The 144,179-nt window shown below is 45.2% G+C and overlaps 3 protein-coding genes across 4 annotated transcripts in view; all 3 read left to right on the top strand.

The window, feature by feature from the left end:
* Positions 1-42,137: 42,137 nt before the first annotated feature.
* Positions 42,138-80,103, top strand: CHFR (checkpoint with forkhead and ring finger domains; the record flags this gene model as incomplete). 2 transcript variants are annotated; one of them, XM_080717305.1, is made up of 17 exons in its annotated part: positions 42,138-42,270; positions 50,546-50,645; positions 53,140-53,249; positions 54,811-54,870; positions 54,999-55,208; positions 57,642-57,803; positions 58,235-58,394; positions 59,088-59,242; positions 59,380-59,542; positions 61,228-61,373; positions 63,689-63,805; positions 65,500-65,583; positions 66,204-66,274; positions 67,584-67,671; positions 73,419-73,526; positions 73,953-74,025; positions 80,061-80,103. In XM_080717305.1, the coding sequence occupies 17 exons, from the start codon at positions 42,138-42,140 to the stop codon at positions 80,101-80,103; spliced, it is 1,983 nt and encodes a 660-aa protein (XP_080573431.1). The 2 variants fall into 2 exon arrangements, with proteins under 2 accessions (XP_080573431.1, XP_080573430.1); XM_080717304.1 differs by having other exon boundaries at positions 63,686-63,805.
* A 9,547-nt stretch (positions 80,104-89,650) lies between these two features.
* Positions 89,651-134,857, top strand: GOLGA3 (golgin A3; the record flags this gene model as incomplete). Its single annotated transcript, XM_080717609.1, is given in 24 exon segments — positions 89,651-89,689; positions 89,691-89,856; positions 97,281-97,556; positions 99,055-99,167; positions 100,686-101,338; positions 102,264-102,375; positions 105,587-105,893; positions 108,766-108,968; positions 111,625-111,762; positions 113,451-113,612; positions 113,963-114,331; positions 116,675-116,752; positions 117,569-117,841; positions 118,972-119,057; positions 120,490-120,706; positions 124,277-124,420; positions 125,290-125,487; positions 126,328-126,444; positions 128,359-128,498; positions 129,856-129,988; positions 130,706-130,828; positions 131,791-131,952; positions 133,982-134,145; positions 134,686-134,857. Coding segments are annotated over 24 exon segments (4,545 nt in total).
* Positions 134,858-141,209: 6,352 nt separating this feature from the next.
* ANKLE2 (ankyrin repeat and LEM domain containing 2) overlaps positions 141,210-144,179 on the top strand; it is a gene marked incomplete at both ends in the record, with an annotated part of 24,304 nt that continues 21,334 nt past the window's right edge. Inside the window, one exon of the mRNA XM_080717754.1 lies at positions 141,210-141,369. Within this exon, the coding sequence (XP_080573880.1) occupies positions 141,210-141,369 (160 nt within the window). The remainder of the gene's footprint in view (positions 141,370-144,179) is intronic.

The following is a 144,179-nucleotide window of genomic DNA, read 5'->3' as shown; positions in this document are numbered from 1 at the left end:
TACTGGGGATGGAACCTTCTACCTCTGGGCTACACTCCCAGACCTATTTTAACTTTTTTATTTGGAAACAAGGTCTCTTAAGCCAGCGAGGCTGGCTTCGAACCTGCGCAATCCTCCTATCTCCACCTCTCAAGAGCGGGGATTACAAGTGTGCACCACCACCCCCGGCTAAGATATATATTAGTTACAAGAACTCTCATGAATGCTCATCTTTCCCACAATCTGAGAAATAGAAAATTATAAATAACTTGCCACCTCTATTTACTACTCCTCTATTTACTTTTTCCATAAAGGTAGAAACTATATTTTCATTTTCACTTTCTACCTTTCTTTATCAAATCAACATGTATGTCTAAACAATACATTACTCCATTTAGTTTCCTTTTGGTCATTACCAATGGTATTGTGCAGATACTTTCATCTTTATACATGCCTAGATGTTGAACATGTTGTTTATTCAACTGCAGGCTTTTTTGCACTTTCGTAGTAGTCCATTGACTTGGTCTCTTGGCACAGTGGTAAGTGTGTCAGGCTTGTTCCATTGACTGAATATATTTTAGTCATTCACTTTCTACCCCCCGCCCCCGTACTGAAGATTGAACTCAGGGGCATTCTACCTCTGAGCTCCAGCCCTATTTTTTTTTTTTTGTATTTTTTATTTTAAATCAGGGTCTCCCTAAGTTGCAGAGGAGCTCACTAAGTAGCTGAGGCTGGCTGTAAACCTGAAATCCTCCTGTCTCAGCCTCCCAAGGACTGGGATTACAGGTATGCACCACCATGCCCAGCTCTCTTTCTACAACTTTAATACACATTTGTTTTGGTTGAAATTTTTGAGATAATTACATATTACCTGCAGTTCTCACTACTCAGAAGTATAAAGCAGGAGATCCCATGAGCCCAAGAGTTTGAGACAAACCTGGGTACAATCCTGGGTAGCTCAAAACTTTAATGCCCCTGGGTTTAATTCCCAGTACTACAAAAAAAAATTTAAATAAATAGGGTATAGCTGGGGACCTGCGGTCCTCCAGTCTCTGACTCTAAGTACTGGGATTCAAGCATGAGCAAAATGCTTGGGGAAAGCACACAAGCCAGGTGGGCATGGTGGCGCGTGCTTGGGAGGCGGAGACAGGAGGATCGCACAGGTTCGAAGCCATCCCCACTGGCTTAAGAGACCCTGTTTCCAAATAAAAATAGGTCTGAGAGTGTAGCCCAGAGGTAGAAGAGTTTCCAGGAACCCCAGTGCTACCAAAAAAAAAAAAAAAAAAAATAGGTCTGAGAGTGTAGCCCGGAAGTAGAAGGGTTTCCAGGAACCCCAGTGCCAAAAAAAAAAAAAAAAAAGAGCACAGGCCAGGTGTGGTGGCACACACTTGTAATCCCAGTACTTGGGAGGTGGAGACGGGAGGATTATGCAGGTTCAAAGACAGCCTCAGCTACTTACTGAGGCTCTCAGCAACTTGGCGAGACCGTTTCCAAATAAAATATAAAATAGGTCTGGGAGTATAGCCTGGAGGTAGAATGCCCATGGGTTTCATCCCCAATACCACTAACTAACCAAACACAAGCCACTGGCATTGTTGCGCACACTTGTAATCCCAGCCTTCGGAAGGCTGAGAGTAGGATCGTGGTTTGCAACCAGCTTCAGGTACTTAGTAAGGCCCTCTGCAACTCAGTGAGACCCTGTTTCAAAATAAAGAATAAAAAGGCCGGGCATGGTGGCGCATGCTTGTAATCCCCACGCTTGGGAGGCGGAGACAGGAGGATCACACAGGTTCAAATAAAATATAAAAAATAGGTCTGGGAATGTAGTCTGGAAGTAGAAGGGTTCCATCCCCAGTACCATCAAAAAAAAAAAAAAAAAAGACAGAAACTGGGCATAGTGGTGGCATGCTTGTAATCCCAGCATTCAGGAGACTGAGACCAGAGGATCGTAGTTCGCGGACAGCCTCAGTTACTTAGTGAGGCCCTGTTTCAAAATAAAGAATAAAAGCTGAGCCTGGTGGCGCAGGCTTGTGATCCCTGCATTTGGGAGGTGGAGACAACAGGATAGTGAAGGTTCAAAGCCAGCCTCTCTGGCTTAAGATACCATTTCCCAATAAAAGTATAAAAATAGGTCTGGGAGTATAGCCCGGAGGTAGAAGCCTGGAGGTAGATGGGTTTCAAGGAACCCCAGTACTACCACCACTAATAATAATAATAATAATAATAATAATAATAATAATAAATGAAATGAATAAAAATAAAGAATACAAAACAGGGCAAGAGGTGTGGCTCAGAGGTCAAATGCCTCTGGGTTCCATCCCCAGGCCCACACAAAAAATAAATAAACAGGGCTTGGGGTGTAGCTCAGAGGTAGAATATCCGAGTACCATCCCCAGTACTGAAAAAAGAGAGAGAGAGAGAGAGAGAGAGAAAGAGAAAAGAAAAAAAGAAATACTGAGACATCTTACACACTTTGCCAGGTTTCTCCTAATATCAACATTTTCCCAAACATCACAGCCTTTGAAACAATAGGCAATACTTAATGATTAACTATTCCATTTCTACCTACACATTAATTTTATGGTCTATATTTTGTTATCTACATTGCTTTATGTATCAACCAACAGTCAATACATCTAAGTTCCAATACCTCAGAATATTAATTTTTGTATATTTTGTATGTTGATGCCTTTATTATTATTTGCAGTACTGGAGATTGAGCCCAGGGGCATTCTACATCGAGCTACATTCCCAGCCCTATTTTTTATTCTTTATTTTCAAACAGGGTCTCACAAATTGTGGAGAACTTCACTAAGTTTCTGAGGCAAGCCACAAACCTGTCTCAGTCTCCCAAGTACTGGGATTACAAGCATGCACCACCATGCCCAGTTTGTTTTTTGTATATGGTGCTGGGGATTGAATGCAGAGATGTTCTACCTCTGAGTTATACTTCCAACTGGTTTTTTTTTTTTTTTTTTTGGTGTGGTACTGGGGATGGAACTTAGGGGCATTCTACCTCCAAGCTACACCCCCGGCCCTATTTTTATTCTCTACTTTGAAACAGGGTCTCATGAGTAGCAAAGGGCATCACTAAGTAGCAGCTGAGACTGTCTTTGAACTGCGATCCTCCTGTCTGAGCCTCACAAATTCTGGGATTACAAGTGTGCACCACCATACCCAGCTCCCAGCTGTACATTTTAATTCAGCAAGCTAAACATACTATTTGATTTCCACCTTTCAGCCCTATTAGACAGAAGTAAGCAATTATTTCAGTAAAGTCAGAGAAAGCTGCTAAGAGTCAAGGGCTTTGAAGCTGGCATTCTCGTGGTCTAAGACTTTGTATGATTGATGGTACCATCTCATCTCCTGTCCCAGATTGTCTCATTAAGATTCTTCCATGGCAACAGCTGCTCGTTGTCCCAGAATCTCACTAGCAGGGCCACAAAGTTCTAGGCATACAAAGGCAATAACAGTACTTCACATGATAAGCTAAAATGTTCCTGTATTGGAATACAAGCAGGAATGTGACTGTCTCCTTTTATCAGGAACACACCACATAACCCATTTTTCTCTAACAGTGTGTTACTTATATGGTGTTATAGAGCAACAATTTATCAATTAAAGCCCTAAGTTCATAAGAAAAATTATTTCCTTAAGAATGAACACCCTAAATTAGGAAGCAGAATGCTCCTGAGTTCAATCCACAGTACTACAAAATAAATAAATACATAAGCACTTCATATTGTTATTGAAAGGATATGAGGAAGCATAAAAAAAGAACCTGGTTCAAGCCGGGCGTGGTGGCACATACCTGTAATCCCAGCATTTGGGAGGCTGAGACCGGAGGATCTCGGTTCGTGGACAGCCTCAGCTACTTAGTGAGGCCCTCAGCAACTCAGTGAGACCCGGTTTCAAATTAAAGAATAAAAAATAGGGCTGGGGGTGTAGCTCGGAGGTCAAATGCCCCTGAGTTCCATCCCCAGGCCCAGAAAAAAAAAAAAAAAAGAACCTGGTTCAAGACAGAATAGTCTCCAAAATTACTCTGGAAATCAATGTAGCAGAATTAACTAATGGTCTCAATCAAATGGCAGGACAAGAACAAATGAGTTCCCACACTTTTTCCTGATCGTGTAAGAGTAAATTACACACTTGGAATCCTGGAAAACAGGTAAGCGCCGTCCAGCTTGGGTATAACGCTTCCCTGTGGCCAGTGGAAAGGACACCCAGCATGACACCACCTTATGGTAGCACCATAAGGTAACATGCGGCAGAGAAGGTATTTCTCCAGAGAAAACAAGGCAGGAGCAGCGGGGAACAGTGTGCTGCCACTAACAGAGCAAGTGCTCCTTAAGATGCAGTAAACACACACCCATGAGGGCTATTTCCTTCCAACTGCAGGCCAGTTTTCAGTAATGTTGCTAAGAAATAGAGAGACAATGCTGATACTTAACATTTAATATGAAGAACACTGTGTATGCCTGTAATCTCGGGACTTAGGACGCTAAGACTGGAGGATCCAGGTTCGTGGCCAGGCTCAGCTACTTAGCGAGGCCTCTGCAACTTAGGAGACCCTGTTTCAAAATAAATAATAAGAAAGCATGATTGGGCTGGGTGGTTCAATCCCCAGTACCACCAAAAAAAAAAAAAAAAAAAAAAAAAAAGAACACCACATGTCATAAACTAGCAGATATACGTGTGTGTGTGTGTGTGTGTATAGATATAGATATACACACACACATATATATTAAATTACAAAATTACATTAAAAAATAAAATATCAAGCCAGGTGTGGTGGTGCACGCTTGTAATCCCCGCGCTTGGGAGGCGGAGACAAGAGGTTCGCGCAGGTTCGTAGCCAGCCACGCTGGTTTAAGAGACTCTGTTTCAAAAATATAAAATAGGTCTGGGAGTGTAGCCCGGAGGTAGAAGGGCTTCCAGGAACCCCAGTACCACCAAAAAAAAAAAAAAAAAAAAAACCAAAAAACCAAAAAACATGTATATATATCTTCAAAAGTAAGATGTGGGCCAGATGTGGTAGCATGTGCTTGTAATCCTAGTATTTGGGAGGCTGAGACAGGAGGATCACAGGTTCGCAGTCAGCCTCAGGTACTTAGTGAAGCCTTCCGCAACTTATTGAGACCCTGTTTGAAAATAAAGAATAAAAAATAGGGCTAGGAGTGTAGCTCACAGGTAGAATGATCCTAGGTGCAATCTCTAGTAACACCAAAAAAAAAAAAAAAAAGAAAAAAAAGAAAAAAGCTAAAATGTGACTTTCTATCTAACACACTTTTCTTTTTTTGGGGGGAAGGGGGGGTCTAAGGATGGAACCCAGGGTCATTCAACCTCTGAGTTACACCCCCTGCCCTATTTTTTATTCTTTATCTTGAAAAAGGGTCTAAGTTGTGGGGGGCCTCACTAAGTAGCTGAGGCTGTCTGCGAATCATGATCCTCCAGTCTCAGCCTCCCGAGTGCTTGGATTATAAGCATGGACCACCATGCCTGAAATGCTTCCCTGATTCATTATACTTATGAGGTGTTCACTGTTTGAATCCTCCAAATCATCACGATGACACTACTATACCTGGCAAGTGTACTATTCCTCATTCCTTCAACTGTTCTCTCACAAATATTACTGTAACACTTGTTTTTTTGGTGCTGGAGATGGAACCCAGGGACACTCTACCTCTGATCTACATTCCCAGCCATATATTATTACTATTTTCTTTTTGGAACTTGGGATTAAACCCAAAGACATTCCACCTCCAAGCTACACTCCCTGCCCATTTTTTTTTTTTTTTTTTTTTTTTGTGGTACTGGGGGTGGAACCCAGGGGCTATACTGCAGACCTCCAGGCTATACTGCAGACCTATTCATTTATTTATTTATTTATTTATTTATTTATTTATTTATTTATTTATTTATTTATTATGGTGGTACTGGGGCTCCTGAAAGGCCTTCTACCTCCAGGCTACACTCCCAGACCTATTTTTACATTTTTATTTGGAAACAGGGTCTCCAAAGCCAGCGTGCATGGCTGGCTTCGAACCTGCGCAATCCTCCTGTCTCTGCCTCCCAAGCGCGGGGATTACAAGCGTGCGCCACCACGCTCGGCCTCCTATTTTATATTTTATTTGGAAACAGGGTCTCACTAAGTTGCTGAGAGCCTCACTAAGTAGCTGAGGCTGGCTTCGAATATGTGCGATCCTCCTGTCTCAGCCTCCCAAGCGTGGAGATTACAAGTATGTGTCTCCACGCCCAGCTCTCCCAGCCCAATTTTTCTTTCTTATTTGGAAAAAGGATCTCACTAAGTTGCAGATGGCCTCACTAAATACCCGAGGCCAGCTGCAAACCTCCTGTCTCAGCCTCCCGTGTACCAAGATCACAAATATGTGCCACCATGCCTGGCTTACTTTTTATTTTGAAAAAGGGTCTCATTAAGTTCCTAAAGCTAGCCTTGAACCTGTGATCCTCTTGTTTCAGCTTCCAAAATACTGGGATTACATGTGTGTACCGCCACACCCAATTCATGTATTACTGATTTCTGACAGCATTTACATACTCATTCCAAGTATATCTAATCTAGCTCTGGTGACTTCTGTGATGTGGGTGTATTTTTAGGACCTCCTGCTTATGCTGCTGTCTGTACTGTCCACAAAGACATCAGAGCATCTGCTCCTGTGAAAAAGATGCTAACACTCCGTCATCGCTTGGATTTCTCCCTTGTGCGTCTTCCGATGTGTGCGAAGCCCTGAATTCCAGCAAAAGGATTTCCCACACTCAGAGCATTTCCATGGTTTCTCTCCTGTATGAACTCTCTGATGTTCACCGAGAGAGGACTTCTGAGTGAAGGCTTTGCCACACTCACTACACTTAAAAGGTTTCTCTCCTGAATGGGTTTTTTGGTGGATCTGAAGGGATGCCTTCCGGGGATATGCTTTTTCACATTCGCTGCACTCATAAGGCTTCTCTGTTGAGTGAGTTCTCTGGTGTATAATGAGCTGTGACTTCCCACAGAAGGCCCTCTCACACAAGCTGCACTCGTAGGGCCTCTCTCCTGTGTGTGTCCTCCTGTGGATGACAAGATATGACTTGCTGCTGAAAGCTTTTCCGCACTCGCTGCATCCATAGGGCTTCTCTCCTGCGTGGGCACGCAGATGAGCAGTGAGCTGCTCCTTCCTGCCAAAGGCCTTCCCACACTCACCGCACTGGTAAGGGTTGTTTCCAGTGTGAATTCCCTGATGGACGATGAGCTGTGTCTTCATATTGAAGGCTTTCCCACAGTCACTACACTGATAGGGCTTCTCACCTGTGTGCATTCTGACATGAATGAGGAGGTAAGACTTACTCCTGAAGGCTTTCCCACATTCACTGCACTTGTGGGGTTTCACTCCTGTGTGAGTTCGCTGATGTACAATGAATGGGGACTTCAAACTAAAGGCCTTCCCACATTCACTGCACTCATAGGGTTTCACTCCTGTGTGACTTCTTTGGTGTAGAATAAGCTGAGATTTCCAACTGTAGGCTTTCCCACATTCACTGCAACCATAGGGTTTCCCTCCTGTGTGAACTTCCTGATGGACGATGAGCTGTGACCGGAAGGAGAAGACCTTCCCACACTCACCACAAGAGTAGGGCTTTTCCCCCGTGTGCACTCTCTGATGGGCATTAAGGTTTGACTTGGCACTGAAGGCTCGTTCACATTTGGTGCACTCATAAGGTCTCTCCCCCGTGTGGATCCTGAGGTGCACGATGAGCTGCGACTTACAGCGAAAGGCTTTCCCACACTCATTGCACACACAGTTTTTTCCTATGCTATGAATTCTTTGATGTGTAAGAAAATATGATTCCTCATAACCATGAAATGTATCAGGATTCTTCCTTATGTAACTTCTGCTTGAACCTGAATTTTGTGTCAAACTTTTCCCATATACGTTATACTTATGGAGTCTTTGTCTTGAAGAAACATGGGTTTTGCTTACATGAAGTTTCCTGAACATATTACAAGGATAACTTCTCTCAACACTTTCAAGTTCATCTTGTTTTTTCTGGAACCATTCTTCCCAGCCTTCTAGGAACAAAAAAAAATAGGTCTTGAATTCTTTTTTTTTTTTTTCCCCACAAAGTGTTTTTATTTTACTAATATTTTTTATTATTATTATTTAATAATACATCACTTTGGAATACAAGACTTGAAAGCATATACAAGCACATATCATCCAATAAGCCCTCATCCAATCCCCATCTCATTCCCTCCCTCCCCTCCCTCGATCCCATGCTTAATTGGTGATTATCTTTGATATAATTGTTTATGCACCTCATGAGTTTTAAAGATATTCCATTCTCCCTCATCCCCTCCCCTCTGATTGGTCACCTTAATTGCTTTTCTTTTTTTCTTTAAATTTATTTTTTATTGGTGCAATGTATTCATACATCATAGTGGTATAAAGAAAATACTTTTGTAGACATACATGCACATCTCGCCCAGTTGGCCCCTACCGCGATCCCCACCCCATTCCCTCCCCATCCCTCCTTCCCACGCTTGGCTTACTGGTTGACATCTAGTGGTCTTGAATTCTAATATGAAAATAAAGAGTTTTTAAAATGCACATGAGGGGAAGCTATGACAGGAGGATTGCAGGTTTGTGGCCAGCCTTAGCTACTTAGTGAGGCCCTCCTCAACTTAGTGAGACCCTGTTTCAAAATAAAGAATAAGCTAGGCGTGGTGGCGCATGCTTGTAATCCCCACACTTGGGAGGCAGAGACAGGATCGACAGGATCGCACAGGTTTGAAGCCAGCTGTGCTGGCTTAAGAGAGCCTGTTTCCAAATAAAAGTATAAAATAGGTCTGGGAGTGTAGCTCGGAGGTAGAAGGGTTTCCAGGAACTCCAGTACCACCAAAAAAAAAAAAAAAAAAAAAAAAAAAAAAAAAAAGAATAAAAAGTAGGAAGCTAGGCATGGTGGTGCATGCTTGTAATCCCAGCTTTTGGGAGGCCGAGACAGGAGGACTGTGGTTCGTAGACAGTCTCAGTTACTTAGTGAGGCCCTTTGCAACTCAGTGGGACCTTGTTTAAAAAAAATAGGGCTGGCTATAGTGAAGCAATTAAGGTGACCAATCAGAGGGTATGGAACAGGGGAGGATGGAGCCTCTTTAAAAAGCAGGAGGTACATAAACATATGTACCAAAGTTAATCACCAAACAAGCATGGGATCGAGGGAGGGGGAGGGAATGGGATGGGGACTGGATGAGGGCTAATTGGATGATGTGTGCTTGTATATCCTCTCAAGTCTTATATTCCAATGTGATGTATGATTACAATGCACCAATAAAAGTAAATTTAAAAAAAAATTTAAAAAATACTCTAAAGTAAAAAAAAAATAGGGCTGGGGGGGGTAGCTCAGAGGTAGAATGTCCCTGGGTTCTATCCCTGGTATCGCAAAAAAAAAAAAAAAAAAAAAAAAAAGTAGGGTGGGGATGGGAGGTGTAGCTCAGAGGTAAATGCCCCTGAATTCAATTCAGTCCCCAGTACCACTCCCCCCCAAAAAATGCACATGGGGATAGGGGTGTAACCACAGAGCTCTAACTTTGCATGTGAGAGGCCTTGGGTTGAGTCCCTAGCATAATCTCCACCCCTCCCCCAAATAAACATGTATAAACCTTCTTCTTATAATAGGTCTATGACACTCTTCAAAATAAATACTGGTTGAGGATATAGTTCAGTGTGAGAGCACTTGCCTAAGAGAGTTAAGCAGAAATTGGGACCCAGGCATGGTGGTGTAAGCTTGTAATCCCAGTAGTTGGGAAGCTAACACAGGAAGAACACAGATTTGAAGTCATCCTTGGCAACTTAGTGAGACCCTATTTCCAAATTAGAAATAAAATCAGGTTGGAGGTATAACTAGGGGGGTAGAATGCCTCTGGATTCCATCCTCAGTACCAAAGGAAAATAAAAAAGCTAGGCAAGCTGAACATGGTGGTGCACACTTGTAATGCCAGTACTTGAGAAGCTGAGAGAGGATCAAAGGTTCATGGCTAGCCTCAGTAACTTAGGCCTTCCACAACTTAGAAGCCAGTAGTACATACCTATAATCCCAGTACTTGGGAGGCTGAGACAGGTTCAAGGACAGCCTCAGTAAGTAATGAGACTCTCATCAACCTAGTGAGACCCTGTTTCTTTTTATTTTTTATTTTTTTGGTGGTACTGGGGGTGGAACCCAGAGGCTTTCTACCTCTGGGCTATACTCCCAGACCTATTTTATATTTTGTTTGGAAACAGAGTCTCACTAAGTTGCTGAAAGCCTCACTAAGTAGCTGAGGCTGGCTTCAAACCTGCATGATCCTCCTGTCTCAGCCTCCCAAGCGCGGGGATTACAAGCTTGCGCCACCACGCCCGGCAGACCCTGTTTCTAAATAAATAAAAATAAAAATAAAAATAGGGCTGGAAATACAGCCTGGAGGTAGAATGCCCCTGGGTTCAATTCTCAAAACACAAAAACAAAAGGAAAGAAAGAAAGAAAAGAAAAAGAGAAACAAAGGATGTTTTGTCCAAGCATGGGGTGAAGGAACTGAATCAAAAAACAAATAATCCCCAAACCTGAAAAAACAAAACAAACAAACAAAAAAAACAACCAGATTAGCTCCTCATGAAATTGGAAGTGAGTTAACAGAGATAAAAAATGTTTTTTAAGCCGGGTGTGGTGGTGCACCCTTGTAATTCCTGCGTTTGGGAGGCGGAGACAGGATGATCCCACAGGTTCAAAGCCAGCTGCGCCGGCTTAAGAGACCCTGTTTCCAAATTTAAAAATGTATAAAAATAGGTACTGGGAGTGAGTGTAGCCCAGAGGTAGAAGGGTTTCCAGGAACCCCAGTACCACCAAAAAAAAAAAAAAAAAAGTTTTTTAAGCCAGGTGAGATTGCATAAGCATGAAATCTCAGTACTTGGGAGGCTGAAACAGGAGGATCACAGGTTCAAGTCTAGCCTCAGCAACTTACTGAGACTCTATTTCAAAACAAAATAGGGCTAGGGTGAAGCTCAAAGGTAGAATGTCTCAGGGTTCCATCCCCAGTACCCTTCCACACACACACAAAAGAACCTGAGATATTCAACTATGAGACAGTACTGATGTATTCTGGATGACCATTGAGGAGTCAAGTGTTCTAAGATGGTTTGAAAGGACAAAATACTAACAGAGCCGGGCGTGGTGGCGCACGCTTGTAATCCCCGCGCTTGGGAGGCAGAGACAGGAGGATCGCGCAGTTTCGAAGCCAGCCGTGCTGGCGTAAGAGACCCTGTTTCAAAAATATAAAATAGGTCTGGGAGTGTAGCCCGGAGGAAGAAGGGCTTCCAGGAACCCCAGTACCACCAAAAAAAAAAAAAAAAAAAAAAAAAAAAAAAAACTAACAGAAACAGAAGCAGTAGAAACATTAGCAAAGGAGGAAAGAGACAGTTCCAGAATGAGCCCACCAATTCAGGGTGCAGGACTAGATATACCATTAGCAAGGTGTTAGCACTTGGATCTGGAATTAGCACACTGGCTCAGGTGTTGTGGGCTATGTGACTGGCTGCGAGTGCTCAGACTTCAGCAGTGAGTTAGTACATTGGCAAATTCATAATTTGCCAACATTAGAGGGAGATGGTGAGAACTGCAGGAAGCAGTGCCTCGCTGGAGAAAGGCAGTCACTGGGTGATGAGCCTGGAATGGTTTTTCTTCTCCCTGGCCCTTCCTCTTTCACTAGGCTTCTTGACTACCAGGAGGCGAGGGCTCTGCTACTTATCCCCGCTACGATGTTCTGCCTCACCACAGGCACACAGCAGTGGGTCCAGAGGACCAGGGACTAAAACCCTGAAATCATGAGCCAAAATAAATCTTCCTTCTTTAAGTTGTCTTCCTTAGGTATTTTGTCAAAATAACAAAAAGCTGACCACCACAAATGGGAAACCTAGGATAGCAGTAGTAACTTTAGAAATAAGTTCCTTTCCATTTCCACTTCTAATACAGAATGAAGTCTGAAAAGTAGAAGGGAGATCTTCTGGGGGCACATGAAACTCAGGACCAAGTGCAGAAGAAAAAGAAGAGTATGGAAATTTTGGTCTGGGGATAGAACCCAGGGGCATTCGACCTCCGAGCTATACCTCCTGCCCCTATTTTATTTTTTATTCTTTATTTTGAACCAGGTTTCCCAGGGTTGCAGAGGGCCTCACTAAGTAGCTGAGGCTGTCCGCGAACCGCAATCCTCTGGTCTCAGCCTCCTGAATGCTCGGATTACAAGCATGTGCCACCACGCCTGGCTTCCAGCCATATTTTTTGTTGTTTATTTTGAAACAGGGTCTCACTGGGTTGCAAAGGGCCTCACTAAGTAGCTGAGGCTGTCTGCGAACCGCATTCCTCCTATCTCAGCCTTCTAAATGCTAGAGTTACAAATGTGCACCACCATGCCCAGCCTGAAACAGCTTTTTAACAATTACAGCATAGGACAGGACTATTGAGTTTGGGAAGCAAACTCCCCTGGATGACTCAAAAGGGAGTCAAAGGTGTATAAATCATTCAGTGACACAGGTGAGACCAGGCATGAGACCATGGGTAAAGTTTAAGTGACTTAACGATGGAAGGAAAAAAAAACAATGAAAATTAGAGAAGAGGAGCAGTGTGGGCCACACCAAGTGAGAGGAAGAAGGAATTCTTTGAAGATATTGCTGACCATGGGAAGGAAGAAAACTAGCCCAGAAAGCAAACTCTGAGCAGAGCTCAGAGAAGAAGAGCAATATCTACCTCTCAAAACCAGGAGAGGGAAGAGAGTCCAGTATGTGAGGTGACAGTGGCCTTAAGATCTGAGAATCTCAAGGCACAACACTACACCAGTCCGAACCCTCAAGGAACAGGTAGTATGCCTCCATACCCCCATCCTCCTTGTTCCCACTCACCCACCTGGAAACCTCTGAGAGGACACTGTGGCATTTATTATCCATGGCTCTTCTCCTTGCTCCAACTTGAAAATTAAATCAGGCTTGGTCTCATGATATCCTGTTAATGGAAAACCACAAAATATATAGGGCAAACCACAAGAGATGAAATTAACAGCTCAGAAACTACAAAAATATTTGTTTTCACTTTGGTAAAGATTACAATTAGAAGGTGAAGGCCAAATAGGGATCAAGAACATATGACCTCTAAAGTTCAAGTTCAAAGCCATTAAACACTTCAGAGGTCCCGGGGTGTAGATCTACAAAGAAAAAATGATGGTGATTTATGACTCACAATCTGAGTTAAAGAAGTGTAGCTGTAGCCAGGCCTGATGATATACGCCTGTAATGACAGTACTTGGGAGGCTGAGATAGGAAGATTGAAGGTTTGAGGCCAGCCTCAGCAAGTGGTGAGACTCTTAACCTAGCAAGATCCTATTTCAAAATAAAAATAAAAAGGGCTGGAGGTGCAGCTCGAAGGTAGAATTCCCCCTGGGTTCAACCCCAGGAGAGAGAGAGAGAGACACACACACACACACACACACACACACACACACACACACACACTCAGGAAGGGAGCTGAACTTACCCACTGATAACAGGTTGTTATAGTTTTCCAGGATCACCTCCCTGTAGAGGTACCTCTGTGAGGAATCCAATAGCTGCCATTCTTCCCAAGAGAACTCCAGGGATATATCCTTGAATGATAATAATTCCTGTAATAACAATGCCCCACTCAATTGGATACAATTACTGTAGGTAAAACGACAGAGCAACTGAAAAGAGAAATACTTCTCCATGGATGGAATCCTGTGATAGGTTCAACAACTTTTTTTTTTTTTTCTGCAAGTCAGGGGCATTCTACCTCCAAGGTATACCCCTAATTTTTATTCTTTATTTTGAAACTTGGTCTCACTAACTTGTGGAGGGCCTCACTAAGTAGCTGAGGCTGTCCGCAAACTGTGATCCTCCAGTCTCAGCCTCCTAAATGCTGGGATTATAAGCGTGCGCCAATACGCCTGGCTCAACAACAACTTTTTAAGAGAAATAAAGGCCTCACCAATTTAGCGAGGCCCTCAACTTAGTCAGACCTTGTTTCCTAATTAAAAAAATAAGGCTGGTGATGTAGGTGAGAGATAGAACACCCTCAGTTCAATCCCCAGTACCACAAAACAAACAAACAAAACGGAGAAAAGTCCATCATGGGAAACAGGTAAGAGCCAGGCTATAAAGTAGAACATTTTTTCTACAGAGAATAGCCAACGTGGGCTTACATGAATAAAGCGAATAAAAGAGTAACAACGTTTGAAGAAAAGCAGGCTGAACTGTTTCCAGAAATGAAGTATGGGAGGAGGTTCATACTAGAAAACTCTACCAATTAAAAAGCAAGATTAGAAGCCCGGCATGGTGGCACAAGCTTGTAATCCTAGTACTGGGGACTCTACAACAGGAGGAGCAAAGGTTCATGGCCAGCCTCAGCTACTCAGTGAGGCTCTCTGCAACTTAGTAAGACCCTGTTTCAAAATAAGGGATATAAAGCGCCAAGCATGGTGGCGCACGCTTGTAACCCCAGCATTTGGGAGGCTGAGACTGTAGGATCGCAGTTCACAAACAGCCTCAGCTACTTAGTGAGGCCCTACGCAACTTAGTGAGACCATGTTTCAAAAATAAAGAATAAGACAGGCGTGGTAGCACATGCTTGTAATCCCCGCGCTTGGGAGATGGAGACAGGAGGATCGCGCAGGTTCGAAGCCAGCCATGCTGGCTTAAGGGACCCTGTTTCAAAAATATAAAACAGGTCTGGGAGTGTAGCCCAGAGGTAGAAGGGCTTCCAGGAACCCCAGTACCACCAAAAAAAAAAAAAAAAAAAGAGAGACCCTGTTTCCAAATTTAAAAAAGTATAGCCGGGCGTGGTGGTGCACGCTTGTAATCCCTGCACTTGGGAGTCAGAGACAGGAGGATTGCGCTGGTTCAAAGCCAGCCCGGCTGGCTTAAGAGACCCTGTTTCCAAATAAAAATATAAAATGGGTCTGGGAGTGTAGCCCGGAGGTAGAAGGGGTTCCAGGAACCCCAGTACCACCAAACAAAACAAAACAAAAGTATAAAAATAGGTATAGCCCAGAAGTATAAGGGTTTCCAGGAACCCTAGTACCACCAAAAGAAAGAAAGAGAGAAAGAAAGAAAGAAAGGAAGAAAGAAAGAAAGAAAGAAAGAAAGAAAGAAAAAAAAATTGGGCAGAGGGTGTAGCTCAGACGTCAAATGCCCCTGGGTTCCATCCCCAGACCCACAAAAAATAAATAATAAATAAATAAATAAAATAAATCAGGGCTGGGGGTGTAGCTCAGAGGCAGAATTCTGGGTTCAATTCCCAGTAAAATACAAAAGAAAAAAAGAAAAAAAAAAGAAAAAGAAAAACTGGAAGCTGGGCATGGTGATGCACTCTTATAATCCCAGTACTTGGGAGGCTGAGACAGGAGGAACACAGGTTTGAGGACAGCCTCAAAAACTAGTGAGACTCTCATCAATCTAGTGAGAGCCTATTTCAAAATAAAAATAAAATTGGGCTGGAGGTATAGCTTGAAGCGTAGAATGCCTCTGGATTCCATCCCCAGAACTGAAAAAAGAAAGAAAAAGAAAAAAAAAAAAAGAAAACCCAGGCATGATGGTGCATGCTTGTCATCCCAGCATTCAGGAGGCTGAGATAGGAGGATCACAGCTCATGGCCACCCTCAGCTACTTAGTGAGACCATCTGCAACTCAGTGAGACTCTGTTTCCAAATAAAAAATAAAAAATAAAAAATAGGGCTGAGGGTGTAGCTTTGAGGTAGAATGCTCCTGAGTTCAAGCCCCAGCACCACAAAAAGAAAACAAAATTAAAAAAGCAAGAGCAGAGCTGGGCATGGTGGCGCATGCTTGTAATCACAGAATTTGGGAGGCTGAAACAGGAGGATCGAAGGTTCAAGGACAGCCTTAGCAATTTAGTGAGGCTCTCATCAACTTAGGGAGACCCTGTTTCCAAATAAAATAGAAATTAAGGCTGGGATTGTAGCATGGAAGTATAAGGCTCCTGGGTTCTATCTCCAATATCATTTTAAAAAATAATAAAAGAGAAAATACAAGCTGGGTGTGGTGGCATACGCTTTTAACCCCAGCATTGGAGAGGCTGAGACTGGAAGATTGCAGTTCATGGACACTCATCTATTTAGCAAGGCCCTTTTTTAACTCAGTGAGACTCTGTTTCAAAAATAAAAACACTAAAAAAAAAATACAGGAATAAAAAATATGTATCAGGTAAACGCTAAGCAAATGTAAACTGATAATCAGAGAATTCACACAATTCACTTAAAATAATTGCATTTTTTAACAGTTTAACAGAGGGCAAAGTAAAAGCATTTCAATCAGGCATGGTGGCATATGCTTGTAATCCCAGTAGTTGGTAGGCTAAGACAGAAGGATCACAGGTTCTTCGCCAGCCTCAGCTACTTAGTGAAACCCTCTGCAACTTAATGAGACCCTGTTTCAAAATAAAGAATAAAAAATAGGGCTGGGGTGTAAACCATCTGCAACTCAATGAGACTGTTTCAAAATAAAAAATAAAAAATAGGGCTGAGGGTGTAGCTTTGAGGTAGAATGTCCCTGGGTTCAATCCCCAGTATCACACACACAAAGGTAAAAACATGTTAAAAGCATCCCAATTTGTACTGGGATCCCATCACAGCCAAAAGACTCCTGTACTCAGGCACCTCCACTCAGCTCCAAGCCCCCAGTTCATCAGCATCTGCCAGTTATGCAAAGCATCAGCTGAATCTTTGGGATAGCTGGCTTCCCACAATGTGCAACTTCACAAATAGAACACCTATAAAATTATAATATTTCTTCCACTGAATAGCTAAAGGCCTCCCCTGTGTTGGGAGGGGATGAGCTGCAAAGGCAAAAGTGGACTTTGCAAGGTGGATATATTAGGAGCTAGAATGATGAAAGGTGTGGAGGGAGAGAGGAAAGTAAATGTGCATGCATACATACATATATACCGGTATACACAGATTCAGTTAATGGATGCAAAATTGTAACAAGTGGATAATTTGGATGAAGGACTCCCCGAAGCTTGTGTGTGTTGGTGGTACTATGGTTTGAACCCAGGGCAGCTCTACCAGTGAGGTATACCCAGCCCTATTTATTTCTGACACAAGTTCTCCCTAAATTGCCTAGACTATCCTAGAACTTGTGGTCCTCTTGTCTCAGTCTCTGGGTAGCTGGGATTACAGTTGAGTGCCATCACACACTCTGCTTCAGGATACTTCTTGTGTTTCATGTCTCAGTAGCCTTCAGCACCATCATACGAATTGCAAAAGGTCCATCAACCAAATCGTTGTGAAATCTCTTCACTCCATCAATCATATAGCCCAAATGATCCATTAGCCACCCCCCTAAAACAACTGTTCCTTTCTCTTATGCATCTTTCAGCCAATCTCTGTCCTCTTTCCCTACCAATAATCGTGCCCACGGTTACACTGGTCACCCTACCCAGCAGACCAGATCTTCTAAAACAAAGAACACACTATTTTTGCTCTGCCAGTACCAGTCTCGGGGGGCGAGCACACAAAAAGTCACTTAATGAATTAGCATTTGCACAAATGAAAAAGTGTAATCTCCCCCAATGAGGGCCTATAAGACCATCTGTCTGCATAAGACAAATGCAGAATTATTAATTATAAATATTATTAATTACTTAATTTGTGGAAATGGGGATTGAACCTTGGGGCAGTCTACCTCTAAGCTACACCTCCAGCCTTATTTTACTTTTTATTTTGAAACAGAGTCTAAGTTGCGGAGGGCCTCGCCAAGTGGCTGAGACTCGCCACGAGCTTGCGACCTTACTGTTTAGCTTCCCAAGTATGGGTTTACACCGGCTAAGAACCATTTCTTTTAACACTGAATATTTGAAATAAGGGACGACATCTGGCAACAAGTGTAACTGCCGAAGATCACACCTGACGGAAATCGACACAAGGAAAAACTCTGAAAACCCAGTGACTAGCGGGTGTCAGGTCCGAGGTGTGGGTGTGCAAGGATGAACCTGGCTATCTTGGTGCCAAGTCAGCCCTCAAGAAGCAAGAAAACATGCCCGCTTACCCCGCAGGAAGCTGTCTGGAACCGCGCGGCCATCCTGCGGACGGCGGAGGACCACCGCCGGTCTTGCAGAGCAGAGTCGCTCGCAGGCACCCAACCGCTCCGGCCCCAAAAGCTCCAAAGCTAGGGGCTCCAGGGCCAAAGACTTTTTGCCAGGATGCCTAACCGGAAATAGCGTCACTCGCGCGCTCCAAACTCTGGAGAGAAGTGACGCACGAGCAGGTGCGCCAGGCACTTGCGCAGTGACAACGAGAGCACTTCCCAGGATCCTCTGCGAGGGGGGGTTCATACCGGCTTCCGGGGGAGGCGGGGCTTCCGGTCCCGGACTTCTCCAGCTGTGTTCTTTCCTCTGACCGGCGCCCAGCCCCACGGGCGGAGAACCCACTCAGACCCCGACTCCAACCTTGTCAGAGGACACAGGCGCCATGAGGTTTTCATCTGAAACAAAATAGGGTTCAGATCCACGGGACATGGCGTCCGCACACCTGTACTCCCGCCGAGACGGGAGGATCGCAGATTCGAGGTCATCCTGAATAATTTAATAAGGCCCTCCGCAAGTCAGTGAGATTCTGTTTTAAAATAAAAAGAATAGAGCCGGGCGTGGTGGCGCACGCTTGTCATCCCCGCGCTTGGGAGGCTGAGACAGGAGGATCGCGCAGGTTCGAAGCCAGCCTCAGCTCATTAGTGAGGCTCTCGGTAACTTAGTGAGACCCTATTAACAAATAAAAATATAAAATAGGCCTGGGAGTATAGCCCAGAATTAGAAAGCCCCTGGGTTCCACCCCCAGTACCACCAAAAATAAAAAATAAAAATAATAGACCCGGGCGTGGTGGCCCGTGCTTGTAATTCCAGTACATATGAGGCTGAGACTGGAGGATCACAGGTTCAAGGCCAACCTCAGCAAGATTGAGGCCCTCCGCGATTTAATGAGACCCTGTTTCAAAATAAAAAATGGAGCTGGGTTCAACTTCGAGTACGACCAAAAAAACCCCACAAAACAAACAAAAAACCTTGTGTTCGGTTCCTAGTACAAGACACACATACAATTATGGACTAAATCTTTCTTTTTTTGTTTTAGCGGTACTGAGTATTGAGCCTTGGAGCTTTCTACCTCGGAGCTACACCTCCAGCTCTACTTTTTCTTTGAGAAAGGGTCTAAGTAGTTGAGACTGACCGTGAACCTGTGCACCTCACAAGTACGGTGGTTACAAGCGTTCGCCACCATACGCGGCAATAAACCTTTATAAGTAGACTCCAGTATGTCATTTTAGTGGTGAAAGGTGATTAACACAATGTTGAATTTTATGATTAAATGACTTTTTTAATCTTTGAGATGGTTCGTGTTTTCCCTGTAATCTATTGACGTGAACTATATACATTTCTTAAGTGCCGCAATGCCTTTTTTTCCCCCTTTTTTTTTAAAAAACAGGGCCTACGTTGCGGAGGGCCTCGCTAAATTGCTGAACTCTGAACGTGCGATTCTCCAATCCCAGCCTTTCGAGTTCTTGGTGTTACAGGCATGTGCCACCATGTTAATTAACCTGACTCAAATGTTAATTTCTGCTTCTCTGCTCGGTAATTTTACTCTTTCTACGGCCACATTTTATTGCCTCTGAATTATCATTCCAATTATTTCCTTTCTTGTTGCTCATTACTTCTCGTCGGTACTGAAACTCGGTGCTACACTTGCAACTATGCTTCAGCGAGGAGTAAGCATGTAGTCTCCCTCCAGCTACAGTGAGGTTTCTGCACAGAGCCCCAAAGCTCGGCAGCCTAAAGATAATGGGCGGCCGCCGGCAGCACGGAGCCCTCTGGGAAGCGTAGTCCGGCGCGAGCGGGACTCCGGGAACTTTGGCCGCCGTCAGGCCGCGTCCGTCTCGGTGCGGCGGGGCCGCTGGGAGGACGGGTGGAGGCAGGAGAGGGCGGCCAGGTCGGGACGGCTTTAGCGCCGGTCTTGGGACCGTGGCTGGGCAGGAACCGCCCGGACCCGGAGCAGAAGCCGCTCGCAGGCCTCGGCGCATGCGCCGCCCGGGCCGGAAACCGCGGGGCGTGGCGCCCGGGCGCGGCGACGCGACTGCAGGACCCCGGCGTGCGTGGCAGCGGACCCCGAACGTCGAGGGGTGAGAGCTGGCGCCGGGGCGTGGCCCGGCGGGGCGGGCGGGGCGTCCTGGGTGGTGTCGGGGCGCCCCAGGCTCGGTGCACAGCTGGGGAGCGGCCGAACTTTAGCGTCGAGAGGGTGGCCGGACCCCGGCCCGGCTGCCTGAGGGTCCAGTGGCTGTGAGGACACCTAAGAATGTAGCGTGTGTGCAAGTCAGTCGGATCTGGGGGCGTGTAGCGAGGACCGCAGAAGACTGATTGGCTGCTAACTGGAGGCCCCTAGTGGCTTGGTTTTTTTGGTACTGGAATCGAATTCTGCTTCTGAGCTACATCTTCTCCACCTTTTATTTTTGTTTTGAAACCGTATGTTGCTAAGTTGCTGTTTTTTCTTTTTGCGGTACTGGGGATGGAACCCAGGGGCATTCGACCTCTGAGCTACAACCCCCAGTTCCTATTTTTTATTCTTTATTTTGAGACAGGGTCTCACTAAATTACCGAGGGCCTTAGCTGAGGCTGTCCACGAACCGTGATCCTCTAGTCTCAGCCACTGGAATGCTGGGATTACAAGTGTGTGCCACCACGCCAGGCTTGAGAGATTTTGTGTGTGTGTGTGTGGTACTGGTGGTGGAACCCAGGGGCTTTTCTACCTCCGGGGTATAGTCCCAGACCTGTTTTACAATTTTTTTTTTTTTTTGGTGGTACAAGGGGTGGAACCCAGAGGCTTTCTACTTCCAGGATATACTCCCAGACCTATTTTATATTTTATTTGGAAACAGGGTCTCACTAAGTAGCCGAGGCTGGCTTCGAACCTGTGCGATCCTCCTGTCTCGGCCTCCCAAGCGCAGGGATTACAAGCGTGCGCCACCACGCCTGGCCCTATTTTACACTTTATTTGGAAACAGGGTCTCACTAAGTTGCTGAGAGCCTCACCCAGTAGCTGACACTGGCTTTGAACCTGTGTGATCCTCCTGTCTCAGCTTCCCAAGCACTGGGATTGCAAGCGTGCGCCATCACGCCAGCTTGGGAGATGTTTTTGAGTCAAGGTTTTGTTGAATGCTCAGGCTGGCCTCGAGTTCGTCCTGCCTCAACATTCCAAGTTCTAAGAGTACAAGCATGTCAGGGCCGCCTTCTGTATGGCTAGAGGCCATTGGATTATTTGTAAGATAACAGGATTCTGATGGCCCATGATTTGGTGCTGTGGGTTCCTGTCTGGAGACCAGGGAAGATGAATGGTAAAGCTCTTGTCAAGTGTATTCTTATGAAGATAACACTCCTGTACCCTCTGTGTCCTTGAGGCTTCGACTCTGATACCATTTCTGATAGAGTGTAAGTGATCTGGTCCATGATCAGTCCAGAAATTTAAACTGTAATATTGGTCTAGCAGGGCGTGGTCACCCACGCTTGTAATCCCAGCATTTGGGAGGCTGAGATCGGAGGATCAAAGTTTGTGGACAGCCTCAGCTACTTAGTGAGGCCTTCCACAACTTAGACCCTGTTTCAAAATAAAGAATAAAAATAAGGCAGGGGGTGTAGCTTGTAGGTCGAATGCCCGATCCTCCTGTTTCAGCCTCCCAAGTACTGGGATTACAAGTAAGTGCCACCATGCCTGGCTTCCTATTTTTTATTCTTTATTTGAAATAGGGTCTCACTAAGTTGCAGAGGACTTCACTAAGTAGCTAAAGCTGGCCGGAAACCTGCAATCTTTCTGTTTCAGCCTCTCAAGTATTGAAATTTTAAGTGTGCACCACCACGCCCAGCTATGTTTTTGTTTTTGGAACAGGGTCTTGCTAAATTGCGGAGTACCTAAGTTGCTGAGGCTGGCTTGGAACTTGCAATCCTCCTTTCTTGGCATTTCAAGTACTGAGATTACAGAAATGCACCACCACGCCTGGCTGTAGCTTCCTAATAGTATTTCCTAATTGTCTTCACCCAAATGAAACTTCCATACCTTTGTGACTAGAGGTAATATTACTACTTGGTGCAAGGTACCTCTGAAGTCAGGCTCCCCTATCCCACATAGACTAAGGTGTCCAATGCTATCATCCTTGAAATAAAAAATATCGTTCTTAGTTGTTACATTAGCTACAAGCTTTTATTTACCTTTAGAAAAGATTTACCTACATTTTGTCGGGCATGGTGACACGTGCCTAAAATCCCAGCATTTAGGAGGCTAAGACCGCAGGATCACGTTTTGCAAATAGCCTCAGCTACTTAGTGAGGCCCTTTGCAACTGAGACCATGTTTCAAAATAAAGAATAAAAAATAGGACTGGGGGTATGGCTAGGAGGCTCCATCCCCAGTACCACAATAAAAAAATTAAAAATAAATAAATAAATAATAAAAATAAAAACACTAAAACATAGGACTGGGGCTGTAGCTCAGAGGTAGAATACCTATGGGTTCCACCCCCAGTACTATAATAATAATATTAATAATATTAATAATAATAATATAGAAAAGATTTACCTACATTTAAAAGGGGCAGATAACTTACAAGTTTCTAAAATAATTGAATAACATTTCTTGTGCGCAGGCCATTGCTTATATGTCATGTGAGATGAGGACCCAACAATGAGAATGCCTTTTTAGTTTCCAGGCATTTGATCAGCAGCCTCTCTCCAGAGTCAGGACAGACAGAACTCCCAGAACAATAAGTTTCCTGTGAGCAGCAAAAAATGATTGAGACACAGGTGAGTTATTTATTTGTTATTTCCTTGGTGTGATAAAGATTATAGGAATCTCTACAACAAACAGGAAATCCTAAATAAAAAATATAAACTTGGACAAGATGGTTTCTAAAGAGCACAAAGTAGATTATAGAGTCATACAACAGTCTTCAAGTTGAAGCATGGGGAAATAAGATATAGGATGCTTTATTGTTTCAGGGTCCACAGGCTTTTCTCGGATATTCCCATAGTCATAAGAGAAAGGGAACTAGGACATAGTTTCCTTTGTCAGTAGGAAAAAGCAGATCCAGGCAAAGTGGCACACACTTGTGAGCCTAGTACTTAGGAGGCTGAGACAGGCTAGGGGTGGTGGTGCACATTTGTAATCCCAGTACTTGGGAGACTAAGACAGGAAGATTATAAATTCTAGACCAGCCTCAGCTACTTAGTGAGGCCCTCCAAAACTAAGTGAGACTGTTTCAAAAAAGATAATAACATAATAACATAGGGCTGGAGGTGTAGCTCAGAGGTAGAATGCCCCTGGGTTCCATCTTCCGTACCAAAAAAAAAAAAAAAAAAAAGGAGGCCGAGACAGGAAGATTGCAGGTTCAAGGACAGCCTCAGCTAGTAGCAAGACTCTTCGCAACCTAGCAAGACTCTGTTTCAAAATGTGCTTGTAATCTCAGCATTTGGGAGGCTGAGACTGGAGGATCACAGTTTGAGGACAGCCTCAGCTACTAATTAGTAAAGCCCTTTGCAACTCAGTGAGACCCTGTTTCAAAATAAAAGAATAAAATATAGGGCTGGGGGGTAGCTCAGAAGTAGGATGCCCCTGGGTTCTATCCCCAGTACCGCAAAAATAAACGAATAAATAAATAAAATGTGGTTCAATCCCCAATATCACAAAAGTAAATATAATAAAATGTCTTGGGATGTAGCTCAGAGATAGATTGTCCCTGGGTACAATCCACAGAACCACACACACAAAAGGAGGGACTAGGATGCTTGCCACCATCACTCTCCGACCCCACCTGTTATGTTCCTGAACTATCAATAGCCAAGGAGACACATATTTTGTATGCCTTTGCTCTGCAGTTGTCCCCTATCCCTTCTCTCTGCAAGCCCCTTCATGAGCTGACCTCTGCTGATTGCCTCAACCATTCACTGTTGTCATATCCAGTGCTTGTACTCAAAATTGCCCCATCCTCTGCTATATGCTTTTTTTCAAAGCCCTGTGCCTTACTGCCTCTGGCTTGAAGGACTAAAAAGTATTTAAAAACACAAGTTTGTTTTTTCCTACTCATCTTCATATTTGTAGTACACTTTTTCTTGTATGAGGTGCTGGGGGTTGAACCCAGGGGCATTTTACCTCTGAGGGTCCCATTAAGTTGCTGACAGTGTCATTAAGTTGCTAAGACTGGTCTCAAATCTTTTTTTCTTTTTTGGTGGTACTGGGGTTCCTGGAAACCCTTCTACCTCCGGGCTACACTCCCAGACCTATTTTATATGTTATTTGGAAACAGGGTCTCCTAAGCCAGTGAGGCTGGCTCCAAACCTGCGCGATCCTCCTGTCTCCACCTTCCAAGCGCTGGGATTAGAAGCGTGCGCCACTACACCCAGCATTGGTCTCAAATCTTTGATCTTCCTGTCTTGGCATTCCAAGTAATGGGATTACAGGCATGCTCCAATCATGCCTGGTTAGCTCTCTTAGATATCTTCTAAACTATATATATTGAAAAATGAAGGTTCAATTCTTAGCCTGGCACAGTGGCACATGCATGTAATCCCAGTACCTGGGAAGCTAAGACAAGAAGATTTCAGGTTTGAAACCAGTCTCAGCAATTTAATGAGGCTGTCTGGAACTTAGATCCTGTTTTAAAATAAAAAGTAAAATAGGGCGGGGGGAGTAGTTTAGAGGTAGAATGTGTCTAGGTTCAATCCCTAGTACCATGCACACAAAAATAAAACAACGAACTAGTTTTTTTTGACTTGAGAACAGAACTGCCCCTATAAAGAGGAGAGTGTTTTAAATATGTGCTAGTGTTTTTTTATTTTTTATTTTTGGTGGTACTGGGGTTCCTGGAAGCCCTTCTACCTCCGGGCTACACTGCCAGACCTATTTTTACATTTTTATTTGGAAACAGGGTCTCCTAAGCCAGCACGCGCGGGCTTGCTCCGAACCTCCGCGATCCTCCTGTCTCTGCCTCCCAAGCGCGGGGATTACAAGCGTGCGCCACCACGCCCGGCATGCTAGTGGTTTTATGATTGGTTGGTTGGTACTGGGGATCAAAGCCAGGGACATTCTATCACTGAGCTACACCCTCAGCTGTTTTTATTATTTTGGGACAGGATCTCCTTAAGATGCTTAGGTTGGTCTGAAACCTGTATCCTCCAGTCTCGTCCTCTCAGTCTCACCTGGCATATGGCTTTGGTTTTGACAATGACCTGAGAATTGTGACTGTCACTTGGCAGGCAGAGGCTAAGCATGAAGTTTTCTTCCTCAGCTAGCAATTGTTCTAATACCGACACTTTCTTCAAAATCTATCTATTTATTTATTCATTCATTTTGGTGGTACTGGGGTTCCTGGAAACCCTTCTACCTCCAGGCTACCCTCCCAGACCTATTTTATACTTTTATTTGGAAACAGGGTCTCTTAAGCCAGCTCGGCAGGCTTAGAACCTGTGCCATCATCCTGTTTCCGCCTCCCAAGTGCGGGGATTACAAGCATGCGCCACCACACCCGGCCAAGAACTTATCTGTTTGTTTGTTTGTTTGTTTGTTTGTTTGTTTGTTTGTTTGTTTATTTATATACTGAGGATTGAACTCGGGTATACTACCTCTGTGCTATACTCCTAGCCATTTATTTATTTATTTTTCTTTTCTTTATTTTTTTTTTTTTTGCGGTACTGAGGATTGATCCTGCAGACCCTTCTACCTCTGAGCTACACCCCGATCCTATTTTTTATTTTATTTTTTTATTTTTTATTTTTTGCGGTACTAGGGATGAAACCCAGGAGCATTCTACCCGCGAGCTACACCCTCAGGCTCATTTTTTAAATTCTTTACTTTGAAACAGGGTCTCATTAGCGGAGGGCCTAATTAGCTGAGACTGGCTCAAACCTATGCGATCCTCCTGTCTCAGCCTCCCAAGCGCTGGGATTACAAGCATGCACCGCCATGCCCAGCTTAGTCTTTTTATTTTTTGAAACGGTCTAAGTTGCGAAGGGCCTCGCAAAGTAGCTGAGGCTGTCCGCGAACCACAATCCTCTGGTCTTCGTTTCCCGAATGCTGGGATTACAAGCATCTGCCACCCCTCCCGGCCTCGCTCATTTCTTACGTTTTGAAACAGGATCTTGCCAAGTTGTTGAGGACCTTGCTAAGTTACCACGTACTACTGTCTTCAAACCTTTGATCCTCTTGTCTTACCCTCCCAAGTACTGCGATTATAGACATTGCCACTGTGCCAGATAGGAACTCAAAATTTCTTATACCCTGTCTGGGAAGTGACATCCTATTACTTTGTCTTGTTCTGTTCAGTGGAGGTGACCCACACTGCATACTGGAGAGGGTACACAAAGCATGAATGCCACAAATGAGCCATTATTCTACAAGGCCTTGTGAGAATCACTTCAGATCTAGCAAGGATTGTACTTTTCAGATATCATTTGAGGATGTGGCTGTGGACTTCACATGGGAGGAGTGGCAGCTGCTTAACCCAACTCAGAAGAGCTTGTACCGAGATGTGATGTTAGAGAACTACAGCAGCCTCATCTTCTTGGGTGAGACAGTCTTGTTTCCTTTTGGTACTGGGGATTGAACCTAGGAGTATTCTACCTTCGAGCTACATTCCCTGGCCCTATTTTATTTATTTTTAATTTGGAACAGAGTCTTGCTAGGTTGCTGAGCTGGCTTTAAACCTGTTATCCTATCTCAGACTCCCAAGTCCTGAAGCCTGTGCTACCATGGCCAGTGAGACATTTTCTGTACTTTAGTAAATGCCCAGTAACTGGGGCTTCTGAACTGTTTACTCATTTGGATTTAAGTTTCACATTATCAAAGATTCCTTGATTTTACTACCAATTTTTTTTTTTTTTTTTTTTTTTTTTTTTTGTGGTACTGGGGATGGGATCCAGGGGCCTTCTACCTCTTGGCTACACTCCCAGACCTATTTTATATTTTATTTGAAAATAGGATCTCACTAAGTTGCTGAGAGCCTAAGTAGCTAAAGCTGGCTTTGAACTTGTGTGATCCTTCTTCCAAGTACTGCCATTACAAGTGTGTGCCACCACGCCCAGCTTTGCTTCCAAATTTTACGGAGAATTTAGTCATTTACTCATTTCACAGACTTTATAGCAAAATACTCTTCATAATTCTCAGCTTACACAGTTAAATTCCAACTCCTCTGTTTCCAATTAACAGGTTATCAAATCATCAAACCAGATAGAGTTTTCAAGCTGGACCAAGAAGAGCCATGGGTAATAAATGAAGCAACCTTAGATCAAAACTATTCAGGTGAGAGAGAACTAGGTGTAATTGGAATCAGAGTAGAGGTTTGGATGTAGATCAGAGGTTTAATGCCCCTGGCTTCAATCATCAGTATCACACACTCAAAAGAATGTCAAAAGCCAGGCATGGTGAGGCACACTCATAATTCCAGCATTTGGGAGGTCAAAACAAGTTTGAAGCCAGCCTCAACTACTTGGTGAGGCCCTTTGCAACTCAGTGAGGCCCTGTTTCAAAATAAAGAATGAAAAATAGGGTTGGGGATGTAGCTCAGAGGTAGAATGCCCCTGAGTTCCATCCCCAGTACCACAAAAAAAAAAAAAAAAAAAAGAATGTCATGAAAGAAGTTAAAGTGTTTATGTGTTGAGCTCTGGAGAGCTTTGGCATAAATCTAGAGTGTGGCTTTAGTGATGATGAGATCTGATATTAGTGTGTAGTAATAGTATAGAATATTGGTGTTTGTTATTTTTCAGTTATAAACATGCTATCCCACATTTACTCTGTCTGCATCATATATATATCTATTTCTTTTTTTTACACCATCAGCAGTGTGTACTTATCTTGTACTATTCTAGTTTTTCACTATTTTGTAAGTCTCTCAAATGGTTGAGAATTTCCTCTTTTTTCATAATCATCTATATCTAACAAAATTCTGGACATACAATGTAAAATCGCAGATTTATCACATAATTTTTATTTATTAACTTTTTTTGTGGTGCTGGGGATGGAACCCAGAGGCTTTCTACCTTTGCGGGCTACACTCCCAGACCAATTTTGTATTTTATTTGGAAACTAGGGTCTCACTAAGTTGCTGAGAGCCTCACTAAGTACCTGAGGCTGGCTTCGAACCTGCATGATCCTCTTGTCTCGGCCTCCCAAATACTGGGATTACAAGTGTGCGCCACCACACCTGGCTTATCACGTAATTTTGACATTTATAATTCTTAAATCTACTTTTATTTTTGTTAAAGTTTTCGGTGCCCAATAATAGTAGACATTATTTGAGGAGTTCCCCATCCTGGGATCCTAGAGTCCATTTCAGAAGCTAATTTATAAGCAGAATCATTAAGGAAATTACACAGTATTGTTCATTTGTTTCCTTTTTTAGAAGTATGGCTAGACAATGATTCGAAAATACGGCATCAAAGTAATCAAGGCAAGCTTAAAAGCATGGAAAGAGGCCATGGATATGATGTTTTTGGGAAAATATTTAATTCAAGCATAAACTTCGTCCATTTAGGAATGAGACTCCATAAATGTGATACAGGTGAAAAAAATCTGAAACATCCTTTTGGTTTTCTTATTCCTAAAAATAATTGTGGCAAAAAGAAATCTGATGAGCTCAATAAGAAATTACTATTCTATATAAAACCTGACAGAACCTATGGAGAAATAAAATACTATGATTGCAATAAGTGTAGAAAAATCAGCAGCAAAGAGTCATGGTTTGTTACAAATCATACAACACACACAGGAGTCTATTTGTGCATGGAATGTGGCAAAGTTTTTAACAAGAAGTCACAGCTTACTATCCACCAGAGAACTCATACGGGAGAGAAGCCCTATCCATGCAGTGAATGTGGGAGAGCTTTCTCGCAGAAGTCCCTCCTCACCATTCACCAGCGGACACACTCAGGAGAGAAGCCCTATGGGTGTGGTGAGTGTCCAAAGGCTTTCAGTAGGAAATCACTCCTTGTTCTACACCGGAGAATTCATACTGGAGAGAAACCGTATGGATGCAGCGAATGTGGAAAAGCCTTCAGCAGGAAATCACAGCTTAAGAGACATGAGATGATCCATGCGATAGAGAAACCCTACGGTTGCAGTGATTGTGGGAAGGCTTTCTCCCAGAAACTGAAGCTCATCACACATCAAAGAATGCATACAGGAGAGAAACCCTATAAATGTAATGATTGTGGAAAGGCTTTCTTTTGGAAGTCACAGCTTATAACTCATCAGCGGTCTCATACGGGGAAGAAACCTTTCGCCTGTGGTGAGTGTAAAAGAGCCTTCAGCAGGAACTCCCTCCTTATTAGGCATCAGAGAATTCACACAGGAGAGAAACCCTATGAGTGCAGTGAATGTGGCGAAGCCTTCATCAGAAAGCCACAGCTTATTAAACATCAGATGACCCACACCGGAGAGAAGAACTATCGCTGCAGTGACTGTGAAGAGGCCTTCTTCAGAAAATCAGAGCTGACCAGACACCAGAAAACTCACTCAGGAGAGAAACCCTATGGATGTGTTGAATGTGGAAAGACCTTCTTTGGAAAGTCACAGCTCCTAACACACCAGAGAACTCACACTGGAGAGAAGCCATACGGATGCAGTGAGTGTGGGAAAGCCTTCACCCAGAAGTCAAGCCTGACGTCACATCAGAGAACACACACTGGAGAAAAACCCTATGAATGCAGTGACTGCAGGAAAACCTTCAGTGAGAAGTCAAGTCTTATCCATCACCAGAGAACTCACACTGGAGAAAAGCCCTTTGAATGCAGTGAGTGTAGGAAAGCTTTTGCCTGGAAACCACAGCTCCTGAGGCATCAGAGAATCCACACTGGGGAGAAACCCTATGAATGCAGTGAATGTGGGAAAGCCTTTGTTCAAAAGGTGCAGCTTGTTAAGCACCAGAGAAATCACTCAGGAGAGAAACCCTACAGTTGCAGTGACTGTGCAAAAGCGTTCTTTGAGAAGGCACAGCTTATCATTCACCAGAGAGTACACACAGGAGAGAGGCCTTACACATGTGTTCAATGTGTGAAGTCTTTCACTCGAAAGTCACACCTCATGAGGCACCAGCGAATCCACATAGGAGCAAGATACCATGGATGTAGCGACTGTGGGGGCACCTCCAACAGGCAATCACAGCTCATGCTGCATCAGAGAAATCACACAACGTAGAACGACAGAAGTGCAACACGTGCAGACAGACACTGTCAGATGCCACCCCTTGTACTGCTCAGGATGCTTGAGCGTCACTCAGGAGAATTCCAAAAGGAAAGGGTGCTTACAACGTGGATGATGTTGAAAAGTATCCCCCCAGAAACTACAGTTCGGTACACTGTGCATGACTCAACAAGGTGAGAGCAAAAGCTTTCAGTCACGAGTCAAAGGTAAGCCAGGCATGGTGGCGCACACTTGTAATCCCAGCATTTGGGAGGCTGAGACAGGAGGATCACAGTTCACAAACGGCCTCGGCTACTTAGTGAGGCCCTTTGCAACTCAATGAGACCCTGTTTCAAAATAAAGAGTTAAAAATAGGGCTGGGGGTGTAGGTCACTCATGCTTTTTTTTTTTTTTTTTTTTGGTGGTACTGGGGTTCCTGGAAGCCCTTCTACCTCCGGGCTACACTCCCAGACCTATTTTTTATACTTTTTAAATTTGGAAACAGGGTCTCCTAAGCCAGCGCACGCGGCTGGCTTCGAACCTGCGCGATCCTCCTGTCTCTGCCTCCCAAGCGCGGGGATTACAAGCGTGCGCCACCACGCCCGGCTCACTCATGCTTTTAATCCCAGTGCTTGGGAGGCTGAGACAGGATCAGAGGTTCACAGCTAGCCTCAGCAGCTTAATACCCTCTGCAACTTAGACTCTGTTTCAAAATAAGGAATAAAAAATAGGGCTGGAGGGTGTATAGCTAGGAGGTAGAATTCCCAGTACCACAAAAAAAAAAAAAAAGAAAGAAGAAATAAAAGAGAAAACCAAAACATGAGAAAAATGTATAGCAAGTGAGTTCAGGATTTCACCAAGAAAGGACAACATGCTCAACACCAGAGAATGCTGATAGGAAAAGGATTGAACATTGTATCTTAAGAGATTTTGTATAGCCTAGCACAGTAGCACAGGCTTGTAATCCCAGCATTCAGGAGGCTGTGACCAGAGTATCACGGTTCAAAGATAACCTCAGCTATTTAGTGAGGCCCTCCGCAACTTAGTAAGGCCCTGTTTCAAAATAAAAAATAAAAAACAGGGCAGGGGGTGTGTAGCTCAGAAGTCAATACCCATGGGTTCCATTCCCAGACCTGCAAAAAAAAAAAAAAAAAAAAGATTTTGTATGCCAGGTGTGGTGGCGCACGCTTGTAATCCCAGCATTCGGAAGGCGGAGACTGGAGGATCACAGTTTGCAGCCAGCCTCAGCTACTTAGTGAGGCCCTTCGCAACTCAGTGAGACCCTGTTTCAAAAATAAAAGGACTAAAAAATAGGGCTGGGGGTGTAGCTCAAAGGTAGAATGCCCCTGGATTTTATTTTTTCCAGAACTGCAAGAGTTTGGTAAGCACACCCGATTGATAAAGTTCTGTGAATAAGTTGTGTTTCTTTTAGTAGTCAATTTCAAACAGCAGATGTTAACTTAAGTGTGAAGACTTGTTTCAACCACTGTGGTGGGATAACAAGGATCCACACAAGATTAACTCTGCCTTATAGCTAGAAACTGTACAATACATGTGACTATTTATGGCTTTTTTTTTTTTGCGGGTCTGAGGGTGGAACCCAGGGGCATTCGACCTCCGAGCTATACCTCCTGCCCTATTTTTTATTCTTTATTTTGAAACCGGGTCTCACTGAGTTGCAGAGGGCCTCACTAAGTAGCTGAGGCTGTCCGCGAACCGCGATCCTCCGGTCTCAGCCTCCCAAATGTTGGGATTACAAGCGTGCGCCACCACGCTCAGCTACTATTTATGTTTTTAATTGACACATAGTCTGTATTTGTGGAGTACAGTGTGGCATTTCTCAGTACATGGATATATGTGTACTGATCAGATCAGGGTAACTGGCATTATCTGTCACCTCAGAAATCTATCATTTTTTATGTGGTAAATTCAGAATCCTCTCTAATTATTAGCTATTTTTAAGTAATCAAATTATTAACTGTTAGCTGGGCGTGGTGCACGCTTATAATCGCAGCATTTGGGAGGCTGAGACAGGAGGATCACGATTCATGGCCAGCCTCAGCTACTTAGTGAGGTCCTCTGCAACTCACTGAGACTGTTTCAAAATAAATAATAAAAAATAGGGCTCGGGGTGTACCTCGGAGGTACAATGCCCTTGGGTTTCAAACCTATTATTGTTAAAAAAAAAAACTGTTGTACAGCCAGGCATGATGGCGCATGCTTGTAATTTCAGTATTTAGGAGGATGAGACAGGAGGATCACGGTTCACAGACAGCCTCAGCTACTTAGTGAGGGCCTTTGCAACTCAGTGAGACCCTGTTTCCAGATAAAGAATAGAAAATAGGGCTGGGGGTGTAGCTCGGAAGTAGAATGCCCCTGGGTTCCATCCCCAGTACCAAAAAAAAAAAAATTAATTGTTGTCAACCATAGTCATCCTACTGTTCTCTTGAACATTAGAAGTTATTCCTCCTGTCCATCTGCACCTTTGGACTCAGTTTCTCTTCACACCCACTCTTTCCACACCTTTCCCAGGCTTTGGTAAAGACTCTTCTGTTCTCTACTCCTTTAAGGTCAAATTTAGTTTCCACCTCAGCAACTGAGACCCTGTTTCAAAATAAGTAAGATGAACTCAGGGTGTAGCTCAGAGGTAGAACACCCCTGAGTTCAATCCCTAGTACCACACCCCTCAATCCACCCTCCCACCCCCACCTCCACCAAGACAGGAGTAGAACTTTGGATCTTTATAAAGGAATGAAGAGTTCCGGAAGTGTTGGACACGTGGGCATATATACAAGATCCGTATTTGTAAAATAATAAATCATGAGTATGGCTGCTGGTACATGTGCCCCACTTCTGCATAAAGCATGTGATCATAATGTACTTTGAGCTTATAAAATGATTTGAAGTGTAGGAACAGTTGTACTGCTGGCTCTTTAGGAGCAGGTGAGTCAGACACATTTCCTTAGCTCAAGGCCAGTTGTGTTTGAAGAAGCCACATAATGGGAGTTGTGTACTACAGGCTGTTCACTTGCCACTTGCTCTCTGCCTCTCTAGATCCATTTCCTCCTCTTCTGCCCCCAGTATGTCCTGTATGCTGTGATTTCTTCTTAGGTTTGAACAATCTGAAGGAGGTGCTAGTGAGAGATCAGAGACCAGACTGTATCCTGCTCCCTCCCTGCTAGACCACTGTTTCAGCAGTGCATGCTCCTTGTAGCTGCAGATCCTCTTCTGTGGCTTAAGACCTCTCTAGCTTTGAAATAACAGCTTCTCCTCTCCTTGCCCTTCCTACAGAAGTGTGATGAGGACTTAGAATGACTCCCCTCGTGGTTGGGATCAATTCTGAACACATCTGTAGATAGCCCCTTTTGATAAATGTTCTGGAGTCTGTATTTTGAATGTGCTACTTTTTCTGTATTATCTATTAAATGATGAGCACTTAATAAAAATTGTAGGCATCAGCTACTGGTATGTGTGTCACAGGACAAAAGACACATCTATGAAGATTTCAAATGTAAAACATCAGTATTTCCTCTTTGTACTTTCATAAAAATTATAACAAGTATGAAAGGTTTTAATGGCTTGTTTTTTTTTTCTTTTTGTTTTTTTTTTGGCTGCATATGGAAGTGGCCCTGAAGGTTGTTACCATCTGTTACAAATGTAAAGGGGTTTGCAGTTAATACTAAACCCCTCTTCTGGGGCAACAAACTACCTACAAAGAGCACTGCCATGTGGTTGCATAAACAGACTAGGAGCAAGATCAGTAGTCACTGGTGAAGGAAGAATGGAGGAGGTACCACATGCCCAGTACTCTGAAGAATTGTGCTGTGTGGATAGCATAGCCTGTTACATACGTTATTTATTATGTAAAGCTCATGTGATCCCTAAATTAGGCAAAATACCAGTTGCCAGAAGTACTGCAGAGGTTCCATTCCACCCTTCCCATCAGATCTGCTGTGCCAGAGACCAGCTTGCCTAAGCTTAAACCAGAGTCACCTTTAAATGAAAGGAAATTTGTAGCTTAGGTTTTTATTTAAAGCAGTTCTATTATAGCTGGTTAGTGGTGGCACATGCCTCAAATCTCAGTACTTGGAGCCCAGGGACATTCTACCTCCAAGTACACCCTCAGTCATTTTTTTGTTTCAGGTATACTGAGGACTGAAATCAGGAGCATTGTACTAGTGAATTACACATTCAAACTTTCTTATTTTTTATTTTGAAACAGTCTTAGTAATTTGCATAGGGTCTTGCTAAGGTCCCCAAAATGGCCCTGACTTGTGATCCCCATCTCAGCCTCCCAGATGGGATTATTAAAAAAAAAAAAAAAAAAAAACTTTTGCTGGGCATTGTGGCACACACTTGTAATCCCCGCACTTGGGAGGCGGAGACAGGAGGATCTCACAGGTTTGAAGCCACCCTCACTGGCTTAAAAGACCCTGTTTCCAAATAAAAATATAAAAAAAAAAAGGTGTCTGGGAGTGTAGCCCAGAGGTAGAAGGGTTTCTAGGAACCCCAGTACCACACAAAAAAGAACACTTTGTGTGTGTGTGTGTGTGTGTGTGTGTGTGTGTGTGTGTGTGTCTGTGTGGCACTGGGGGGTGGAACCTAGGGGCTATCTTTGGGCTATACTCCTAGCCCTATTTTTTAAATTTATTTGGAAACAGGGTCTCACTAAGTTCCTGAGAGCCTCACTAAGTAGCTAGGGCTGGCTTTGAATCTGTGCAATCCTCCTGTCTCAGCCTCTCAAACGCTGGGATTACAAGCGTGTGCCACCATACCCAGCCTGGAAAAATAATTCTTAATAAAAAAGCCACGTGTGCTACACTCCCAGTCTATTTTTTATTCTTTACTTTGAAACAGGGTCTCACGAAGTTGTGGAGGACCTCACTAAGTAGGTAAGGCTGGCTGCAAACCTTAGATTCTTTTGTCTTCGCCTCTTAGGTACTAGAATTACAAGAATGTGCCACCATGCCCGGCTTGAGATCCTGTTTCAAAATAAAAAATAAAATAGAACTCGGAGGCAGAAAATCTCTGTTCAACCACCAGCATCTCCCTTCTCCCCACCCACACACACTTAGAGCCAGGCAATGCCTATAATCCCAGTACTTGGGAGGCTGAGACAGGAGGATCACAGATTGACGGCCAGCCATAATGTGGTAATTTAGCAAGACGAAGGCAGGGGGATCACAAGTTTGAGGCCAGCTTTGGCAATTTAGCAAGATCTTATCTCAAAAAGAGTCTGAAATGTAGCTCATTAGTAGAGTTCACCTGTTTTCAAGCTCTTGTACTATAGAAAACCAAAAATATCAAGGTCAGACTCAGAATAAAGGGTGGCAGGGGAAGCAAATAACCTCTTCAGTGGCCATTAGTCCTCCCATGAAAGGAGCATTTCAACAGTGGGGTCCCTGGGCACAGTGGCATGAGTCCATAGTCTCAGCTCTGGGGAGGCCAAGGCAAGAGGGCTGTTAGACCCAAGTGTTAAGGAGCAGCCTGTGCAGTATCATGAGACCCATCATGTCTTCATAAATAGTGGGCTGCTGCCAATGCAACAATCTAAATGGTAGTGCAGTTTGGTGTTGTGAGGCATGGACAAGTGATAGTCACTGTATCTACTGTATATAATGTGTTTGTATGAAACGATGTCAGAAGATGAAGTCTGAGATCTGGGACCAACTGTGCTTCCCCTGTGGATGGGGTAGGTAACTGGTGGACTGAGCAGCTGCCTTTTGTTCCATGAGAAGTACCTGTGTCTGCAGAACAGCGGACACTTTCCACTGCTCTTCCTTCTGTGTTGTGTTTGAAAAAGAGTCTCTGTCCCCCTATGTTTACTGAGTAAACTACTTAATGAATCAATATGTGTGAGTGCAATCATTGGAAGCAATTTGCAAATATACTGCTTCTCATTCCAACTAGGTATCCCAAATAAAATCTCAATTCTCATCCATTTCCAACATGTTAACCTAGGTATATCTACAACATAAAGAGAAAAATTGCTTGGGTCTTAATTGTGGCTACAGATCATTGTTTGGCCCCCCTAGTGTCTACATGGAGGGAAAGTGGCCTGCTTTTCTTACAAACTATACTGCAATTCCTCTAGTCCTTTGAGACTTAAATAACAATATGCTGATAGCTTAGTGGTGCCAAAAGCATAACTTCCAAGAAAGCAGGAGGCATACACATGGGATGTCGCGCTTGCACCTACTCTGTGCTTTTTGTGGAGAAGGGTCTGAGAAGGATCTTAGACATGAAAGCTGGGAATTTGGCCCACCCCACCACACAGATGGCCTGTGTGTTGCAAAGGCAGTGGCAATGCTGGGATTGGGCTCTGTATCCCCACACGCAGGTGAGCAGTCAGGTCTCCATCACGATTTGTACTTCAGTTTAGATGTTAAACTGCTGCTGCTGGTTCTCCCAAGATTTTGTAATAGGAGGAATGAGAAGTTGCCCTCTCTTAAAGCAGTGGCACCTTTGTGTGTGTAGGGGGGTGCTTATACCAGGCAGGCTCTGCACTGATTGCTGTGCACTGAGCCCACTTGATGTTCACCTCTTCCACACATCCCAGGACCACAGTGATCAGGCAGCAGAAGTTGGGTTTGAATCCAAGTTTATTTATCTCCTAGGAATTCAGCATGCCTTACCTTAACTATTAGTCACCCTATACTCCTCTGATATAAAATAGACAGTGTTCAGCCAGGCATGACGGCACATACTTGTATTCCCAGTACTTGGAAGGCAGAGACAGGAGGATCGTGGTTCAGAGCCAGCCTCAGCTACTTAGTGAGGCCCTCTGTAACTTAGACCCTGTTTCAAAGTAAAGAATATAAAATCAGGCTGCAGGTATAACTCGGAGGTAGAATGCCTCTGGGTTCAATCCCCAGTTCCGCCAAAAAAAAAAAAAAAAAAAAAAAAGTGTTCTTAAGTAGCTCAAAATCTTTACATTTTCTAGAAAGATTGAAGGTGTGCAGAAATCAGAAGCACTACAAGCATACGTCCTTTAATTGGGCACAGTAGTATGTACCTGTAATCCCAGGTACTTGAGAAGCTGAGACAAGAGGATCCCAGTGTTTGAGGGCAGTGCATAGTAACTTAGGGAGATTTTGTTTCCAAATGAAAAATGATAGCCAGGCATGGTGGCCCACACCAATAATCCCAATAATCCCAGCGCAGCTCAGTGAGACCCTGTTTCAAAATAAAGAATAAAAAATAGGGCAGGGGTAGTAGCTTGGAGGTCAAATGCCTCTGGGTTCCATCCCCAGACCCGCAACAACAACAAAAAAAGAGTCTGGGAGTGTAGCCCAGAGGTAGAAGGATTCCCAGGAACCCCAGTACCACACAAAATAATAATAATAATAATAATAATAATAATAATAATACCCACAGTATTTAGTACAGTAACATGCTGTACAGGATTGTAGCTTAGGACAGTGTACAGCATGCAGGCTAGGTATGTAGAAGGTTCCGCTTCCCAAATTTATATAAGCATACCCAGTGATAGTCATATATCCACACAAGGGAACTGCCTAGTAAGGCATTTCTCAGAGCACATCCCTGAGAAAGGTCAAATATACTGAAATATAAGTCTCATCACTCCTTGATGGGCAAGTCCAAGTCCCAGAGGCAGCCACTGGTATTTCCTCGTAAATTTTTCAGTCTGGTACCATCCCTCAACGCCACTCTCTTTATGGTGATCTACCCCAGGGATATTACCATAGCAGGCAAACTATCTATCACTGAGCTAACCTCCCGAGCCCCCCCTACCCTTGGTACTGCAGATGGAACCCAGGGACTTTCTACCTCTGAGCTACACCCCCAGCCCTACTTTTCTTTCTTTCTTTCTCCCTTCCTTCCTTCCTCTTTTTTTTTTTTTTTTTTTTTTTTTTTGTGGTACTGGGGGTGGAACCAGGGGTTTTTCTACCTCTGTGCTCCTACCCCAGAAGTATTTTATACTTTATTTGGAAATAGGGTCTCATTAAGTTGCCGAGAACCTCACTAAGTAGCTGAGGCTGGCTTCGAACCCGTGTGATCCTCCTGTCTCAGCCTCCCAAGCACTGTGATTACAAACGTGCACCACCATGCCCAGCTTAGTCTTTATTTTGAAAGAGTCTCACTGAGTTGCAAAGGGCCTAAGTAGCTGAGGCTGTCCAAGAACTGCTATCATATGTCAGCCTCCCAAAATGCATGTGCCACCACGCCTGGCTCCCCAAACCCTATTAAAACTTATTTTTGTAGTTCTGGGTATTTTACTCAGTGGTAGTTCTACTACCACTGAGCGATATCCACAGCTTGCTTTTTGCTTTTGTTTTTCTCTTGTGGTACTGGGGTAGATTTCAAGGCCACTCTACCAGACCTACACTCCCAACCCTTTTTTCGTGTGTGTGGTACTGGGGGGAGGTGGAACCCAGGGGCTTTTCTACCTCCGCGCTATACTCCCAGACCTATTTTATACTTTTATTTGGAAACAGGGTCTCACTAAGTTGCTGAGGCTGGCTTCAAACCTGTGCGATCCTCCTGTCTCAGCCTCCCAAGATCTGGGACTACAAGTGTGTACCACCACGCCTGGCTTCCCCAGCCCTTTTTTATGTTTGTTTGTTTGTTTGTTTGTTTGTGGTACTAGGGAGTGGAGCCCGGGGGTTTCTACCTCTGGGCTACACCCCCAGCCCTAGTTTTTATAATTTATTTGGAAACAGGGTCTAAGTTGATGAGAGCCTAAGTAGCTGAGGCTGGCTTTGAACCTGTGCAATCCTCCTGTCTCAGTCTCCCAAGCACTGGGATTAAAAGTGTGCACCACCATGCCTGGCTTTATTTTTGATTTGCAAACAGGTTCTCACCAGGTTGCCAAGGCTGGTCTGAACCCTGTGATCCTGTCTCAGTCTCTCAAGTACTGAGATTACAGGTGTGTTCCATCACTTGTAGCCACCAAACCTTTTAAAAATTTTAATTTAGTTTGTAACTCAGTGAGAACCTGTTTTAAAATAAAGAATAAAAAATAGGGCTGGGGTTCCATCCATGCCTCTAGGTTCCATCCCCGGTACCAAAAGAAAAAATTAATTTGGGATAGGGCCTAAGTTGTTCAGGATAGCCTTGAACTTTGGATCTTCTTACCTCAGCTGGTATCCCCAGCTATGCCACCACACCTGGTTCAGAGACATATTTATTTGTGGTACTAGGGATTGAACCCCAGGGTCAATTTGACCTCTAAGGTACACTCCTAGCCCTGTTTATATTTTTATTTTCAAATGGTCTCAGTTACAGAAGGCTTCACTAAGTTGCTGAGACTAGCCACAAACCTACGATCCTCCTGTCTCAGACTCCCAAATACTGGAATTACAAGTGTGTGCCACCAAGTCTGTCCAGAGATATTATTGTAATTTTTTTTTTTTTTCGGTAATGGAGGTGGAATCCAGGGGCATTCTACCTCCGAGCAATACCCTCATCCCTATTTTTTTTTTTTTTTTTTTTTTTTGGTGGTACCAGGGGTAGAACCCAGAGGCTCTACCTCCGGGCTATACTCCCAGACCCATCTTATATTTTATTTGGAAACAGGGTCTCACTAAGTTGATGAGAGCCTCACGAAGTAGCTGAGGCTGGCTTCGAACCTGCGTGATCCTCCTGTCTCAGCCTCTCAAGCGCGGGGATTACAAGCATGCGCCACCACGCCCAGCTCTCATCCCTATTTTTTATTCTTTATTTTGAAACTGGGTCTCACTGAATTGCAGAGGGCCTCATGAAGTACCTGAGATTGTTCACAAACCACAATTCTCCTGTCTCAGCCTCCCAAATGCTGGGATTACAAATGTGCGCCACCATGCTATTTTTTATTATTTATTTACTTATTTTGCATTACTGGGGATGGAACTCGGGCATTTACTTCTGAGCTACACCCCCACTTTTTTTTTATTCTTTTTTTTTTTTTTTGATGGTACTGGGGGTGGAACCCAGAGACTTCTTACCTCCGGGCTATACTCCCAGACCTATTTTATATTTTATTTGGAAACAGGGTCTCACTAAGTTGCTGAGAGCCTCACTAAGAAGCTGAGGTTGGCTTTGAACCTGCGTGATCCTCCTGTCTCAGCCTCCCAAGCACGGGGATTACAAGCGTGTGCCACCACGCCCGGCTTTATTCTTTATTTTGAAACAGGGTCTCACAGAGTTGCAAAGGGCCCAAGTAGCTGAGGCTGTCCATGAAATGTGATCCTCCTGTCTCAGCCTCCCCCCAAATGCTAGGATTACAAGCGTGGGGCCAGAGATTTTTTTTTTTTGTACTAAGAATGGGACCCAGGGCTGGGCATGGTGGCGCCCGTCCAGTGCCTGGGAGGCAGAGACAGGATTGTGCAGGTTCGAAGCCAGCTGCGCTGGCTTAAGAGACCCTTTTTCCAAATAAAAAAGTATAAAATAGGCCTGGGAGTGTAGCCTGGAGGTAGAAGGGCTTCCAGGAACCCCAGTACCACCAAAAAAAAAAAAAAAAAAAAAAAAAAAAAGGGGACCCAGGGGCCTTCTACCTCCAGGCCACACTCCAGGCCTATTTTTTATTTTATTTCGAAACAGGGTCTAAGTTTCTGAGCTAAGGCTGGCTTTGATCTCCTGTCTCAGCCTTCCATGTACTGGGATTACAAGTATTTGCCACCAGGCCTGGCTGTCAGAGATATTCTTATAAACATATTTTCAACTATAGGCAAAGATACATTTGCCGATCTATTTACAAACATGTTTATATATGTAAATATAATCCATTTTACTAAAATGAATGCATATCTTTTTTTTTTATTGAACCCAAGGTCATTCTGCCTCAGAGCTACACCCCCAGCCCTATTTTATTTTTATTTAAAGACAGGGTCTCGCTAGATTGATGAGTCTCTCTACTTGCTGACACTGTCCTCGAACCTACAATCTTCCTGTCTCAGCCTCCCAAGTACTGGGATTGCGCCACCACGCCCTGCTTACCTCACACCTTTAATACTTCGCGTTGGAGCTCCTCTTCAGTGCAGACATCTGCTTCTTTCCTCTGAGCTGCCTACAGTCCTGTTGTATAGCCGCGCCTTCGTGTCTATTCAGTTTCTCGTTTCTAGATAGTAAGTTTTTGCCAATCTTTCACATTCATCAGGGGCAGTGAACATCCTGACTATCCTTCTGTAGATCACACACGGGAATGCCGGTAGGTTCCAAAAGGCGGAACTGCTGAGTCAAAGGAAACGCTGAAATGAAAAGTACTGAAAATGAAAAGTACCACAAATCTGCCCTCCAAAACGTGATCCCAGTTTACACCCCGGCCAACTCCGTAGTTCCTCTCTTGCCAGGCGCTCGCCCAGGATTATCAAACTTTCCCATCTTTGTCACCCGAGGTGTGACAGTGGTACACGAAAGTTGTTTCCGTTTGCATTTATCTTACCACAGGTAAAACGGACCTTCGCTTCTGTCGCTAAAAGGCATCTGCATTTCAAGCGAGCTTAACCGGTTTGGATATCCAACTCAGGAGTTACTCAGTCCCTTTTGCCCCAACATAACATGGCGCCGGCCTCCACTACTTCCTGATCTCCAGGAGCTGAAGCGTCCCGGCCAGTATAAAAGATGGCGCTGTGGACTTCAGATTACCGTCTGCGCATGCTCATCTCGGCCCCGCCCGCCCACTCTCCTAGGCCTCTCCCGGTGCCGCTCTAGCCGCCGCCTCGGTGGTCGCTGCCGCCAGCCAATCGCAGGGCGCGCCTGCTGGCCCCGCCCGCAGATCAGCTGAGGGACCGCGATGTCTGTTGACAGCGGCGGCGGCGGCGCGGCCGGTTCCGGGATTGGCGAGGGGCGCGGGGTAAGCGGGCGGGGGGCGGCGGCAGGGTCGTGGGGTAGAGGGCGGCGCGGAGCCTGTGCGCACCCGCGGGCGGCCGAGTCCTTCTTCACTCGCGTTTCCGTGTCTCAGTAGGCTGAGTCCGATGGAGCAGCCCGGGGGAGGCGAGCAGCCACCGCAGCAGCAGCCTTGGGGGAGGCTGCGCCGCCTGGGCGCCGAGGAGGGTGAGCCGCACGTCCTGCTGTGGAAGCGCGAGTGGACCATCGGGCGGCGGAGAGGTGCGTGGACTGCGGGCTGGTGGGCGCCGGGGGGAGAGAGGGCCAAAGAGGTTCGGGGGACGGGGTCTGAGGACTGGACCGAGGCGGGGACTGAGGACGACCCTGGTCGGATGGGAGGACTGATGGGGCGGGATCGAGGGTGGGACCTAGGTTAAGGGGTGGGGACGGGAACCACAGGACCGAAGGCAGGGGACCTGGAAGGAAGTCCAAGAATTGGGACTGGGATGAGCTGGGAACCTGGAGGAGAGACAAGGGTGGGGACCTGTGCTTCCCCCGTCCCCAAGAAATAGGCTTTCATGTAAGACCTGCAGTTGATCGACTTAGTCTAAGCAGTCATTCTTTTGGATGCTTCATGAAGATCATTTTATTCATATTACAACTTTATAAAGTAGTTTCATTTATATATCCTCCGGAGTGTAATCTTTTTATGTACAGTATTGTACAAAGTCTCTGACAACAATGGAATGAAAATTAACAATTTTGAAGAAGTTAAACACAACTTTCTTTTTGCGGTACTGGGGATGGAGCCCAGGGGCATTTTACCTCCAAGCTACTCCAGCCCTATATTTTATTCTTTATTTTGAAGCAGGGTCTCACTGAGTTGCAAAGGGCCTCACTAAGTAGCTGAGGCTGTCTGCAAATCATGATCCTCCTGTCTCAGCCTCCCAAGTAATGCTGAGATTACACGCGTGCACCACCACACCCAGCTTAAACACAACTTTTAAACAAGTAATAAGGTGAAAGAAGAAAACAAAGGTGACATAGAACATTAAGCAATAACGTGAGGCAGAATAAAATATATGCTCAAATTATGGAGTACAGTTAAGTTCTCAGAGGGAAATTGATAGCTATGGTAACTGCATTGAAGTTGCTAAGGCTGACTTGGAACCTTTGATCCTCCTGTCTCAGCCTCCAAGTACAGGGATTACGGGTATGTGCCACCACTCCCACCTCAATTTTAGCTTTTAAATTTCAGGGCTGGGGTGTGACCAAGTGATAGAGTGATTCCTTAGCATGCACAAAGCCCTGGTTTCCATTCCTGAATACAGAAAAAGGGAAGAAGGAAGAAAGGAAAGAATATGGTTACTTTCACCTCTTATATAATACGTGTGTGTGTGTGTGTGTGTGTGTGTGTGTGTGTGTGTGTGTGTGTTGTTGGTACTGGGGTTTCTGGAAACCCTTCTCCCTCTGGGCTACACTCCCAGACATACATATATATATATATATATATATATATATTGGAAACATGGTTCTCTTAAGCCAGCGAGTCTGGCTTCGAACCCGCCCGATCCTCCTGTCTCCACCTCTCAAGCCCGGGGATTACAAGCATGTGCCACCATGCCCGGCTTATATAATACCTTTTTGTTTTGTGGTTTTTGTCTGTCCTGAGTCAGCATATCACATTTTTTTCTACAACTTTTAAAGTATATTATCATTAAAATTTTGTTGTGGTGGTGGTGGTAATGGGGATTGAACCCAAGAGCATTCTACCTCTGAACTACACTTTCAGCCCAGTGTGTGTGTGTGTGTGTGTGTGTGTGTGTGTGTGTGTTACTAGGGATGGAACCCAGGGGCATTCTACCTCTGAGCTACATCCCCAGCTCTATTTTTTTATTCTTTATTTTGAAACAGGGTCTCAATAGGTTGTGAAGGGGCTCACTAAGTAGCTGAGGCTGGCAGCAGCAAACCTTCAATCCTCCTGTTTCAGCCTCCCAAGTACTGGAATTACAAGTGTGTGCCACCATGGCAGGCTCCATTAGAAACATGAAAAATGCGTTGTAAATTGATGTGTTAAGGTTTGGTGAAGATCAGATGTTCTAGAGACAGGCTGCCTGAGTGTCCAACCTGTCACAAACACAAAACTTGCTTTAGGTTAACAACATACCTTCCATGCGTTTAAATATACTTCGCTGGGTTGCAATGAGGATTAAATGAGATCATACATTAACTACTTAGAAGGAGCTATGCTTATAGTTACACTTAATGTATTTATACATTATGTTATTATATCATGCATGTTATTACATGTTAAGACAAAGAGGAAAAACATGTGGTTGGGTTAATGTGCTTCTTAATACAAATGCTTTCAGTAATTGCATGAATAATGTTGCCAGCAAAACCTTAAAGTTTGTGTTAGTTCATACTGCCACAACAAAATTTCATGTTCTGGGTGGCTTAAGCAATAGGAATATTTTGTGTATGTGTGTGGTACCAGGGATTGAATCCAGGGGCATTTTACCTACAGTCTCAGCCCTATTTTTTATTCTTTATTTGAAACAGGGTATCACTGAGTTGCAGAAGGCCTCACTAAGTAGCTGAGGCTGGCATCAAACCAGATCTTCCTGTCTCAGCCTCCAAAATACTGGGATTACATGTGTGTGGCACCACACTTGGCTAAAGTTTCTTTTTTGTAATAGAGATTGAACCCAGGGACATTCTATTTCTGAGCTACACCCCAGTCCTGTTTTTTTATTCATTATTTTGATACAGTGTCTCACTGAGTTGCAAAGGGTCTCACTAAGTAGCTGAGGCTGTCCACAAACTGTGATCCTCCTGTCTCAGCCTCTCAAGTGCTGGGATTACAAGTATGTGCAGCTTTATTTTCTGTTTTGAAACACAGTCTTACTTAGTTGCTGAAAGTCTCACTAAGTTGCTGAGGCTGGGCTCAAACCTGTGATCCTCCTGGCTCAGCCTCCCATGTACTGGAAAATACTGGTATATGTCAGCATACGCAGCTATGTGGTAGAAATTTATTTCTTATGGTATTAGAATCTAGGAAGTCCAAGATCAAATCCAAGCTGGTACCTGGTGAGGACAGTCTTCCTGGATTGCAGATGACTGCTTTCAGTTCTGTCCTTATGTGGTACAGGGAGCAAGCTTTGGATTGGACTCAGGGATGTTCTTTGAGCTACAGATATAATTACAGATAAAAATCAAAAGCTGTAACTTTGGATTTTATTTTTATTTATTATTTGTTTATTTATTTGCAGTACTAGGGATGGAACCCAGGGGCATTCTACCTCCGAGCTGTACCCCTAGACCTATTTTTATTTTTTGGGTCTGGGGATGGAACTCAGAGGCATTCAATTCAACCTCCAAGCTACACCCCCTGCCCTATTTTTTATTATTATTATTATTTTTTGTGTGTGTGGTACTGGGGGTGGAACCCAGAGGCTTTCTACCTCTGGGCTATACTCCCAGACCCATCTTATATTTTATTTGGAAACAGGGTCTCACTAAGTTGCTGAGAGCCTCACTCAGTAGCTGAGGCTGACTTCGAACCTGCGCGATCCTCCTGTCTCAGCCTCCCAAGCGCAGGGATTATAAGCGTGCGCCACCACGCCCGGCTCTTATTCCTTATTTTAAAACAGGGTCTCACTAAGTTGCGGAGAGCCTCACTAAGTAGCTGAGGCTGTCCTTGAACCGTAATCCTCAAGTCATAGGCCCTCCACAACTTAATGAGATGCTATTTCAAAATGAAGAATAAAAATAGGTCTGGAGCCGGGCGTAATGGCGCACATTTATAATCCTCACGCTTGGGAGGTGAAGACAGGAGGATTGCACAGATTTGAAGCCCCCTGTTGGCTTAAGAGACCCTGTTTCCAAATTTAAAAAAAATATAAAATAGGTCTGGGAGTGTAGCCTGGAGGTAGAAGTGTTCCATCCCCAGTAACCACCAAAAAAAAAAAAAAAGGTATGGAGATGTACCTCAGAGGTTGAATGCCCCTGTGTTCAATTCCTAGTACTAAATAAATAAATAAATAAATAAATAAATATAAAAAAAAAAACAGAGAGAGAGAGAGGAAGAAAAGAAACATCGTCTGTCTGGGAACCACAATCCTCTTGTCTCAGCCTCCCAAGTACTGGGATTACAAGCATGTCCCAAATGCTTGGGGAAAACATGTTTTCCCCCTGTTTTAAAAGAGCACAAGCCACCGGGTGTGATGACGCATACTTGTAATCCCAGCATTTGGGAGGCTGAGACAGGAGGATCACAGTGTGCAGACAGCCTCAACTACTACTTAGTGAGGCCCTTTGCAACTCAGTGAGACCCTGTTTCAGGATACAGAATAGGGATAGGGGTGTAGCTCAGAGGTAGAATGCCCCTGGTTTTCATTACCAGTACTGCAAAAAAAAAAAAAAAAAATAGGCCTGGGAATGTAGCCCCCTGGGTTTCATCCTTAGTACCACAAAATAAATAAATAAACAGATAAATAAATAAATAAATAATAAAAAGTAAAAGAGCACAAGCCAAGCTTGGTGGCACACATTTGTAATCCCAGTACGTGCAAGGCTGAGTCAGGAAGATCACAGGTTCTAGACAAGTCTTGACAACAGAACAAGACCCTGATTCAAAATAAAAATAGCTAACCATTGTGGTACACACTTGTAATCTTAGTATTTGGGAGGCTGAAATAGGAGGATTGCAGTTTTGAGGACAGCTTATCAAGTATTGAGACTCTCATCAACCAGGTGAGACCTTGCTTTCAAATAAGAAATAAAATCAGTTTACCAGGTGTAGGTTGGAGGTAAAATTCCTGTGGGTTCAATTCCCAGTACCACACACACACACACACACACACACACACACACACACACACACAATTAAACTAAAAAATAAAGGGATTGGGCTATAGAGAAAAGAGAGAATGCCCATGGGTTCAATCCCTAGTACCAAAAATAATGAAAGTTAGCCACACGTAGTGGTGCATGCTTGTAATCCCAGTACTTGGGAGGCTGAGACAGGAGGGTGGTGATGGTGGGTACTCGGCCAGCCTCAGATATTTAGTGATACCTTCTGCAAGCAGTGAGACCCTGTTTCAAAAATAAAGAGTAAAAAATAGGGTTAGGGGTATAACATGGAGGTAGAATGCCCCTGGGTTCAATCCCCAGTGCTTACTTTTTTTTTTTTTTTTTTTTTTTTTTAGACCTGGGGATTCTATCTCTGAGCTATACCCCCAGCCCTATTTTTTATTATTTATTTGGAAACAGGGTCTCATTGAGTTGCAAAGTAGTAGCTGAGGATGTCTATGAACTGCGATCCTCCTGCCTCAGTCTCCCGAATGCTGGGATTACAAGCATGTGCCACCATGCCCAGCTTCCCCAGTACTTTCAAAAAATAAAAATAAAAAATAATCAGGGAGTACCGGCTAGATTAGAATTCCACCCTCCTGAGCTTCATTTAGCCTTTGTTATGTCTTCATAGGCCCCTTCTCCAAATACACTCACTGTGGAGGTTACGACGCCCAGATGTGAACTATGGCTTTCAGCCATCTAGAAAGTCCCTGTTTAAATAAAATAGGACTGAGGTGTAGCTTGGATGTAGAACACCCCTGTGTTCAATTCCCAGTGCAAAACAACAAAATACTGGTGAAACAGTTGATAATGGGCTGGGGCTGCAAGATCATCCTGCTGGTTACCTTAAGTCAGATAGAACTATCTTGGCCACAGGTAATATTTGCCTTGCATGAATAACAGTACTTTCTATAATGTATAAAGTTTATACAAGTAAGATTTTTAATCCATTTTTAAGAAGTATTTGCTTATGGTTCAATTCACCTCTTGGTATTCAGCTCCATGAGTTCAGTTACACTAATTAAGATGTAGACTTTCTGTCACCTCAGGAAGCCACGTGGTGACCTGACTCTGTGCCCTTCCCTCAGCCCCAGCTCTTGCCATCCACAGATCTGGTTTCTCTTACTTTAGTAGAATCCGCAGTACTACACTGGAGTTTTGTATTTCACAGCTGGCTTCTTTTCTTTGGAGTAATGCTTTGGGATTCATTCTTTTCCTTTGCATATGATGGTAGCTTATTCATTTTCCTGTTGGGTAGTAAGTAGGACACTGTTGGATGTACTATGGTTTATTATTTATTAATTTATTTATTTTTGTGGTACTGGGGATAGAATCCAGGGGCATTCTACCTTCGAGCTACACCCCCAGCCCTATTTTATACTTTATTTGGAAACAGGGTCTCACTAAGTTGCTGAGAGCCTCACTCAGTAGCTGAGGCTGGCTTCCAACCTATGCGATCCTCCTGTCTCAGCCTCCCAAGCACTGGGATTACAAGCATGCATTGCCATGCACAGCTAGTCTTTTTTATTTTATTTATTTATTTATTTATTTGGAAACAGGGTGTCTTAAGCCAGCAAGGCTGGCTTCGAAGCTGCATGATCCTCCTGTCTCCCTCTCCCAAACACAGGGATTACAATCATTCACCACCACGCCCGGCTTTTTTAAATATATTTATTTATTTATTTATTTATTTATTTATTTATTGAGGGTCTGGGGATAGAACCCAGGGGCATTTGACCTCCGAGCTACATCCCCTGCCCTATTTTTTATTCTTTATTTTGAAACCAGGTCTCACTGAGTTGCAAAGGGCCTCACTAAGTAGTAGCTGAGGCTGTTCACGAACCATGATCCTCCGGTCTCAGCTTCCCAAATGCTGGGATTACAAGTGTGCGCCACCACACTTGGTTCTTTTTAATTAATTTTTATTTATCTATTTTCTGGCACATGAAACCAGAGGTATACTACCTTTGAGCTACATCCCCAGCCCTATTTTTTATTTCTTATTTTGAAACAGGGTCTCACTTAATTGTGGAGGACTTTACAAAGTAGCTGAGACTAGCTACAACTCTGCAGTCCTACTGTCTCAGTTTCCCAAGTACTGAGATTACAAGCATGTACCACTATGCCCAGCTCTGTCTTTTTTCTTTTTTTTTTTTTTTTTGTGGTACTGGGGTTCCTGGAAACCCTTCTACCTCCGGCCTACGCTCCCAAACCAATTTTTTATATTTTTATTTGGAAAGTGTCTCTTAAGCCAGCGCGGCTGCCTTCGAACCTGCATGATCCTCCTGTCTCCGCCTCCCAAATGCGGGGATTAAAAGCATGCACCACCACGCCCGGCTCTATTTTTATTTTGAAACAGGATTTTGCAAGGTTGGTGACAGTCTCATTACTTGCGGAGGCTGTCTTTGAACCTGTGATCCTCCATTTTCAGCCTCCCAAGTGCTGGAAATACAGGTGTGCAGACTGCACCTTTTTTAGATATTATTTTTATAAACTTCAGTTTATCAGTTTTTTTCATTCTGGATTTGCTCCTTGTGTCCTAAAAAATCCTGGCCGAGCTGGCTGTGTTGGCACATGTTTATAATCCCAGGATTTGGGAGGCTGTGGTGAGAGGGTCGCAGGTTCAAAGCCAGCCTCAACAATTTAGAATGGCCCTCTATTGAGACCCTGTTTATAAATAAAAATAAAATAGGAGCTGGGTGTGGTGGTGTACACTTGTAATCCCAGCATTTAGGAGGCTGAGACCTGAGGATCACGGTTTGCGGACAGCATCAGCTACTTAGTGAGGCCCTTCACAACTTAGCGAGACCCTGTTTCAAAATTTAGAATAAAAAATAGGGTAGGGGGTGTAGCTCAGAGGCAGAATGGCCCTCGGTTCCATCCCAAGACCTGCAAATAATACATACATACATACATACATACATACATACATACATACATACATACAATAGGGCTAGGGACTGTTCCTGGATTCAATTCCCAGAGTCAAAAAGCAACTGCAGCAATAGCAGGGGTCTGGGTATGTTGCTTAGTACTACAGTGCCCTTGTGTTCAATCCCCAGTACTGGAAAAAAAAAAATCATCTTGAAGAAGCTGTTGAGCTGGTTGATGAGGTGTTGGACTATCTTCTGCCCCTTTGGGTTAACACTTAAAAGCTTAAATGTTGCTGGACGTGGTGGCGCACACTTGTAATCTCAGTTCTTGGGGGGCTGAGACAGGAGGATTGCATAGGCTCAAAGCCAGCCTCGGCTACTTAGTGAGGCTCTCAGCAATTTAGTGAGACCCTGTTTCCAAATAAAGTATAAAATAGGTCTGAGAGTATAGCCCAGAGGTAGAAAAGCCCCTGGGTCCCCCTCCCCAGTATCCCCCCACAAACACAACTTAAATGTTGTTTCCATAAGTGTTTACACTGGCCAAGCATGGTGGTACTTGCTTGTAATCCCTGTACTTGGGACACTGAGACAGGAGAATCGCAGGTTTGTGGCCAGCCTCAGCAACTTAATGAGACACTGTTTTCAAATAAAAAGTAAAGAAAGGAGTAGAGTTGTAGTTCAGAGGTAGAATGCCCTTGGGTTCAATTCCCAGTGCCACAAAAAAATAAGTGTTTACAGTGTGTGCATGCGTTGGCAAAGCGAAGGCAGGAGTATTGTGTACTGAATGCAGAGTCGAGTCATGTGTCTTCTCACCCTATCTGTTTTAGGTTGTGACCTCTCATTTCCCAGCAATAAACTGGTCTCTGGAGATCACTGTAAAATTGTAGTGGATGAAAAATCTGGTCAGGTTATACTGGAAGACACCAGGTGAGTATTCCTGAAATTCTTTTTCCCTCTTCTAGCTTAGGAAGCTTACAGCATCGTTTCAGTAAGTCTGTGGCAGCTTGCTTTCTCTAACATGGTGCTTAGGTGCTCTAAGTTCCAAAATGTATGTTCGGGTTTCCAGCATGAGATCCTGGTGATACTTAGGTACTTCCGGCCCTTATATCGGAGTTAAATGAAATATGGCTTAGAAATAAGACTTCAAATACACAGATACACGGAGAGAGTACTGGGGATTGAACCCAGGAATATTCTACCTCTGAGTTACACCCCCAGCCCTATATTATTTTTTATTTTGAAACAGGAGGATCTCATGAGGTTACGAGGCTGGCCTTGAACTTGCAATCCTTCTGTCTCAGCCTCCCAAGTACTGAGATTATAGGTATGTACCACCATGCCAGGCTACACGAATACATTTTTGGTTTGATTTATAGATGTGTGTTACTAAGAGCCAGGCATGGTAGCACACGCTTGTAATCCTAGCATTTGGGAGGCTGATACAGGAGGATTGCAGTTCGCAGGCAGCCTCAGCTACTTAGTGAGGCCCTTAGCAACTCAGTGAGACCCTGTTTCAAAATAAAGAATAAAAAAATAGGGCTGGGGTTATAGCTCAGAGGTAGAATGCCCATGGGTTCCATCCCCAGTACTGCAAAAAAAAAAAAAAATAGTGTGTTACTATACCTGGCATATTTATTATCTTTTTCTTGTGTGTGTGGTACTAGGGATTGAACCCAGGGAGAGTACATCTCAGAGCTACCCCCTCACAGACACAGAGCCCTTTGTTTATATGTAGTGTGTGTGTGTGTGTGTGTGTGTGTGTGTGTGTGTGTGTGTGTTCCTGGGAATGGAACCCAGGGGCTTTCTACCTCTGGTCTATACTCCCAGGCCTATTTTTTATATTTTATTTGGAAACAGGGTCTCACTAAGTTGCTGAGAGCCTCACTAAGTAGCTGAGGCTGGCTTCGAACCTGCGTGATCCTTCTGTCTCAGCCTCCCAAGGACTGGGATTACAAGCGTGTGCCACCACGCCTGGCTTTACAGTCCCTTTTTAAAATTTTTGTTCTGAAACAGGGTCTTGCTAGGCTTCTGTGGCTGTCTTTGAATCTGTGATTCTCCTCTTTTAGCCTCCCAAGTACTGGGATTAAAGGATTGTACCACCACACCTGGCTGTTATTGTTTTGAAGTACTGGGGATTGAACCCAGGGGTATTCTACCACTGAGATATATTCCTAGTTCCTTTTATTTTTCATTTTGAAACAGGGTCTTGCTAAGTTGCACTTGCTAGCCTCAAACGTAGGTTCCTCCTTTCTCAACATCCTAAATAGCTTGGATCACAAGTGTGTGCCTCCATGTCTAGCTTGTATTATATATATTATTATTATTTTATGGTTTTTGGTGGTACTGGGGGTAGAACCTAGAGGCTTTCTACCTCTGGGCTATACTCCCAGACCTATTTTGTATTTTATTTGGAAACAGGGTCTAAGTAGCTGAGGCTGGCTTCAAACCTGTGCGATCCTCCTAAGCACTGGGATTACAAGTGTGCACCACCATGCCCGGCTTGTATTATATATTTTATGGGACATGGCCGTGACTGTTTACATCCTGTCCTTGGCTGCTTTCATACCACAACGGCAGAACTAAGTAATTAAGAGATTTTGTCACCACAGAACCCAAAATCTTGACTGTCTGTTTCTTTACAGGAAACATTTACTGTTGTCTGCTCTCAAGTGAACTATGGTAGAAGTCTGCCTGCCCAGATATAAATTCTCTCTTCTATGGCCCTTAGAGTAAGACACACGCTGAGGCATGTGGTAGTTCACTTGCCAAATTTCATGTGTTCAATATATCGTGGTTTTCCCAGATTGTAGCTGTCTCCTGACTTTCCATCAGATCCCCATCCAGAAGGCCTCTCTAGGGAAGCACTTCCTGTCCCATCCGGCGCAGTCTTCCCCTTACACCCTGGACCCAGAACATGTGCCTTGGCCTCTCCTAAGTATAGTCACTGCTGAGCCAGACTACATTTTCCAAGCACAGAGGCCAAATCATCTTCCATTTGATAGCCCAGCATTTATTTTGTTCTGCCCAGAAATCCTTTAGGAGGGATCCATACTTGCTTTAGGAATGAACTAACTGGGGTTATGCCTGTTCAGGGGAGGGGCAGACCTGTGGACAGTGCTGAGTAGAACTCTGGAGAGGCTGGAGGTGGAAACACAGTGCTGCTGGAAATGCCTCAGGAGCCCTCAGGAAGCACATGGAAGGGAGTGTCGCACTGGGGCAGCAGAAATGTTAGAAGGCTTGATAAGACTGTTTGCTAGTTGGGCTGTTAGTATGGAAAAATAGGGAAGGTGGTACTTGTTCATGTGCATTGTTTAACAGATATGCCATTCCTAATATGGAGCCAATTTTCTAATGGTGGTAGAAAAGGATGATCTCCCAAGTTACACTGAGTAGGATAAATTGCACTTTGCTTTCTTTACAGCACCAATGGTACAGTGATCAACAAGCTGAAGGTTGTTAAGAAGCAGACTTGCCCTTTACAGACTGGGGATGTGATCTACCTGGTGTACAGGAAGAATGAACCAGAACACAGTAAGAGAGGAACACTTACTAACACGCTTCTAGGTGCTGTACTAAGGAGATGTCCAAACTGGGCATAGTGATACACTCCTGTAATCCCAGTATTTGGGAGGCTGAGACGAGGAAGATAGCACGTTTGAGGCCAGTCTCAGCCAATTAGTGAGACCATATTTCAAAATAATAAAAAGGGCGGGGTGTAGCTCAGAAGTAGAATGCCTCTGAGTTTAATTGCGCGCGCGCGCGCGTGCGTGCGCACACACACACACACACACACACACACACACACACACACACACACAGGGATAGGGAGCTAAGGCTGGGAAGCATCCTTAAAACAAAATATGTAGAAACAGACATTTCCGATAGGAATTTTACAATTTTACATTTGGCTACATTCCCTTTGCTGTTGATGTAGACTCTTGGTATAAATAGTTGGAGAATGAGAATGTTGACTGCAGTCAGAGCCTTTCTTCAGGATCACCACCAGGATGTGAGCAGTGCCTTTCAAAACTGTAGCCAAGGAAGAATGAAACGGGATGGGTGAGGTGGTAAAATTGAAGAATTGGAATTGTGAGTAATAAAACCTAGGAATAGGAACCTGGGCTTGTTAATGGTTCTGCTTTTGGAAACTACAAGAGGCAACAAGGTTAGTTCCAAGAGTCCATATTCATTTTTATAGAAGAATGGTATAGGACAAGGAGTGTTAGGGTAGCCTTTTTTGGGGGGGCGGGTACTAGGGATGGAACCCAGGGGCATTCTACCTCCAAGCTACACCCCTAGCCCTATTTTTTATTCTTTATTTTGAAACAGGGTCTCACTAAGTTGCAGAGGGCCTCACTAAGTAGCTGAGGCTGTCCACAAACCGTGACCCTCCTATCTCAGCCTCTGAAGTACTAGGATTAGAAACATGTTAGCCGGGCGTGGTGGCACACACTTGTAATCCCCGTGCTTGGGAGGCTGATACAGGAGGATCACACAGGTTTGAAGGCACCCTCAGGTAGTTAGTGAGGCTCTCAGAAACTTAGTGAGACCCTGTTTCCAAATAAAATATAGAATAGGTCTGGGAGTGTAGCCCGAAGGTAGGAAGCCTCTGGGTTTAACCCCCAGTACCACCCCCCCAAAAAGAAAAAAGAAACATGTGCCACCATGCTCAGTTTAGGAGAGCCTTTTGATTGTCATCCTGAAAGTCTTGAAGACCACTGAAAGATCCTCCTAGGTTAGGGAGAGGAAGGTGGGGAAAATATTTCTTAGGTCATCTTCAGCATAAAATCAGCCTCTTGCCACATGGAAAGATCATGTATATATTTCTTTTGTGGCTGCAGTTATGAGCAGCATAGATTATTCACTTTAGTTGCTTCCTGAGGCCATTGCCCGAGGTGTGTTTACTTTGAGGCTGGAAAATATTTAGTAGGTCACTTGTGTGGGACCCTCTTGAAACGGTATATATGGTACCAGCTAATAAGTGGGGATAATCAACAGACAGATGTGCTGTGACGCGATTGGAGGATACACAGAAGAGATGAGGTCTCACTTCCCACTTGCCACCACCCTAATTTGGTTGATTTCCTTTTAGATGTGGCATACCTCTATGAGTCCTTAAATGAGAAACAAGGGATGACTCCAGAATCCTTTGGTAAGTGATCCTGTGGGGAAGGTGCAGATGTGTGTGGTGAGCTTTAAAGTCTAGAACAACCTTTCAGAACCCTGCGATGTCTTCCTGAGCCCGAGTGTGTGCTCCCTCAACTCCTTTTCTGCTTGTAGAAGCCAATAAAGAAAATGTGTTCCATGTGACCAAAGATACCTCAGGTCCAGTGCGGGGTGATGACCCCCAGGTGCCACCGTCACCACCCACCTCTCAGGCATGCTCGGAGGAACCACAGCCATCAACGTCGACATCAGACCTCTTCCCCACAGCCTCTGCCTCTTCTACAGAGCCAACTCCTCCAGGGCAAGAGCATTCCTCCAGTTCTGGTGAGATGGAGAAGACTATGGTAGCTGCACCATTTTTGTTCACTAGTGCATGCTTATGTTGTCAGAGAGACAGAAAAGCCACTGGAGAAGGTTCTCATTTGTCAGCTTCTGCAGTAGAAAATACTGACTTCTTCCATCCCCAAGGGAAATGCTGACAATCAAAGACTGTGATACCATGGTATTTTTTAGTTTTATTGAAATAAAATTCATATACCATAAATATCACCTAGTAGAATATGCATGTCAGTGGTTTTTAGTACATCCACAAGGTTGTAGAGTAGCTGCCACTGATTTCAGAACACTCAAAATTCAGCCATCCAAAAGGAAACTCGTGTCTTTATAGATTTGCCTGTTCTGGACATTTTATATATGGAATTGTACAATATATGGTCTCCTGTGGGTGGCTTCTTTCACTTGGTCTAGTATTTCAAGGTTAACCCAGAGTCGTGTGTATTGTATTGTACTGTTTTATTTATTTATTTATTATTTATTTATTTATTTATTTAATTTTTGTGGTGCTTGAGATGGAACCCAGGGCCTCACACATGCTAGGCAAGTACTTGTCCCCTCACCTAACCCTTTTTAAAATTCTTTTACTTTGACACAGAGTCTTGCCAAATTGCTCTGTCTGGCCTTGAGTTTGTGATCCCTCTGCCTCAGCCTCCTGAGTAGCTGGGATGCGCCACCACACTTGGGTTTAGTGAAGTTTTACAGCTTTCTTTGCCTGGTTTTGGGTTAATTCTTACTCCTAGGATGGTCAGCTCTGTTCTTACATTGTACATCTATCTGTAGGTTCCTGTGAACCAAGATCATCATAGATGTCAGGATGTATTTTAGTGTGACAGAAACGTGGGTTGCCATTACAAAAAGCTAGAAACACAGCTCAGGGCAGGTTCAACAGATCATGATGTCACCATCCTTCCATCCTAAGTTATCTTATTTTCTCTTTCCTTTTTTTTTTTTTTCAAGTGCTAGGAATCAAACCAGAGCTTTGCACATGCTCAGAGGCAAGCACTTTACCACTGAGCTACAACCCTAGCCCCTAAGCTGCTTTTTTGTCTCAAGCAAGTCAAAATGTCTCAGGGAGCCAGAAATAGGAATGCGCCCACGCGCGCGCGCGCACACACACACACACACACACACACACACACACACAGTGTGGGGGTGTCTGGGGATGGAACCCAGGGGCCTTCTACCTCCGAGCTACACCCCCTGCCTCCCTATTTTTTTAAACAAGGTCTCACTAAGTTGCATTGGGCCTCACTAAGTAGCTGAGGCTGTCCACGAACCACAATCCTCCTCTCTTTGCCTCCCGAATGCTGGGATGACAAGTGTGCGCCACCATGCCTGGCTTAGTGATGGACACTTTTTTTTATTTTTTATTTTTTGCCAGTCTGGAGGTGGAACCCAGGGGCATTTGACCTCCGGGCTACATCCTCTGCCCTATTATTTTTATTCTTCATTTTGAAACCGGGTCTCACTGAGTTGCAGAGGGCCTCACTAAGTAGCTGAGGCTGTCTGTGAACCACAATCCTCCGGTCTCAGCCTCCCGAATGCTGGGATTACAAGTGTGTGCCACCATGCCCAGCTGATGCACGCTTATAATCTCAGTACTTAGGAGGCTGAGACAGGAGAATCGCAGGTGGTTTGCAACTAGCCTTGGGAACTGAGTGAGACCCTCCTCAAATTAATGAGATGCTGTTTCATACTAAAAAATAAAACAGGTCTGGGGGTATAGCTTAGAAGTAGAAGGGGTTCAATCCAAAATAAAAACATAAACAACCCAAAACCCCTGAGAATGTCTCATAGTTTTAGGATGACTGCCAGAGCTCTAGAATTACATTACCCTTTGCAGCAGGAACCAAGGAAGCTTTCATATAAATCTTAGTTCCATATATTTATATTGCTGCAGTCTTTGAGCACGCAGATTATAAACTGAGTAATTCTCACAGGAGAATCCAAGAAAGCCTTGGAAAGGGAGTGGTGTTGGAACTTGGCCCTTTATTCTGGTTTCTTTCCAACTGTCACAAACATTAATCATTCTTACTGGAACCCTAAATTGAAGACTGAGAACAAATCTGGGCTAAATTTTGTTTTTTGTTTTTTGTTATTTTGCGGTACTACGGATGGAACCCAGGGGCATTCTACCACTGAACAACACCCCCAGCCCTATTTAGGCTGGGGTCTCACTAAGTTGTGGAGGGCCTCACTAAGTAGCTGAGGCTGTCCGCGAACCGTGACCCTCCGGTCTCAGCCTCCCGAATGCTGGGATTACAAGCGTGTGCCACCACGCCCGGCTGGAATGCATTATTCTTAAACTCTGACATCTTGGATACAAACTGTACTGGGCTCAAATCAATTACACTTTCAGGACATGTTCTCTCCTTCTGATGTGGGGGAATCATAACTTGTCTTATATTTCCCCTCTCTCAGGGCCAGGGGATGCAGACATCTCAAAAAGATGTGGTCCATTCATGATGGATGGTGAGTTTTCTAGCCTTGCTTCATCTCTGCCAGACAGAGAAGGAGCACCCTCTTCTTCATTGGAACACCAGGACCAGGATTTGGAGCCCATGAAGAAGAAAATGAAAGGAGGTCAGTCTCATAGCTCCTTGCATGCTTTGCCCTCCTATAAGCTTCTTAGGAGCACAACTTAGACTGCTGACTAAGGGTGCTCTGTGCTGTAGTGGCCTCACCTCTAAAGCTTGTTGTGTTGAAGATATGCTTTTCATGGAGACATGAGCTTTTAGGGAGTATTCCAGACCCAAACCATAACAGTTAACATAAACAGTGATGCCAGTAAGATATCACTAATCCACAGTGGGAATGGATAATATTAGGAAAGAGGGTTCTAAAAAACAGTTTTATGAATGCAAACACATGGCATGTCTGTTTTCTACTTTTGGCAGATAGTAAAGGCTTGAGGATTTTCTTTTTCCACAGGTTAAGGTGTTCATAAAAAATAAGGCTGTACATTGATTTCCTTGTTGATTATGATCCTTAGAACTTGTTCCTTTTTCTCACAGATGAGGAACTTGACCTGAACCTGGAGCTTTTGGTTACAGACCAGGGTAGAAATGCCCAAGCCATTCGTGAGGACATCGGAACTGCTCCCATGAAGCCAGACAAGATGGAGGAGACACTTACGTGCATCATCTGCCAGGACCTACTGCATGACTGTGTGAGGTATGTTTCCCAGCACCCCAGGTTGACTCATGGGAATTCTGGGTCCATGCACCCCTTGACCAAGAGGAGGAGCCTGTGAATAAAACAGGTCTTTGGGTCCTCTTTGGCATAAAATCTCCTGTGTTTGCCATTTTCATTTTACTTGCATGGCCAACATGAAGAATTCCTGAAGCCTGGAGATTGAGGCTTCAGAACCCACAAGATTTTGGCAGCACTGGTTTTGAGCAATGTGAGTCATGAGCAACCCAAAGAATTTAGGATGTACCTTGCAGGTAGATCAAATAGCTCATGCCATATTTTAAACATTCCCTGTTTAAAGAAATGTAATATTTGTCATAGAAGCTCCAGGAGTAGCTTATAAGAGTCTTCTTGCTTTTGTGTGAGAAATTTGGAGGTGGAGTCTACCCAATTTTCCACCCTAAAACACTAGGTTTCTTTACTGCTAATATTCCTGAAATCACAATCTCATCTCCTCCCTTCCTCTTGAGGACACAGAAGCTATTTGGCCTCTAATTTCTTTTTATCAACTAGACTGAGTTAAAGTATATTTAGGAAAGGTGGTACATGACCCATGGCTTTGATCCAGCTTGCTCTTCTACCTGGGTGGGCCTGCTGCAGACCTTGGTCCAGAAGTCACACTGGCAGGGTACTGGAGTATTCTGTCTGGAGAAGTATTCCTTCTTGTTCTTCCAGTTTGCAGCCGTGCATGCATACATTCTGTGCAGCTTGCTACTCTGGCTGGATGGATCGCTCGTCCCTGTGCCCCACATGCCGCTGTCCAGTGGAGCGGATCTGTAAAAATCACATCCTCAATAACCTTGTGGAAGCGTATCTTATCCAGCACCCAGGCAAGTGGGTCATCCCACCCTGCCCTTTTCTTCTTTGGGGGGGGGGGGCTGAGGTTGCTCAGCTTTGAAAAACCTCGGTTGTGTCTCAGTGGACATGTCTTGCTGTTGGTGAATGCTGCTGTGTCCTTTGAATCTAGACAAGAGTCGCAGTGAAGAAGATATGCGAAGTATGGATGCCAGGAATAAAATCACTCAAGACATGCTGCAGCCCAAAGTCAAGAGGTCTTTTTCTGATGAAGAAGGGAGTTCAGAGGACCTGCTGGAACTGTCAGATGTTGACAGTGAATCCTCAGATATTAGGTAAATCCTGTGCCTGCCTCAAAGTGGGACATGGGAGGTAGAGGTGTGATCAGTACTGAAACTAAGAATTTGCTCTGGGTTAGGCAGCCTGGCGCCTTAAGCAACCGAGTTCCTTGTGGTTTGCGCTTGTTCTCTGGCATTGGAATGTAGCCAGGATTGGATGAACTCTTAGATTAGCAAGAGCAAAGTGACCCTCAGGTACCCTTGATGGACTGTGTTCTCTTTTTTGTACACCTGTTTCTCAGACTCTTCAACGTGGGTCTTGATTCATTGGGTATGACAAAGGGTCATAATTGTGTTCTTTGTACCCCACATAAGCACACTTATTCCATCTAGTTTGTGACTTATTATAAAGTTCTTCATCTTAAATGATGATATCACTGGAAAGAAACTGTCTTCTGGCTGAGAGGATGTAGCCCCAGAGCACTTTATTTTATCTGCTGACCCAATCTGTTTCCTAACTCTTCTATCCAGAGTCTGCGCTTTGGGCCAAGGCATATTTGAAAACACAATGAACAAGCTGGGCATGATGGTGCACATCTCTAATCCCAGTACATAGGAGGCTAAAACAGAAAGATCACAGGTTCAAGGTCCACTTCAGCAACTTAGTGAGACCCTGTTTCAAAATAAAAAATAAAATAGGGCTGAGTATGTAGCAAAGGAAGAATGCCCCTGGGTTCAATCCCCAATACTACACACACACACACACACACACACACACACACACACACACACACGATAAATAGGTAGAAGTAAAATGGTCACTTCAAGGAGTGTGACCCAGGATTACAGCCCATTGCACTTTGGTTGTATGTGCTATACAGTTTCCCATCAGAAAAGTTGTACCAATGCTACTGTATGAGAAATACACAGGGAGTCTCCTCTTTGTCAGTTTAGTATGAAAAAAATAGTAATGCCCTTTTCAGTTATATCTTTCCTTACAAATGAGGTTGTGCATCTTTTCACTGTTTTATTTTCATCTAGTTAGGTCTTACCTGTTGTTCCCTTATTGGTTTCTGCCACTGGTGGTAGTCCAAGGAAAGCATTCTCTGAGATGAGAGGACCTCAGACTTCTCTCACAGTCTACTTTTTTCTATAGTAGTTTCTGAAAGCGCAGTTGAGGTAACATAAAAGTGATTCCAGGCAGCAGAGGCCATGGAGATGGTGATTGGTGCCAGGCTTCTGTCAGGTCGGGAAGTTACTGGAGGACTGTCTTCCATCCATGGAACACTGGACTCTTGTTTTAGAGGGGAGACCATGTATACACTGGGCAGATCAGCAGTGTCTTGGTATAGTTTGCTTATATGAGCCCAGGTCTCCTCCCAGTCTCAGAATATTATCTCAGAGGGATAATATGCTGGAGTGTGGGGGTGAAGAATGGAGCAGGGTGGCCAGTGTGTGATGGATATGTTCAGACTCCTGTTCTGGGTGGTTCTTAGCAGCACCCTCTTAGCAACTGACACTGGGCCAACTCTTCCCCTTCATATACATGGGGTAGGGTGAAGCTGAGCAGGAATGGAGCTGGGGTATGAAGTTTTGAGGCCCCACAGAGGGCCACCACTGCAGATCAGCATTGCAGTAGTATTGCCCTGGTCTGGGCATCTGTCCTGGTCTCAGTGAGGCAGAATGCATCTTTGCCTGGGGGCCGCTCCTCTGGCTCCAGCTTTGCTGTGCTCTTCCTGCAGTCAGCCATACATCGTGTGCAGACAGTGTCCCGAGTACAGAAGGCAAGCGGTACAGCCCCTTCCCTGCCCAGCACCCAACAGTGAGCCAGGGGCCCTGCAGGCCCTCGAGGGTGATACACCATCGACCTCTGCCAGCTTCCCTGCAGGTGAGAGAGGTGTCTGAGCATGGGCTTGTTCTTTGATTGTGTTGTGCCACTCTTGTGATCATGTTGTTCGGGCCTCATACACTGAGCTTTCCCTCTGGTGTCTCTCCTGCCATCAGTCCTCTGCTTCACTGTCCCACTTCCTTTCCAGCCTCTTGCTTCATAATATATGCTGGTAAAAAAAATCAAGTCCAACATTAACATCCCCTGCCTGGGAGTTCATAGTTCTGATTTTAACAGGTGGTCTCTCTCTAGACCACTGCTTTGGGGCAGCTGATATCCCTCATCAGGCTTTGCCAAAAGGGAAAAAAAATGATTACACATTTGTCCCTTGAATGAGACTGGCTTTTCTCCAGCAGTGGGATGCTGAGTTTCCAGAAGCTATCACATGTCTTCACAGAATTGCCCATACACCTCCTGTCAGTTGCCTGTTTCCAACAAGTGGGTCATCAGATGCCATCAAGAAAATTAAAGGAGCCGGGCATGGTGGCACACGCTTGTAATCCCAGCATTTGGGAGGCCGGGACAGGAGGATCGCAGTTCTTGGACAGTTTCAGCTACTTAGGCCCTTTACAACTCAGTGAGACGCTGTTTCAAAATAAAGAATAAAAAAAAAAAAATAGGGCTGGGGGTGCAGCTCAGAGGTAGAATGCCCCAGGGTTCCATCCCCAGTACTGCCAAAAAAAAGAAAATTAAAGGAGGGGATAGAGGTAGAGCTCAGTGGTAGAGTATATGATTAGGATGTGCAAGGCCCTTGGTTCAACACCAGCACCAAAAAAAAAAAAAAAGAGAGAAAACAAAAAGAAAAGAAAGTAAAGGAGAGCTGGCTAGGGGTACATGACATTGCAGTTTGGGCTCTGTCCTTGCTTGCATAGTGGAAAGGTAGCCCAGGGGGTTCTGGCCTCTTAGCCATGATCAGCCTGAGCATGTCATGAAGCCACCAACTCAGGGTTGTGCCTCAGAGCCACACTCTTGACCACCCTGATGAGACACTGCCACAGTTTTCCAGGTGGCTTCTAGAACTCATGAACAGGACAAAGCAGGCAGTGATCTTGGCTACATTCTAGGTGTGACCTTGCTATCCAACAAACCCCTTCCTTTGCATAGTGGAGACTTACTAGCAGCTACTTTGGTGACTATCACATTCCTAACTGGGACTGCATGGGTGAGATACATGCTGCACATAGAGCCAAAGCCCCTGCAGGTGCTCAGTGACATTCAGTAGTGAATTGTGTGGGTAGTGGCTGTGATGACGCCCTGGGGTCTTTTTTTTTTTCTTCTGGTCTGGGGATGGAACCCAGGGGCATTTGACCTCCAAGCTACACCTCCTGCCCTATTTTTTTATTTTTTATTTTGAAACTGGGTCTCACTGAGTTGCAGAGGGCCTCACTAAGTAGCTGAGGCTGTCTGCGAACTGCCATCCTCCCGTCTCAGCCTCCCGAATGCTGGGATTACAAAGTGTGCGCCACTACGCCTGGCTCACCCCGGGGTCTTTCCTGTGTGCATGATGAATGTCCAGGGAGCATTCCCATGTGCATAGAGTTCCCCATGCCAAACCAGTCACCCAGCATGTTTATCATTTTTTGCTTGTTTGTTTGTGGGTTTTTTTGTGTGGGGGTCTCAGAATGGAATCCAGGGGCATTCGACCTCCGAGCTACTAGACCTCCTGCCCTATTTTTTTTTTAATTCTTTATTTTGAAGCAGGGTCTCACTAAGTTGTGGAGGGCCTCACTAAGTAGCTGAGGCTGTCCGCAAACCGCTATCCCCTGGTCTCAGCCTACCGAATGCTGGGATTACAAGTGTGTACTACCACACCCGGCTTCATTTGTTTATTTGAAGGCTATAGCTATTCTCTTGCCCTAGCAGAAATTAAATATATAATTTGTTTTATTGTTCTATGCATAGATGTCTTATGGCTTGTCCTTTTCTTTATAGAAAAAGTATAAAACCTTTTACTCATTTTTGAAATATTTTAACAACTACTGAACTAAAAGACAAATTTTTGGTTCTTTTTATTTTTTTTGCAGTGCTGAGGGTGGAATCCAGGGTCTTGCAATGGTAAGCAAGTGTTCTACCACTGAGGTATACCCTCAGGCTCACAGTTTTGGTTATTTTTCAGTCGACTTGAACTCCCTTAGGCTAAGTAGCAGCTTATCCTTTGGCTGTTTAGGAACCAGTCTGGATTCTCCCTCTCTCAGGCTTGGCTCTCCTGTGTACTCTCCTAGCTGCCTTTCTAAATGTTAACCTTTTATCTGTGGTCTTTCTGCCCAGTGTCGAAAACACTGTGGCCTGAACGTGCCATACATGTGCTTTAGCAGTCCAGGATTACGTGTGCCCTCTGCAAGGAAGCCATGCCATCTGCACCTGCTGCTTCCAGCCCATGCCCGACCGCAGAGCAGAGCGTGAGCAGGACCCCCGCATCGCCCCTCAGCAGTGTGAGTAAGCTGGGCCTCCTGAGACACTTACTACTACAGGGGGTATTTCAAATATGCTGACTGTGCATTGTGGGAAGCAAGGATTCAGTGCCTTTTGCGTATTTACTTTTTGCACTTCTAGGGATTAATCCCAAAGGATCATAGAGTCTACGCAAGTATTCTACCACTTAGCCACATCTCAGCACTTTTTATTTAATTAATTAATTAATTTATTTATTTATTTATTTTTGTGGTACCAGGGATCGAACCCAGGGGCATTTACCTCCAGTCTATACCCCCAGCCCTATTTTTTATTATTTTGAAGCAGGTCTCACTGAGTTGCAGAGGGCCTCACTAAGTAGAGGCTATCCTAGAACCCTGATCCTCTAGTTCTGTGCCTCCCAAATGCTGGGATTATAAGAGTGCACCACCACACCTAGATTTAGTCTTTATTTTGAAACAGTGTCTCACTGAGTTGCAAAGGGCCTCACTAAGTAGCTGAGGCTGTCTGCAAACCATGATCTTTCTGTCTCAGCCTCACAAATGCTGGGATTACAAGCATGTGCCACCATGCCTGGCTCTCCACAGTAATCTTTACGTTTGACTCTACTTTCTTTTTCTTTTTTTTTTTTTTTTCAGTACTGGGGACAGAAGCCAGGGTCTTTCTACCTCTGCGTGACATCCCCAGCCCTATTTTTTATTTTATTTTATTTTATTTTATTTTATTTTATTTTATTTTATTTTTTGCAAGTCTGGGGATGGAATCCAGGGGCATTCGACCTCCGAGCTACACCCCCTGCCCTATTTTTTATTCCTTATTTTGAAACTGGGTCTCACTAAGTTGCAGAGGGCCCCACTAAGTAGTTGAGGCTGTCCACGAACTGCAATCTTCTGGTCTCAGCCTCCCGAATGCTGGGATTACAAGCATTCACCACCACACCCGGCTTTATTTTTTATTTTTTGAAGCAGGGTCTCAGCCGGGTATGGTGGTGCACACTTGCAATCCCAGCATTTGGGAGGCGGAGACAGGAAGATCTTGGTTTGCAGACAGAATCAGCTAAGTGAGGCCCTCCACAACTTTGTGAGACCTTGTTTCAAAATAAAGAATAAAACATAGGGCTGGTGTATGTAGAATGCCCTTGGGTTCCATCCCCAGTACTGCAAAACAAACAAAAAAAACTCAGCCTTGTGGCTCATGCCTGTAGTCCCATTACTCGGGAGTCTGAGACAGGATGATGGTGGTCTTGAGGCCAGCCTCAGCAACTTAGTGAGACCCTATTCCAAAAGTTAAAACAAGAACTGAGGGTACAGCTCAGAGATAGGAAAAACATTTAATGTCCTCAAAGGCAGGCAAGGTAACAATGTGAAAAAATACCTCTGTTAGATAGAAAAAAATGCATAAATATCAGTGTACAGTTGTGGCCAGTACAGTACTTATTCAGAGCCAAAGGAATCCTTTTGAGCTGTCTTTGGATGATGGGACAGAAGTGATGCATGGGCCTGGCTTTCCTTAAAGTCATGGCTTTCATCACCCAATTCCGTTACCTTAGATGTTAGATGTGAATGGGGTGCCACCCCATGCTCCAGTTCTGTGGGAACTCCTCACAAACCATATTTCAGAAAGAGTTGGACCAGAATCTTTTGATGAAAGTCAGCATGCCCAAGACTGGTGGCAGCACCTGGAGCCTGACTGACCAACTGTCCTCTGTCCACAGGTGCAGTTTGCTTGCAGCCCTTCTGCCACCTCTACTGGGGCTGTACCCGGACCGGCTGCTTCGGCTGCCTGGCCCCGTTCTGTGGTAATATCGGCTCTTCAGCCCTGAGTTGCTTTGACGTTTGTGTGTTCTCTTGTTGGACTTGAGGACAGATGATGGTGGTGTCTCTGGCCTGCTGTGTGTAGAGCAAGGAGGAGGCCACTGTCACTCACCATATATTTACCTGCCTTTGCCTCTGGGACTTTGGAGGTTTGCTAGTTTGGAAGTATTGAATGATTGTTGGCTCAAAATCAAGCAATGACAGAACAATAAGAGGAGATCCCAGCTTCCTTTAAAATTGAGTTTTATTGTAAAACTTTTTATTCTTTCTAAAATCTGTAACAAAGCCGGGCGTGGTAGCACACGCTTGTAATCCCCGCGCTTGGGAGGCTGAGACAGGAGGATTGCGCAAGTTCGAAGCCAGCCTCAGCTACTTAGTGAGGCTCTCAGCAACTTAGTGAGACCCTGTTTCCAAATAAAATATAAAATGGGTCTGGGAGTATAGCCTGGAGATAGAAAGCCTCTGGGTTCCACCTCCAGTACCACAAATAAAATAAAATAAAATCTGTAACAAAAAGAAATGTGATTATCTTGCCAGGCAAAGAATACATTGATGTAGTATTATCTCTGTAATACAGATAACATTTTTTCCCTTCCTCTGGCAGAGCTCAACCTGGGGGACAAGTGTCTGGATGGAGTGCTGAACAACAACAGCTATGAGTCAGACATTCTGAAGGTGCCTCTCACATTAACCCTGGGTTGGGTGGGAGCTGAGAGGCCTCCCTGTAGCTTTTTACTTTCTTGGGTCTTTTAAATCTTCTGACTAGTATAGCCCATTAGTTTTCTGCATTCCATTGATATATAGCTTTTTTCTGCATTCCATAGCTCTTTTCCCTCATATTTTGCCCATTATGCCACAAATCTATAGGAATCCATTCCCACAGTTCATCATGAAAAGGGTTTCTCAGACATGCTGGCCCTTCTCTCTTCCTCTTTTTCTGACCACTTCCCCCACCCCATGTCTGAAGAGGCTAGCTCAGCTTTTAATTTTTTTTTTCTTTTATAGTACTGATGATTGAACCCAGAGGCATTCTATACTCCCAGCCCTATTTTATTTCTTACTTGGAAACAGGGTCTGATAAGTTGCTGAGAACCTCACTAAATTGGGGTCCTACTGTCTCAGCCTCCATGTACTGGGATTATAAGCATGTGTCACCATGTGTGGCTTGTTAGAATTATGATATGCTTGATGTCCACTCTGTCTGCTTCATGCTCAGAACCTTGCTTCTTGTGTGGACAGCACATAACTGTGGGGGACCTTCTATTTACCATGAATAAACCGACAGACATACTGAACTCAGCAGCACTACACCCTGCTTTTATTGTCCATGGGAGCACTTTTTTTAAATTTTCTGTACTGGGGATGGAACCCAGGGGCATTCTACCTCCATTGTCCAAGCTGGAGGGGCATTCTACCTCCAAGCTATACTCCCAGACCTATTTTTTATTATTTATTTTGAAACAGGGCCTCACTGAGTTGCAAAGGGCCTCATTAAGTAGCTGAGGCTGTCTGTGAACCACGATCCTCCTGTCTCAGCCTCCCAAATGCTGGGATTACAAATGTGTGCCACCATGCCTGGCTGGGAGCACTTTTTTGTAGACTTTTATAAAAGAAGCCAGCAGTTACATGTTTTTGGAGGGCAGGAAACAGATGTCAGGTCCTCAGTCTCTCCTATCACAGGACAGTGATAAGGTTTGGTGTCCCCTCTACGCCTGTGCTATGCATTCCTTTGCAGAATTTTCAAGGTGATTTGGTGACTTTTACACTCAAGTTTCAAAGATTATCCCTCCTTGAGGCTCAGCGCAACTCCTGAGCCATGTGGGAGCATGTTAACACCATGGGTCTGTGCACATGCTGCTGGTGGTAGGTTGTGCTTCAGCTTTAGCCTTTGTCCCGGTTTTATGAAGTCTTTCCTCTCTTGTCATTTAAGTGTTCCTCCCTCTAAACTAGTATGTCTTCTTATTGCCTTTTTTCCTCATTGCAGAATTACCTGGCAACTAGGGGTCTGACGTGGAAAAACATGTTGACAGAGAGCCTTGTGGCTCTTCAGCGAGGAGTATTTTTACTGTCTGGTAAGTTTTTTTGTTTGCTTGGGGGTTTTTTGTTTGTTTGTTTGTTTTGCTTGCCTCTGCAGAATGGACTTGAGGGATTTTGTGTCTGTGTGTGGCACTATACTAGGGATTGAACTTGAGGGGATCTACCTTCCAAGCCACACCCTCAGCCCTATTTTTATTCTTTTATTTTTCCTTTTTTTTTTTTCCTTGGGTCTGGGGATGGAACCCAGGGGCATTTGACCTCTGAGATACAGCCCCTGCAGAGGGCCTCACTAAGTAGCTGAGGCTGTCCACAAACCTCAATCCTCCGGTGTCAGCCTCCTGAATGCTGGGATTACAAGCATGCGCCACTACGCCCGGCTCTTAGTCTTTATTTTGAAACAGCGTCTCACTAAGTTGTGGAGGGCCTAAGTACCTGAGGCTGGCCACGAACCTGAGATCCTTCTTTCTCAGCCTCCCAAGTACTGGGATTACAAGTGTGTGCCAACATGCATGCTCAGCTGGACTTGAGTTTCTAAGAATACCTTTGCTTCCTCCAAACTGGTGGAAACCTGGTAGGCCACATTGGGGTAGTATTACCTGTCCTTTTTTCTACACTTATGACTTTGATCTCTAACCACCATGGCAGAGAAAGTGGAAAGACCTCATACTTTTGAGTCATTAAATTGGGTGTGGTGGAGCACACCTATAATCCCAGTACTTGGAAGGTTGAGACAGAAGGCTTACAGGTTCCAGACCAACCTCAGCAACTTAACGAGACTCTCAGCAACCTAGGAAGACCATAATCCAAAACATAAAAATAAGAAAAAAGGTCTGGGGTTTAGCTCAGAGATAGAATGACTCTGGGTTCAATCCCTAGTACCATGTACATGGGGCATGCACGTGCACACACACAATGGGAATACAGTCATAGGCCATCAGGCCTGACCTTTTTTTTTTTCTGGCATGATAACTAGGAATTGACCCCAAGAGCATTCTACCTCTGAGCTATACCCCCAGCTCTATTTTTTATTCTTTTTTTTGAAACAGGGTCTCACTAAGTTGTGGCGGTCCTTACTAAGTAGCTGAGGCTGGCCTCAAACCTGTGATCCTACAGTCTCAGCCTCCCAAGTACTAGGATCAAAAAAGTGTGCCACCATACCCTCCTTCCCATCTTTTTGTTTTGCTTTGCTTTACAGTACTGAGGATTGAACCCAGGGCATTCTACCTCTGCACTATACTCCCAGCCCTACTTTTTATTCTTTATTTTATTTTTTTACTATTATTTTTTATTTTATAATTTTTGTACTGAGGATGGAACCCAGGGGCATTCTACCTTCGAGCAACACTCCCAGCCCTGTTATTTATTTATTTATTTGCAGGTCTGGGAATGGAACCCAGGGGCATTATACCTCTGAGCTATACCCTCTGCCCTGTTTTTTATTCTTTATTTTGAAACAGTCTCACTAAATTGCAGAGGGCCTCACTAAGTAGCTGAGGTTGTCCGTGAACCCCCATTCTCCGGTCTCAGCCTCCCAAATGCTGGGATTGCAAACATGTGCTATCATGCCTGGTTTTATTCTTTACTTTGAAACAGAGTCTCATTAAGTTGTGGAGGGCCTCACTGAGTAGCTGAGGCTGGCTGCAAACTCGTGATCCTCCTAGCTCAGCTTCCCAAGTACTGGGATTACAAGCATGTGCCAACACACCTGGCTTCGCCATGTTATTTTTTATTTATTTATTTATTTATTTTTATTTTTATTTTTTTGGTGGCACTGAGGGTGGAACCCAGAGGCTTTCTACCTCCGAGCTATACTCCCAGACCTATTTTATATTTTATTTGGAAATGGTCTCACTAAGTTGCAGAGAGCCTCACTTAAGTAGCTGAGGCTAGCTTCGAACTTTTGTGATCCTCCTGCCTCAGCCTCCCAAGCACAGGGATTACAAGTGTGTACCACCACACCCAGCTCTATTTTTTATTTTTTGAAACAGGGTTTTACTAAATTGCTGAGGCTGGAATTCAAACCATGACCCTTCTGTCTCAGCCTCCTAAGTATTGGGATTACTGGCATGTACCACCACGCCCAGCTAAATAATGGGATCCCCTGGACACTCAGATACACAGTTGAGATTCTGTCTTGAGAATAAAGTTTCCTTTTTCAAGCCCACTACTGCCTCGAAGCATGACTGCGAGTGTCCCCTGTGCCTGCAGTTCTGCATTTGCCTTTAAATCTTGTGAAGATGAGAGAGGCTTACCGTGATGTATCATTGTTTTATTTGCCCTGCTTTTTTTTGTGAGTGTGTATGTGGTACTGCTAATTGACCTCAAGAGGATTCTACCTCCAATCTACGCCCCTATACCTTTTTTATTTTTGTTTTGCAACACGATTTCACTAGTTTGCTGAGAATTCTCGATACGTTACTGAGGCTGTACCTGAACTTTCAATCCTCTTGTCTCAGCCTCCCAAGTATTGGGATTACAGGCACACCCAGCTATCATGTTTGATTATTAACCAAAGATTTTTTTGCATATATATGGCATTTGCTTACCAGTGATCTTGTCCTATATTTATGTTAATCTTTTTGGGAGTTTGTTTTGATATGGATTTCCATGATATCTTTTTAATCAAATATATTCTTATTTGTATTGTAAATATATTGCCACCATACCAGTAGGATGGTGTTTGTTTTTTGTATATATTTCCATTTTCATGTTTAAATTGTAGGTAGTCAAGAAGCCAGGCGTGGTGGCGCACGCTTGTAATCCCAGCATTCGGGAGGCTGAGACCAGAGGATCACAGTTCGCAGATAGCCTCAGCTACTCAGTGAGGCCTTCTGCAACTCAGTGAGACCTGGTTTCAAAATAAAGAATAAAAAATAGGGCAGGGAGTGTAGCTCAGAGGTCGAATGCCCCTGGGTTCCACTCCCAGACCCGCAAAAAAAAAAAAAGAAAAAGAAAAAGAAAAAGAAAAAAAAATTGTAGGTATTCAAGTTTACAGATCTTTTCCTATATGCCATTTGGTTTGTATGGCATGCAGGTTCAACATCCCTAACCTGAAATGGTCCAAAATCCAAACTTTTTGTTGTTGTTGTTGTACTGGGGTTCCTGGAAACCCTTCTATCTCCGGGCTACACTCCCAGATGCCTATTTTTTATATTTTTATTTGGAAACAGGGTCTCTTAAGCCAGCAAAAGCTGGCGTTGAACCTGCGCGATCCTCCTGTCTCCACCTCCCAAGCACAGGGATTACAAGCGTGTGCTACCATGCCCGGCCAAAATCCAAAACTTTTTGAGTGCTACTGACATGATGCCACAATAAGAAACTTACATACCTAACCTCATGGTATAGGTCACCCTCAAAATACAGGCACATCCAGGCGTAGTGGCACACACTTATCATCCCACTACTTGGAAGGCTGAGACAGCAGGATTGCAGGTTCAAGGACAGCCTCAGCAAGTAATAAGACTCTCATCAATTTAGTGAAACCCTGTTTCAAGAAATAAATATAAACTGGGCATGGTGGTGCATGCTTGCAATCCCAGCATATGGGAAGTTGAGACAGGAGGATCTCAGTTTGCAAACAGCCTCAGCTACTTAGTGAGGCCCTTTGCAACTCAATGAGACCTGTTTCAAAATAAAGAATAAAAGCCTAAAAGCCTGGTGTGGTGGCACACACTTATAATCCCCCCCCACACCCCCGCTTGGAAGGCGGAAGACAGGAGAATATATCAGGTTCAAAGCCAGCCTCGCTGGCTTAAGCGACCCTGTTTCCAAATAAAAATATAAAAATAGGTCTGGGAATGTAGCCTGGGGAGAAGGAGGAGGAGGAGGAGGAGGAGGAGGAGGAGAGGGAGGGAGGAAGGAAATAAATATAGAGCTAGGATATAACTTAGAGGTAGAATCCCCCCATGTTCCATCCCCAGTACTGCTAAATAAATAAATAAATAAATAAATAAATAAATAAATAAATAAGCTGGGCATAGAGGCTTATGAATATAATTCCAGTTGTGAAGCTGAGACAGGAAGATTACAGGTTAGAGAACAGCCTCAGCAAGTAGTGAGACTCTCATCAACTTAGTGAGACTCTGTTTCAAAATAAAAAAAAAATGCATGGTCACGCATGCTTGTAATCCCAGTACTTGGGAGGCTGAGACAGGAGAATCGCAGGTTCGCAGCTAGCCTCAGCTTCTTAGTGTGGCCCTCCACAACTTAGAAAGACCCTGTTTCAAAATAAAGAGTAAAAAATAGGGCTGTGGTGGTAGCTCAGAGGTAGAATGCCCCTGGGTTCAATTCCCAGTACCTCGAAAAATAAAAAAATAAATTAAAAAGACTGAGGCTTGGGTAAAACAAAAAAGAAAAATGTTTCTGGCATCATTCCTTATTACCATACACAAACACACACAGAAAATTAAGAAAATAAAAATAAAAAGGATGCCGGGCATGGTGGCACACGCTTCTAATCCCAACATTTGGGAGGCTGAGATAGAAGGATTGCAGTTCGAGGACAGCCTTAACTACTTAGTGAGGCCCTCCACAACTCAGATAGACCCAGTTTCAAAATAAAGAATAAAAAATAGGTCTGGGTGTGTAGCGTGGAGGAAGAATGCCCCTGGGTTCCATCCCAGTACCGAAAATAATAATAATAATAATAAGAGTTGTAGCTCAGTGTTGAGTTCAGTCTGAAGTACCACACACACACACACACACACACACACACACACAAGTGTAAAGGAATATAATTTTCATTCTTATTTTCTTCTTAATGCTTTTCTGTATCATCCTCCTCATTAAAAATAATAATAATTATTATTATTATTCTTTGCAGTATTAGAAATTGTTTGTTTGTTTGGTGATACTGGGGATGGAACCCAGGGGCCCCTCTACCTCTGGGCTACACTCCCTGACCTATTTTATATGTTATTTGGAGACAGGTCCTCTTAAGCCAGCTGAGGCTGGCTTCGAACCTGCACAATTCTCCTTTCTTAGCCTCCCAAGCGCAGGGATTACAAGCGTGCGCCACCACGCCCGGCCAGTACTAGGAATTGAACTTAGGACCTCACACTGCTAGGCAAGCACTCTACCTCTGAGCTCCATCCCCAATCCTTTTGTATTATTTTATTTTATTTTACTTTATTTTTTACGGTACTGGGATGTAACCCAGGGGCTTTCTACCCCCAGGCTACATTCTCAGACCTATTTTATGCTTTATTTGGAAACAGGGTCTCACTAAGTTGCTGAGAGCCTCACTAAGTAGCTGAGGCTGGCTTTGAACCTGTGCGATCCTCCTGTCCCAGCCTCCCAAGTACTGGGATTACAAGCGTGTGCCACCACGCCCGGCTTGTATTTTTATTTTGAAACAAAGTCCTGCTCAGTGGCCCAGTGTTGCCTTAAACTTGCAATCATCTTGCTTTAGTCTTTCAAGTAGCTGGGATTATAGGTATATACCACTACCCGCAGTTAGATTTTTTAATATTTAAATTTTTATCTATGTGGAATTATTTTGCTGAGAAAAAAGAAATAGGGTACTGGAAATGTAGCTTCATGGTAGAGTCTTTGCTCAGCATGCAGAAGGCCCTAGGTTAAATCCCCCACGCTGCAAAAAGAAAGTAAACTGGTGTCTGGATTGGTATTGCTCTTCTTTTCCAATGTCTAGCCTGTCACCTTCACTTCATTCGGGGTCAGTGTGTTAGCGTCCCAGTAGGTGGAAGTGCTGCATCTGTTCTGGTGGTGGGAAGGTGACATTGCCTGGCAACTGGCTATGTCCCTGAGGCTGTGTTCCCTTCAGATTATAGAATCACTGGAAACACAGTGCTGTGTTATTGCTGTGGCCTGCGCAGCTTCCGAGAACTGACCTATCAGTACCGGCAGAACATTCCTGCTTCCGAGTTGCCAGGTGAGGAACTCCACAAACTCCAGTCCTGTCAGGACTGGCTTCTCCACCTCCTAACAGTTACTCAGGTTGGGTTTTGTGCTGTGTCCATAGCAGTAGTCCACAGCAACCCACAGCAGCCAAGGAGAACACAGTGCTTGTCTCGGGGACTGGCTATGTTTGCTGCTGTAAGTCAAGACTGTGGGCTTTTAAAGCAAAGACATGTAAAAACATCAGGCAGACTGTTGGAGTTATTTCGTTTTCTAGATTTAGTTTCCAGTTAGGTTTATTTTTCTTTCTTGAAATCCTGGTTTAATCCAAGGACAGTGCCTGTAACCATCCAGACAGTGCTTTGCATTCAGGAGTATTCATCATGTCCTTAATTAAATGCATGTAGCTGAGAGTGTATGTCATGCCTCTAACATAGATATGCACTTTCTTCTTTTCTAGTGGCTGTAGCATCCCGACCTGATTGCTACTGGGGTCGTAACTGTCGCACTCAGGTGAAAGCCCACCATGCGATGTGAGTGAAATGGAGCATTGCTCAGACCTTGCAGTAGGCGTAGGGAGGGAAGTGGCCGCAGTAGTTGGCTGGCTTTATACTACGTTTAAGCCTGGCATAGTGTTGCACGTTTGTAATCCCCGCACTTGGGAGGCAGAGACAGGAGGATCGCGCAGGTTCGAAGCCAGCCGCGCTGGCTTAAGAGACCCTGTTTCCAAAAATAAAAAAAAAGTATAAAATAGGTCTGGGAGTGTAGCCCGGAGGTAGAAGGGCTTCCAGGAACCCCAGTACCCCCCTCCACACACACACACACACACACACACACACACACACACACACACACACACTATATATATATATATATATATATATATATATATTTTTTTTTTTTTTTTTTTGGTGGTACCTTGGGTCACACACACACACACACACACACACACACACACACACACTACGTTTGGTCAGGTATGGTGGCGCACATTCATAATACCATCTACCTGGGATGCAGAAGGATTGGAATTTTGAGACCAGCCTTGGAGACTTAGCAAAACCTGGTCTCAAAGTAGAATAAAAAGGAGTCGGGCACAGTGGCACATGCCAGTAATTCCAGTACTTGGTAGGCTGATATAGGAGGATGGTAGGTTCCAGGCTAGCCTGGGTAAATTACTGAAACCCTGTCCCAAAATAAAAATGTCTGGGATGCGGTTCAGTGGTATAGTAACCCTGGGTAGAATCCTCATCATTGAAATCCTCATTATGTGTCTTTTTTATTTACACAGACACACACAAACACACACCCACTCACACACACACAGACACATACACACTCATTTGTAGGACTGGCATATAGCTTAGTGTCAGGGCCTGTACTTTGCATATGTGGGGCTCATGGATTCCATCCCCAGCAACAACATCCCCTCTAAAAAAAAAAGTATATAGCTGGGCATGGTGGCGCATGCTTGTAATCCCAGCCCTTGGGAGGCTGAGAAAGGGGGATTGCACAGGTTCGAAGCCAGCTTCAGCTACTTAGTGAGGCTCTAAGCAACTTAATGAGACCCTGTTTCCAAATAAAATATAAAATAGAAGCCAGGCTTGGTAGTGTATGCTTATAATCCCAGCATTTGGGAGGCTGAGACAGGAGGATTGTGCAGGTTCAAGGACAGCCTCAGCTACTTAGTGAGGCCCTTTGCAATTCAGTGAGACCTTGTTTCAAAATAAAGAATAAGCTGGGCATGGAGGTACACGCTTGTAATCCCAGCATTCGGGAGGCTGAGACCGGAGTATTGAGGTTCTCAGATAGCCTCAGCTACTTAGTGATGCCCTCTGCAACTCAGTGAGACCTGGTTTCAAAATAAAGAATAAAAAATAGGGCAGGGGGTGTAGCTTGGAGTTCAAATGCGCCTGGGTTTCATCCCCAGACGCACAAAAAAAAAAAAAAAAAAAAAAAAAGAATAAAAAGAAATAGAGCTGGTGGTGTCGCTCAGAGGTAGAATGCCCCTGGGTTCCATCCCCAGTACTGCATGCATGCATGCATAAATAAATAAAATAGGTCTGAGCATGTATCCTGAGGGTAGAAAGCCCCTGGGTTCAATCCCCAGTACCCCCCCACAAAAAATGTATGTATGTGTGTGTGTATATATATATATATTCATTATACTTCTATAAAGTCACACAGCATGTAAAATAGCATCTTCCTGTAGAAATTCTGCCCCTCTTTTGTTACATTTCCTGAAATGTTGATGTGCTTATATTGATCTTCTGCCACCTCTGTGTCTTCTTTCTGGAGTCATTTTTTCACTTATCTGACAGCTTCCAGCACAAACCAGACACTTGAGGTACACTTTCTAGTCAGTGGCTGTGGTCCTGAGAATGTCTTTTGTAAGCCACAGGTCCCTCCCATACTGTTGGGTTTTACTTTCCTATATGAGTAGGCTTTTGGGATTGCTAGATTGCTATATCTTGGTCATCCCCACGGTGGTGGTGGCGGTGGTGGTATGTGTGTGTATTTATTTGTTTGGTGCTAGTCCCTAGTACCACAAAAACCCAGAGGTACTCTACCCCTGAGCTATGCCCCCAGCCCTATTTTATTTTATTTTTTATTATTTATTTATTTATTTATTTATTTGTATGTGTGGTACTGGGGGTAGAACCCAGGGACTTTTTCCACTCCTAGACCTATTTCATACTTTATTTGGAAACAGGGTCTCACTATGTTGCTGAGAGCCTCACTAAGTAGCTGAGGCTGGCTTCGAACCTGTGCAATCCTCCTGTCTCAGCCTCCCAAGCTCTGGGATTACAAGTATGCACTACTACACCCAGCCTATTACTTTTTATTTGGAAATAGGGACTCAATAAGTTGCAGAGGGCCTCACTAAATTGCTGAGGCTAGCTATGAACTTGAAATCCTACTTTCTCAGCCTCTCAAGTACTGGGATTATGGGGGTGCACCACCATATCCCACTTTCAGTGTGCTCTTGTGTGTGTGTGTGTGTGTGTGTGTGTGTGTGTGTGTGTGTGTGTCTGGGGATGGAACCCAGGGGCATTTGACCTCTGAGCTACACCTTCTGCCATGTTTTGTATTTTTATTTTGAAACAGGGTCTCACTAACTTGCAGAGGGCCTCACTAAGTAGTAGCTAAGGCTGTCCGCAAACCATGATCCTCCGGTCTCAGCCTCTGAAATGCTGGGATTACAAGCATGCTCCACCATGGCCCACGAGGGTGCTCCTGAAAGGATGTTCACAGCAGCATTCATGTTGCCCCAGACATTATAGTTTAGGCATAATCATTCCAGTTCCATTTGATATTTATTTATTTAGTGGGGAGGGCATTTTACCTCTGAGCTATACTTCAGCTATTTTTATTATTTTTATTTTTTTGTGATACTGGGGATTGAACTGAGGGGGCATTCTACCTTCAAGCTATACCCCAGCCCTATTTTTTATCCTTTATTTTGAAAAAGGGTCTCAAAATAAATAAGCAGCTGAGATTGGCTGTGAACCTGTGGTCCTCCTGTCTCAGCCTCCAAAGTACTAGGATTAAAAGCATGCGCCACCATGCCCAAGTTTAATTTTTTCTTTTAAAACAGAGTCTTTCTAGGTTCCTTAATGTCTTGATAAATTGCTAAGACTATACTTGAACCTGCAATTATTCTGTCTCAGTCTTCTGACTCCATTTTAAACAAATAAGTGAAATGATCACTAATTTTTTTTTTTCGGTACTGAGGATGGAACCCAGGGGCATTCTATCTCCAAGCTTCACCCCCCAGCCCTATTTTTTATTCTTTATTTTGAAACAGGGTCTCACTGAGTTGCAAAGGGCCTCACTAAGTAGCTGAGGCTGATCACAAACCATGATCCTCTTGTCTCAGCCTCCCAAATGCTGGGATTACAAGCAAGCCACCATGCCTGGCTTAAACAGTCACTATTAAACAATCCCTTGTCCAATATATAATCCTAAACAGGCATTTTTATACAGTTAATGTAGCCAGTGTCCTCAGTATGCAGAGTATGAAGACTTGGATGAAGACATTGCCCTCCAAGGAGTGATTTTGCATTGTAGTTGAGGATGAACATCATTTGGAAGAGACCATTTTGTCATGAGAAAGATTCAGTAGTCACCCTACCTTTTTAGATGAAAGTAAGGATTTGAGTAACACAGGCACATCTGTCTTCCTCTGTGGATGTCCCCACTCTTGTCCATGGTTTTAGAAAGGGGTAGTGTCACCATCACCTGCCCATATCTGTCTACATCCTGCCAGGAGACACAGCAGACTGGAGGTATACTGAATAGGTTCAGCTCCTATTGTTTTATTGGCAAATGCTTGTAATCTCAGTACTTGGGAAGCAGAGACAGGAAAATTACAGACTGAAGGCTAACATGTGGGAACTTTGTAAAGCTCGGTTTCAAAATAAAAAATAACCCGGGCATGATGGTGCACGCTTGTAATCCCAGCATTTGGGAGGCTGAAACTGGAGGATTGCGGTTTGTGGACAGCCTCAGCTACTTAGTGAGTCCCTCTGCAACTTACTGAGACCTTGTTTCAAAATTAGAATTAAAAATAGGGCAGGGGGCTGGGCGTGGTGGCGCACGCTTGTAATCCCCGCGCTTGGGAGGCGGAGACAGGAGGATCGCGCAGGTTCCAAGCCAGCTGAGCTGGCTTAAGAGACCCTGTTTCCAAATAAAAAAGTGTGAAAATAGGTCTGGGAGTGTAGCCCGGAGGTAGAAGGGTTTCCAGGAACCCCAGTACCACAAAAAAAAAAAAAAAAAAAATAGGGCAGGGGGTGTAGCTCAGAGGTCGAATCCCCTTGGGCTCCATCCCCACACCCGCAAATAAGTAAGTAAATAAATAAATATTAAAAAAACCATAAGCCAGGCATGGTGGCACACACTTGTAATCCCAGCATTTGGGAGGCTGAGACAGAAGGATCATGGTTTGTGGACAGTCTCAGCTACTTTGCAAGGCCCTCTGCAGCTTAGGTAGACCCTATTTCAAAATAAAGAATAAAAATTTGGGCTGGGGGTGTAGCTTGGGGATAGCATGCCTCTGGGTTCCATCCCTGGTACCACAATAAATAAATAAAATAAATAAATAAATAAATAAATAAATAAATAAAAATTAGACATGTGTGGTGGCACATGCTTATAATACCAACATTTGGGGAGGCTGAGACAGGAGACTTGGGGTTTGCGGACAGCCTCAGCTATTTGGTCAGGACTTCTGCAACTCAGTGAGACCTTGTTTCAAAATAAAAAATAAGAGAATAGGGCTTGGAGTGTAGCTCAGAGGTAGAATGCCCCTGGGTTCCATCCCCAGTACCACAAAATAAAGTAAAATAGGAGCCGGGCGTGGTGGCACACACTTGTAATCCCAGTGCTTGGGAGGCTGAGTCAGGAGGATCACACAGGTTCAAAGCCAGCCTCAGCTACTGAGTGAGGCTCTCAGCAATATAGTGAGACCCTGTTTCCAAATAAAGTATAAAATAGGTCTGGGAGTGTAGCCGGAGGTAGAAAATCCCCTGGGTTCCACCCCAGTACCACAAAAATAAATAAATAAAATAAAATAAAAATAAATAAAACAAAATAGGTCCTTGTAGTACAGCTCAGTGGAAGTCTAACCCTGGGTTCAATCTCCAGTACCCCCCCCTACACACACTCACATTTATTTATGTATGTATATATTTATTTATTGTGGTGCTAGAGATTGAATCCACGGGCATTCTACTTCAGAGCTATACCAACAGCTTTGTTTTATTTATTTATTTATTTATTTATTTATTTATTTATTTATCTTTTATTTTTTGTGTGTGTGGTACTGAGGATACAATCCAGGGGCACTCTACTTCTGAGCCGCACCCCCAGCTCTATTTTTTTTTGTTGTTGTTGTTGTTGTACTGAGTATGGAACCCAGTGGCATTCTACCTCTGAGCTATACTCCCGCCCCTATTTTTTATTCTTTATTTGGAAACAGGGTCTCACTGAGTTGCACAGGTCTCACTAAGTAGCTGAGGCTGTCCGTGAACCGCAATCCTCCTGTCTCAGTCTCCCAAATGCTGGGAATACAATTGTACACCACCACACCCAGCCCTATTTTTTATTCTTTATTTTGAAACAGGGTCTCACTGAGTTGCAAAGGGCCTCACTAAGTAACTGAGGCTGGCCGCAAACCATCATCCTCCTGTCTGAGCCTCCCAAATGCTGGGAATTACAAGTTTGGGCCACCACACCTACCTTTACCTATTTATTTTGAAACAGGATCTCACTAAGTTGATGAGACTCTCACTACTTGATTATCCTGTTTCAGCCTAGCAAGTATTTGGATTACAGGTGTGCACTACAATGCCCAGATTTACCTCTACTTTAAATTTAAAAAGGGAAAAAGCAAGCTATCATTGGAGGTTAATTTCTTTGATATTAGTAAAAATATACTGCTGTGAGTAGACACACCAACAAATACAATGCACAGTTCTCACATGGGTGTACTAGACTGTAGTTTTGAAATCTTATGTGAACACTTTTCTAATACCTTTTCTGTGATTTGACTGTCTCCTCCCTACAGGAAATTCAATCACATCTGTGAACAGACCAGGTTCAAGAACTGAGTGTCTGGGGACATGCAGGCAACTTCAGAGCATTGGAGGCTGGGTGCCACTGCATTTTGAAAGTTCTGAATACAAATATTTTTAGGGCATTTTTACAGTTCCCCCAAACAACATGGGGTCTCTGTGGTGTGGCTTTCTCTTTTGTGCAGGTTTGCCCAAGTAAGACTCCCTGGCAGCCTGTATCTACAGTCATTCCCCTGATGAGCACAGTGGTAAGCAGCCAGTGAAGCCTTCTGACTGGCAGATAGCTGCCCTCCCTTAGAGGCGGTGATAGCACAGGTTTGCTCTTTCTGTACTTTTTCCACAACTGCAGTTAAAACAAATCTTTTCAGGAAACGTTGCACGGGAGAAAGGGGAAAGTTTATCAGAAGCATTCTGTTTAAGGAAAGGGAGCATAAGTTTACAGCCTACAGATGTACAGGATATTCCCCTGTCAGGAAAACCACACCTTTTATATATTTTTTATTTTAATAGGTTTGGTGCTTATCTTCTAATAAGATTTAAATATCACAAACTGTAGCACAGATAATATAATTTATAATTTACAAATTGATTAAAATTGGGGATAGTTTGATATTTGAAAGAATGAACATATGTTGTTGTTGTTGTTTTTTTTTAAATCATCATGTGCAGGACTGCTCACCCTGAACCTGGATATCAGGTTAGCAGCTCCTTGCTAAAGCATGTGGTTGAGTGCAGCCATCGCCACCACAGGGCTGGTGGGTCCTGCAGTGGAGGGAGTTGAGCCAGCCCTCAGTCCCTCTTGCGCAGGCCCTCCCCACTAAGACCCCAACGCAGAAGGGCAAGGGTTTTGCTTCCCAAGCCCATTCTTCCTGTGTTAGGTTTGCCATGTCATCTGGAATAATACTTGAAATTTTGTTTTTTGTTTAAAAAAACTTTTTATCTTTTGTTGAAGTCACCTGTTGTATTTGTTTTCAAACTGCTAACTTTTTGCTTCTTCTCAGGAATACAATTTTCAACCATTGTCTTGCTCTTGATACAGACTGAGAGGCAGCACTCTGTATTTGTGGGAGAAAGTTCTCTTTTTTTACTCCAATAAACAAGCTGTGTTTGTTTCTCTCCTCTTTTGGGTTTGTGTGTGGTGCTGCCACGCGCTCTCAAGCATTATGGATACAGACTCTGTTCAGATTGACTGGCTCTTCACGACTCATATTTACTTGACGGCCTACTGATCCATCTGGTGACTCCATCACCTGATTGACCCTTGGAGTGAGCTCACCTCCGGAGTGGGCTTGGGCCCAAAGTCTGAACGCTAGTGAAAACAGTATAGTGTCTTTTCTTTCTTTCAACCCTGAGATGCCACAGCCTGATCGTCCAGTATGGACACTGTTTGCATTCTAGACGGGAAGGATGCCACATGTCTGTGCCCTAGAGATATGAACCGAGCACTCAATTCTTCTTTCCTCCCCTTCTGCAAAGGATAAGAATGAAAATGTAGACCCTCTAGAGGATAAACAGTTCTGTTTTTTCTTGAGGTGCTATGGATTGAAACTAGGGCCTGGTATATGCTAGGCAAGCTCTGTCACTGAGCTGTACCCCACCCCTGAAACAGCTTTTTATGCCTAGGGTTAGGTAGAGCCTGTGCCTTTGCTCAGGTCTCATTTGAGCTGTTCAAGAGGGAGCTTCCTCTTTATGGAAATTGAACACCTGGCACTTGGGAGGTTGAGAGAAGAGGATTTCATGTTTGAGGCCAGTGCATGTTAAGTTAGTGAGGTCTTTTTATTTATTTATTTATTTATTTATTTATTTATTTATTTATTTATGGTACTGGGGTTCCTGGAAGCCCTTCTACCTCCGGGCTACACTCCCAGACCTATTTTTATATTTTTATTTGGAAACAGGGTCTCTTAAGTCAGCTCGGCTGGCTTGGAACCTGCACGATCCTCCTGTCTCAGCTTCCCAAGCACGGGGATTACAAGCATGCACCACCATGCCTGGCATGAGATCTTTTTTTAAAATAAAAAATAAAAGCTGGGTGTGGGCTGGGCGTGATGGCGCACACTTGTAATCCCAGCATTTGGGAGGCTGAAACAGGATCGAGGTTCGTGGACAGCCTCAACTACTTAGTGAGGCCCTCTATAACTTAAGGAGACCCTGTTTAAAAATAAAGAATAAAAATAGGGCAGGGGGTGTAGCTCGGAGGTCGAATGCCCCTGGGATCCATCCTTAGACCTTCAAAAAAAAAAAAAATCTAGGTGTGGTACTGGTAGTGCATGTTTGTAATCACAGTAATTGGGAGACTCAGCCAGTAGGATCACAAATCTGAGACCAGCATCAGGACTTTAGCAAGACCCTGTTTCAAAATTTAAAAAATAAGAAATAGGCCAGGCTTGGTGGCAGCACATGCCTGTAATCCCAGTAGTTGGGAGGTTGAGTCAGGAGGATTACAGGTTCAAGGCCAGCCTCAGCAACTTAGTGGGACCCTGTTTCAAAATTTAAAGTGGTTGGGTAGGGTATACCTTGGAAGTAGAATGCCCTGGGTTCAATCCCCAGTACAACAATAAATAAAATAAATATAAAAAGGGCTTGGAGGGTAGTTCAGAGGTAGAATGCCCCTGAGTTTAATACTCAGTACCACAAAAATCAGAAGGGCTGGGAATGTAGCTCAGAAGTAGAGTACCCCTGGGTTTAATCCCTAGTAACACAAACATACACACACAAACTGGACACCTGGTCACACTGAAGCTGAGGAGGCTCTAATAGACTTTGGTGAGTGTGTGGTGTTCAGAACAGAGTTTACATTCAGCTCCAACACAAGGGATCCTCATTCTAGAATGATCATTTCTGGGTATGCTATGAGCTGTCTGTGCATAAAGCAGGGGAGGAGGAGTTGGTAGGGCTCATACAGTTCTTTTATGATTCTCTGCATTTCCTCCTCTTCCAGACCCTCCCGCCCCACAGAAAAACCCAACAGTCTGCATTTGTCTTGAAGCCCTGCTGACTCCCAGGTGTGTGTTCAGGCTCCAGTGCAGGCTGGACCTGGGAGATTGACCAGCCACCATAGATACCCATATGCTCCCAAGTGGCTCTTGAGCTCAGTCTTTGAACAGACCCAGAACTAGGTTTCCGCTGCAAGCCACATCTCTTTCTGTGTTCTCTGGTGTAACAAGGGGGACCCTGTTACAAGGGGGACCCTGTTAGCCTGGTAACTCTCCCATGCTTGGCCAGCCCTGCCCATTTCAGCTGTGTTCCCTACAATACTATCACAAAGGAGCCCTTCCTGATCTGAAGGGCCCAAGCTCTAAGCCAGGGAAAGAGGACCTTGGAAGTCTGAGGGGGCCAGGTTGACCTCAGGGAGGCCTGGTTAGGCTAGCCTTTGTTAGGATTCTTGATGCAACCAAGAAAATTGGATTAAAACAAAAAGGACTAGGGAATCAGGGACAAAACCTCTACCAAAGCCAACTAAAAAGGCTGGTTGAAATACTCTTAATTAACTAGGTTAATTGGGTTGGAATGTCCTGCCTTTTTAAGTATGAGAGGAACAGGAATCCAGCAGGATGCTCCCAGCCTAAGGACATAGTCAAACCATAGAGGCAGTCTGGAGTTTGGGACCCTAGTGATGCCTATGCCTTTGATCTGACAACCAAGGAAGGGTGTTTTTTTTTTTTTTTTCAGGTCTGGGGATGGAACCCAGAGGCATTTTACCTCTGAGCTACACCCCCTGCCCAATTTTTAAAAATTCTTTATTTTGAAACAGGGTCTTACTGAGTTGCGGAGAGCCTCACTAAATACCTGAGGCTTTCCGCGAACCACGATCCTCCTGTCTCAGCCTCCCAAATGCTGGGATTACAAGCGTGCACTACCACGCCTGGCCACCCTCAGTATTTTTCAAATTTTATTTTGAGTCAGGATCTTGCTAAATTGCCCAAGCTGGTAAGGAACTTGCTGCCTTCTCATTTTACTCTTTTTTTTTTTTTTTGCGGGTCTGGTGATGAAACCCCGGGGCATTTGACCTCTGAGCTGTACCTCCTGGCCTAGTTTTTATTCTTTATTTTGAAACAGGGTCTCACTAAGTAGCTGAGGCTGTCTGCACTGCGATCCTCCAGTCTCAGCCTCCCAAATGCTGGGATTACAAGCATGCTCCATCATGCCTGGCCACTTCATCCTTCTTGAACATTAAATCCCCCAGTCTCACAGTGCCTAGTTCACGTAAAATGTTTAAGAAATTGCCATCAAGGTGGGACTGGTGGCACACACCTGTAACCCCAGTACTTTGGGAGACTGTGATAGGATTACAAGTTCTAGGCCAGCCTCAGCAATTTAGTGAGACCTTGTTTCAAAAATAAATAAGAAATTGCCAAAATAAGCCAGGCATGGGGTACACACCTGTAATCTTAGTATTTGGGAGCATGAAACAGGTAGATCACAGGTTAAAGGCCAGCCTCAGCGATCTAGTGAGACTGTTTCAAAAACAAAACATAGGGTGTATTCAAGTCACCCCCCCCATGCCATTTTGGCATGGGGCTGTATTTCTATTTTCTGTATTTCTATCTTTTTAATAAACTTCTTTAAATCTTCAAAAAATAAATAAAAAGGGCTGGGGGAGCTGGGCGTGGTGGCGCTGTTTTTAATCCTAGTTAGCCTGAGGCAGGAGGATGGCAGGTTCTCAACTACTTACCTTGTTTCAAAATAAAGAGTTAAAAAAAAAAAAAAAGGACTGGGATGAACCTTGGAGGTTCAATCCCTAGTACCGCGGGAGAAAGAAAAAAAGATGGGGGGCAAGAGGGGGTGTAACTGCCAGGTAGAAAGCATCTGGGTCCAACCCCTCCCCACACACACATGTAAATTAATACAATAGGGCTGAGGATGTAGCTCTGTAGCAGGGGCCCTAGTTCAATCCCCAGTGTCATGAAAGCCCCAGGTCACATATCTAAGCAGCGGCGCCAATCCGACCTCAAGCTTCGCTCGGACGCCAGTTCCTAGAGAAGGCTGACCGTGGCTTTCGCTTCCAGACCCCACCGCCCGCGACAACCTCAAGGCCAAAGCCTAGCCCCGCCCGGCCGGGGGGCGGGGATGCTGCGGTGGCCACGCCCCGAGGCGGCGCGGACGCCAACCGGGCGGCGGGGGCGGGGGCGGTGGTCCCGAGCCACGCCACTTCCGCCGGAAGTCCAGTGCTCGGGTTCCTGCAGTAGTTTCTCGGGTCAGTCTGGGAGTTGTTTCTACTAGGTAAAAGGCCGCGAAACCTGCAAGTCACTCTCAGGTCCGTCTCGGGCTTGTCGGGGTGGGCTTGATGCCGCCCCGGTCGGAGGAGGAACCGAGGAGGACATTCTCTTCCGGAACCGAAGCCGCGCGCTCGGCGTGTTTCTGCACGCCGGGGACCGTCGGACCTCCGCGCCCCGCCCTCGCGCGGCCACGTCTCGCTGGAGCCGCAGGGCCTGGCGGCGCCGGGTGAGAGTCGCAGGCCTGTGTCGGGGCGCAGTAGCGGGACCGGCGCTGGGGGCCGGCGGCGGGTGGAGGCGAGGCCCGAGGACGGGTCGCGGACCCGGTAGGGTCGAGGGCCGCTCAGGGGTCTCCGGACGAGGGCTCAGTGAAGGTGGTGGGGCGGGTGGAGGCGGTGGCCAGAGGGGAGGCGCGGGGTACCGGGGTGGGTTGGGGCCGAAGAAGAGCGGGGAGCCGGCGCCCACTCCGGTCACCCCTCTTCTGTGCCCTCCATTGGTCTAAGAACTGGCTCTGTAAATAACGGAGACTCCCTCTGTGCCTCTTGGGGTTCGCTCTGTTCCAGAGACGTGATGTGGTACTATAGGACCAGTGTGTTTAAAGTCTGGTCTTTTTGCAGCTGATGACAAACATGACGTGGAGGCGGGTACTTCCTTGTTTGCTTTATTTCTTGGTGGACTTGCCGCCTGAATTCTGGTGCTCAGATGTTGCTTACCGTTTAGTGCTGTGGTGTTCAGGGAGTTTGGCAAGACACTCGCCAGTTGAGCCAGGTGAACAGCTGTCCTCTTTGCACAAGTACTTAGTGGCAGTGGAGCGGTAGACCATTTCACTGTAGGTCCTGGGATGCAGTGGTGAAATCGCTTCGAGGTCGCTCCCCTCGCCCTGTTCTTTCTAGAGGAGGGACATGGACAGCGAATAGAGACAACTGAGAAGAGTGCATGGTGCTTGGGTGGGGTCAGCTATTTGGGTTGTACAGGAAGGCTTGTGGGAGAGGTGACTGAGCCAGGGCCTCCATGTCAAGAAACTGCTGTGCAAAATTGTTGGGAGAAGGTGTGGTGGTACATGCCTGTAATCTCAGTACTTGAGAGGCTGGGACGCGGGCAGTCTCAGCCAAGTAGTGAGACCCATTTTCTAAGTAAGGAAAAAAAACCCAGTTTGGTGGTGCCCACCTGTAATCTCAGTACTTGGAAGGCAGATACGGAAGGATCACAGATTAGCTGCCAGTCTCAGCTACTTAGTGGGACCCTGTTTCAAAATAAACAAAAAATTAGGACTAGGAGTGTAGCTCGGAGGTAGAATGCCCCTGGGTTCCATCCCTAGCACCGCAAAAATAATAATAATAATAATAATAATAATAATAATAATAATAATTAGGCTGAGGATGTAGCTTAGATGTAGAATGCCCCTGGGTTTAATCTCTATTTCTGAAAAAATAAAAAAGGAAAAGGTGGTGTTAATACTGAAGGATTCAGATACTTCATCATTTTGTTTTGGAACCATTAGCTTGGTTGCTAAGGGGTGGAAGAACGCAAGATTAACTCACTGACCAGTGTTGAGTGCCTCTGTGGTTTTTTTTTTTTGCAGGCATTCTTTTATTTTTCATTTTGAAACAAGGTCTCACTAAGTTACACATGCTGGCCTCGAACTTGTGATCCTCCTGCCTTGGCCTCCCAAGTACTGGGATTATAGGTGTGTGCCACCATGCCCAATCATTTATTTATTTATTTATTTGGTTCTAGGGATTGAACTCACGGGCATTCTACTACTAAGCTACACCCTACCCTTATCCTCTCCCCCCTTTTAAACTAGGTTTTTGCTAAGTTGCTGAGCTGCCCTTGAGCCTTTGATCCTTCTGTCTCAGCCTCCCAAGTACTAGGATTTCAAGTCTATGCCACTATGCCCAGCCTTTGTTTTTATTTAGAAACAGAACCTCCCTGAGTTACTAATTTGGCTAAATTGCTGAGGCTGGCCTCAAATGTGAAGTTCTTCTGTCTCAGCCTTCCAAGTACTGGAATTACAGGCATGAGCCACCATGCCCAGCTTTACCCCAACTTCTAAGTCATATCATACTTTTTGTTTAGGACCACCCACTTGGACTTCTTACCTGTAATTTCTATACGAGATTTGTAAACTAGGTTATGGAATTTTTCCTCATGACACTTATTTTGGTTTTTTTGTTGTTTTTTTTGTTTTGTTTTGTTTTGTTTTGGTGGTACTAGGGGTAGAACCCAGAGGCTTTCTACTTCCAGGCTATACTCCCAGACCTATTTTTTATATTTTATTTGGAAACAGGGTCTCACTAAGTTGCTGAGAGCCTCACTAAGTAGCTGAGGCTGACTTCGAACCTGCGCCATCCTCCCATCTCAGCCTCCCAAGCACGGGGCTTACAAGCATGTGCCACCACGCCCGGCTTATGAAATTTATTTTAAAGGAAGTAAATGTCAACAATTTTACATAATGCCTAGAAGCTAATTCTTATAGTGTGTGTGTGTGTGTGTGTGTGTGTGTCTGGGGATGGAACCCAGGGGCATTCGACCTCCGAGCTACACCCCCTGCCCTATTTTTTATTCTTTATTTTGAAACTGGGTCTCACTGAGTTGCTAAGGGCCTTACAAAGTAGCTGAGGCTGTCCACGAACCAGCAATCCTCCTGTCTCAGCCTCCCGAATGCTGGAATGCTGAGATTACAAGCATGTGCCACCATGCCCGGCTGCCTTTTTTCTTGATGAGGAAATAAGTTAATATTATCTATATACTTCAGAAATGATAAACAGTTGCCACACTTAAGGTGAAGTTTTGTTTCCTTAACCTTAGCCTAGCAGGATGGGTCAACATATAGTTGGTTCTGTTGAAGTAAAAAGTGAAATGGCCACGTGGTGTGAGACTCTTTATCTGCCCCATTCTAAGTTAACTGCTTTTCCTTCTCCTTGGACCTTGTATCACCTTCCCCCCAACCCTACATTATAGTAAAGTGGATGGGCCACGTGATGTGAGACTATCTCAGACCCATTCTAATTTAGCTGCTTTTCTCTTGTCCTTGGACCCTGTAACACACACACACACACACACACACACACACACACACACGTACAGTTAGCCAGTCCCTTGGCACTTCTGAATTTTTTTCTCTAGATCGGAAATGTGCAGTTTGCAGGGTGTTGCTGCCTGACTGGAGCTATAGCCTTGGCCACAGCCACTCCTTGTGTTCTATGAGCAATAGCCCTATCCAGTTCTGAAGTTAGTGGCTACATGTGGCTATTGAAATTCAGATTTATTGACTGTAAATTAAATCTTAAAACTCAGTTCTTCATTTGCCACCTGGAGAAGTACAGCACGGATAAGCAGTACACGCTCCCTTGTCATCTCTGGAAACCTGGCAGAGCTCCCTGTAGGCAGCACTGATAGAGACATTAGGTGCTTTTAAGACAGAGTCCAGGTGAGCTGGGCATTGGGGCCCACACCTGTAATCCCAATACTTGGGAGGCTTCAGACAGGAGGACCACAGTTTCAAGGACACCCTTAACAGGTAGACTCTACCTAGTAAGATCCTGTTTTAAAATAAAGATAAAGTAGTGTTGGGGGTGTAGCTTGGAGGTAGAATACCCCTGGGTTCAGTCCTCACTACCACACACACAAAAAAAGATAAGAGACATAGAGTTCAGGTGTGTCTTCCCCCCCCCCCCCCCAATTTTGGTACTGGGGGTAGAACCCAGGAGCATTATACCTTAGAGCTACACCCTCCAGCCATATTTTTTATTCTTTATTTTGAAACAAGGCCTTAGTAAGTACTAGCTGAGGCTGTCCTCGAACTGTGATCCTCCTGTCTTAGTCTCCCAAATGCTGTGATTAGAAGTGTACACCAGCCAGTAATGGTGATGCACGCTTATAATCCCAGTGCTTGGGAGGCTGAGACAGGAGGATCGCACAGGTTTGAGGCTCCTCAGCTACTGAGTGAGGCTCTCAGCAACTTAGTGAGACCCTGTTTTGAAATAAAGTATAAAATAGGTCTGGGAGTATAGCCCCTGGGTTCCACACCCAATACCACAAAAGAAAAAAGTGCCTGCTCTCAGGTGTGTCTTGATCAACACTTTATTCTCAGAACCTCAGATGTTGTAGGGCACTCAAGGAGTATTTGTTGAATGAATGTGTTCTCGTTTCCTGCACAAATGTAATTTGGGAACTAAATGTTAATTTGTAATTGTCACTTGAAATCTAACAAATGAAATTTCATAATTTCTTTTTCTCTTTTTCCCCTTTCAGGTATCATGATAACAGTTGGTTTACCTTCAAGCCATTTCTGAGACTTTAAGTCTTATCCCCCAAATGGAGAACAGAGCGAGGTCCTTCATAAGAGCTCTGGGCAATTGCTGATGGCAGAAACTGAACTCACCTCAGGGTTACTTATAGCCCCTCTGTGTCAGCTCAGCCTGGGCCATCCTGACCATGGACAGTGTGTTGGTGGAGCAAGATGGCCCCTTGGAGGACAGATCCAGCCGTGGCACCTCAGCATGCCCCGAGGCCCTCCTGAAGCCTTTGGGCACAGTGGGGCCACCTGACCAGCCAGACAAAGCTCACTGTGAGTTGTTAGGTGCTCTGTGCTGCCAGTTTTTTGCTTCTAAGCAGGATGTGGTCAGCTTGAGTTCTGCAGGAGGACATGCACTTTTCATTCACTAAAAGTGTGCTTCAGAGTGGGTCCCCCCCCCCTTGTTACATTTGTACTAATGTTAGATCAGTACTGTTTGCTTTAGTAGAACAGAGACCCCCTGGTTCTATCCTTGGAGAGCACCAGAGCCATGCTCCTTGATGGCCTATGTGGGTCTTCACTGATATGTTACTGTTCCTTGCCTGAAATTCTGCCTTTTTGGTTGATTTGATTGGTTGCCAAAGTTTTTTTGTTGTTTTGGTTTTTTTGTTTTGTTTTGTTTTTGCTAGTGAGCATTCTAACTGAGCGCTACCCCTACCATTTTTTATGTGCATTTTTCTCCCCAACTGGGGATTGAACCAAGGAGTATTCTATCTATGAGCTACATCCCTAGCCCTTTTATTTTTTTATTTTGTTTTTATTTGTATTTTGGCACAGGGGCTTGAACCCAGGGGTATTCTACCTCTAAGCTATACCTATTTTATTCTTTATTTTGTAACAGGGTCTCACTAAGTTACAGAGGCCTTACAAATTGCTGAGGCTGGCCACAAACCTACAGTCCTGTCTAAGCCTCCTATGTACTGGGATTACAATTGTGCACTACCATGCCTGTTTTTTTGTTTTTTTTTTGGTAATGGTACTGGGGATGTAGTGCAGGGCCATTCTTCCTTTGAGCTATATCCCCAGCCCTGTGTTTTGTTTTGTTTTGTTTGGTGGTACTGGGGTTCCTGGAAGCCCTTCTACCTCTGGGCTATACTCCCAGACCTACTTTATGTTTTTATTTGGAAACAGGGTCTCTTCAGCCAGTGCGGCTGGCTTCGAACCTGCGTGATCCTCCTGTCTGCCTCCCAAGTGCGGGGATTACAAGCGTGCACCACCACGCCTGGCTGCCAGCCCTGTTTTTTATTCTCTACTTAGAAACAAGGTATTGCACCATGCTGGCTTTATTTTTTATTTTGAAATAGGGTCTTGCTAGGTTACTGAGGCTGGACATACCATCCTCTTCTCTCAGCCTACCAGGCACTGGGATTACAGGGGTACACCACAATACCTGGCTACCCCCAACCCTTTTAACATCTTATGTGATATAAGATCATCCTCAGTTGCCCAAGTGGCCTCCAAAGTGCAGTCTTCCTGCTTCAGCCTTTGTGTCATTAGGGTTACAGGCATTTGCTACCATGCCCAGTGTGGAGTTCTAATGACTAGAATCTAGAAATGTTTGAGCAGAGATCTAAGAGTACTTGAATCATGTATTTTATGTTAGCTATGGTTTGTGGGTGTTGTTTTGTTGTTGTTGTTTGCGGATCTTGGGATGGATGTAGATCTGGGACCTCTGAGCTACACCCCCCTGCCCTATTTTTTTTTTTTTTTTTTTTTGGTGGTACTGGGGGTAGAACCCAGAGGCTTTCTACCTCCTGGTTATACTCCCAGACCTTTTTTATATTTTATTTGGAAACAGGGTCTCACTAAGTTGCCAAAAGCCTCACTAAGTAGCTGAGGCTGGCTTCGAACCCATGCGATCCTCCTGTCTCAGCCTCCCAAGCGCGGGGATTACAAGCGTGCACCACCACGCCCGGCCCCTATTTTTTATTTTGAAACAGGGTCTTACTAAGTTGTAGAGGGCCTCACTAAATGGCTGAGGCTATACACAAACCGCGATCCTCTGGTCTCAGCCTCCTGAATGTGCACCACCAGGGCCGGCTTATCTATGGGGTTTTATGCATCAGAAGTAAAAGGTAGCTGGGTGTGGTGGCACACATTAAATCCTAGTACTTGGGAGGCCGAGAAAGGTTCGCCAGAATTGTGCAGGTTTGAAGCCATGCTACTTAGTGAGGCTCTCAACAACTTACTGAGCTACTTAGTGAGGCTCTCAACAACTTACTGAGACCTCATTTCCAAATACAATATAAAATAGGTCTGGGAGTGTAGCCTGGAAGTAGTAAGCTCCAGGATTCCATCCCAGTACCACACACACAAAAAAAAGGTAAATTATATACTCAGTTCCCATTCCTCTCGAGTCAGAGGCTATCAGTGCAGTATGTACTTTAAAATGATAGGTTCTAAGTACTAGTTTACTAGCAGAAATTGAATTGTACAGCTGGGTGGGGTGGCACACACCCTTAATCCCAGTACACAAATGGCTGAGACAGGAGGCTTACAATTTTTATTGCCACTTTTAGGTAACTTAGCAAGACCCTGCTTTAAAACAATAAGTTTGGACTGCAGGTATAGATTAGGGGCAGAACACCTTTGGGTTCAATCCCCAGTTCACACAAAGATAAATGAAATAAAATTGGGGGCTAAGGGTATAGTTTAGTGATACAGTCCTTGCTTAGCATGTATGAAGCTTTGGGCTCAATTCCCCAATACTGCAAATGATAAAAATAATAATAGTATTAAGCCAGGTATGTGAGCTGGGGGTAGAGGCAAATGCCTGTAATTCCAGTACTTGGGAAGCAGAGACAGGAAAATTACAGATTGAAGGCCAACATGTAGGAACTTGGCAAAACTGTTTCAAAATAAAAAATAAGCCTGGCATGGTGCTTATAATCTCAGCATTTGGGAGGCTGAGAAAGAAGGATCACGGTTCACAGACAGTCTCAGCTACTTAGTGAGGCCCTTTGCACCTCACTGAGACCCTGTTTCAAAATAAACAATAAAAAATAGGAGCTAGGTGTGGTGGCGCACACTTTTAATCCCAGCATTTGGGAGACTGAGACCGGAGGATCGCGGTTTTCTTCTTTTTTATTTATTTTTAAATTTTTTTTATTTTTTGCTCTCTGGGGATAGAACCCAGAGGCTTTTGGCCTCTGAGCTACACCCCTTGCCCAATTTTTTATTCCTTATTTTGAAACAGGATCTCACTGAGTTGTGAAGGGCCCCACTAAGTAGCTGGGGCTGTCCATGAACCTGGATTCTTCGGTCTTAGCCCCCCCGGGCTACACTCCCAGAGCTATTTTATATTTTATTTGGCAACAGGGTCTCAATAAGTTGCCAAGAGCCTCACTAAGTAGCTGAGGCTAGCTTCCAACCTGCACAATCCTCCTGTCTCAGCCTCCCAAGTGCCCACCTTTTTTTTTTTTTTAATTTAATGTTTTATTATTGAGATATACCCCCAGCCTTTTTTATTTTTTGCAGGTTTGGGGATGGAACCCAGGGGCATGCGACCTCTGAACTACACCCCCTGCCCTTTTTTTTATTTTGAAACAGGGTCTCACTAAGTTGCGGACAGCCTCACTAAGTAACTGTGGCTATCCACGAACCACCTTCCTCTGGTCTCAGCCTCCCAAATGCTGAGATTATAGATGTGTACCACCACACCCGGCTCCAAGCCATATTTTATTTATTTTTTTGCGATTCTGGGGATGGAACCCAGGGGCATTCTACCTCCGAGCTACACCCCCTGCCCTTTTTTTTATTCTTTATTTTGAAACAGGGTCTCACTGAGTTGAGGAGGGCCTAAGTAGCTGAGGTAAACAAGCGATCCTCAAGTCTCAGCCTCTTGAATGCTGGGATTACAAGTGTGTGCTACCAATACCCGGCTCTTATTATTTATGTATTTATTTTGGTGGTACTGGGGTTCCTGGAAACCCTTCTACCTCCGGGCTACACTCCCAGGCCCATTTTTATACTTTTTTTTGGGGGGGGAAACAGGGTCTCTTAAGCCAGCACGGCTGACTTTGAACCTGCGTGATCCTCCTGTCTCTGTCTCCCAAGCACAGGGATTATAAGCATGTGCCACCACACCCAGCTCTTATTTTATTTTTTATTTGGAAATAGGGTCTCATTGAATTGCTGAGGCTGGCCACAAATGTAAAATCTTCCTGTCACAGCCTCCCAAGTACTGCGATTACAAGCAGGGATTTATTTATTTATTTATTTATTTATTTATTTATTTATTTATTTATTTATTGTGGTACTGGGGATGGAACCCAGAGGAATTCTACCTGTGAGCTACACCCACAACCCTATTTTATTTATTTATTTATTTTATTTAGTTATTTTTGTGTGTGTGTGGTACTGGGGTTCCTGGAAACCCTTCTACCTCCAGGCTACACTCCTAGACTTATTTTTATACTTTTTAAATTGGAAGCAGGGTCGCTTAAGCCAGCGTGGCTGGCTTCAAACCTGTGCGATCTTCCTGTCTCCACCTCCCAAGCATGGGGATTACAAGCGTGCGCCACCACGCCTGGCCGCAGCCCTATTTTTTAGTCTTCATTTTTTGAAATGGTCTCACTGAGTTTCAAAGAGCATTGCTAAATACCTAAGGCTGTCTGCGAACCGTGATTTTCCGGTCTCAGCTTCCAAATGTTGGGATTACAAGTGTGAGCCACCATGCCCAACTCTTTTTTAGTTTTGAAATAGTGTTCCACTAAGTTACCAGGCACTGTACTTGAACCTGTGACCCATCCGTCAGCCTCTAAAATATTGGGACTCCAAGGAGCCGGGCGGGGTGGCGCACGCTTGTAATCCCAGCATTTGCGAGGCTGAGACAGGACGATCATGGTTCTCAGACAGCCTCAGCTACTTAGTGAGGCCCTCTGCAACTTAGTGAGACCCTGTTTCAAAATAAAGAATAAAATATTGGGCAGGGGGTGTAGCTCAGAGGTCAAATGCCTCTGGTTCCATCCCCAGACCTACAAAAAATAATAATAAATAAAAAAAAAAAAATATTGGGACTCCAAAATATAGGTGTGGAGTACTCTGCTTTAAAAAATCAAAAACAAAAAAGTGTTAGTGTTTATTCGCTATCCCCTTTTTCTGTGTGTGGATGGTACTGGGGATTGAATTCAAGGGCATTCTACCTTCAAGCTATACCCCTAGCCTGAATTTTTATTTTTTTATTTGGAAATTTTGCCTCACTAGGTTTCTGAGAGCCTAAATTGCACAGTCTGGCTTTGAACCTGCAATCCTCCTGTCTCAGCCTCCCAAGTACTGGGATTATAGGTGTGCACTATCATGCTCAGCTGGATCACTTTATTGTTAGTTTTTTTTTTTTGTTTTTTTTTTTTTTTTTCGTTTTTGCGTGTTGGGGATGGATTCCAGTGACATTCTACCTCTGGGCTATACTCCCAGCATTTTTTTTTTTTTTTTTTTTTTTTTTTTTTGCAGTACTGGGAGTGGAACCCAGGGGTAATCTACCTCCGAGCTACACCCCAGCCCTAATTTTTATTCTTTACTTTGAAACAGGATCTCAGTGAGTTGCAAAGGGCCTCACTAAGTAGGAGCTGAGGTTGTCTGCGAACCACAGTCCTGTCTCAGCCTCCCAAATGCTGGGATTACAAATGTGTGCCACCACGCCTGGTGCCAGCCCTATTTTTTTATTCTTTATTTTGAAACAGGGTCTCACTAAGTTACAGAGGGCCTTACTAAGTAGCTGAGGTCATCTGCAGACCACAAATCTTCTGTCTCTGCCTACTGAATGCTGGGATTACAAGTGTGCACCACTATGCACGGCCTTATTTTTAGGTTTTTTAAAAAAGTGCAGTCTGACACTCAAAACTCATGGGTTGTTTAAAGACTAACCCATTACAAGATGGGCATGGTGGCACATGCTCATAATCCCAGTACTTGAGAGGCTGAGACAGGAGGACTGTAGTTCATAGACAACATCAACTACTTAGTGAGGCCCTCTGCAACTTCGTGAAACCTTGTTTCAAAGTAAATTAAAAAGAAATAGGGCTGGGGGTGTGGCTCGGAGTTAGAATGCCCTGGGTTCCATCCCCAGTACCAAAAAAAAAAAAAAAAAAAAATGGTATTAACCCAAGTAGTTTGAATCTAAAAGGCAGAACCCTTTAATGGAGTGTTCTATATATAAGAACAGACAGTTGTCTTTGGCATTGATAAGGCTCTGTGCCCTGCTCCTGTTTCTGGCACCCAATTTATTCTGTGGCCTTTGTTTCAGGGATATATGGCAGTGAGTAGCTGTCTTAAGAGAGATTCACATTTGGAAGTAACAGATCCACTTTTAATTGGCTTGAGCAAGAAGAGAGTTTCTTGCATACAACCTGGTTATGTCCTGGCATCTAATAATGTTGGACCCTTTGATAGCTCAAGTCCTCTAGGTCTGTGAACCTTTTAGTGCCCTCCCTCTTCACTACTGGCTGATTCACCCACTAGGATAAGACAGGGAAAAGACTAAAAGTAACTTGACTGTAAGAAATATGGCAGTGTTTCAAATTTAAATTAAAGTAGGGTTGGGGGTATAGCTCAGAAATACAGCACCCTGAGTTCAATCCTCAGAACCACACACAATGTCCTTTTGTTTTCTTTTTGATAAAGATACATGTTTTAGTTTTCATAGTAATGTTAGTGAGTGGAGCTGAGTTTGATAAGACTGTACTACGACTGGAGTTGTAGTGGTTAAACTTGTTTTTGTTTAGCAGGTGACTGTTCTCACTTTTTTTTTTTTTCTTTTTTTTTTTTCTTTTTTTTTGCAGGTCTGGGGATGGAACCCAGGGGCATTGAACCTCTGAGCTATATCCCTTGCCCTATTTTTTACTCTTTATTTTGAAACAGGGACTCACTAAGTTGCAGAGGGCCTCACTAAGCAGCTCAGGCTGTCCGCGAACTGCAATCCTCCAGTCTCAGCCTCCCAAATGCTGGGATTACAAGCGTGCGCCACCACGCCCGGCTCCTGTGCTCACTTTTGCAGAATTGCTCTGATCAATTCTTTGCCTTAGGTTTCTCAATCTGGAGGATAACATACCCTTTGAATTGACCTTGGAACTAACCCTTGACATGTAAACTGGAATGCTGATCAGCCCTGCTGTTACCAGCTCTTGCTAATATAATTATCGACTTTATTTCAAGCTTTTGTTTTCTTTTCCTTTTTTTTTTTTGTAGTACTGGGAGTGGAACTCAGGGGTTTTTCTACCTTTGGGCTATACTCTCAGACCCATTGTATACTTTACTTGGAAACAGGATCTCACTAAGTTGCTGAGAGCCTCACTAAGTAGCCGAAGCTGGCTTTGAACCTGTGTGATCCTCCTGTATCAGCCTCCCAAGCACTGGAATTACAAGTGTGCGTCACCATGCCCGGCTGCTTTTCCTATTTCTTAAAAATGGACTTTCCTGAGATTTCATATTGTTTTTATTTAAATGGAAAGGAAGCATGACTTAAGCTCTAACTCCAGAATATGGAGGGTGAGGCCATTTTACAGTGAGGATGTGGAGGCCAGTGCAGTGTGTGACATGCCTCAATCTCCCTGCCCTCCCTGACATGGGCTCTCTCTTTTCTCAGAACAGACTTAAACTATATGGAAATGGTCTTGCTCCTAGGTCCTACATAGCTGCATGCCTAAAAATAAGTGGATCTTATTAAAACCACAATGGTTGAACACACTCTCTCTTTCCAGGTGCCATTATGGAGGTAGACAGAACTTCTGAGGAAGGAGTCCTGAACAGGCCCAGCCAGGAGGCCTTCTGTCAGAATGGGCCAGCACCACAGTTCCCAGACTCTCCGTTACCAATCACTCTTACCGCAAGCCCTGTGGGTCCTGATGCCTCTCCAGGTGTGGCTGGTTTCCATGACAACCTAAGGAAGTCTCAGGGAACTAGTGCTGAGGGCAGTGTTAGAAAAGAAGCTTTGCAGTCTCTCAGACTCAGTCTTCCCATGCAAGAAACGCAACTGTGTAAGCATCCACTCCTGCTGGCCCCTTCCCACTCCTTCTGTCAGCATCCTTACCCATCCTCCAGAGCGCACACCTGACTGTTCTAAGCAGTCAGGGCTTGTCCTGTGCCCTTATTCTTGGGGGTGGCGCACCTGATGACATAGCTTAATTTTAAAGAAGTGAAGTACAGGTAGGTGTGGAACTTCTCTGCCATCTGGTATTGGTGGTGGTTGGAGAGCCCCTGATTTAAAGGGCTGGTTTTTATGTGCTTGGTAACCCACATGTAAGCAGATGGGATCAGTCATGACTGGGTTGTACTTTATTTGAAGATGATCTTTTAAGCTTTTTTTTTTCCTTTCTCTGTAATAATTGGATGATAGAACCCAACGACTCATTCATATTAGGCAAGTACTCCCCTACTGAACTCTACAGCCCTTTTTTGCATTTTCTTATGAGACAGGGTCTCACTATGTTTCCCATATTGGCCTAGAGCATGTGATCCTCCTGCCTCAGCTTCTTGAGTAGCTGGGATTACAGGTAGGTGTGTTCCACCAGGACCAGCTTTAATTTATTACTCTTTTTGTGTATATTGTACTGGGGATTGAACCCAGGTGTATTCTACCTCTGAGCTATACCCCCAGCCCTATCTTATTTTTTGTTTTGAAACAGGGTCTCACTAAATTGCTAAGGGCTTTGCTACATTGCTGAGCCTCACCTTGAATCAGTGCCTGTGAGTTCCTAGACTTGGCAACAAGTATAAATCCCCTACTTTTTTTTAATGTTTTAATTTAATGTGTGTGTGTGGTACTGAGGATTGAACTTAGGGGCATTCTACCTCTGAGCTATACCCCCAGCCTGATTTTATCTTTTATTTTTAAAACAAGGTCTCACTGAAGTGCAGAGGACCTCATGAGGTTGTTGAGGCTGGCTGTGAATCTGCGATCATCCTGTCTCAGCCTCCCAAGTACTGGGATTACAAATGTGAGCCACTATGCCTGACTTCAGTTCTTTTTCTTACTAAAAAGCACTTGTCATCTGTTGTCTTCTGTTTTTTTGTTTTTGTTTTTGTGGGGGTTTTTTGGTACTGGGTGATTGAACTCGGAGACATTCTGCCTCTGAACTATACACTAGCCCTTTTTATTTTTTGTTTTTGAAACAGTGATCCCGCATCTTAGCCTTCCAGGGACTGAGATTACAGGCATCTGTTACCACATCAGCTTTGTCTTCTGTTTTACCAGCTGAAGCAAAAAAAAAAAAGAAAGAAAGAAAAAGAAAAAAGAAAACACTGTGTTGAGCAGAGGAATGTCCAGCACTTAGTATATGTCCTACACAGTATATCCTGTCTGTGGTCTGTAGCCAATGCTTACAGTTTTTTCTTGATTTGGAAGTTGTCCTGTGTATTACTAAGGAGCTAAAAACATACTGGTAATTAAAGGTGAAACAACCAAGCTGTGGTTATCAACTTTTTCTTTGTGCCCTGTTCCATTATGAGCCTCTCAGTGGCCATGTCCCCCCACAGGCTCCACAGCATCTTCACTGCCCCTGGAGAAGGAGGAGCAGGTCCGTCTTCAGGCCCAGAAGCAGCTGGAAGAGCAGCTTCGACAGTACCGAGTGAAGCGCCAGCAGGAAAGGGTGAGCCTCCCTCCTGATCCAGCTCATAAGAGTTAAGCAGTCAGTCCTCACTCAGGCCTATGGGAAGGCCAGGCCCCTGCAACTCCAGCTATGAGGCCTGCTGTGTCTTGACTTGAGAGGCTGCAGCAGGGGTTGGGTCAGGTCCCTCTGTCGTGCTTCCTTTGGAAGAAGCACACTCTATACTTATATCTGGCATATGAAAGACAGAGAAGGTCAGCTTTTGCTTATCTTTGCCCTGACTGGAGCCATCAGTCTTAGATCCCAGTTTATCTCATGAGTGGCAGTTCCCAGTGAACTTTGATGTAGTTCTTACTTGTGGGATGTGGATAAGTATCTCTTTTCAGTATGCCTAAATCAGTTTTGCTAGGCATAAAGCTCATGTTAGGAAGTTAAAGTAGTATCCTAAGTCACACTGATTAACTCTAAGCAAGGGTTATAAGAGTGTGTTTTTCTTAGTTTTCCAACTTTTTTATGTTTTTGAAAATTTTCAAATACTGTGATTTAAAATTAAAAGTAGAGCCAGGAGTGGTGGTGCACGCTTGTAATCCCAGTACCAAAAAAAAAAAAAAAAAAGAAACTAAATTAAAAGTAGAGCTGGGTGTGGTGGCTCATGCTTGTAATCCCCACGCTTGGGAGGCTGAGATAGGAGGATCGCACAGGTTCAAAGCCAGCCTCAGCTACTTAGTGTGGCTCTCAGCAACTTAGTGAGACCCTGTTTCCAAATAAAATATAGACTAGGTCTGGGAGTATAGCCCAAAGGTAGAAAGCCCCTAGGTTCCACCCCTAGTACCACCCAAAAAAAGGGGGGGTGGCTTGAGGGGTGAACCTCAGTGGTAGAGTGACCCAGGTTTAATCCCTAATACCACAGAAAAACAAGAAAACACAAAACAAGCAATCTACTATAGTAGGAATTAAGGCTGTTTGCTTAGTACGAGGAATGCAGTTCAGATGTCATACGTAGAGTGTGTGGAGTGTGCGTCAATGTCCCCTTGGTTCAGTCTAGATGTGCTTTGAGGAGCTTTTTGTGCCCTGCCTCCATAGGCATCCTCACCAGAACCTGTCCTGGCAATGTCTCCATCAGGACAACCCAGAGCCACCTGTTCTCTGTGCATGTCTGTGTCTACCAGCCTCTACTTAACTAGTCCAAGGTGACTGGTTTCTTTTTTGCGTTTTGGGTCTGGGGATGGAACCCAGGGGCATTTGACCTCCGAGCTACACCCCGTGCCCTATTTTTTATTCTTTATTCTGAAACTGGGTCTCACTGAGTTGCAGAGGGCCTCACTAAGTAGCTGAGGCTGTCCGCGAACCACAATCCTCTGGTCTCAGCCTCCCGAATACTGGGATTACAAGCATGCGCCACCACGCCCAACTGACTAGTTTCTAATTGTTGAAACTACAAACAAGACTGCAATAAATGGTTTGTGTCTTAGAATATATCATTGATTATCATATTGTTGGGTGAAGGTTTTATATATTTGTTATTGTAAAAATAATTTTGCACTTTTGTTTTCTTCTCAGTCCAGTAAACCTGCAACAAAAATGAGACTTTTTAGCACACTGGATCCTGAGCTCATGTTAAACCCAGAACACTTGCCAAGGGCCAGCACCGTGGCCATGACAACAGAGTACTCCTTCCTGCGCACCAGTGTTCCTCGGGGCCCAAAAGTGGGCAGCTTAGGGCTGCCAGCACATCCTAAGGAGAAAAGGAGTTCCAAATCAAGCAAAATTCGGTCCCTGGCTGATTATAGAACTGAGGGCTCTGGTGATTCTGGTGGCCCTGGGACCCCTGCTACTGACTCTGCCAGGGGCTCCCTGAAGCAGAGCAGAGGCACCACCTCAGTTGTTTCTGAGCTCAGTTTGTCTCCTGAGACTGAAGGCCGTTTAGAGAACTCCTCCCTGACAGGGGACAGTGTGTCGGAGGCCGATGGGAATGAGAGTGACAGCTCCTCGCACAGCAGCCTCTCCGCCCGCGGGACTGGTGTTGATCTGCTGAACTTGGCAGGCAGACATGGAGTTGCTTATGTGGTCGACGGCCGGGAGATTGCTGCAGAATCCCTGGGCCAGTTCCCCTCAATTAAGGATGTACTCCAGGCAGCAGCAGCCGAGCAGCAAGACCTGGGGCAGGAAGTCAATGGGGAGGTGCGGAGCCGCAGAGACAGCATCTGTAGCAGGTGGGCAGCGGCATGGCCCTTGCCTCCTCAGGACCACTGCTGTGTGGCCCTGGACGAGGCTATGTGCCTCCTACTTGTCTAAGTCTACCTCTAGACTTCACTTACATTTCACTTACAGCTCTCTTGCTTGGTGAGAAGTAGAATTGGCAGTATGAAATACCTTGTCTTTTGGTGTTTGTACAGAGCTGTCTCTAAGACTGCAGAAATTGTCCCAGAGGCTCTACTTCCAGAGTGCGCGCTTGCCTGTGGTGGCCAGAAAGGCCTATGTTGGGAGACCACAGAGTATGAGCTCATCTCACTACTGAAGACTTTGCTCATTTTAAAAATTATGGGGAGCTGGGTTTCGTTATACAGGCTTGTAATCCCAGAACATGGTAGGCTGAGATGGGAGGATCGCAGGTTCAAGGCCAGCCTCAGCAACTTAGTGAGACCCTGTTTCAAAATAAAACATAAAATAGGGCTGGGGGTATATCAGGTAGAACGGCCAACCTCAGCAACTTGTGAGGCCCTCTGCATCTTAGTGAGACTCTGTTTCAAAATAAAGAATAAAATAGAGCTGGGAGTGTAGCTTGGAGGTAGAATGTCTCTAGGTTCAATTCCTAGTACTGCAAAAGAAAAAATAAAATTATGGGGATAGCCAGGTGTGGTGGCACATGCCAGTAATCCCAGTACTTGGGAGGCTAAAACAGGAGGATCACAGGTTCAAGGCCAGCCTCAGCAACTTAGTGAGACCCTGTTTCGAAATAAAACATAAAATAGGGCTGGGGGTATATCAGATAGAACAGCTCTGTGTGTCACCTACAGAACCACACAAAAATTATGGGGAGAGTAGCAGGGGTATGTGGAATTGGGAGAAAATGGGGAGTTGTGAACGCCAAGTAGTTATGGGCACGTTCCCACAGCTTGACTCTGTCTTCATCCCCAGTGTGTCCTTGGACAGCTCTCTTGCCGAGACGCAGGACGAAATGTTGCAGGTTCTTAAAGAGAAAGTGAGACTCGAAGGACAGTTGGAGGCTTTATCACTAGAGGCCAGCCAGGTAAGAGATATTGAGTAGTGTGTGATGTGACAAGTCTTTGGTTCCTCTTCCTTGGGTACCAAGCTTTACAGATGCCTTTAAGAGCAAGCTACATCAGTGATGACAGCATCTGCATCATCACATTTTCTGGACTTGGTGTGTCAGCCCCACATGCCATGCCAGTGTCTGTTCTGATCAGGCACAGTCTCTTCATCAGATTTGTTCAGGATCTTCCAAAGATGCTAGGTACCTAACAGTCCGTAAAATTGAAATTCTTTTGGTGGATTGTACCTTTTTCTGGAAGAGTAAAATTTTCATTTTAGCCACTTTATTTCCTTTTACAGTGGGTCTTGCTTTTTCAGTAATTGATTTTGCTCTTTCTGGTTTGCATTTTTTATTTTTATTTTTATTTTTTGTGTGTGTGGTACCGGAGATGGAACTCAGAGGCATCCTACCTCCAAGCTACACCCCCAGCCCTATTTTTTATTCTCTATTTTAAAACAGGGTCTCACTCTCACTGAGTTGCAAAGGGCCTCACTAAGTAGTTGAGGCTGTCTGCAAACCGTGATCCTCCTGTCTCAGCCTCCCAAATGCTGGGATTACAAGCGAGTGCCACCACGCCCAGCTTGTGGTTTGCATTCGCTGAATGATTCTCCATCCTTTAACTTTCAACTTTCCTTTGTCATTTTATGGTGTGCACGTTTATTGATAGTTAACAAGTAGAGTTTTGTCTTTGTATCAGAATAATTCAGTTCAGTGGAATTCAGCTCTGTCTTTGGGTGTAAGAAAGAGAAAGAACATGCATGCACAGATGCCAGAGGTGCCTGGCTGTGAGTGTGTCTTGTGAGCTTGAACTGTGAAGGGTGAAGGCTGTGGGGATGAATCCATGCCTGTGAGCATGTCATGGTGAGATGGACTTGCTTGTTGAGGACCAGTGTCATGTGTTTTTTTGTTTTGTTTTGTTTTTTAATTTTGAAACAAGGTCTCACTAAGTTGCAGAGGGCCTAAGTAGCTGAGACTGTCTGTGAATCGTGATCCTCTAGTCTCAAGCCTCCCAGGTACTGGGATTACAAGTGTGAGCTATCCCTCCCAGCTTGTTTTTTATTTTTGAAACAGTCTTCAAGCCAGGCATGGTGGCCCATGCTTGTAATTCCTGCGCTTGGGAGGCTGAGACAGGAGGATCGCACGGGTTCAAAGCCAGCCTCAGCTACTTAATGAGGCTTTCAGCAACTTAGTGAAACCCTGTTTCCAAATAAAATGTAAAAAAAATATGGGAGTATAGCCCAGAGGTAGAAAGCCTCTGGGTTCCACCCCCGGTACCACCAAAAAAAAAAAAAAGAAACAAGGTCTTCCTAAATTGCAGAGGTTCTTGCTAAGTTGTTGAGGTTAGCTTTGAACCTGTGATCCTTCTGTCTCAGCCTCCTAATTGCTGGTATTACAGATGTGCGCCACCATGCCTGGTTTGTGCCTTAGTTATTATCACAGCTGAAGAGTGTGTGTGTGTGTGTGTGTGTGTGTGTGTGTGTGCGCCTCTATGTGTAGGAGGGGATCCTGGGTATTGAACCCAGGTACTCCTGAGCTACATCCCTATCCCATCCCCATTTTTTTTTGTTTGTTTTTGGTTTTTTTTGTTGTTGTTGTTTTGTTTTTTGTGGGGTTTTTTTTTTTTTTTTTTTGGTGGTACTGGGGTTCCTGGGAGCCCTTCTATCTCCGGGCTACACTCCCAGACCTATTTTTTTAATATATATTTTTATTTGGAAACAGGGTCTCTTAAGCCAGCATGGCTGGCTTCAAACCTGCATGATCCTCCTGTCCACGCCTCCCAAGCATGGGGATTACAAGTGTGCGCCACCACGCCCGGTTCCTCCCTCCCTTTTTTTGAAACGGAATCTTGCTAAGTTGCTGAGGACTTAGTAAAGTGCTTAGCTGGCCTCAAACCTACAATCCTCCTGTCTCCGCCTTTCAAATACTAGCATTACAGGCATGTGCCACCACACCTGGCTGGCCTGTGTAGATTATTATAGGTGTAATATTTTCTGACATCTCTTTGCAGATGCCGAGTTACACTTGTAAAATCCCACTGAGTTTACTCAGTTAACTTGATTTCTTTTTTTTTTTTTTTTTTTTGTTGAATGTGTTGTCTTTATAGTGTAGTTTCCTCTAATATGTGAGTTTGGGATTCCCACACATACCCCACGTTAGATCTGGGGAAGGACTGGATCGTGGCAGGTGAGTGGGGCATATGTGCCTTACTCTTTTTTTGGCAGGTCTGGGGATGGAACCAAGAGGCATTTGACCTCCGAGCTACACCCCCTGCCCTATTTTTTAATTCTTTATTTTGAAACAGGGTCTTGCTAAGTTGCGGAGGGCCTCACTAAGCAGCTGAGGCTGGCCGCGAACCGTGATCTTCTGGTCTCAGCCTCCTGAATGCTGGGATTACAAGCGTGCGCCACCATGCCCAGCTTTTTTTTTTTTTTTTTCTTTATTTTTTGGGGTATGCAGAATTTAACCCAGGGCCTCAAACATCCTAGGCTCGTCTAACAGTGAGCCACTCCTCTCTTGTCTTACTGTGGCTGTTCTTAGTGGCTCTCATGGCCTGTCCTCTCTCTACTCTATCTTCTGGTCAGTGGTTCTGTTTCTAGTATCACTGTGTATTGCTCCTTTGTCTAGTGGCTGGCTAGAGCTCTGAGGCCTTATTTGTAGCAGCAGCCTTCCCTTGCAGGTCTGTGTGCCCATTTCCCCCAGATCTGAGTCTGACTGCTTTTGTCTTTTATGAATGACTGTGCATTTCTCGTATTCTTAGTATGTGTCCTCCTTTTTTATTTTTTTGCATGTTTTTTTTTTTATTGTTGTTGTTTACAGTACTGAGAATTACGCCTAGGGCCTTGCACTACTAGGCAAGTGCTCTACCACTGAGCTACATCCCCAACCCCATCATTTTTGTTTTTTGAGCAAATTTGATTTCTAACATCTTTGAGAGATTGAGTGCTGCCATAGCTTTGCCTACCTGAGCTGGACTAGATTCTATACACACCCCTCTTGGACTATTTGGGAAATTGCCTTCTTTGGGGATAACTGTTATGGTAAGAGTGACTAGATGTCTTGGGGTGTGATGTCTCAAGATAGAATTCATCTCTGTCTCACTGGTTGTGTTGAGGCAGTCTTGGCGATAACACTGGATGGAAATGACTGGCTTTTCTGAAAGCTCTTGTGTTGGTTTGGGTGTCTTCAGGCACTTCAGGAGAAGGCCGAGCTACAGGCCCAGCTGGCTGCCCTGAGCACAAGGCTGCAGGTGCAGGTGGAGCACAGCCACAGCAGCCAGCAGAAGCAAGACTCCCTCAGCTCTGAGGTGGACACTTTGAAGAAGTCATGTTGGGATCTGGAGCGAGCCATGACCGACCTGCAGAATATGCTGGAAGCCAAAAATGCCAGCCTGGTGTCCTCAAACAATGACCTGCAGGTGGCTGAGGAGCAGTACCAGAGACTGATGGCCAAAGTTGAGGACATGCAGAAGAGTATCCTCAGTAAGGACAACACAGGTGAGGCGCTCCTAGTTCTGGACTCAGCAGCCTGGACTCAGTAACCTGCTGATGTGGCTGCAGGGCTATGTTAGCTCACGACTGACATCTGTGTGTCTGCTTTGCTAAAGTAAATTTAATCATGGTTTTCACTCATGGGAGTCTTTGTAGTGTTGCCTGAACGTTTAGAGGGATTAATTAGGTCTCAGAAATTGAATTTGGACCTTTAACTGTCAGGAGTAATCATTTCCACTCATTCTGTGTTGAGAGTTCAGTGTTACTTGAGAGAGTGGTATCACGCCTGCTTATTCCACAGTTATTCCTGCTTATTTCAGATTCTGCTTAAAGTATTTAAAAGCAACACCTCGGTTGTCAGTGACCATTTTCCCAATGCTACATGCAGCGTTTTGGTCCTGTAGGCTCACCTAGAGAATAACAGGGAACCATGATTTCTGGACATGTAAGAAGGACCCTACTTGAAGGCATTACCCACTGAAAGCAGTCCCCAGTACCTGTGAGCACAGAGAACACTCTGGTCTGTGCTAAGAGCATGTTGTTTGAACCCCAGTAGGGATGAGAGGATCAAGTGGGCTGGGAAGATTGAAGAGTCAACCCCCAAGGACATGAAGGACACAGGCTGCTCAGGAGAGATTCTTGTCCAGAATTATGAAGGAGTGTCCTCATAGCAGGGCTGTGAGGCAGGGATAGACCTGATGGCCTCTGAAGCTCAGCTCTAACACCGAGATGAGAGTGTACTGAGCAACAAAATGCTCTTTTAATTGCTATTAACTTTTCAATCTTTAAGAAATTGTCTTCTTTTAAAACAAGATCTCCCTTTATTGCTGAGAACCTTGCTCAGTTGTTGATGCTGGCCTTGAATATGTGATCCTCCTGTCTCAGTTTCCCAAGTACTGGGATTATAAGCGTGCACCACCACACCCAGCTAGACTTTTGAGCATTTTTGATATCCATTACCTTAGGAAAAATAAAATCCAAAAGTTTTTGAACACCAAAATTGTTTTATACCTCTGGGGGTTACAAAGCCTACTAGACCTTTGCTCCTTGGGCAGCAGAATTGATCTATGTTTGGGTGAGCTGCTCAGCCATAATCTGCAGAGTAGTGGGAAGGTCTCTGTGGGGCTGCCTACCCCTTACAGTATGGGATGCCTCTGTTGCCTTTCTACAACCCTGCCAGTGTGAATGCTGAAGCACTTTAGATGTGTGTGTTTATGTGTGTGTGTGCGTGTGTGTGTGTGTGTGTGTGTGTGTGTGTGTGTTAATACTGAGGATTGAACCCAGAGTCTCATACATGTTAGGCAAGTATTCTGCCACTGAGCTGTACCCACAACCTGTCATGGACTGTACTATTTTTCTTTATTAAAAAGTTCTGAAAATTTTCTTTAGAATGACAAATGTAATCTTAAAATTGGAGTGGAACTTAATTTTTAAAATATCTCGACTGATTGCATTTGAAGTATAATTTGGGTTGTCTGCGACTTCCTGTCTCCTCACCATCTTCCTGCCCTTGCTAGTGTTGAGTGTTGACCATATGCAGAGCTGCAGGTGTTAGTGTGGAACCAGCCATGTGATGTCACTGTCACCTTTTTTGTAATGACTGGTGGTGAACATTAATTGGTTCAGAGACAAGAGCCCTGGTTTCCACAGAAACTGTGGACACAGAGTTGATTCTCAGTATTCATAGATTCCTTAACTATGAATTTGCCTACTTGATGAAATGTTTGTAATAGTACAGCACATCTATGGTCACTCATGGACATTTATAGTGGCAACAATGAGTGTTGCTTGACGTGCATACTTTCAGCTGCATATTCAGAGGTAATGCTAGGCCCCTTGCTTGCCCTCAGAGTATTTCCCTTAGTGCCCACTGAGAGCATGTACCTCTTCTGCAGTCTGTTTAATGTCACCCATACGTGTGTGTGTGTGTGTGTGTGTGTGTGTGTGTGTGTGTGTGTGTGTGTTGCAGTACTGGGGATGGAACCCAGAGGGATTGTACCTCCAAGCTACACCCCCGCCCTGTTTTTTAGTCTTTTTATTTTTGAAACAGGGTCTTGCTGAGTCGTGAAGGGCCTTGCTAAGTAGCTGAGGCTCTCTGCGAACTGTGATCCTCAGGTCTACACCTCCTGAATGCTGAAATTACAAGTGTGTGCCATCTCGCCCAGCCATTTTGCCATTTTTGTGTTTTGAGGGTGATTTTGCTGTTTGAAAATGGCTTCAGCACTATCTGTTTTGTTTTTTTGTTTTTTTTCAGTAGTGGTGATGGAACCCAGCCATTCTACTTTGGAGCTACACTCCCAGCACTATTTTTTATTCTTTATTTTTGAAATAGGGTCTCAACTGAGTTGCAAAGGGCCTCACTAAGTAGCTGAGGCTGGCTACAAACTGTGATCATCCTGATTTAGCCTCCCAAATGCTGGGATTACAAGCTTGCACCACCACATCCAGCTAGCACTGTCTGTCTTTAACAGTGAAGAGGCTGTGAGCTGCCTTGTGGAGAAGACACATGGGTTTAGAGAGAATGCTCAGACATTTTGGCTAACAGCTGCTGATCAGAGCTTGATGTTCATGAGTAAGTGACAGATAATAAATTAGGTGTCTTTAAGCAGAGTCACACAAACAAAATTTACAAGTTGATGGGATGAAAATTTAACCAGGGCTCACAGAATCTCAGCCTTTTTCTCCCCAGGAGCAGTGGTTCTTTGTCTGCTAGTGCAGTACTTATGGTCACTTTCTGATACATACCTACTGAGGGTAGCAATATTGACTACTTACTGCTCCCTGCAGAGCCTGCCTTTGTCAAATGTCCATGTAGAGCTAGCTGCTGGCTGCTGTTGGTGCTCGTAGGTCTGAGCTGGCTGTGCTTGATCTCTTTCAGTGCACGACCTTCGGCAGCAGATGGCAGCTCTGCAGAGCCAGCTACAACAAGTGCAGCTGGAGCGCACAACGCTGACCAGCAAGCTGCAGGCCTCACAGGCTGAAATCACATCTCTGCAGCAGGCCCGGCAGTGGTACCAGCAGCAGCTGGCCCTGGCTCAGGAGGCTCGGGTCAGGCTGCAGGGTGAGGTGGCCCATATCCAGGTATGGCCCAGGTACCCACTCAGAGACAGGCATATGGCCCATACACATTTCCTATTTGCTTGTGGAAGATTGTTTTCCCCTAAATTAAAGTTATGTTTCTGTTTTTAGATTTCATGGCTTTTTTTTTTTTTAAGTCTGCTAATTTAGCCCACCCCTCCTTTGAGGGGGCCTCCTCTCCTATGACCTTCTGGCACAGGAGACTTCCACCTTCTCCTTGAGCCTTTCATTCTAATATGCCCACTCCGGGACATCCCACACTCCTGACTATAATCAGTCTTATCTTTCCTTCAAAGGGTGACTCTGCCCTCAAAACCATGTCTGTGGTCTTGGGGGCTCCACCTGGCCCCCCGGTTCAAGCTCCCTCTCCCTGTCACTCTCCATTGGCATGGAGTGCAGCAGGTGTTCTTCCTGGGCAGAGCTTCACCTTGCTCTGGCTGCTTGGACTCGGGGATATTAGTCACCAAATCTTTCCCATGTGGATGCTTGTCTTGTAGGGAACACTTATCGCTTTCTTGTCTACTTTGTTAGTAGATGCAGTGCATATCAGTTATTGATTCTGCATGTATAGGAGCATGTGTGTGCCATGTGTCCTTCAGCTGAAGTTAAACTGGTATGTGTGCTTTAGCATGAGGTCTGTCCCTCATCCTCACACAGGAGGAATAGGTAGGTTGCTGGGACGCATTAGGCTCTGACACGCAGTGTCTAGGTTGATTAGGGTGCTGATGAAAACCTTTGGAAAATTTAGTCACGGCCTTTATTTTTTTCAAGATAAAATATTGTAGATTTATTAACTTTATTTTTCAAATAGGGAATGTAAAATAACGCCACCAATTTTTTTTTCTTTTTTTTGTGGTACTAGGAATTGAACCCAAGGGCATTCTACCTCTGAGCTGCACCCCCAGGCCTGTGTTTAAAAAAAAAAAAATTTTTTTTTTAAACAGTCTCACTAGGTTAATGAGAGTCTCAACTACTTGCTGAGGCTAGCCTCAAACCTGTAATCCTTCTATCTCAGCCTCCCAAGTATTGAGATTACAAGAGTGTGCCACCACACCCAGCTCCTTTTCTTCATTAATCTTGCATTTACAAATACACAAAATAAAATTTTTCCTAAATTTATATTGCACTTTTTTTTAACAAGATCTCAATTAGCTATGGTGGCACATGCTTGTAATCCCATTGAGACCAATAGAATGCCCCTGGATTCAGTCCCCAGACACACACACACACACACACACACACACACACACACACACACTGCCACCACCACCACGACACCACACAAACTCTCCCAAGGGTCTTACGAGGCTGTAGAGGGCTTTGCTAAATTCTTGAGGTTAGCTGAAAACCTGTGATCCTCATCTTAGCCTCCCAAGTACTAGGATTATTAGGATTACAGGCATCCACCACTATGCCTAGCTTATATGATACATTTTTAGACTAAAGGATCATACAGAAAAGCACTTGCTGTACATGCAGTGTACTTGAACACAGTCATTGTACCAGTTCTTTGTGTGTGCCAGGGATTGATTCTAGGCCCTTATGCCAGCACTCTGTTACTGAGCTAACCCCCAGTCTTTTTCATTTTTTCATGTTGAAACAGGGTCTCACTGAGTTACTGAGGGCCTCAAACTTGGGGTCCTCCTGTCTGAGCCTCTCTTGTACTGGAATTGGAGGTGTGTGCCACCAAATCCAGTTCCTTTTTATTTTATCTTGAGACAGGGTCTCACTGAGTGGCCCAGGCTGGCTTCAAACAAGATCCTCTTGTTTCAGCCTCTCAAATACATGAAATTAAAGATGTGTGCCACCCTGCCTTACTTGTTGTACAAATTGTTGTACTCTCCAAGCTACTATGCATGAATATAAGGCATGAAATATATAAAGATGCGATTGGCACTTTTAGACCCTTCTTGCTTCCCTCAGGTCCTCTGGTGCAGGTCTGATGTACTGTGTCAGGGTGTGCATGTCTGTCTGTCCTGAACGTCTCTCACTCTGCCCCCAGTAGCAGTTGGCAGTTTGGAAGATGGAGGGACAGTGTGTCTTCTTTCATTGTCTTTAAACTTGCCCTCAACAAATGCCATCCTCCCTTGTTCCAGCAGCTTCTCTTTCGCCCTGTGAACTGTCATTCTGTCACATCTTGCATCTTGTCAGTCCAGGATTGCCCACTGGGGCTAGACATGAGGTAGGGGAGGTTAGTCACGGGTTCAGTACCCCTTTAGGTCTTCTGTTCTTTCTTGTTCTTCTCACTTCGGAGGCTGTGGCACTGGGCTCCTTTTTTGAGATAGAGTAGGCCTTGAGTATTCTTGAGTATTCCCGGTCCCCATGAGGGTTCAGCTGGGCTTCTCAGTGCAGGTGACCTGCTTACTATGGGCTCAGAGGTACAGCTTTGCTGGAAATGCCTATGTAGGCCCAGCCTGCAGTCTATGGTGACCTAATTTCTGGGTGGCTGGCTTACCTGCTTAGGCATGAAGAATGCAGATGGCCCAGCCTTTGAGGTGGAATGATCTGTGTTGGGCAGTGGGTCGTGCTTCTAGGGATGTTGAGGGGGCAGCCAGTGGCTATCGGTGGGCAGGGCATCTCCCCCTTGAGGTTCAGGATGTCTGGTCTGTACTTGCGCCTAACTCTAACAGCTTTTTACCTTGAGTGTTTCTCTTTGAAGGTTGGACAGATGACCCAGGCCGGCCTGCTGGAGCACTTGAAGCTTGAGAACGTGTCCCTGTCTCACCAGCTGACAGAGACACAGCATAGATCCATCAAGGAGAAAGAGCGCATCGCCGTGCAACTCCAGAGCATTGAGGTAAGGCTCTAGCTGGTGGCATGGTGCCACCTGTTATTTGGCTCGGGTCATGTCGGCAGGTGTAAGAAAATATACATGCATGTCGTGAAAAACATAACACGTGATAAACATAAGCATGAATGTATCTTATCAATAATATGTGCATACATATACATATTCATAGTTTTTGAACATACACAATAATCAAAAGTTTTTTTTTTGTATTTTTTTTTTTTGTTTGTTTGTTTGGTGGTACTGGGGTTTCTGGAAACCCTTCTACCTCCGGGCTACACTCCCAGACCTATTTTATATTTTTATTTGAAACAGGGTCTTTTAAGCCTGCAAGGCTGGCTTCGAACCTGTGCGATCCTCCCGTCTCTGCCTCCCAAGCACGGGGATTACAAGCATGTGCCACCATGCTTGGCCAAAAGAATATTTTAAAGTATTCTTTTGAATAGCAGACTGACATCATAGCTGGTCAGGGTTTTGGGATCCCAGCCTTTGCCTGCTTCTGAGTGTCAGCAAGAAGCACTTTGAGCCTTTTCTTCTAATCTCTACCTTAGGCCTGGGTTCTCTCCATTTGGCAGCAGAGCTGGGCTCAGATGGAGTATGCAGCTTGTCTCATTTCTCCTGCTGTTACTCTGCTCTGTTCTTTTTCCGTATGGGTCACAAGGCCATTTTCCTCTGTGAACCATGCCATGTCAACCTTAAAGATCAAGGGCTCAGCGTAAAAGAACTGAAACCGATCTTAGTTGTGAACTTTTCCCTTAACATGTGTACCAAGTTGTCAGGTCTTGTCCATACAGTCAAAGTGTAAGGAATGCCATATTTGACTCCATAGTCCCTGGGTGACTTGCTTTGTTTTACCATGTAGTGACAGTCTTCTCAAAGAGAACATTCTGTGTCCTGCACTGCAGAAAGGGCTATGCTACCAACACCCAGGGAGACTCACGCATCACTTGATTTTGGTTCTGCCTTGCCTTGCCTCTCCTTTCTTGTTGGGGACTTTCTGTATTGCTCAGGCTAGTCTGAAACTCTTGGGCTCAAGTGATCCTCCTGCTTCAGCCTCCTGAGTGGCTGGAGATGGTGCCACCATCATACCCACTGAGGATCAAAGGTTCAGGGCCATCTTCAAGAACTTAGCAATTTAGCAAGATCTCATTTCAAAATAAAAGATGAATGAGCCAGGCATGGTGGCACACACCTGTTATCCCAGCCCTTGGGAAACTGAGGCAGGAGGATTGCTGATTTGAGTACAGCCTGGGAAATTTAGTAAGACTCTCAGCAACTTAGCCAGACCCTGTTTCAAAACAAAAAATAAAAAGGGCTGGGAGTGAAGGTTAGAGGTAGAATGCCCCTGGGTTCAATCCCCAGTACCAAATTAAATAAAAAAAAAAAAAAAAAAGAACTGGGGATAGATCAGTGGTCATATTTCCCTGGGTTTAATCCTTAGTACCAAACACACAGCAGAAAACTGGCTTATTTGTCCATCCATATCTATGGGCAGGCCTTGGCCAACTGGGATAGGAGTCCCCCAAGTGACCTGGCCTTTGCTTGTGAAAAGTGGACAGTGCACCAGCCCTGAAGACATGATGATGGTGTGAGTGAGGGGCCTCTGGTCTCTGATGGGGCAAGACATGAGCGTTTCAGTCCACTCTTGGTGACCAGGTTTCCCTGCTTTTTAAAGAGTAACTATTTCTTTGGTGCAGGCTGACATGTTGGATCAAGAAGCAGCCTTTATGCAGATTCGGGAGGCGAAAACTATGGTGGAAGAAGACCTCCAGAGAAAGCTTGAAGAGTTTGAAGGCGAGCGGGAGCAGCTGCAGAAGGTGGCAGATGCAGCAGCATCCCTGGAGCAACAGTTGGAGCAGGCAAGTAGAGGCGGCCGCCCTGAGCCCTGTGCTTACAGAGGCTTCCTGCAGGCACAGCCCCACCTTTTATGCAAGTCCAGGCCTGCACACTATGTGGTGACCTCTGGTGTCCCATCAGCAGCGCAGGTTTGTTTTGGGCTTTCTATTGGATGCCAGTGAAGGCCCATCATCAGATCAAAACTGCTGCCTGCTTGGTCACAGTGTGATTGCTGTACATGTTCTTCTGCATTAGAATTTTGCATAAAAAAGACTGAGGAGTCCCATCAAAATTATTTAAGTCTTGAATAGGAAAAGAGTATAAATTCATGGAGCAGTGTTAAGATCACACTGAACTGGCCATGTGTTTCTAGGTGAGGCTGACGCTGCACCAGCGGGACCAGCAGCTTGCAGCTTTGCAGCAGGAACACCTGGACCTGGTGAAGCAGCTTACCACAACACAGGAGGCTCTACAGGCCAGGGGTCAGGCCCTGGATGACCTGCAAACACACCACGAGGAGCTGCAGGCGAGGCTGGAGGAGCTGCAGGGAGAGGCTGCCTCCAGAGACGACATGATCCGCTTCTTGCAAAATGAGAAGATTGTCCTGGAGGTGGCTCTGCAAGCAGCCAGGAGTGGCCAGGAGGACCTAGATAGAGGAGCCAGGCGCTTGGAAGAAGGAACCGAAGAGACATCAGGACTCTTGGAGCAGTTGAGACAAGAGTTAGCCATCAAGTCCAGCCAGGTACTTCTGCTCTCATGTCGTGAACCAGTCTTGGTCCTTCTTTGGAGGCACTCTTGTAAGCTCTTTTGTAGGTAGGGATCCCAGCAACTTGTGCTGTGCCTTGGTCTTCCGTTAGCTACTAGATATATAGAAATCAGAACTGGGAAGCTAAGTTTCTTTTGGGGCTTTTGAATGTTATCTGCCAAGAAACAACATTTTGTCTGGTGAGGATGTGGACCTTTGCTTGAGAAGCTACAGGAGGAGACAGTGTGTTGGTCAGGGGTGATACCTCTGAACATCGTCCTGGTCTGTGGTCCACGTAGGGGTCCAGGTGAGGGTGAGCACAGCCTGGTCAACAAAGCATATTTGGGGACATCAGTGTGATGGCGCATGCTATGGGCAGGCATAGCAAACAGAAACATAGACAGCTGGACGTGGTGGTGCCTGCTTGTAATCCTTGCGCTTGGGAGGATGAGACAGGAGGATCACATAGGTTTGAAGCCAGCCTCAGCTACTTAGTGAGGCTCTCAGCAACTTAGTGAGATCCTGTTTCCAAATAAAATATAAAATAAGTCTGGGAGTAGAGCCCAGAGGTAGAAAGCCTGTGGGTTCCACCCCCAGTACCACCAAAGAGAGAGAGAGAGAGAGAGAGAGAGAGAGAGAGAGAGAGAGAGAGAGAGAGAGAGTGTGTGTGTGTGTGTGTGTGTGTGTGTGTGTCAATGAAGAAGGGTATGCAGAAAGTGGGATTGGAATTAGGGAATAATTTTTTCTTATTGCTCTGCAAGGGTGGAGGGCAAGAGATAATTACTGGTCTGTTTCCCTTGTGGGTGTTAGTTTAGAGGTACCATCAGAATTCTTTTTTGGTTGTTTTGTTTTTGTGGCACTAGGGATTGAACCTAGGGCCTTTCTGGTTCTGAGCTACACTCCTAGCCCTTTTTATGTCTGTGATTTGAAATAGGGTCTCTTCAGGTTGTTGCAAATCTCAGTATGTTGCTGAGGCTGTCCTTGAACCTGGCCTGCCCAGGTGCTGGCCACCCTACCTAGCTTTTTAGAATATGCAAAATAACAAGTGTTTTCAAAACAAAAGATTAAGAAGCCTATGTGGTGGAGCACAATTGTAATCCCAACATTAGGAGGCTGAGACAGGAGGACCATGGTCATAACCAGCTTCAGCTAGGCCCTTTGCAATTCAGTGAGACCCTGTTTCAAAATAAAGAATAAAAAATAGGGATAGGAGTGTATCTCAGAGTTAAAATGCACCTGGCTTCTATCCTCAATACTGCAAAATACATACATACATACATACATACATACATACATACATACATGGCTAGGATGTAGCTCGGAGGTAAAATACCCCTGGGTTCAATCAACACAAAAGAATAGCCTGAGAGGATGAGTGATGTGGTTGCCCTGATCCTTCCTGGGAAGGCTCCTGAAGGCAAAGCTTAGAACCACCTCTCTGTGGCATGAAAGAGGGCTCATTTCCTGAGTGTGCTGAAGTGGTCATTAGGGCTTGTGTGAAACTTAGAGGAGAGATAACACAAACATAGGGAACCTTGGCCCTGAGCAAGCTCTGCCCCACCTCTGAGATGGTGACCCCAGGTGGACGCATTGGCCATTGTACTTCTAGGACGGCATCCCAGCTGGATGCACTGCAAGGTGAACATTCATGGTTGCACAGGCTCTTCTGTGGTCTCTGCTCCCGTGCCAGATGCTTTGAGAAGTTGACAGCATTCAAAAGAAGACACATGACACACTATGTGTGTTTTGGTTGAGGTGGAGATTGGTAGTGGAGCATTTGCCCGGCATGTGAGAGGCCCTGGATTAAATCCCCAGCTTTGCAAAAGAAGAGAGTCCCATTTTCTGTGTTTCTGAGTATGGGCATCCCGTGTGCAGATCTCACTCAGCTGGACTGAGGCCTATGACTGCTGTTCCCGTACTCCCAGGTGCAGGTGGGCTGCTCTCTTAGAGGTTTCAGGTAGCCGGGATGTCAGGCCTATGGGCCTTCCCAACAACCTGCCTGCCCCTATTTTTGTTAAATGCAGGTTCATTGGAACATAGCCCCATTCGTTCCTTTATGCACTGTCTGTGGCTGCTTCTCTCTGGCGTTCCAGGAAGGCCATGTGGACACCTGGCCTAGTGACTTTCTTGCCTGTTCCTTCTCTAACCCCCCTGCCCCTTACCTCATGTTCCTCCTTTTGAGTGGCAAGAAAGAGGGCTCAAGGGCCATGTCCTGCCTAAGCAGCCACTGGCCTGTGTGCAGTTGCACAGCTTCCTCTGAGGAGGGTTAACACTTAGGAAATGCCACTGGACACAGGCCTCCTGGATCTCTCAGGCCGTCTCTGCAAATCTGTCCCATAGGTGGAGCACCTGCAGCAGGAGACAGCCTCCCTGAAGAAGCAGACACAGAAGGTGAAGGAGCAGTTTCTTCAGCAGAAGGTGAGACACAGGTTCTCCTCACATGAGTCAAGTGTTGAGCACAGTTCTTGTGGTTTTCTTGCTTCAGTAGAACAGATCGTTTGGGAAGAAGGGAGCGTCCAGGTCCTCCCTTCCCTTTTTACCACAGGGATTGTGTGCTATCTTCCCTCCTCTGTTGTAATCTCTGGCAGGCCAACATGTGACTCCACAGTGTGGTGGACCCTGCAGCTCACTGCAGCACCTGTCAGGACACCTTTTGAGAACTGCTTGTGTTGTTTTTGTTACCACACAAATTGCATTTGCTCTATAAAGTATCTTTGAAAAATTTATACCATGGTCTAACATTAAAAGAAATCATGGTGTATTCAAAAGGTTTGGGCACAAATTCTGTGTTGGGGAGCTAGCATCTCCTGCCAAGAGTGGCTCGGTCCCCACACTTTTCTGCAAAGGACTAGTCAGATGCCTTTGTGGGGTCTGAGAGAGGAGGACCCCTCACGCAATGCCACAGTGGTGTTTTGACTTATTGCTAAGGTAGACACAAGGGATCACCTGTTAGAGCCAAGCAGCCCAACTGAAAGGAGAGAAGCTTGACAGGTTCTGCAGCATAACCTTGCTGACCAGGAGGCCTGTGGGATGCTCCCACATCACCCAGACCTGCAAGGCTGGGCATCATCTGGTGCACAAATGACAGTACTGACAGATCTGAGATCTGATGAAGCTTCTTGTCTTTAGCTCAGACAAGTTGTGGCCTGACTAAATGGTAAGTGTTTTGCTCAAGCCAACTTGACCACTCTAGGTGAACCTACCTGGCTGCCATATAGCTGCATCTATCTGCAGGTGATGGTGGAGGCCTACCGGCGGGATGCCACCTCCAAAGACCAGCTCATCAGCGAACTGAAAGCCACCAAGAAGCGGCTGGACTCAGAGATGAAGGAGCTGAGGCAAGAGCTCATTCAGCTGCGTGGGGAAAAGAAAGCCGTGGAGGTGGAACACTCACGCTTGCACAAGGAGGTGTCCCTGGTCCGCCAGCAGATGGATGATCTCGAGGGGCATCTCCAGTCAGTGCAGAAAGAGCGAGATGAGATGGAGATGCACCTACAGGTCTGCAGAGTGCACCAAGTTGCTTCTGTTGAGTTGTGAAAGTCCTACTCTATGTGCTTGGGGGCATATTATGTATTGAGTGGGGCAAAGGCACTGGCTGTGTTTTGAAGAACAGTCTACAGACTGTTCTTGTCAGTCAGCAGTCCTTGCTAGTGTCCCAGTCAGCAGTCCTTGCTAGTGTCCCAGTAAGGCTCTCAGGTAAGTCCAGCTAAGGCCAGGCTGTGACGTTCCTTGAAAGGCTCAAGCAAGGCACTGGTGCACAAGCACCTGGAGGCACCACCTTTGTGATAGAATCTGGGAGCTAGCATTTGAGCTGAGAGCTGCACAAAGTCAGCACCAGGTAGAAAGATAGGCGTGTTGGAAGGCCCTGAGAGTGCCAGGCTGGAAACCAAAGGCAGGTTGTTTGACCATCCTGCAAGGTGAGTAGGTAGTGTGGACGCCCCATGGCTGTGCCGTCAGTGTCAGGAAGAGCAGGTGAGGAGGGGCCAGCCCAGGGTCTGGCATGAAGGGGAGGGACCACCACTGAGCAGGTCCCAGCAGAACATGTTCAATGTCCCGTTTATTTCTCCTGTTAACTGGTGTCTGGGAGACATAATCATCACACAGATAGGACCAAAAAGCCCAGCAAGAAAGCCAGGCGTGGTAATGCACACTTGTCATCCCAGCATTTGGGCGGCCTAACCAGGAGGATCGCGGTTTGCAGCCAGTCTCAGCTACTTAGGCCCTCTGTAACTCAGTAAGACCCTGTTTCAACATAAAGAATAAAAAATAGGAATAGGGGTGTAGTTTGGAGGTAGAATGCCCCTGGGTTCCATCCCTGTACCACAAAAAAACAAACAAACAAAAGTAAACAAACCAAAAAAACCCAGCAACAACAACAACAACCAGCAAGGTTATGGACAGGAGACCTTTTAACAACTATTTACAGTTGGTCCTGGATAGGATCCCTGGGAGCTCCAGGTAGGAGTACAAGGAAAGTGGTTTTCAAGTTAACCAGTAATTCCCCATTGTGCCTGTGATGCTCTGCACACAGCAGCCAGAAACCCTTGATCTCTGTGGAGTGTCATTTATCCACAGCAGACATCTGTAGCATGGCTTTGCATTTCTCACGTGCCTTGTTCTGTTTGAAGTCTTTGCAGTTCGATAAAGAGCAGATGATTGCTCTTACCGAGGCGAACGAGGAGCTAAAGAAACAAATAGAAGAGCTGCAGCAAGAGGCCAAGAAGTGAGTGCATACAGCATTGACTGCCCTGAGGTCAAATTGCAAGGGCTGGGGTGTGGCTCAAAGGTGGAGTGTCCCTGCCTTCCATCCCCAGTACCACACACACAAAAATGTTCCACCATGATTTGACAGTTGCTTATTTCCTCAAAATAATCCCAGAATTTAAAAGTTGATTTGCTTAGGCCAGGTGTGGTGGCGCACGCTTGTAATCCCAGTGCTTAGGAGGCTGAGACAGGAGGATCGCACAGGTTTGAAGCCAGCCTCAGCTACTTAGTGAGACCCTGTTTCCAAATAAAGTATAAAATAGGTCTGGGAGTATAGCCCGTAGGTAGAAAGCCCCTGGGTTCCATCCCTAGTACCACCAAAAAAAAAAAAAAAAAAAAAAAAAAAAGCTGAATTGCTTAAGTATCTTTTATTTATTTACTTATTTTGTTTTTGTTTTTGGTGGTATTGGGGTTCCTGGAAACCCTTCTACCTTTGGGCTACACTCCCAGACCTATTTTATACTTTTATTTTGAAACAGGGTCTCTTAAGCCAGTGAGGCTGGCTTCGAACCTGCACAATCCTCCTGTTTCCACTTCCCAAGCGTAGGGATTACACTTGTGCGCCACCACGCCCGGACTGCTTAAGTGTCTTTTAACAAATCCTCCCCTTTTAAACTAATTAATTAGTATTTTTGTGGTGCTAGGGATCAGACCCAGGGCTTTGTGCATACTAAGGAAGCACTCAGCCACTGAGCTGTATTGCAGCCTAAAATCTCACCTTTTGGTTTTATTTTTTTTAGGCTTTTTGTGCCACACACTGATGGCAACATCCTCTCAATCCTGGTCCCTTAGCAGGGATGACACTTTGGTATTCATTCTTTGCACCCTTTTATGTATGGACCTACACACAAGCCTCCCGGGCAAATTCGAAGTAGCCTTTGGGGGCCTTTTTCTCCTGTGGCATATCCCATGCTACTTATCTTTTATGGGCTGGTGATTTTTTCCACTAATCATTGAGTTTCTTGTTGATTTTCAGGAGCAATGTCCAGTATATTTCACTTAGGTAGGAGTAGTTTCCTCTGCCCTGCTCCTACCACAGTGGTTTTTAAAGAGCTCCAAGAGGAAGGCAGGTCTGATGGTAGGTGTGGCTCAGGTTCCTGGAGCTCTTGCTGCCTCTCAGACTTAGTGGGGGCACCTGCCACAGTCATTCCTTCTTAGAGCAGCCACATCACGACAGGTACATGTTTGCCAGGACCCCCCAGGGACAGCGAGGTTCTGGGAAGGTGAGTGTAGGTTGAGCTGAGGATGAGGAGCCTCTCCAGAGCCCAGGGTCTGAGCCACTGCCCAGCTCTGGAGGTGAACTGGGTACAGGACACTCACACTTAGTGTAGTGTGCCAGGACATGGGGGCGGCAGCATCGAAGGCTAACCCAGCTCTCTAATCCACATCAGGGCCATCACAGAACAGAAGCAGAAGATGAAACGGCTAGGCTCAGACCTGACCAGTGCCCAGAAGGAAATGAAATCCAAGCACAAGGCCTATGAGAATGCTGTGAGCATCCTCAGCCGCCGCCTGCAAGAGGCCCTGGCTGCCAGGGAGGCAGCGGATGCAGAGCTGAATCAGCTGAGAGCCCAAGGTGCCAGTGGAGGCGGTGACCCTGCCCTGCATGTAGGTAAACACTACATTGCTCCCATTCAGAGTCCTTGAGGACTCTTGAATTTAGGGAAGGGATGTTTTACAGTCAATTTCTCCCTCTAAAACCCTGTTCCCTGTCCTGGAGATTGAACCCAGGGACTTGTCACTGAGTTACATAAACTTCCAGCCTTTTATTTTTTTTTATTTTGAGACAGTCTTACTAAGTTGCCCAGGGTGACCTTGAACTTGAGGTTCTCCCTCCTCAGCCTCTCAAGGAGCTGGGATTACAGGCATGTGACTGTGTGCTCAGCTCTATAAGAGTTTATTTGTTCATTTATTCATTTGTAGTAATGGGGATGAAACCCAGAGACATTCTACATCCCCTGCCTTTATTTATTTATTTATTTATTTATTTATTTATTTATTTATTTATTTATTTATTTCAGTACCAGGGATAGAACCCAGGGGCATTGTACCTCCGAGCTACAACCCCCATCCCTGTTTTTTATGTCTTTTTTTAATTTTTGAAACAGGGTCTCACTGAGTTGCAAAGGGCCTCGCTAAATAGCTGAGGCTGTCCGCAAACCACAATCCTCTGGTTTCCGCCTCCCGAATGCTGGAATTTACAAGCATGTGCCACCATGCCCATTCCTTTTTTTTTTTTTTTTTTTTTTTTTCATTCTTTATCTTGAAACAAGGTCTCACTAAGTTGAAGAGGACCTCACTAAGTAGCTGAGGCTGTCTGAGCCTCCCAAGTACTGGGATTACAAGCATGCAGCACCATGCCCAGCAAAGTTATAAAGAAGGTAGCAGAACTTAAGTGTTTGGGCAACAGTTTTTTCTTTTTAGTATTAGGGATTGAACCCAGAGGCATTTTACCTCTGAGTTACACCTGCACACTCCCCCCCCCCAGACCTTTTTATTTTGAAACAGTGTCTAGTAAGTTACTAGATGTTGGCCTCAAACCTGCAGTCTTTTTTTGTCTTAGCCTCCCAAGTACTGCCTACATTTTTCTAAAAATATATTGCTGAGCCAGGCATGGTGCTCCGTATGCCTATAATCCCAGCTACTCAGGATGGCAAGTTCAAGGCCAGCCTAGCACCTTAGTGACTTGTCTTAAAAAAGAAAAAGCTTGCCGGGTGTGGTGGCACACGCTTGTAATCCCCGTGCTTGGGAGGCAGAGACAGGAGGATCACGCAGGTTCAAAGCTAGCCTTGCAGATTTAAGAGACTTGGTTTCCAAATAAAATACAAAAAAAGAAAGAAAAAGTTTGCCATGGTGGCGATACTTGTAATCCCAGTTCTTGAGAGGCTGAGATAGGAGGATCACAGGTTCAAGGCCAGCCTCAGCAATTTAGTGAGACTCTATATCAAAATAAAAATTAAAAAGGGCTGGGGGTGTAGCTTGAAGGAAGAATGCCCCTGGCTTTAAGCCCTAGAACCAATAAAATACTTCAGGTGCCATTATGCATTTTCATTGACTTGGTATTTATCTCATGTAGCCCCTATAAAGCATGTGCACTCTTGTGTGAACTGAATTTTTGTCTAGGAGGGTCGTTGGTGTGGAGGAAGTGGACCGTGGGCTGTGAGCTGGCGGCTGTTCCTGTCTCCGCTCTAGTCTTCCCTGCATAGCCCTGGTGTTGGGGTGGGGTGGGGAGGCATGGATGGCAGGCGCGTGGTAGGTTCACCTGCTGAGAGGACACAGTGAGGGTGTGAGGGCCAAGGAGAGCTTTTAGGGGTGTCAGTGTTGGAAGCAGTCTGGAATGGACTAGAAGCATTGGAAGGACAAGCAGGGCCACCTGGTAGAAGGCTTCCGGGATGCAGCTGGTGGGGATGTCATCTTGGCTTGCCTGTGTGGAGAACAGGCCCTGTCACTACCCTATTCTGGGACGCTGGCAGGCAGTGGTGTGGACAGTGAGGTGGGAGATCCTGTGACGGAGGCTGGGTGGATTTTGCCTCAGTAGCTGAGAGGTGATGAGACCAGGATGAGGTCAGCAGGTGGGAAACAGGCTGCTGAGGGCCACTCTGAGGAGCAGCAATGGCTGGTTTGAGATTGAGGGATGCACTACTGTATGGGTGGTTTGAGAAATATTGGGGCTCAAGATTTAGGTGGGGCATGGGAGGGTGGAGAAAGAGAAGACGTCAGAGCGATGCTGGGCTGGACTCAGGTGTGGGGAAGTTACAAACTGCTTTGAATACTCTAGGACCAGTAGGAGTGCTACGTCTTGGGGAAGATGGAGGCTCTGGGGTCACAGGGGCAGCTGGTTCTTACCAGGGCTGCCTGGCTCCCCATGACCAACCTCCCATATCCTCTACAGCTTTAAATAATTTCTTTCACTTGCACTAGTAGGTATTCATTCTACCTGAATCTCTTGTTTATGTAGGGTTTACGTAGTTATGCCATAGCATGATACTTTCCTGTCCAGTAGAGTAAATATTCCTCCCTGAGGGATGTCTGTTTGCATGTTTCTTCTCCTTTAAAATGTTTCTTTTTTTAGTCCTTTGGGGGTCCCTTGGTGAGGGCAGCAGGACATGAGGTGTTCTGAGGCCTGCGGCTGTGCTCAGAATACGACTCATCCATTGGTGCTCTCAGTTGTTAGATTTTGTACCTTTTGGTCCTCAGTCAAATGAAGCCAGAGCCCGACGGACAGGCACACGCCTGTAATCCCAGCAAGTTGGGAGGTTGAGGCAGGAGGATCGCTAGTTCAAGCCCATCTTGGGAAACTTAATGAGACCCTGTCTCAAAGTAAAGCATAAAAAGTGTCAAGATGTAGTTCAGTGGTTGAGCACTTGCCTAGCAAGCTTAAGGCCCTGGGTTTGATCCCAGAACCACCAAAAAAAAAAAAAAAAAAAACCAAACAAAAAAATGAAGCCAATACAGGGGCAAGAACAGCACCTCCTGTGCACTGCCTAGGAGAGTGGCGCTAGCAAGGGCTCAGAGCAGGGCTTGGTACCATGGTAGTCACAAGCATGTGTGTAAGATGTGTGTGCATCATGTGTGATATGTAAGCATACATGTGAGTGCCGTGTGCACACGTGAGCACATTTGGGGTATAAGTATTGGATGTATGTGTGAGCATGTGTGCCTACATGTAGAATCGTGTACATGTGGTTGCCTGCACGTGTGGTATGTTTCAGTCTTTACTGCAGGTCTGGCCTTTTCTGTATTTTCAAAGTATTTAAGTCAGAGCCAGGCGTGGTGGCGCACGCTTGTAATCCCAGCATTTGGGGGGCTGAGACAGGACGATCCGGGTTTGCGGACAGCCTCAGATACTTGGTGAGATCCTTTGCAACTCAGTGAGACCCTGTTCCAAGGTAAAGAATAAAAAATAGGGCTGGGGGTGTAGCTTGGAGGTAGAATGGCCCTGGTTCCATCCTCAGTACTGCCCAAAAAAAAGTATTTACCTCAAAGTTTACTTTGTTGTAATGGTGTGGTGGTAGTGTGTGTTCCACGGTTAATGACTTCAAATCATGTCTGGAAGTGGAAGTATGATAAGAATGGAATCAGGAATGTGGCCATACAGCTTCATGTCAGGATGTTCTGTGGGAGGAGAGGGGCAAGCACGTGCCACCAACCAATGACCAAATATGCTATGACTGTTAGGAGAAGATCCGGGCCCTGGAGGTGGAACTGCAGGGCGTTGGCCACAGCAAGATGCTGCTGGAGAAGGAGCTGCAAGAGGTGATTGCCATGACTACCCAGGAGCTAGAGGAATCCCGGGAGAAGGTGCTGGAACTGGAGGATGAGGTAAGATTGTACACCACCAGGCACAGAGCTGTGGTTCTAGTTGGCACTGTAGCTTGGCACTTGAACACCTTCTGATCTAAGATGGGGCAGACTGTTAGCATTCTGGTGAGGGTGATGACATTTGCAGTCATTAGCAGTCCAGTAGGATGGTCACTGGGATTCATCCTGGTAACCTTCCCTATTCAGAATGCTATTCTTGCAAATAAGAAATCCAACTTAGCTGGGTGTGGTGGTGCAAGTTTGTAATCTCAGCATTCGGGAGGCTGAGACCAGAGGATCGCGGTTTGTGAACAGCCTTAGCTACTTAGTGAGTTCCTCTGCAACTTAGTGAGATCCTGTTTCAAAATAAAAAATACAAATAGGGCAGGGGGTGTACCTCAGAGTTCGGGGGAAAAAGAAAATTCAACTCAAACCTTCCAAAGAACTCAAGACTCAGAGACAGATAATGTTTCTAGCTTTGGGTGGTGATAGCTACAATTGGGTGCTATCACCAAGGGCTCTTGCCACTGAACCCCAGGCCACTTTACTGCCCTCAAAACACAAGGCCCCAGGGGGCTGTCAGTCACTGGAGCTTGCTGCTTTGTTCTCCATCTTTGTCCTGCTCGCAAATGTGTATCGCTGAAATCAGCCCAGTTCCGTGCCCACCTGCTGAGTGCCACGTTCTGATCACGAGCTGCTCCTAGAAGCAATTCCTTTGAAGCCTGTGGTTCCAGGAAGAGTAGCTTGCCACACTGCTGGGCCTCAGGATAAGGACAGGGCAGCTGATTTATTACTGGTCATTCTTGTTGGAATTGTCTTCCTGTTGCTAGTGAGTGCATGATTCCACCAGCAGAGTTTGTCAGTTCAGAGCTATTTCAATATGTTTTCAGCTACAAGAGTCCAGAGGCTTCAGAAAGAAGATAAAGCGTCTGGAAGAGTCGAATAAGAAGCTGGCTCTCGAGTTAGAGCATGAGAGAGGGAAGCTCACCGGCCTTGGGCAGTCCAATGCAGCTCTGCGGGAACACAACAGCATCTTAGAGACGGCTCTAGCCAAAAGGGAGGCAGATCTGGTCCAGCTGAATCTCCAGGTATAGACACTCCCTTGCTGGACAGAGTGAGAGTCACTGAGTCCTACTTTCTGGATCATCATAACCCCCTTCCTGGTAGCCATGGCATCCCTACCTTAGAGAAGAGAAAATAGGCTCAGAAAATCTGATTTAATTCACAAGCATGAGGGGGCTGGGCTCTCTGCATGTAAAACCAGAGCTTCCATTAGTCTTGGACTCAGTGCTCCAAGTCCAGTAGTTCTTTATGCACATGATTCTTTCTGCTTGTTGGTGGGGCAGGTCAGATTGTCTTCTAGTTCTGGACAGAAGTTTGTGCATTGGTCATGTTACTTGAGTCCTCATGTGATTCAGAAGTAAGATTTGAGGGCTAGGACCTAACTACTGCTCTTAGCTCTTTAGGTTCTGCAGCTGCTCTGTGGATTAGGGGGGAGGCTGGATAGTTCAAGGAAGTTTTTCACAATGTCTGCCCAAAAGCTAATGTTTGTGCCTCTGCCCTTCAATTACATACTCTTTAGAGAGATTAATTTATATTTTGCTTGGTTCTAATCACCCCCATTCTCACTATGCTGCCTTACGTGAAGGCCTTTGTGATTGTAGTCCCTGGTATACACATGAGGTAGGTTTCTAGCCATGTTCTTAACATGGCCTTGAGACCCTACACCTCTCGGTCCAGACTAATGCTTTCGTAGCAGTGTTCTCAGAAACACTCTTCTTCTCTAACTCTTGCTCTCCCGTGTGGTGCACCTTGGTATGCGTGCCCATCCTGCTGGGTTCCCAGGTCGCACTGGGTACACTGGGCCCTGTGCTTTAGCCCAGTTCTGGAGGTGTCTCTCCTCATGCATCCTCCTCAATACAATCTAGGTGCAAGCAGTTTTGCAGCGCAAAGAAGAAGAGGATCGCCAGATGAAACAGCTTGTCCAGGCCTTACAAGCCTCATTAGAGAAAGAAAAGGTGGAAGTGAACAGCCTCAAGGAGCAGGTGTGTAGCCAGCATCTAGTATGTCTTAAGTTCCTGGGGCCCTGGAGGTGTTTTAGTGCCTGAAACCTGGGTGTCCTTCACATCAGAGATTCTCTTGCAGGATTTGCTACGGGGAAAAAGTGGCCATTGAAGTGTTGTGACAGGGGCTCAAAGGACCTGATATTGGTCAATAAAAGGTGGTGTCAGATTAAATGAACAATCATACTCAAGGGTCTGAGAGGAGTGGACCAAGCCGTGTGTATATGTGCACATTCGTCTTGGTTAGGGACAGATTGAGTTTAAAAAGCCATTGAGTTTAAAAAGCATACTTCCTGTTGATGCTAAGGAGCAGATAGGAAGTTGGCTGTGTATAATCTTTTCTCTTTGGGGAGCCTTCTTGTGGCTGGTTCATTCCATTCTCTAGGTGTTACCTCAGGTAAATCATCCCAGCAGACCACTGTGGTACTGGGGATGGAACTCAGGGGCATTCTATCTCTGAGCTACACCCCCAGCCCTGTTTTTATTCTTTATTTTGAAACGGTCTCATTGAGTTGCAAAGGGCTTCACTAAGTAGCTGAGACTGTCCTCAAACCGCGATCCTCCTGTCTTAGCCTCGCAAAAGCTGGGATGACAAGGTGCGCCACCATGCCCGGCTACATTATAAATATTTTTTATCAAACTTTAAATACAGTGCTTGCTATTGTAATTAGACTTTTAACCACAATATTTGAAAATGGAAATTTTTATACTGCTCTTGAGTATTTGTGCTTGTCTTGGAAACCTTGAGAGAGACTTGTTTGTTTGAAAAGAGTAAGATTTTAGGAAGAAGGCTGGCTACATCATAAGTTAATAAGCTGAGCATGCTGGCACATGCCTATAATCTCAATACTTGGGAGGCTGAGACAGAAGGATTGTAGATTCGAGGTCAGCCTCAGCAACTTAGGGAGGCCTTCAGTAACTGTGAGACTGAGCCTTAGTTTCAAAATAAAAAGTATGCTGGGCATGGTGGCGCATGCTTGTAATCCCAGCCCTTGAGAGGTGGAGACAGGAGGATCGTGCAGGTTCAAAGCCAGCCGTGCTAGCTTAAGAGACCCTGTTTCCAAATTTTTTTTAAAAGTATAAAATAGGTCTGGGAGTGTAGCCTGGAGGTAGAAGGGTTTCCAGGAACCCCAGTACACCCCTCCACACACACACACACACACACACACACACACACACACACAAAGAACAAAATAAAAAGTAAGATGGGTGTGGTGGTGCACGCTTGCCCCGTGCTTGGGAGGCTGAGACAGGAGGATCACACAGGTTCAAAGCCACTCCTAGTTTTTTAGAGAGGCTATCAGCAACTTAGTGAGACCCTGTTTCCAAATAAAATATAAAATAGGTCTGGGAGTATAGCCCGCAGATAGAAAGCCCCTGGGTTCTACTCCCAGTACCACCAAATAAGTAGGTAGGTAGGTAGGTAGGTAGGTAGGTAGATAGATAGATAGATAGATAGATAGATAGATAGATTAAAAGTAAAATAGGGAAGGGAGTTTAGCTCCAAGGTAGAATGTTCCTGGGTTCAATCACCAGTACCAAAAAAATTGGAATTTTTATTACCTTTAAGTGGTATGTTATTTTGATTGTTCTCAAAATAAGTGAACTGTAAATGAACCTAACTAGAAACATGAATGTATATTGTGAGAACCTAAAAACTAGTTGAAGAAATTTGTGTGTAGATTTGCTCATTTGACAGACCAGGAGCTATACGTCATTTGCTCACTACATGCTGAGCACTGTGGCAGGTGCTTTTGTGTTTATTGAGAACTTGATGGTTTGGGGAAGCAAAAGCATCAGTGGCCAGGACCTGAGTGGCTGGAAGGGCTTCTGCGCTGATGCGTGATGCATGGCGAAGTCCTTTTGTGTGACCTCAGCTTCTTTCCTCCCTTCTAGGTGGCTGCTGCCAGGGCAGAAGCCGGACATAACCGCCGCCACTTCAAGGCGGCTACCTTGGAGTTGAGTGAATTGAAGAAGGAGCTGCAGGCGAAGGAGCACCTGGCACAGACACTGCAAGCTGAGCTGGACGAGCTCCAGTGAGTGCTGGGGCCCGGAGCACAGGCTGTCCGGTCACAGTGGCCTTGGTGGCCTCGAGCCCTGTAGCACATCATGGGTCAGGTGGGGTTGTTAAGATCTTTCCCCATCTTTTTATATGGTACTAGGATTGAACCCAGGGGCGTTTTATTTCTGAGTCCCACTCCCAGCCCTTTTTATATTTTTTTGACATAGGGTCCTGCTGGGTTGCTGAGAGTCTTGCTAAGTTGCTGAGACTGATCTAGAGTCCGCTGTCTTTCTATCTCATCCTCCCAGGTACTGGGATCACAGGCATGCACCACCACACCAGGCGTCTCCCCATTGTTCAATTTACCTTCAACATGACAAGGGTCACCTGCCTTTTACCACATTGCTGAGCAATTTAGGGTAAATCAGAGAGGCAGAATTACCCAACTCCTGCTTCAGGGAATTCTAAGCCTGACTCCTGTCACCAGCCATTGCTCCTAGTCACCCTTTCTAGAGCAGGGGTCCATTGGGCACCACTGCCACGACTGTGTCCTGGGCATGGAGAGGTTCACTGTGCTCCACATCAATGCATCATTGAGTCGGAGAGACAGGTGGTCCAGCCTGGTCCCGCCAGGCCTAGGGCTGCACACACATCCACATCAGCAGCCCAGAGGCCTCTGCTCTGTGTGGTATCTGGGAGTAGTTGCTCAGCACCATAATATGAAGTGTGCGAGCCGGGTGTGGTGGCACACGCTTGTAATCCCAGCATTCAGGAGGCTGAGACTGGAGGATCAGAGGATCGTGGTTTGCCGACAGCCTCAGCTACTTAGTGAGGCCCTCTGCAACTCATTGAGACCCGGTTTCAAAATAAAGAATAAAGCCAGGCGTGGTGGCGCACGCTTGTAATCCCCGCGCTTGGGAGGTGGAGACAGGAGGATCGCACTGGTTCGGAGCCAGCCTTGCTGGCTTAAGAGACAGTTTCCAAATAAAAATATAAAAATATAAAAATAGGTCTGGGAGTGTAGCCCGGACGTAGAAGGGCCTCCAGGAACTTCAGTACCACCAAAAAAAGAAAAAAAAGAATAAAAAATAGGGCAGGGGCTGTAGCTCGGACGTAAAATGCCCCTGGATTCCATCCCCAGACCCGCAAAAAAAAAAAATAATAATAATAATAACAATAATAATAATAATAATATGAAGTGTGCGGACAAAACAGGTCTCTCAGAGTGCTTTGCAGGGTTGGCCAAGGGGAGCATTGTGTATACCTGTCACAGTCTGCAGGCTGTGGAGAAAATCCTGAGTCTCACCAGGATGACTTTGTTCCACACGTGTTAGGGCAAGAGGGCAAATTGGCAAGATGCTGTTATTTCATTCTCACCTTTTTTATTCCAGGATTCGAGAGGGGAAAAATTCCCAGGAAATAGCACAATTCCAGGCTGAGCTGGCAGAGACCCGAACTCGACTTCATCTCCTGCAGAAGCAGCTGGATGCTCAGCTGAGCCAGCAGCCATCTGAGAGCCAGGAGGTAACTGATGGGCCCTGCCCCTAAGACTTATTTGATAAGAGAAGAATTTTTATTTTTTTCTCTTCTTTTTTTTTTTTCTTTGTGTGTGTGTGTGTGTGTGTGTGTGTGTGTGTGTGTGGTGATGGAGCTTGAACTCAGGGACATTCTACCCCAAAGCTACATCCCCAGCCTGATTTTTTTATTTTTGTTCTTTATTTTGAAACAGAGTCTCACTAAGTTTTAAAGGACCTCACTAAGTAGCTGAAGCTGGCCACGAACCCAGATTTTCCTGTCTCAGCCTCCCAAGTACTGGGATTACAAGTGTGTGCTGCCACTCCCAGTTAAAAATTTTTCTTTTCTTTCTTTCTTTCTTTCTTTCTTTCTTTCTTTCTTTCTTTCTTTCTTTCTTTTGTGTGTGGGGTACTGGGGGTTGAACTCAGGGGCTTTTCAACCTCTGGGCTATACTCCCAGACCTATTTTATACTCTATTTGGAAACAGGCTCTCACACTAAGTTGCTGAGAGCCTCACTAAGTAGCTGGGGCTGGCTTCGAACCTGTGCGATCCTCCTGTCTCAGCCACCCAAGCGCTAGGATTATTAGCGTGCGGCACCACCCTCAGCAAATTTTTATTTTTTCTAAATATGATATTAAAAGATATACAGAAATACCATCAAGCCATTTTTCAGTATAAGAACGCCACTTAAATCTCTTGATCATAATACTTTTTCTTCCCTATAGGTGGAAAATCTCAAGTGGGAGATGGATCAGAAAGACCGAGAAATCCAGTCCTTAAAGCAGCAGTTGGACTTGACAGAGCAGCAGAGCAGGAAGGAGCTAGAAGGAACACAGCAGCTGTTGCAGGTACCTGTCTTGGGCTTTGGGTACTGTTGTCATGAGTACCTGTCTTGGGCTCTGGGGGCTGTTGTGGCTGCAGGCAGCACTCTATGAGTAAAACAGTTCCTGGCTACTGTACTGAATCATTGCCAAGCAGTGTATCATGGGCCCAACAAGGTTCTTGTTGAATTGGATGTTCCCACGCAATGTTTGAGAGTCTTAACTGGTCACCTGGTCAAGGGTATGCAGCCATCCCTCTTTTGAGTTGTGTAAAGTGTATCAGGATCAGGACTTCTTAAATACAGTGCATAGGAGATTGCTGTCAAGGAAGTGGCAGTATGTTTTCAACATCTGTGTAAAGACTCAGTGTGCAGAGTCCTCACTGCTGAGGAAGGGGTCAGGAACCTACCTGCTAGAATTTCTCATTGTAAATGAATGGTGGGAGTCACAGAGTTGATTTCTCTTATTTCTTAGGAACAGTTAGACTTATTCTAGGAGCTGACCTTGGGATTCACACCCATTCTGGAGATCAGTTGTGGAAGGCAGTCAGGTGAATGTTGCTGGGTCCCAGCAGAGGCTCCAGAGTTTGAATAAGATTGTTAAGGTTATAATTGTCACAAGATCCTTGACAACCTGCACAACTGGAGAGGAAACTGCTAAATTTGAAGAATGATATAATTCATGCCATAAAGAGTAGTCCTTCAAGCCTCGTGTGATGCACACACCTGAAATCCCAGTACTTGAGAGGCTGAGACAGAATGATTACAGGTTCAAGGACAGCCTTAGCAACTTAGACCCTGTTTCAAAATAAAAAATAAAATAGGACTGGAGGTGTACCTCAGGCAGAATGCCTCCGGGTTCAGCCTCTAGTACCATAAAACAAACCCAAAAAACAAAACAGATTAGTCTTTCAGAATTGGCAAACAAGCTAAGATCTTAGCATTATTAATTATCTTGAGCTTTTAAGAATCTGAATTCACTTTCTTTAGAACGTCAGGTCTGAGTTGGAGACTATGAGGGAAGACCTGTCCATGACCCAGAAGGATAAATTTGTGCTTCAAGCCAAAATGTCGGAACTGAAGAGCAACATGAAGACTCTGCTGCAGCAGAACCAGCAGCTCAGGATGGACCTTCGCCACCGTGTGGCCAAGGTGAGCTGTTCTGCAGTCAGCTCGCGTGCACTCTAGATTTGTTTAGGCAACAGGTTGGCTGATTTTCTGGTAATTCACACATACACAGCTGTATTTCACCAAGGTTGAGTCACTACAATGCAAAAATAAATGATAGTGTAAGCCAGGTTTGGTGGCACACGCTTGTAATCCCAGCATTTGGGAGGCTGAGACCAGAGGATCGTGGTTCACAGACAGCCTCAGCTACTTAGTGAGGCCCTCCGCAACTCAGAGACCCTGTTTCAAAATAAAGAATAAAAAGCAGGGTAGGGGGTGTAGCTCAGAGGTCAAATGCCCCTGGGTTCCATCCCCCAGACCCACCAAAAAAAAAATAAAAATGATAGTGGAGGATTCTGCTTGGACAATAAGCCAAATCCTTCATATGGGTGCTTTTTCCAGTGGAATATTTGCCTCTTTTCATAAATCCAAACACCATTTGGTGCTTGGGATGTAGCTCAGTGTCAGAGCACTTGCCTAGTACATTTGAAGTCTTGAGTTCAGTTCCTAGCACAACAAAAAAAAGAAGAAGAAGAGGAAGAAAAACCTGGATATAATGGCACACGCTATGATCCCAATACTTGGGAGTCTGAGACAGTAGGATCATGGGTGTAAGGCCAGCCTCAGGAATTTAGCAAGACTGTAGTTCAAAATAAAAAGGTCTAGTCACGCCAGGTGTGGTGGCACAGGCTTGTAATCCTAGCATTTGGGAGGCTGAGAATGGAGGATCACAGTTCATGGACAGCCTCAGGTACTTAATGAAGCTCTTTGCAATCTGAGATCCTGTTTCAAAATAAAGAATAAAAAACAGGGCTGGGTGTGTAGCTCGGAAGTAGACTGCCCCTGGGCTCCATGACAAGTGACACAAAACAAAACAAAAATAGCCAGGTGTTCTGGTACATGCCTTTAATTTCAGTACTTTGGAAGGCTGAAACAGGATTGCAGGTTCAAGGACAGCCTCAACAAGAGGACACTCTTACCAACCTAGCAAGACCTTGTTTCAAAGTAAAAATAAGCTGGATGTGGTAGCGCATACTTGAAATCCTAGTCCTTGGTAGGCTGAGACAGGAGGATTGCAGGCTCATAACCAGCCTCAGCTACTTGGTGAGGCCCTCAGCTACTTAGGCTTTCTGCAACTTAGACCTTATTCTTATTCAAAAATAAAGAATTAAAAAAGGGCTGATGGTATAGCTCAGTTAGAATGCCCCCTGTATTCATTCCACAGTACCAAGTACCATTTTGTTTAAGTATGCTTTGTGAGCCAAGTGAGAGAATAGTTTGAGATTGACCAGCCCTGCTGCATTCCTTCAATGGGAGCCATCAGGCTGCTCACGCCCCATGCTACTGTGCCAGCTCTGCTCAACTGTTGGCATAGCCGGCAGATTTTCTATACAGTCTCCTTAAATATTCTCAAAGAGCTGTAATCCCAGTACTTGGGAGGTTGAGACAGGAGGACCGCAGGTTCAAGGCATCATCACCAACACAGGAGGCTCTCGGCAATGTAGTGTCATCCTGTTTCCAAACCCTTCTCAGTTCAACCCCCAATAACAACAACAACAAAACTATTGTCAAAAAAGCAGTTGCAAAGAATCTATTTCAGAATTAGAGGTTTAGTTAACATCATTTGCTGTCTTCAGAAAAGTTTTATGTTTAGAGAAAGGACTCCAGTGAGTTAGAAAATGTGTTTAATCTCTTGGGCAAGCTCAGAGTTCAAGGACAGGCTTCTGGGCAGCTCCTGAGTGAGGTTCTATTCTAGTATCCAGTTTCTAGGATCTAACGGTGCAAGCATAGGTTGTCTGTTCAGTTGTATAGGTGAAGAATGAAGAATGAAACTGTTGACCAGCCAACATTTCTCAAACCCTGTGATGTTTCATGCTAACAAAAGACAAGGACAATCTCCTTCCTGGTGTTCCTCATTACATGCAGAGGGCGAAGGGTTATTGTCAGACTCAGGTTTTGATATGGAGGCTGGTGCAGGGACTTGGAAAAGCTCACGATGTGTTTCTTTGAACAGAGGAAAGACCCAAAAAGTGAGACCAGCTCTTCCGGCCCTGCAACACCCATTAGGATCCCCGACTGCCCTGTGCCGGCCTCATTGTTAGAGGAGTTGCTGAGGCCTCCACCTGCCATCAGCAAGGAACCCCTCAAGAACCTGAACAGCTGTCTGCAGCAGCTCAAGTAGGTTCTATATTCTGTGTCCCATTTTGTTTAGCCTAGAAACAAGAGATCTGTTTAGCTTAGAGGAACCCTTCCTGTGGCTGGCATGGAGTTTCCTCATGAACCCCTAGAAGATGGAGGCCAGATGGTTTGCACCTGTTAGCTATGGCCTGAAGCCTCCCGTCTCAAGACAAGAGGCTGGTGACATAGAGCGCTGCCACGTGGGACCCCTGGTGAGTGGAGGTCACGTGGTGCTGGCCTTGGTGACATCTTCCACACAGCGACCTCGTCATTGGTAAAGTCCTGGTGGACAGGTCGTCAAGAGGCAGACACCTAAGCTGACCTCTTGGCTGGTTTCTGTACAGGATGATAAAGAATGCTGAGATCTCTGGCCTCTGTAACCTTGTGGTCTGTGATAGAGGTCTGCGGTCTCTGAGGCACCATAGACACAAGGAGCCTGCCACTATCATCTTAAGCCCATTGGAGGAGCCTGTGGCTTTTGGCTTCTGCCTGGCCCTCAAGTGACCCCAGGTTCTTCTCTGCTTTCTCTCATCTCTCCAGGCAGGAAATGGACAGTCTGCAGCGACAAATGGAGGAGCACACCATCACCGTGCATGAGTCTCTGTCCTCGTGGACTCAGGTGGAAGCCCCACCTGGAGAGCATGCAAACCCCACGGGAGACACCAGGCCGCATGATCAAAGCAGGGCTCCACAAGAAGGGCTGGACCAGTGACCGCACAGCCCTTATGCCAGGTGTCTGTGGCTGCTGAAGGAATGTTCTTGTACCTATATTATTTATTTGATTGTGTGTTCTACATTAAGTTTTGCTTTTGCCCTTAACAAAAAGTAAAAGAATGAGAGCCAAGGATTATAAAGTCATTTGAAATCACAACTAGCTTTTCCCATAAAATGACCAGATCTTAAAAACCTAGTTAAGTCTAGTGACAGATTTTTTTAATGTGTGTCTCGATGGGTTATTTGCAGGAGGCATCTTGGGAGTGCTGGCAGAAGCTGCTCTCTGAGGTTGATTCATGCCAGTGGCTGGTTCCTGGTGCTTGGACAGGTTGGGGTGCAGTTTCTCACTTTCCAGCTCTACTCAGTAAGAGCTTTACTTTCCTGCAGAGATTAAATTTTATTTGCACCTTTGGGGCTTTTTTCAATAACCAGTTGACCATAGGATGTATATATAAATATTGAAAGCTGTAATCTTCTAAAAGCATATTCATATATTATTTAAGAAGGACCTAATTGTCCTTTTATTGATTTCCATTTGAAAACTTGCTGTTGGAAAATACTGTGCATGTAGGATTTAGGGATGTCAGTCAAAAAGAGTATATTTTAAGAAATAGTTATTTTATTTACTCTACCTTCTAATACCAAACATTCTTATACGAAAGAGGTTCCTTGTTGTTTCAGTTTTATTGTTTTCTGAGTCTTTTCTTTCCTGCTGAGCATTTGTAGGTTCAGGATGCTGATCTGTCTGGCCTGGCCCTTTGTGGTCCCTCCACCCACCCTTGCTGACCACTAGGCCAGAGCAGGTCAGGCCTGATGGCCACCAAGAAAGGCATAGGTGCTACGGTTAACACACAGCCCTGTCCATTGGAGAGCAGGGAGGAGGTGGGCCTGACTTGTTATGGGCACAGCCTCAGCCCTATTCCCCTTGCAAAGGCGTTCACCATGCCTGTTGGTATGGCCATCAGGCAAGACCCTGGGCCCTTGGTGGAGGTTGGCCTCACCAGAGTCAGATGCTATCTGAGCTTGGGGGCTGCTGGGAAGGTGGCTGTTGTCTCCTGCTGAAGGAAGGCATGGAGCCAGACACCTCGCCTACATTTGGCACAGATGCTGAGATTTACTGAGGTAAATTTCCCACCTAAGATGCTAATGCTGCATATACTGAATGAGTGGCAGAGCAGAAGCCTTTAAGTTTCCCCCTAGTTTGTTAAGAAAATCTAATATATTTATTCCAAGTTAGGAAAGAGAAAGAGAGGAAAGGAGGCCAAGGTGACCTCCTGTGCAGGTCTGTAGTCTGTGGGGTGAAGTTGTGAGTGCTGCCAGGGAATCTGTGGTCTTAGGTGAAGTCCTGAGTGAGTCTGGGTGATTTGGGCCTGCTCCTGTGGTGAGTCACTTGTGGTTCTTTGTATAGAAGGCAGTGGGGAAGTGCCAGCTCTTCGTGTCCCCTGAAATGCTACAAAGGTGATTGAGATGGTTATGGTAGCATTAACCACAATGATGTTTTGGTGTTTAAAAAATATTCCACAAGCTGGGCCTGGCAGCACATACCTATAATCCCAGTGCTTGGAGGACTGAGACAGGCATTGCAGGTTTGAGGATAGCTTCAACAAATAGTGAGACTAATCAACCTAGTGAGACCATGTTTCAAAGTAACAATACAGTAGGATCAGGGTATAGCTGGGCAGTAGAATGCCCCTGAGTTCAATCCCCAGTACCACCAAAAAAAAAAAAAAAAAAGAAAGAAAGAAAAGAAAAATGTCCCTAGTAAGCATCAGAACTTCTAAAATATGTATATCATTTGTACAGGGTTAATTTTGGAATAATACTTGAATACTTCATTATAAATATGTCATTTTAAGTTGGCAGTCGTTTTTGACTAAATTGTTGTACCATTAGAAAAGAAAATTGATAATTACATTCTTATTTATTTTGGTTGTATTGTCTTTGCTTTAGTTTTGAAGCCAGGAAGTGGCCCTGGTCTCACTCTGAGGCAGAGCAGCCTCAGTCTGTGCTCAGAGGAGGCCTCTGCCTGTGTGTGCTCACTGTGCTCTTGCACTTAGGAAAGGATGGGCTGATAGGAGTTCTGTCCATCCCCACTTTCTTAGGAAAGGATGGGCTGATATGAGTTCTGTCCATCCCCACTTTCTTAGGAAAGGATGGGCTGATATGAGTTCTGTCCATCCCCACTTTCTTCCTTTGGCCTGCTGCCAAGTGTGCATCCACACACACCTCAGACACTTTTCCTGGTGCAGTCATCCTGTGCGGTGCCAGAGCCAGAGCCACATATGAGTTCTGGGATTGCCTATCCTGTCCTGGCTCCAGGCTGTGGTGTTCTCAGCACACCCATTCCTGACCCGCAGACCCTGTGCTCTGCCTTTAGGCTTCTTTGAGGAGTCACCTTGAAGACAAACTGGGTTTTTTAACTGCCTGCTTTTGATTGTGAGGGATTTTTCCTTATCTCAAGGGAATTCTACTGCACTTCTACCTCCCAGGGTTAGATTCTTCAGCGATCACAGTTTGAATTATTGCTCCTATGGGCAGATGTGGGGTTGCAGGGTTCCCTCAGATGTGACAGCGGTTTGGTCTGGAGAGTTGCATCATATTTGTGCACATCACTCATCCACACACCTTGTGTCATGTCTCGCTGTAGGGAATATGTTGGCTTGAGCACTTAGTAACTTCGCTACTTTTCTTATGTTAGAAAAGAATTTCATTGCCGTGTGGTTTCCGTTGATTTTTTTCATCACACACATCAGATCAATGCCATGAATTTTACAGATTTATACTTCTTTATCATTCTGTTCCTTCTAAGATCTAACAGGTGGTATTTTTTTAGAGGATGTGACACTGACTCTCAGCCTGGGTCCAGGGAATTGGTAGCCTCTAAGAAGAGCTTTAGCACGTTGCATCAGAAAACTGTGTTAGCTGTTCCTAAGTTCAAAAACTTTTTTTTTGTATGGGGATTCTGCAGAAGCCATGGGCCTTTAGAGTCTCCATGACATGTAATCCCATTTCCATGTTTGTTTATTTGTTAACAAAAATGTTGTATGAAGATTCTCGGAGTGAAAGAGACCAGCACATCTGTAAGGGAAATGTCCTGGCACCTTCTTCTCGAGGACCCAGTGATGTGGGGAGCTGTGGTGTGAGATGTTCTGAGCCTTATCCTAACAAGTTGACTCAAAGTTCCAAGCAAACCTTTTGTGGTGGTCTCAGGTTCTGATAGGATATCTGAGGGGTGATGTTTTAGAGGGTCTTGGAAATTCAGTGGTTTGGGGTTACTTATTTCAATAAAAATCCCACAGAAGACAATTGTCAGGTCGGGACTGTCCAGGAAAAGTTATCACCATGTATAAGAGATTGTAACTTTAAGAGGCATGTTGACCTTTTATGAATATTAGCGTGCTTGGGAATTCCTTAAATTTTGTGCAATAAATTATTTTTGGTAAAGGTTTTTATATTTCATTGGGGGACGTCATTGTACTATTTACATTTTCTCATATTTGGAAGTAACTTTTTAATCTTATGTTATACGCCCTGTTCACATATGTTTTACAAGAGAATTATATTCTGCCACAGTTTCAGGTGGGACATGAAATGGAGCTCCTTGCTGTTGCTTTTGACCTGACAAGAGAGAAAGACACACTTCTCCCTGGCAGCTGTGTTCCCTGTCATCATGGACAGGAACAGAGAAAGCGCAGCAGGGGCAGAGCATAGAAGTGACTGCATGGTGGTCCATGGGCAGGAGCAGAGGGAGGGCATGGCAGGGGCCAAGCATAAGGGTGTCTGTGTAATGTTCCCCAGGCAGGAGCAGAAGGAGGGGCATGAAATGGGCAAGCGTGAGGGGATCTGCACAGTGTTCCACAAAAGTAATGTGTTCTCCTGGCCACTGGCCTTGCTTCGTCGGCCCTGATCACACAGGCTGTGACTCACATCTCAGTGCCTGGCTCCACCTTTAGTTCCTTCTCTTTCTCTTTCTTAGATTTCTATAAATCCTTTATTTAGGAAAAAAGTGATTTATAACATACTACATCTGTTAATTCCCTCATGGGCATGAGAAAAGAGGCCATTCAGACTTCCTTCCTTTTCGCCCTGGGGATTAAACTCAGGAATACTCTACCTCCAGTCCTTTTTTATTTTTGTTTTGAAACAGGGTCTAAGTTGCTGAGATTTTGTAAGTTCCTGAGGCTGGTCTTGAACCTGTAATCCTCCTGTCTCAGCCTCCCAAATACTGGAGGAATTACAGGTGTAGGCCATTGTGTCCAGCTTGCTTAATGATTTCCACTTTTCCCCTTTACTATTCATTCTGCTTATTTGGGTGTAGACCATATTAGGTGGGGATGAGAAGACAACACTCCCAGGACTCCTTGATTAGATTCCACAGGAAATCCTGATAGGAGGGTAATGGTCAGGCTGCTGAATTGCCATGCTAGAAACCTCAGACTCAGTGGCTTCAATGAGAGATATTTGACCCATAACAACGCAAGGATAAAAACAGCCATGGCAGCTTCAGGTGCTGAGGACAGGAACACCTGTTTAAGCCACAGCTTCCAGGTAGAGCCTAGGGCAGCAGCTCTGGGCTCTACCTGCCCTTTTGCAGACCAGGGGGAAGCAAGGGCATGGCAAGCATCCTTAGATTTCAGGGCAAAGTAGGGCGGCTGTGTGGCACTACCTGCTTGCTTCCCGCTGCAATGTTTCCAGACTCAAATGTAAGCTTGTTACTGGAAGATGGAGGGCCCTGGCTCAAAAGTCTCTATAGTAATCATTTTTCCAGTCAGTTCTCTCAGAACCACTTGGAATTAAGATTCAGATGACAAAATCTCTTGAGCAGGGACACAAAATAAATTTGTAATTAATAAACTCTGAAAATGGTAATGAAAGCCCTGTGAAGTGGCACTGCAATTGTGGGCGTAGCATATATCACTCCGCCTCTTAAGATGATGTTGTAATCACCTCCACTTCACCAGAGAAAACTCAACACAAAATCAAGGAACTCACCCAAAGTCACCCAGAAGGCAACAAGTTGGGCCAGAACCTGGTCACTACACAGTGGCACACATTTATAAAAAGGCCAAAACTTGGGAGGGGCTGGGGACAGGACCATGTGCTTTTCAACTTGGGATAAGTCAAAATGCATTTAATAGCCGGGCGTGGTGGCGCACACTTGTAATCCCAGCATTTGGGAAGCTGAGACAGGAAGATCGTGGTTTGCGGACAGCTTCAGCTACTTAGTGAGGCTCTCCGCAACTTAGACCCGGCTTCAAAATAAAGAATAAAAAAATAGGGCAGGGGGTGTATGTAGCTCGGAGGTCGAATGCCCCTGGGTTCCATCCCCAGACGCGCCACAAAAAAAAAAAAAAAAAAAAAAATGCATCCAATAATACCCAACTTACAGAACTTCTGCCCCACATGAATGGCCGACTGAGAGCTGCAGTTTGCTGCCATAACCAGCAGTGGATATCTATTGAATGCGTATCACTTTCACACCATGTTAGGTTGAAAATGTGTGAACTGCACCACTCTATGGGACCTGCACTCAGTAATTAAAAAACAACAAAAGGTAGGCTTCATTGGAACAGGGCCACTTTTTTTTAAATGTTGGCTTAGTTTAACCAAAATCAGACTTTTCACTTAAATATAAAAATCTTGCACACATTTGAGGGTTTTGAAAAACAAGCACAATTGCATAACCACCACCACAGTGAAGATATCACAGGCCAGCCTCAGCTACTTAGGGAAGCCCTCCACAACTTAGTGAGACCCTGTGTCAAATTAAGACTAAAAAGGTCTGAGAGGATAGCTTGGAGGGAAAATGCCCTGGATTCAATCTAAATTCGTGAGACACCAGGAACTTTGCTGTTTCAAAGCTACAGTTACAATGGCATGGCCATCTTGCCTGGATGGTCTAAGTTACTTTGCACAGAAACAACAGCCGCGCTGGCAACACAGGACGCGGCGGCTCTGGGCCAGCGCCTATCCACACCTGCCCGGATCCCCGGCCGCCCGACAGCTGGCCGCGCAGCCGCAGACTTACGCCCAGCCGCACGGCCGGCGCACTGCGCTGACGTCACTGCTGCGCCGCGCCATCTTAGGACCCCGCGGCCGGCCGCCCGCGCCGCTGCCTGCGCCCGCCCGTCCGTCCGCCCGCCTCAGGGCTCCGCCGTCGCGCTGCCCTTGCCGCGCGGGCTCCGGCTACGCCGCCTCGCCTGCCGGTCGTGAGCGGTACACGCCCGGCCGCCCGGCTCACCGAGCGCGCCGCCATAGGCGCGGGCACCGGCGCGGGCACCGGCGGGGGCCTGAGGCGGGCGGCGCGGGGCCCAGGCCGGCCGGGGCGGAGGCGGGCGGCGGCGGCGGCGATGCTGTGGCCGCGGCTGGCGGCGGCCGAGTGGGCGGCGCTGGCCTGGGAGCTGCTGGGCGCCTCTGTGCTGCTGTTCGCCGTGCGCTGGCTGGTGCGGCGGCTGGAGCGGCGGCCGCGGGGCCTGGGCCGCGCCGGGACCCCCGCAGCCCCGGGCCCAGGTGAGGGCGCGGCCGGCGGCCTGAGCCTCCGGCGGGCGCGGTGAGCGCGGGTCGGCGCCGGCGGGCGCGGGCCTTTGTTTTGTGACGAGGAGAATCGGGCTGTGGGCGGGAGGACCGCCGGCGGGGCTTGAACCCGGGCAGCAGAAGGGACGAGCCGGTTCTGGGTGTGGCGGAGGTGGAGGGAGGGAGGTGCTGGGTGCCTCCCCGTGAAGCGGCCGAGTCCTGGTGACATGACGGGGGTGAGCAGCGGTCGAGTGTGGCCCTCGGGCCTGGGCTCGAGGATGAGAGCCTGGGCTGTCATCGATGGCTTCGAGGTGGCCCACCAGATCTGGCGAGAGGAGACCAGGACTTGGGGACGGTGGACGCGGGCGCGGCCGTGTCGTGGTCCAGCGGGACGCACGCACGGAGTTCTGGGCCTGGCGCCACCGTGGGCTGCCGTGGAACTGGCCCGCTGTTTTTCAGCCTGTTCGTTAGCAAGCATGAAGTACTAGTCGCTCTTCGTTAAAACGGTTTTGTATGAATTGAGTATGCCCATTGATGTGTTCTTTCCTTTCATACTCGAGACTGAACTCTGGAACATTCTATGTCTGAGCTACCCCCAGCCCTTTTTTATTGAAACAGGGTCTTGCTAGGTTGCTGAGAGATCGCTAAATTGTGGAGACTAGTTTTCAGATCTGCATTCCTCCTGTCTCAGCCTCCCAAGTACTATGATTTCAGGCATGCATCACCTGACCCAGCTAACACATATATTGGCCAATTTCTTTTCTTTTCTTTTTTTTCCCCCGGGTCTGGGGATGAAACCCAGGGGCATTTGACCTCCGAGCTACACTGCCCTATTTTTTATTCTTTATTTTGAAACAGGGTCTCAATAAGTTGCAGAGGGCCTCACTAAGTAGCTGAGGCTGTCTGAGAACAGTGATCCTCTGGTCTCAGTCTCCGGTGTGCTGGGATTACAAGCGTGCTCCACCACACCCAGCTTTTATTGGCCAATTTCATTCCCCAGTAACTCCTTTTGTCACTAATGTTTCTGAAAGCTTATAAAAACTATCAGATTTGCCCCTCATCCCTTTCTCTTCACACTGTTCTTTCTCACCCTGTAGGTAAATCAATCTCTAGTTTTTTCTCTATTTTTTGTTGTTGGTTTTGGTTTTTTTCTTTCCACTACTGGGGATTGAACTCAAAGGCATTCTACCACCAAGCTGCACCCCAACCCCTATTTTGTCTTTTTTTTTTTTTTTTTTTTTTGGTGGTACTGGGGATGGAACCCTTCTACCTCTGGGCTACACTCCCAGACCTATTTTATATTTTTATTTTGAAACAGGGTCTCTTAAGTCAGTGAGGCTGGCTTCAAACCTGCCCAATCCTCCTGTCTCCACCTCCCAAGCGCAGGGATTACTAGCGTACACCACCATGCCTGGCTTGTCTTCATTATTTTGAAACAAGGGTTGCGGAAGGCCTCACTAAGTAGCTGAGGCTGGCCTTGAACCTGCAATCCACCTGTCTCAGCCTCCCAAGTACTGGGATTATAAACGTGTGCCACCACACCCAGCCTATCCTTTGTTTTTATGTGCACATTTGAGCAAAGCAAACCAGTGTCTTGTAGTAAGAACATTATTAACAGTATTCATTTTTATTTTTATTCTGACTTCCTAGTATATTAAGTACTTATTCTGAAACATTAGTAAACCTGTGCCTCTGGGGATTGAACCCAGGCATTCTACCTCCAAGCTACACCCTCACAACTTTTTATTTTTTGCTTTTTTATTTTTATTTTATTTTATTTTATTTATTTTTTTTTTTTTTGCAGGTCTGGGGATGCAACCCAGGGGCATTCGACCTCCAAAGCTACAGCCCCTGCCCTATTTTTTATTCTTTATTTTGAAACCGGATCTGACTGAGTTGTAGAAGGCCTCACTAAGTAGCTGAGGCTGTCCGCAAACCACGATCCTCTGGTCACAGCCTCCCGAATGCTGGGATTACAAGTGCACGCCACCACGCCCGGCTCTTTTTTTTTAATTTTTTGAAACAAGGGTTCACTAGGTTGCTGAAAGCCTTGCTACATTGCTGAGGCTGTCCTGGAACTTATGGTCCTCCTATGTCAGCCTCCCAAGTACTAGGATTATGGGGATGCACAATCATACCCAGCATTCCTTGATGTCTTAATAGCTATAGCAGACATTTATTGATAATTTGACTCAGTGGTGCAGATTTTACATGCATTATTTTTTTACCTTTGTTGTTTTGTTTTGTTGTACTTCAAATTAAACCTATGGGCATTCTGCCTCTGAGATACATTCTGCCTCTGAGATACACCCCCAGCCCTACCTTATTTTTTATTTTGAAACGGTCTCACTAAATGAAAGAGGGCCTCCCTAAGTTCCTGAGGCTTACACAGGATCCTGTGGTCCTGTGATCTTCCTGTGTCAGCCTTGTAATACTAGCATTACAGGCAAGTGCCACCATACTCAGCTACATTATTTTTATATTGTTAATATGTAAAAGTAAACCTATTAGTATGTCCACTTTTTAGGTGAATAAACTGATGCTTAGATTTGGAATAACTTGCCCAGGATCAGTTAGTGACTTAATATGTAAAAGTAAACCTATTAGTATGTCCACTTTTTAGGTGAATAAACTGATGCTTAGATTTGGAATAACTTGCCCAGGATCAGTTAGTGACTTAAGGTAGAGTGATGCAGTTCTGTTTATATCTTGGTTGCAAAGACAACCTTCAAACTACTAGCCCAAGTTAAAGAAGTGGCATTAGAGTAATGACACAAATTGGATGAAAAGTAAGAGCCTCTTGGGAA

This window comes from Muscardinus avellanarius (genome assembly GCF_963383645.1).
Source record: "Muscardinus avellanarius genome assembly, chromosome: 21".
NCBI lineage: Eukaryota > Metazoa > Chordata > Mammalia > Rodentia > Gliridae > Muscardinus > Muscardinus avellanarius.
This window is presented reverse-complemented; position numbering and strand designations above follow the sequence as displayed.